Source organism: Chrysemys picta, chromosome 5, assembly GCF_011386835.1.
Source record: "Chrysemys picta bellii isolate R12L10 chromosome 5, ASM1138683v2, whole genome shotgun sequence".
Lineage (NCBI taxonomy): Eukaryota > Metazoa > Chordata > Testudines > Emydidae > Chrysemys > Chrysemys picta.
In genome coordinates, this window is record NC_088795.1 from 12,238,776 (window position 1) to 12,382,954 (window position 144,179).

The following is a 144,179-nucleotide window of genomic DNA, read 5'->3' on the forward strand; positions in this document are numbered from 1 at the left end:
TATTCGAGATGTGGGCATACCATGGATTTATATAGAGGCAACATGATATTTTCTGCCTTATTGTCTATCCCTTTCCTAATGATTCCCAACATTCTGTTTGCCTTTTTGATTGCCGCTGCACATTGAGGGGATGTTTTCAGAGAACTATCCACAGCGACTCCAAGATCTCTCTCTCTTGAGCGGTAACAGCTCATTTAGACCCCAACATTTTCTCTGTGTAGTTGGGATTATGTTTTCCAATGTGCATCACTTTGCACATTGTGACACTACCCTTGGCGCTGGCGCGGGAGAGGGAACATCTGAGGGGAACATCTCACTGCCACTTATCTCCGCACTGAAGTGGGTGAGAGAATCAAAGGAAGGAGAGGTGAAGTAGGAATGTTTGGAGCTTTTGGAGACTACAGACAGTTCTGAGGCCCTTAAATCCTGGGCCCAGCCCTGTACACCCTCCCCCCCATTTTTGAAGTAACTACATAATGTACATTATATAAAGAGTTGGGTCAGTCTCTGTGCACTTTAGGCGTATCCTGGCTAATCTGACTCAGACAAGAGTCCCTATGAAGCCATCAGCATTCTCACCTGAGTCAGGACAGCAGCCTACCCTATGTGGACAGTGGAATCTATGCTCTAGTCTGGCCTTTGGTGTATACTGGTCTGTTTATGGGCTTTCTGTATCCACACTTCGGCTAGCAACAACCCTCATATCTTATGCCCAGGTAGGGGGTAGACTTTAGTAGCTTTATGTGCTTTTTTTCTGGCTGCCCAACAACCTAGAATGAGCATCCTAATCTTTACTGGACAGCACAGAAACGATGACTGGGTAAGGACAAGTGGCGGAATAAACAACATTCACCTGAAACTCCAGGATCCAGACAGCTTAGCCAACGTATGCATTAGCAGGAAATGAAATCTATGTGCATATTGTATTTGTTTTGCCTGGTAACTTGTAGCTAGGCACTGGAGCAGACTCAGCCAATTAGTGGAATTCCCCAATCCAGGAGCAGTATAATGTTGTTATAATTACCATTAATCATTTCTATTTCGGTAGCATCCAAAGGCCTCAATTAGGATTAGGGCCCCACTGTGCGAGGCATTGTCACGCACAGGTGAAAAGATGTCCCTGCCCTAGAAAGCTTCTAAATCGGTGTGTCCACTTCATCACCATTGTCACAATGCCCGGTGGCCTCTCTGTGGCCCACAGCCCGCTGCTCTACCAGCTGAGCAAACCAGTGGCTCACCACCTGGCTAAGTCATATGGAGCTGTGCAAGGTTTGTACCTATCTTACTCTCTCCGATAGGTACCATATATATGTGTGTCCATATCACACCCCCATACAGACACCATGATCTATTTGAGTAAGGTTTCCAGCGCTGCACTTTTCCCTGACAGCCCACTATAAGGTTTGTTATTTATTCTCCCTGTAGCCAGAACCCCACACTACAGCGGTAATGGGAGAGCAACAGCGGCCCCTGTCCTTGCCTTCCAGCCATCCCGCCGGCAGGCCATAGCCTGTGGCACGAACCTCGCCAGAGATACAGTAGCCAAGACATCCGCCAGTCTGGCTCTGGCCTAGCCCTAAGCATGCCCCGCGAGAAAAAGCCACAAACACCCCAGGAGGCGGGGAGCCAGGAAGGCCACAGCCAGTTTCATCACCCATGGAAACCAGCTGCCTGAGGCACTGATCTCCCGTCTCCCACCCTTTGCAGGCAGAGATGCTGCCAGCTACCAGGAACGAGGAAATAGGTCCAAGGTATTTGGCCAGATCCTCTCCCCCAGCCCAACACAGCCCGTTTGCCCGCCCAGTGGCAGGTGCCGCCGCTGCCCTGGCAGGGAGCAGAGTGCATCGACTGGCCTGTGGGGACGGGCTGGCTAAGGCTGTCCTGCAACGCTGCTTGTTAGCTATGAGGGTGTGATAACATGGCAATGAAAGACCCGCGGCAGGGCCGCAGCTGGCTCGGGGCAGTTGACTCTGGCTTGTGGGGCTCGGGATCCGGGAGGCTGTAAAATGGCTGTGTCGCTGTCTGGGCTTGGGCCTGAAGCCCAGGCTCTGGGACCCTGCAAGGCAGGAGGGTTACAGGTTAGATCCTCCCACCTTGCAGGGTCCTAGAGTCCAGCCCGAGTCAGAACGTCTACACTGCAGTTAAACAGCCCCTTAGCCTGAGCCCCGCGAACCTGAGTCCGTAGGCATGGGCCAGACGCTGGTGTTTTCTTGCAGCGCAGACAGACCTTAGGAGGCCTCTGGTGGGGCTCTCCCTTGGTGGTATCTCCTGAAGACCTGCTGTCCCCAGCAGCCAGGCTGCTTCCTGCAGCTGCCTGACTGCTGCTCTCATAGGAGAGCTTTCAGTGGCCTCTTTGGATGCTACAGCAGGGGACAGAGCTTATTCCTGAATGAGGGTGAGGAGAGGGGGCTACGAGGGACTCCAAAAGCCCACATCATTAAAGAAAGAGAGAGACACCTCCTGCCCCGTACTGGGGCTACAACGTCCCATGGCCTGCAGGGTTTTCCCCCCCCACATCAGTGATACGCCAGCTCTTTGAACACAGTGACCGTTGTTTTTAACTACCCGACAGTATTAAAAACTTGGACCTGGCTTAGCCATTGAACGGAGACTATCGCTAACCCAGGACAGACAGCCTGTGCTGTACGCTCCTGAAGGCAAGGACTCTGTTCTTCATATGTATGGAAGGCACCGGGGATGGTGCTGTGAAAAAGCCCAGAAGGAGATAAAACGAACATGAAGAATGGGGGACGGGACTGTGGAATCCAATCACGGTCAAATCTGCAATCCTCAAGTTAAGCCTCTAAATCCAATATTTAGGTTCCTCCGTGAAAGTGGCATGATTTGAGAACTTCAGCGGGGGCTCTGTGTCCCTGAACATTGGGTCATTTTTATCTAGGAGGCTAAATATTGGATTTAGAGGCCTAACTTCAGGCACCCCGGTTACAAACGTTTGGCCCTTTACTTCAACAGGAGTCCTACAGAGGTGTCAGAGTAGGACTTGTCCCTTCATACATCATATATTCCCGGTCCAACTCCACACTCATATTAATCTGCCCTGCCCGTGACACACATCACTGAACATACAAGCAACCTCCATTCAAAATCGGAACAAAATTAGTACAGGAGATTGGCCAGAACAAACCAGGGATTTGCCAATCTTTAAATCCGCCAGAACACTTTGCAACAGAGGGCGCCTCTCTCAGACCCGCCTCATCTCCCATCACTTCCTCTGCTTGGGTCTCAGAATATTCCATTCTGTGGAGCACCAGCTAGCACTCCATGAATGGCTGGTGTTCCTCAGGCCTCAGGGTACAACTTATTTCTTATCCTTCCAAATGCATGGTTTTAATGGGCACAGAGGTTTAATGCACGTAAAATAAGATCTTTAAGGAAATCTGCTTATATCAGTCTTATGCTATGCAGTCCAAATTGCAACATTCCTTTGGTTATGTTGGGGCATTATTTGATTACAATATGCATCAGCCGTATCACATAGCATCTGAATTGCCATCTGTCTTACAAACACTGGAAGCATCCTTTACGTGGATCTTTGGGTAATGGGTTTCCACTGTCTACACAGTTTTTGTAAACAGGATATTAACAAATCGTAAATATCCTGCTGGAAATTTCATCAGCTGTGAATCTGCAGATTAGCTTAAACATGCTAGTTTGTGACTTGTCTCGATTTATTAAGAATCCGCTGGTAAAGTTGCACAATCATTGCTAACAATGACATCTGCCTCCAGTTTTACGTATTTCAGCATTTTAATTCATGAATTGGAAAGGTTACATCTCATGTGAGTCAGAGGGCCTTCACAATGGTGCATGGGGACTATAAATCATGGCTTTAGTAGTAAACAGGGTGACTATAAATCATGACTTTAGTAATTAGCTGAAGTAATACGTTATTGCTATCCTCATTTTTCAAGGGTTTGCACAGCTGTAGTGCATTTCTGATCATCTTCGACTACAGAAAACCATTTGAATCATGCTCGTGCCGAGCTCATTTTAGTACATCTTGCCCTGCGACTTTACTTGGAGATTATAAAGGTTCTCGTCCACACACATGTGAACATGAATTCCTATTAACTCATTGCCTTAGAAGAATTTGCTAAGACTTTTCTAAACCATTGATGAATGGGTGTTGATGGGGTGGATCACCATTTAGCGGCCCATAAACACAACATTCGTCTGCAATAAATTTGAAAATACTTTTTAGTAAAGGTGTCAGCACATTCCATTGTGTTACATCATCCAGTACCATGACATAACAGGTCATCATGACAAATGAGAGGTGAAACGTTTCTTTGGGACTGAATACCTAGTGTGGGTCCAATAAAAACTACCACCTCACCCGCCTTGTCTCTCTAATGCCGAGTGTATTAACGAATGTAAAACAGAACACAGTCAACCTGGATTTTTGGCAATTACTGAAAAGATTGGGTACTCCCCTGCATAGTTCCAGATGACGGGCAGTTTTTGCCTACATGCATGTGGAATCTCTAGTTTGGAAGGGAATACAAATGCTCTGATTGAAGAATAGTCGACCGAGAAGAATTAATCACACAAAGCTCTGCTACTCCTAATTCCCTTCTGCAGGGATCACGGTGAGTGTGTTAGCACTTGGTAGTTTGACAATACACTACTAGCTCAGAGGAAAATCACTAGATCCTAGGCAGCACGTGGCTTAGAGCCTCAATAAGCACTCGCAAACACGTTTAATGCCAACGGAGTCTTAAGTACAACCGGCAGAAAGAAAAGGGTGAAGAAACCCTGGAAATGCAAGAACAAATCTGCAGCCCCGTTGTCTTAAATGGGAGCTGGAGGTGCACATCTGTGCGCAGAATTTGGCCCAGGCAGCCAGGTGCAGTTGAAGTTACATAGAGCAAGTTCTTAACAAAACCCCTAGGGGAAAATGCCAGAGGCACATGTACTGGGCTAACCTGTCCCTTGGGGCTCCAGCCTTAAGCCCTCTCTCCCTTGGAGGGCGGACCAGGGCTTTACCCATATCCAGGGTCTAATTGGGGCCCCCTCTCCATTGTCTCCCCTCCAGCTTACTGTGCTAGTGGTCTCATGTGCTTCACTAGGGGTGACAGACCACACAATCTCCCACCGCAGGTACCCATACAGAGACACTTTACTAAGGTCCACAACTCCCGCCAGTCTGATCCTTCCCTGCCGCCCAGGCCACAGCCAAGGCTCTATTGCCCCAGTTCCTGCCCATGCTGAAGAGGGCCTAATTCACTGGCTTTGCCCTTTAAGGGAAACCTGGAGGACTGGCTCCTGCAAAAGGCCCCTCTGCAGGGGCTGTGTCTTTGCAGGGCCTCTGGTCTATTCCCCACCCTTGCAATCAGTTCTCGCTGCTCTGAGTGGGCCGCTCCCCATCTCTGCGGAGTCCTTCCTGCCCTGTTCCTTTATGTTCCGTCACGCACCATGCTGAAGGAGGCTGCTGGTCCTTCCAGCTCCACAGGCGGCCTGCAGTAGCCTCCTTTGGCTTCTGTCTGGCCCCTTTCTTTCCCCTTCCAGCTGCTGAACTGCTTATCTCCCCATCACCTCTCTTCCCTCCAGGGGCTTTTCCTACCAGTCCCCAGGGTGCTTCCCCCTGCCTCTCCGTTCCTTCCCCTCTCTATGGCACCTACCTGCAGTCACTGCTCTCTGCACAGCTCCACACTACAGCTGCCCTAGGCACTCATAACACTGTGGTGACGGGGCCATGTAAGTGCCTAGATAGACAGAGGCTTCTCCCTGGACACTGGTTGTTCTGGGCCCTATGGCACATGCCTCTGATGCTAGATAAGAGGGGAATGGGGAACTGATCCTGCCTGACACCTGTTTCTGTGCCCAAGAAGTGTGGCTTTCCTTGGAAGTAGCCTACACTGCATCGTAAACCCAGGTCTACAGGACCTGGGCTTATGGACACTGTTTCCAAACCCACATTTAAGCATCTGCATTGCATTGTAAAACTGGGTTTAGACGCCCTGGACCTGGGTCTCACAGACGTGCTAATGCATCCTTCCTGCACTACGCAGACCTTCTGACTTGGGTCTATGGCTTGAGCTGTGTCCGCACTGCAAAAAGACAGGGCCTGGACCAGAATCACAGCAGGACTCGGACTCTGACCCACGCTTCCCCCAGTGGGGGTTCTAGAACCCGGGTCCTAAGGTCCTAACCTGAATCAGACTAATTTGTGTGTGGACAGAACGGGGCTCTGTGCTCAAACCTGAATCAGGGCCTGGGCTTAGTGTGCAGTATAGCCCTACCTGTAAGGCCTTTGGAGGTGTCCTCCACCCACCTAATTCTCTACTGGCTTGGATCATCGACCTTTATGTCTCTGCTTCCCCCACCCCTGGAATGAAGTATGCTCTTTCGGGGCATTCAGCAGTGGCCATGGCCATTCTCTATGTGCAAGGAAATGCCTGGCAGCTCTCCTTAAGGTAAAGCCCCCCAGACACGCAGTCAGCCATAGGCATAGGTGGGAATTTTAGGAACAGCCCTTTTCCGGTGCTATTTTCACCTCAGAGCTACTAAAACATGGCGGCAGACCCCACGTGTGTTGAGCTGCTTTGGATACTAGCACTGGGTGAAAAATTAAAAGGAGCTGTTTGGCAAAATATCGGAGCTTTCAAAATTGGGTGCATTTCGAAGTGTTCAAAATAGACCCGTTTGGGCTTTTTTGTCACATTTTTAGTGTTGTTGTTTTTTTAAAAATATTGAAAATATTTTCTAAATGGTTACGGACCTTTTTGTTTGCTGAAAGTTTTCCTGTGATAATTTTTTCCCCTGATGTTTTCACTAAAAACATCAAAAGGCACATTTTGTGAAAAAAAATGGTTGTTGGCAGCCTTTCCCCCAAAAGAATCCCTACAAAAGAAGGCCATTTTTCAACTAAAAAAAAATCCCCAGTTTGAAACATTTCAGACAGTTCTAGTCTAGACCAGCACAGTGATATCAACTTTGAGTGGCTGGAGAGCCCCAGCCAGTGGAGTCCATGAGAGCCAGAAAGTCATCAGGACATTTCTTTGCATCGTGCTGTGAAACATCAATGGTAAGGTGACCAGATGTCCCGATTTTATAGGGACAGTCCTGATATTTGGGGCTTTGTCTTATATAGGTGCCTATTACCCCCCCACCTACGGCCCTATTTTCCAACCTTGCTGTCCGATCACCCTAATCAATGGTGACATTGCATCCCCAAGGTACCTCATCACCAGAGCGCCTTTGAGTCATAGAATATCAGGGTTGGAAGGGACCTCAGGAGGTCATCTAGTCCAACCCCTGGCTCAAAGCAGGACCCATCCCCAGATAGATTTTTGCCCCAGATCCCTAAATGGCCCCCTCAAGGATTGAACTCACAACCCTGGGTTTAGCAGGCCAATGCTCAAACCACTGAGCTATTCCTCCTCCCATCTCCATTGGTTCCTTTCAGTGCCATCTCTGTCTCACTCTCCTTTCAACTCCCCGCTGATGGGAGGGGGGGGGGTTGTTGCTCCTCTTCCTTTCCTTTCTCTTCCCCCCAGCTCTGCTTGCTCAGAGGATCGCCATGGCTCCTTTTCTCTGCACCATCAGGCCAGGTTTCTAGCGCTCCCAGATGTATCAGACCAGTGTGGGGATTGTGCTTCTGCGCAGCACTCTTCTCAGCCGGGGCAAGATCCAGACAGAGCAAGACAAACGCTGATCAGATCCAGGGTCTGCGAAAGTGTGATCCTGAAGGCCCATGCTGGGTGCAAGAGGTGTAGGCCGAGTACCATTCCATCGTGAAGGAGAACAGGAATGCATGCCACATTTTAAGCTTGTTTCCCAGGGCAACCCCAACAATGGAGTTGTCACCATAACGCTGGCCCCGCTGTTCTTTCCTTCCATTCTGACATAGGTCACATGGAAGGAGAGCAAAGATGGCTCCCCATATTCTCAGAGCCACAGGTGCTGACTTTCTATTTTTCTTGAGGCCCTGCCCCCACTTCACCCCTCCTCGAGGCCCCACCCTCGCTCCATCTCTTCCTGCCCCACCCCCTTCCCTATTGCCCCACCCTCTCTCCGCTCCGTCCTGCTCCACTCCCTCCCTTGAGGCCCCTTGCCTGCCCGGCCCTCGTTGCTCTCTGCCCTCCCCATAGCACCTCCTGCCAGCCGTCAAACAGCTGATTGGCAGCCCCGCCAAAAAGCTGTGGCTGGTGGGTGATAAGCAACCCCCTATTTTTTTTCCGTGCATGCTTGAGCCCTGGAGCACCACGGAGTTGGCGCCTATACTCAGAAAAAACTGAGGATACGCTTGACTCCTCATGTAAGTTAGAGCAGCCTCGGGGGGACCCTAACTTACAATCTAGCTGTCTACAGGCCCTGTGGGCATCGGAGACTGTGCATGCTCTGGCCACACCCTCTCTGCACCTCCTATGATGGAGGATGGGAATGGGGGTTGGTGTAGAGTCATTCCAGTAGTTCTGTACTGCCTGAGGAACTACCATAGGCAGGGGATACGTCTATGCTCTTGACGCTGCTGCTGCAGCACGACCGAAAGGCACAGTCCAGTGCCTCCAACAGTGATTCACTTTTCAAGGGAATAATTGTATCTTTTTCTTTCTCAGAACTTAGGTGAAAACACTGGTCAGACCCAAAGCATTAGGCTGGCACTAGTTTTGCTCTGGAGACGGCGTTGCATATTGGCCTTCTACACTCCGCAGGGCTTCACAGGGTGTATTTCCAGCTTACTTCTCAGATACAGCAGGAGGAAACTGTACCAGCGCACCCACTAGCGAGAGCCAAGGAACAACTTAACCAAACACCCTCAGGGAGCTATGTGAGGTATTTAAGACATAAAGGTTGCTTGCTTTTCCCTCACAAGGCAAAGCGACAGATAAACAAAGCTCTCTGTTCAAATAATGCTCCCAGGACTGACGCAAGCCGGCGAAAGAAAGGAAATCACGGCTTAAACTGCAGTCTTAATTAAGCACACTGCAGGGATGCGCACCCCAGCCGAAGGAATGCTTCCCACCAACCCAAAATGCTCAGCTCTGTTTGGGACTCGGCCTGTCAGTGGAAACACTGGGTCTATGCATGCGGCTCTGGATGTTGGCAAGAGGACTCCGGCGTTTCACACCAGCCTTCCAGCCAAGCAGGAGTTGCTGGATTTAGCCTCTCCAGCTCATGACCCAGGGGGCAGACAGTGCTCACTGTACATTGTGTGCCGACGGAGGGCGGGAGCAGTTTGGTTTACTGCTCTCACCAAAAGCCTCTATTAGTGAGGGTTGTGAAAGCTCCTCAGGCAAACAATAACCTAAAAGCACCCTATGACATTCCCACCCCTGGGAAACGCCCCCTGCAGTTTGGTAATGGTGGTGGTGACGGTGGGGAGTGATGTGAGTTGCAAAAGGTGCGAGCTGGGTGCTGCCCGTCTTTGCAGCTGCCTGTAATGCCCGGGGAGGAGGGTAACAGCAGTATGGTTTCAAAGGGAACATTGACTGCTTTCAGACAGTCTGCACCCAGCGCTGAGGGAGGTGTGGCAGGCAGGTCAGGGAGATTGTAGGGAGCCACTAAACCCAGGGTTTTCAAACTGGGGTATGCGAGCTCTCATCGGGAACGCATTTTATTTAGTCCGCCTTGGCAAGCTAATCACAGGTATTTTACGACCCAATCTCAGATGGCGGTACGTGGTAGACTACAGCCTAAAAAAGGGTGAAAACCAGTGCACTAAGCCACCCCGGCCTGCCCACAGTCCGCTGGGCTGGTGGAAGGGTCGAATAGGACCCGGAGCTGGGGGGTCAGCTGGCTCTCTTTGTAGCACCACACCAAAGGGCCTGGGGTGAAAGGTGCTATATAAGAGCTAGGGGTTATTATTATATGGCCCCCACTCCCATAGCAGTTGAGCTCCTCACACCCGTGAACGTATGTAGCTTCACACAGGGTGGGTAAAGGATTTTTTAAAATATAAAAGGAGCCCACTCTGCGTCACCAGCTACGCCTCTGTCCCGAAACGCTTGCAGAGGCTGCACCTTTGCACTCCCAGCAGAAGCAGCTACACTGACGCACAGCCGTCCGGGCCCACTAATCAGCAGTCGCCTCTAAAAGGCGTCCCCTATAAACGCACGGCCACAAGTTTCCCCCAAAACTTTCAGAGGCTGATTTTGACTGCCTGGCTCGCGAAGCTTTTCTGCTCAGTAGTGCTGCCCTTCGTTCCCCCAGAACATATAAATACGTTCACATTACAGTCGTTAGATGGACATCTGTGGAGTTTCTGAGTCCTGGGCTGGGCCAGAACAGCAACCAAGGGCTCGTGTTGGATTGGAACCAGCCTGACACGTGCATTGGATAACGTCTGCAATGCCAGGCTGTACTTTAGCAAGGTCTGTTCCATACATAAGTCTTTATCTGGCAACTTCTTGTGTGTGATTGCCATGGGGCGTAGCTAGAATACAGCAGCCTGTCCTCATGCTAGAAGTTACATGACGTAGGCTCTGATCCTGCAACTTTTATTTGGGGCGGGGTCTAAGAAAATGGTAACGGTCTCTGCAGGGTTTTCCCCCAGGTAATTGCGTTGAACAACCTTAATTCCACCTTAAAGTTTTCCCTTAGGAATTAAGGATAAAGTTGCAGGCCTGTTCTTATCTTTTCCTACTTTTTGAAATCAAAGTGTCAGCCTGAAATGGAAACATTTTTGAAGTTTTACCATTACTCAGCCATGGAAGACGAAAGGGGGCAATCGATATACAACTATATTATTCAGATGATATGAATTGCAGTAGTACATAGAGACCCCAAGATCAGGGTTCTACCCTGCTAGGCATTGCACACACACACACACACACACACACACACACACACACGATGATCCCAGCCCCAACATCCTGGCCCAACTTACAATAGTATAGTGTCCTAACTCGACCCCTTTGGACATCTGTACTGGATCCATTATGTGTTAGCCGAGCTTTGTATTGCGAATATGTATCCACAGCATTCTCCCCTAGAAACAAGCAGCCAATTTAGCATAGGCTGTGGAATGCATACTAAAATTAGACATTTTTATATGCCTATGGAATGCATTTACTACATTTGATTATGTATTTGCATGCCAATAACCCATAACACTAAAAGTCATCGGGCATAGCAGAAATTACGCATGTGTGGCAGCAGATCTTTTAATTGCCTTTTTATTATCCGTCTCGATTGGTTTCCCTTTTGTCAGTGACTATAACGTAAGGTGTATTGCTTCGGAGCATGGTTTGATACAGGAGTACAATAGCGTGGTGGTTTTTTAGGCTTACTGCAACAAGTTAATGTTTAACGGACAAACAAATCATTTTCCACTCCTATATGATAAGATGCTTTAGCAAGAGCTGAGGGGTCGATGTCATTTTAAAATGATTTATTATTTATTAAATGCTAGGGATACATATGGACTTTGGTCCATATTTTATTATTGTTCCACCTGCTTCGAAATGGAAACTGCAAGCACTTTGCTAGACGGGTTGAAACACAGTTTAGTTTCATGGCAGATACGGGTGTATGAGGTCACTTGTTGAGTTTCATTGGAGGGATGACGTGAAAAAAGGGTAAGGGCCACATTCTCAACTTAGCTCCATCCAAGTCAATGGGCCAGATCCTCAGCGGGTGTCAATGGAGCTAGGTCTATTTACATCACTAGAGCTATGCCAGCGGAAGACCTGGCTGTAAAATAACTGAATACGGAGAGAGACCTTTTACAGAGACAACAATATTCCCAGGATGAAGATAACCCCTTTGCCAAATTTCAAGTCTCTGCTCCAAAGCATGAAGGGGCTAGAGCGTTTCAACGTTACAACGGTCAGAATATTTTTTAACATAGACAAAATAACGTATCTTCCCTAATCTCGTTTTTGGAAACAGCTGAACTGTTTTTGCTGAAACTTTCCAAAACAATTCAGCCAAAGTCAGACACCCACCATGGAAAGTTTCAGCCCAAATGGTTCAAGTTTGGCAAAGTTATAAGAACTGACACCAGGGGTATAGAATGGAAAGCGTTAGGCAACCTTAACTACAGGCATCGCTGTCCGCTCTGCCTATAATGACAACTAGGGGGCAAAACAAAGAGTGCACACATATCTGAAAGGTGTAAACACCAAGGAGGCACAGTAATTATTTAGGGTGGTACATGGGTAACAGGACAGAATTAAGGAAGGGAGAACTTACAGGCTGACTAGCAGGAATACCACCCTGCCCATTTCTCCCGATGGAAGGGGAGGTTGAATGGACCAGCAGTGGGATAAACAGCCATGCAGAAGGGAGGGAGAGAGGGAACACACATGCCTGAGAATGCTGGGTCTGGGCCCTTCCTTCTATCTGTGTGGCAAGAGACCACGTTGGCTTAACCAGGAGATCTTCAGTGATCTGAAACTCAAAAAAGAGCCGTACAAAAAGTGGAAGCTAGGTCAAATTACAAAGGGGATATAAACAAATAAAATTATGTAAGGGCAAAATTAGAAAAGCAGAGGCATAAAATGAAAGTAAACTAGCTAGAGACATAAAGGGTAACAAGAAAACTTTAGAACTTTTACATTAGAAGCAAGAGGAAGACCAAGAACAGGGTAGGCCCACTACTCAATGGGGGTGGGGGGGAGGAAACAGTAACAGAAAATGTGGAAATGGCAGAAGGGCTAAATGACTTTGTTGTTTCAGTTTTCACCAAAAAGGTTAATGGCAATTGGACGTATAACATAGTGAATGCCAGAGAAAATGAGGTAGGATCAGAGACTAAAATAGGGAAAGAATAAGTTAAAAATTACTTAGACAAGTTAGATATCTTCAAGCCCCCAGGGCCTGATGAAATACATGGTAAAATATTGCAGGAGCTGACTGAAGAGATATCTGAGCCATTAGTAATTATCTTTGAAAAGTTATAGAAGATGGGAAACATTCTAGAGGCCTGGAAAAGGGCAAATATAGTGCCAATCTATAAAAAGGGAAATAAGGACAACCAGGGGAATTACAGACCAGTCAGCTTAACTCCAGTACTCGGAAAGATAATGGAGCAAATAATTAAGCAATCAATTTGCAAACACCTAGAAGATAATGAGGTGATAAGAAACCGTCAGCATGGATTTATCAAGAACAAATTGGGTCAAACCAACCTGATAGCTTTCTTTGACAGGCTAACAAGCCTTGTGGATGGGGGGAAGTGGTAGAGGTGGTATATCTTGACTTTAGTAAGGCTTTTGATACCGTCTTCCATGACCTTCGCATAAACAAACTAGATAAACGTCTAAACCTAGATAGAGCTACTATGAAATGGGTGCATAACTGGTTGAAAAACCATTCCCAGAGAGTAGTTATCAGTGGTTCACAGTCATGCTGGAAGGACATAACAGTGGGGTCCCGGAGGGATCAGTTCTGGGTCCGGTTCTGTTCAATATCTTCATCAATGATTTAGATAATGTTATAGAGAATACACCTATAAAGTTTGCAGACGATCCAAGTTGGGAGGGATTACAAGTGCTTTGGAGGATAGGATTAAAATTCAAAATGATTGGGACAAACTGGAGAAATGGTCTGAAGTAAATAGGATGAAATTCAATTAAGGACAAATGCAAAGTACTCCACTTAGGAAGGAACAATCAGTTGTACACATGGGAAATGACTGCCTAGGAAGGAGTACTGTGGAAAGGGATCTGGGTGTTATAGTGGATTTCAAGCTAAATATGAGTCAGCAGTGTAACACTGTTAGAAAAAAGCAAACATCATTCTGGGATGTATTAGCAGGAGTGTTGTAAGCAAGACACGAGAAGTAATTCTTCCGCTTTACTCCGCGCTGATTAGGCCTTAGCTGGAGTATTGTGTCCAGTTCTGGGTGCCACATTTCAGGAAAGATGTGGACAAATTGGAGAAAGTCCAGAGCAGAGCAACAAAAATGATTAATGGTCTCGAAAACATGACCTATGAGGGAAGATTGAAAACATTTGGTTTGTTTAGTCTGGAGAAGAGAAGACTGAGAGGGGGCATGATAACAGTTTTCAAATACATAAAAGGTTATTACCAGGAGGAGGGAATTCGATTGTTCTTGTTAGCCTCTGAGGATAGCACAAGAAGCAATGGGCTTAAATTGCAACATGGGGGATTTAGGTTGGACATTAGGAAAAACTTCCTAACTGTCAGGGTGGTTAAGCACTGGAATAAATTGCCTAAGGAGGTTGTGGAATCTCCATCATTGGAGGTTTTTCAGAGCAGGTTGGACAAACACCTCTCAGGGATGGTCTAGATAATACTTAGTCCTGCGAGGAGTTCAGGGGACTGGACTAGATGACCTCTCAAGGTCCCTTCCAGTCCTATGGTTGTATGATTGTATTTACTGAAAGTTAGGCTGAGATTTCACAAAGCACTTCATGCTAGCCTATCCCTGTTCCCATTGAAGTCAACAAGAGTTTTATTATTGCCTTCAGCAGGGCCGAGTTAGGCCAGTGTTGAGTGCTTGTGAAAATCTCAGCGTCACGTACAGTTTATTTTTAAAAAATTCTCAGTAAAGCAACAGAGGGTCCTGTGGCACCTTTTAAGACTAACAGAAGTATTGGGAGCATAAGCTTTCGTGGGTAAGAACCTTGAAGAAGTGACCAAATCCCACAAATACTTGGTTTTAAAAAAAGAAAGAAAAGAAAAGCTCAGACGAAAACCTTACAGAATGCCTAATGCCTGGCCTTCCATCCTGCAGCTCACCTGTGCTGAATACAAACCCTGAAGCATTGAAGAGTGATAGCATCAGAGCAACTGCCGTATATCTTAGCACGAGGACATAGGCTTCCCTCCGCTACGGTGAGCAGAGGAGTGTCACAGGCGATGGAAACTGGCCAGGGGGTCACTGAAGGGTGAAGCAGTAACACTATGGCATGTTCTGTCCTTCCTCCTCACCCTGCAGAAGCCTCTCTGCTCTTCATTCCACAGGGGTACGGCTCAGCTTTTGAGAAGGGCGTGCAGGGTTCAGGGCCAGGGTGAGGCTACTGTCTGCAGCATTGGCCCACTGCATAGCCATGGAGATTTCCTCAGAGGAAAAGTGGACCTGGTACATTTCCCTGTGCAGACAGACCTCTGCCCTTGGTGGGGATGCTTTGGAGCAGCCATAGAAGGATGGCTGTGGAAGTAGTCATGCTGCCATAGGAGATGGGAGCTCTAGAGCAGCAGGGGCTTTGCCCTGCTTCTCACTGCCATCCTGTGAGATCCATAGGATTTCTTTGAAGACCTCAGGACAGCGCCGTATTTGGAGAGTCACCTCCCTGACCTGTCTCACTCTCACCCTCTGAAATGATTACGGGGAAGTATGATGGAATTTGCTGGCTCCAGCACAGGTTTTCATGCATAGGGAAGCATTCGGCCCACAGCCTCAATGGAGAACATTTTTGTGACTCTAATCTTGATGGAAAAGCAGATAGAGACGGAGGAAAGAATTTAGGGGGTTTTATTGAAGAGCCTGCGGGAAAAGAACCATTCGGCTTACGTACTTTCAGAAATGCCTGTGTGTGAAAGTATTGAGTGTGTGACTAGGAAAAAAGTCAAGAAAGGTACTAATGAGGCAGCGGGAAGGAGGCCAGGTGAGCAACAGAAATCCCTGTTTTCAGCATCTTTAGACATCCTGCTTTCCTTGTGGCTGTATTTTCTGTCTGCTGGTCCATTCCAACAATCCAAGACAACTGAATGGGGGGTTGTGATGAAGGCTCGGTGGACTACTCAGCTGTGACTCGTGCAAGTGTATTTGTGGCACTGTTGTAGCCGGATATCGGGGAGACAAAGTTGATGAGATAATATCTTTTATTGGACCAACTTCTGCTGGTGAAAGAGACAAGCTCTCGGGCGACACAGAGCTCTTCTTCAGGAACAGCTTTGACTGGAAACCAGGGAGCAATCACATTTTAGCCTGTGTTTATCTGTGATACGTGCACAGGAAATTGCCCACGTAATATCCAAAGCGTGAGTGGAAGAAGCAAGCAACAAGCAGTGCCTTAAAAATGGGTAACTTCTGGTGTGAGTGGGAATTGGGACCAAATCCAGCTGGTCTTCCTCCAGCCAGCTCTTTGGTGATGATGCGAGCACACCACCACAAACAAACCTCAAAGCGAGGGGGGCAGGCAACTGTTTCTCCTTTTAAAAATAACCCAGAAACCATAAACATACTGCTGGATTGTTGAGACACCTGCGTAGTAGAGGCCAGCCTCGCAGCTGATGGAAATCTGCCCAGATCTCATTGACTTCAATGGAGCTACGTCAATTGACACCAAGTGAGGAGCTGTCTCTTGAATTTTTATTCTGTCCCTAAGTGCTCAGTGTTGCTCTCATTGACTTCAATGGTACCAGAGCAATCCTTGAGTGAGTATGTGGAAGGCTCGTTAAGAACAGCGCACTTCAGCCAGCAGCCCAGACGCAGCTAATCGCACTCAACTGGATACTTAGTATGTTCAGTGGTTAGAACATAAGAACGGCCATACTAGGTCTGACCAAAGGTCCATCTAGCCCAGTATCCTGTCTTTCAATGCCAGGTGCCCCAGAGGGAATGAACAGAACAGGTAATCATCAAGTGATCCATCCCGTCGCCCATTCCCAGCTTCTGGCAAACAGAGGCTAGGGGCACCATCCCTGCCCATCCTGGCTAATAGCCACTGATGGACCTTATCCTTCATGAACTTATCTAGTTCTTTTTTGAACTCTGTTATACTCTTGGCCTTCACAACATCCTCTGGCAAGGAGATCCATTGGTTGACTATGCGTTGTGTAAAGAAATACTTCTTTTTGTTTGTTTTAAACCGGCTGCCTAGTTCTTGTGTTATGAGGAGTAAATAACACTTCCTTATTTACTTTCTGCACACCAGTCATGATTTTATAGACCTGTATCATATCCCCCCTTAGTCGTCTCTTTTCCATGCTGAAAAGTCCTAGTCTTTTTAATCTCTCCTCATATCTTTCAAATCTTTACAATTTTGCTTAAGAACCATGACTGCAAATCTGATGGTAACATTTATTAATGGAAACCAATTATAAAGGTTTTAACAGCCACCCCTGTACCAGTGACAGCCATTACACATCCTAGATTTTGCTCTTATTTCTGCATAAGGATCTGACCCTGATTTCAATGGAAGGATCAGGCCCATGGTAAACAAATACCATCCTGCCTGCCAAGCTGGGACGTTAGACTCAGTTATTTTCCTTGTTGGGTGGGAAATAGTGGAACAGAAACCTGGATACTTGCCAGATCCTCCGCTGGTGAAAATAAACACATCTCTGCTGACTGTAATGGAACTACACCTATGTACAACTTCAGGGGATCTGGACCAATATGTATCCCAGTCCTGTTCACCTAGACAAAGCCAGTGAAAAGACCTCAAAACCTCACAGAGACAATTCCCCTTTGAGAGCTCCAGTTAGAACACCTGCACGGGTGCCTTTACCAACAGTCTCTCTCTCTCCCTCGGCCTGGCTGCGTCTACACTAAAAGTTGTCAGTGATTCTCCCACTGGTGCAGCTAGAGCAAACAGGGCATAGATGTTTTTAACCACTGAGTCACACGAGCCTGCTCAGAGCAGGGTCTAGATGGCTGGGTTGTGACAAGGCATTGTACCCTGACACTGTCTCCATCAGCTAACACCATAGGCAGAGCCGTACCAGCGACAGACAAGAGTGGTGAATTTCTGAAGGACACACAAACGCAGACAAGGCCTTGGCAGCTTGCTTCCAGCACTATGTCCCTGGGTGTCCTGATAGCCGCCCTCAAACGCATACGCAGACCCAGAAATTCACAAAGACGTCAACAAAATGCATGTCCCGTTGTCCAGCTCCCCAGGCGTGTGATTTAGGGATAACAGTCCCTCACCTCGTCTCCGCTCATCCAGCCCCACTTGGAGTTTGGCTGGTGCCCGTTCTGCCTTGCTTACAAAGGGGGGCCCCATTCACACAAGTGGATCCTCCCTGCTGCATAAAGCTGCAGGAGCTACCTGATTAGACCTCTCTCCCATCTACTGGTTGCCTAGCTACCATTAAGCTTTGCACTATTAACCCCTGGGAGGGGCCCTGGAAGGTGTGTCATATCCAAATCTTCTGCTGCCCCATATTAGGCAGCTCAAGAATTCAATAAAATGCAGCTCATTATTGTCTTGCCATAACAATAGGAGACAAATACACTCTCTTATCTCTAGGTAGTTCCATTTAAATACTTCACCATAACGTAATTAGCTTTGCCTGGGTTAGTCATACACGTCTAGGAAGCAGCGTCCTTCCTCTTCTTAATTATTGCAGCCCTGGCTGCTATATTTTTCTACATTTCCTAGCTAGCTAGATTCATCTTTCCACAGCCTCCTAGAATATGAATTATTTGGACTGATTTCTGTTTCTTTTAAAAACGGTGCTAAACGGCGCTTCTGCCACATGGTGCTCTGCGAAGGAGAAAGGTGCAGAACTCCCTATCCAGGGGCCAGCAGTTATCTGGCTCCAGTTCTGGGGAGTGGAAAGGCTGGACAGCTAACACAACCAGCAGTGATAGCTACTCCAGAGGGGGAATTTCTAGGCAGATCTGCGGTCCTACTTGAACTGCACATTGGATAGCTGTGCTCGTGTGTTGGACACAGGTGTAGCAAGGCAGCCTTCCCTGCATTCTCCTTGCCTCTAAATATACCTTTCAAAAGCAGAATACTTACAGGCACTGCTGCCCCTCTATCCCCCGCATTGGTCAGCTTTGCAAGGGCCATATCTGAGCCCTTCGTCTCTCGATATTGTACTAACCTAGTGAGCTTTGCTGAGTACTGATAAATTATTTCAGTCCTTAAGCACTAAATTCTGCCCTTTGATACTGCATCATGGCCGATCCAACACCCGTTGAACTTAATGGAAAGACTCCCATTGATTTTAAATGGGTGTTGGGCGGGGCTCCTAAACCCCAATTCAGTAAAGCACTTAGGCACACGCTTAAGTTTAAGCACATCCTGAAATCCAACTGAATTCAACAGGATTTAAACACATGCTTAGCTTTAAGCATGTCCTTAAGGGCTTCCATTAATCAGGGTTGAATTACATAAGACATTTGAACTCCAGAAGTTGAGCTATTCTGGAGTGCTATGTATCACCAAGCAAAGGCGGACGCTTCTTTGTAAAAGGGAGAAGGCACTGGAAGATGAACAGGTTTCTAACTTTAAAATCATGTGCTTAATTTCCTTTGAACTTGAAAAGAAAAGAAAAGAAATCCACCCTTGAGAGACAGACATTTCTGGCCAAAAGAAGGGGGCTTTGTGTGTATCGAAGTTAAAGGAAGTCAAAAATCACATTTGATAATCTACGAACAGTTAAACTTGCAACCTATTATGAAGCCAAAGCAGATAATTGTGAACATCTTGTATGATCTCTTGTAGAATACAAGGCATAGGACTTTCCTGAATTAATTTCTATTTGAACTAGAACGTGTAGTTTAGAAAAACATCTAATACAGAGATGTTTGGTCTATAATATCACTGCATGTCTCAGCATCCAGCACAAAAGACTAAAGATCCCATGACAAACCACTGTGACACTAAAGTAGAAATTCAGATTTGCTTTAAACACACAGGGTGAAAGACATCCACCTGTTTTGTGACCCTTTTGTGTTTGCTCCCCAGGAACCTCTGAGTTTTGCTGGAATCAATGTTTGCCGAAATCAAATTTGAACATCACATGTGTCAGTATTTGTGCTGGAAGTGCTTATATGCTCATCTAATCAGGGAACAGAAAATACTATTGGACTTCTCTGACCAGTCATGACTAAGACACGCGGCTTGACCTTTAAATATCAAGTATTAAATGTGCACAGTGAACTATTCGCAATTCACGCATTGAGCAAAAGAAGGGAAAAAAAGATGAATAGATATGAATAATGAACAAACATGAGGAAATCACAATCTGTTTGAGAACATTCATCAGATAAATTTATCACCAAGTCTTAATTGCGAAAATTGTTGTGAACCTCAACGTTTAAGTATTGGCCTGAAGCAAAACCTCAGATCTGGACATCTCTGAACTTTGTGTGGGTTAGGAATTCAACTGTGAATCCACATGAGAATTCCACAGATGGCCCAATCTCTATAATGGGGCAAACAAAAACCTCAGATGGAACCCCCCTGGAATCTGGAGCAGTAAGACACATCTAAACCCACTCTCTAAGCCCGCCTCTAATTCTTATGAAGGATGGGCATTTAAAATAGTCCGTATTCCAATTTGTGTTTGAGATTCTTAACCAACAAACGCAATGAATGAGTCTCACAAGCTAAACCGCCAGGGCCCCAGTCTCGCAATGAGAACAATGGTGTCCACATGGAATTGATTGCAGGCTTGGGACCGTAATGCTTTGGGAGAAAGGGGAAAGGGGTAGAGTGAAATGAACTAGAAGGACAAGAGAAGGATAAATCCCAGGTCTCTTGAAGCCTTTCATACTCGAAATACCTGCCATTTGACATCCTTTCTGTGACTTTGTTTATCAACTTACTTGCAGTCCCAAGAAGGCAGCAACTATCACAAGAATGCTGAGAATTTTGTTTTCGCCTCTTTTAAGAAAATGCCCTCACTGGACACTTCAAATTCCTGTTTGTCCTGCCAAGACCTCCACAATGCTCATGGGGGTGAGCTGCAACATTGGTGATCAGGGGGTGTAGGACCAGATTTATTTTGCCTTTCTTTTCAGGCCCTTACACTACCCTGATCTCTCCCACAGTAGCTAATAAAAGAGCAGAGCCTTAACGCTGCATTATGCCCTGGACTGGACGGCAGGAGGCCTGTATTCTGGTCCTAACTCTGCCATTGTGTAACTCTGATCATGTTACTTCCCCTCTCTGTGTGTCTGTTCCCCCCCATCCTTCGTCCATCTTGTCTACTGAGACGGTAAGCGCTTTGGGCGTACAGCACCTAGCACGAGGGGACCTCGGTCGTGATTGGGGCATCTAGGGGCTGCCGTAATCGTCATTCTGCTGGGTGCATCTCTCCTGCAGAATGCACTCAGCGTTCAACCATGCTGACAACCCGGAGATGGCAGCCTCCTCCCTGTGACTCAGGGAGTATTCCAGCTCCTCCAGGTTCATGCAAATAGGCCTTGCTCACATTGAATTCAGAGAGAGTAGAATCCGGTCCACAAAGTAGTCATAGGACAAAATTTTATTGCTGCCATGGTAATTAATGACTGTTTACACTGAACTCTTAATGAGCAATCCCTTTTTAAACCTGGGTTGGGAAGGAGTCCCAAATGATTTACTTAGTACAATAGGGACCTCTACAGGTGTCTCCCTCTTGATATCAACAAGGACAATAACATGCTGGGAGTGGGATGTGACCAAACAGACAAACGCAACCGCCAAAACGAGACGCTGTGAACACAGGGGACAGATGAAGTTCAGAGCTCTCAGATCCGTATCAGCCTTGCAGAGCATAGGACTGTATGTGTACTGCATACTGGTCATGTTACTAACCTGTGCATAAACAGCGAGGAGTCCGGTGGCACCTTAAAGACTAATAGATTTATTTGGGCATAAGCTTTCATGGGTTAAAAACCCACTTCTTCAGATGCATAGAGTGAAAATTACAGATACAGGCATGAATATACTGGCACATGAAGAGAAGGGAGTTACCTCACAAGTGGAGAACCAGTGATGACAAGGCCAATTCAGTCAGGGTGGATGTGGTCCACTCCCAATAATTGATGAGGAGGTGTCAATACCAAGAGAGGGAAAATTGCTTTTGTCATGAGCCAGCCACTCCCAGTCTGTATTCAAGCCCAAATTAATGGTGTTAAGTTTGCAAATGAATTGCAGCTCTTCAGTTTCTCTTTGAAGTCTGTGTTTGAAGTTTTTTTTGTTGAAGGATGGCTACTTTTAAATCTGTTATTGAATGTCCAGGGCGATTGAAGTATTCTCCTACTGGCTTTTGTATGTTACCATTCCTGATGTCTGATTTGTGTCCATTTATCCTTTTACGTAGAGACTGGCCAATGTACATGGCAGAGGGGCATTGCTGGCACATGATGGCATATATCACATTAGTAGATGTGCAGGTGAATAAGCCCGATGGTCTGGCTGGTGTGGTTGGGTCCTATAATGGGGTTGCTAGAGTAGATATGGGGACAGAGAAGGCAACGGGGTTTGTTACAGGGACTGGTACCTGGGTTAGTGTTTCTGTTGTGTGGTGTGTAGTTGCTGGTGAGTATTTGCTTCAGATTGGGGGCTGTCTGTAAGTGAGGATTGGCCTGCCTCTCAAGGTCTGTGAGAGTAGGGGATCATTTTCCAGGATGGGTTGTAGATTGTTGATGATGTGCTGGAGAGGTTTTAGCTGGGGGCTGTATGTGATGGTTAGTGGTGTTCTGTTATTTTCCTTGTTGGGCCTGTCCTGACTTCAAAGAGAAACTGCAGAGCTACAATTCATTTGTGAACTTAACACCATCAATTTGGGCTTGAATAGGGACTGGGAGTGGCTGGCTCACTACAAAAGCAATTTTCCCTCTCTTGGTATTGACACCTCCTTATCAATTATTGGGAGTGGACCACATCCACCCTGACTGAATTGGCCTTGTCATCACTGGTTCTCCATTTGTGAGGTAACTCCCTTCTCTTCATGTGCCAATATATATTTATTCCTGCATCTGTAATTTTCACTCCACGCATCTGAAGAAGTGGATTTTTATGCCCAAATAAATCTGTTACTCTTTAAGGTGCCACCAGACTCCTCATTTTTTTGTGTGGTTACAGACTAACACAGCTTCTACCCCTCTGTAGTACTTCTAACCTGTGCGTGCTACTTGGCCAAGACCAGGATTAGTGAAACATAACAAATTACTGCTCTGTTTTTTTCCGTTCATTACTTTTTCATGCTTACTTATTAGGGGCCAACCCAGCCATCCTAACTCACTTCATGTAGCTCCTTTCTGTGGGAGTGGCCCTTGAAATCAATGGAACTACTTGAGGAGCAGGGTTCTACTCAAGGGGAGTAAGGGTGGCACAATCCAGCCATCAGGTTATTTAGCTAGACCGCTCAAATGATAATTTTGACATATCCTTCCAATTTGTCATGACAGTTCCCTGGGAACAGTTACACAGACAAATACCAAGTTTTAACGTGATGATGCAGACTTCATATGTATATTAAAAAAGCGTATTTGCTCGTGGTCTTCCAACACTGCTTGTCCTTGAGAGTGATAGCCTGCTTCCTTCTTACCCCTTCTCTTCTGCCTTTTGTGAACTACTGTTAGTGCGTAATACAAATATTTTACCGTAATTCCACTAAGAAACTTGTGATCAGTGGAAAAGAAGGATGGTCCAGTAGGTAGGGCACCAGCCAAGGACTCAGAAGATCTGGGTTCAATTCCTGGTTCTGCTAGAGACTCCCTGTGGGACCTTGGCACCTCTGAAGCCCTTTTAAAAAATTGGCATCACATTAGCTCTCCTCCAGTCATTTGGTACAGAAGCTGATTTGAATGATAGGTTACAAAGCACCGTTAGTAGTTCTGCAATCTCACATTTGAGTTCCTTCAGAACTCTTGGGTGAATCCCATCTGGTCTTGGTGACTTATTACTGTTTAGTTTATCAATTTGTTCCAAAACCTTCTCTAATGACGCCTGAATCTGCGACTTTCCAAGGAAATAAAGGAACGTGGAGTGATCATCGCTAACAGTGATGGCCACCCGGCAAGGGACGCGTGTTAGAACTCCAGTGAGCTGGGCATGCCTTTCCGAGAAAGGCAAGCTTCCCCAGAGGGAGGAGAGGAACAAAGCTAGTCCTCTTGACTCCTGAACTAAGCTAATTTAACTAACAAGCAAACTACAGTATCTAAAACTAAACTAGTAATGAGGCGAAAAAAACTTGTAGACAAGGCATGCTCAAGGCAGACACTCTTAAGCACCATCTCAAGCCAACGTGGTCGAGAAGGAACTGAGGGTGTTTCACCTGAGCAGCCCTACATAACCTCGGTGCTTGGCACAAGGCGGCGTAGGGAGCGTGAGAGGGCTGAATGGACACTGCTAATGGAAGTCTGCGATCGAAGGCGTGTGGGGCACACATGCACCTAAAGTGGGGCATCCAGAGGGGGACATATCTCGGAAGAGAACCTGTGGAGGCTCTTCAGGAAGTTAGGCAAATTAGGCAGCAATATAGCAGTTCTTCGGGGAGTGCCAGCCCAAAAGCAGCTGGCACTCCCCAAAGAACTGGTAGCAAAGGCCCAGCATGGCTGACTCCATGAAGGACTCTCTTGCAGCATGGACTTCCTTAGTGGGGTCACTGAGTCACCTGCTCACCCAGTACCTAGTGTGACACATTTGTCTCCAATGCCTCAGAGGCACAGGGAGCCTGGTGCGATACCTTGGATTAGCAGTGACAACCCCTTTTCTCCCCCATTGGCTGCATCTCGGGAGCAATCTGTACATGTGATCTCTGGAGGCCTGAAAGTCACCCACTGAAAGGGCAGTGGAGAAATAAAGCAGGGGCACCACCTCTCTCCTTCTCTGCTCTTTCCCATTTCATTTCCCTTTTCTTTCTGTCCCAGATTCGCTTATACGATCAATATCTAACCTACAACACTCACTTGTCTGGTGTTTCTTTTACTGATCTTTTCCTCCATCAGCAGAAGCCTCAGATGTTCTCCCTAGACAGCCTTTCCAGTGCTGCCCTGGCACCAGAGAGGAACCTGGAAGAGAGCCTAACAATTTGGGTGTGCCCTGATCATGCCTCCATTTCAGGCCACACAATCTGCTTAGCCATCTCCCTGCCCACTTTGCTCATACACTACGCCATACTCACAAAACACAAGAATCAGGTGAGCACACCTTTAGGCACCTTATGTGCCTTGACATCCCCTTTGAACATTAATTATGCACCCTGTTAAGTACTTACTTGGCCACTTAGCCAAGTCAGCCGCTCACCCTAATGGGCTTCAAAAATTGCAGCCAGGATGTTAAAACAAACAAAAACACGTCTCTCTGTGTAAATCTTTTAAGGTTATAAGTTGCTGATGTTCATATCCACAAAACATGTGCCCTTCAAACAACTCGTTAATGTAGGTCTGTATTCTGGCACGCAGCAATTCTGTGCACAGACAGAATCACGTGCAATCTGCATAATGTGTGTGCACATAAAGATCATTGCTGGGTAAAGAGACACCCAAAAAACCTGAAGTCTTCCTCCTTTGACCCATTAGACCATTGCCAGTTTCACAGGAGAAATCAGGATTGGTGAGAAAATGTCCAACCCACTGTCTCCAGGCTGAGCATAAGTTTCTAACAGGTGCCTACGTGAAGCACCTGCCCAAATGATTTAATCGTTCCGTGCCAGATTTTGCTCTCATTAAAAAAGCATGAAGCCAAAGTAAGTTGATTCAAACTGATGAATTTACTATGAGCGGAACAATTGAGAGAGGAGAAATTGTAAACGTGTAGAAGAAAGAAGTAAAGATAATGTAAGGGAACTGGGCTTATTTAGTCTGGAGAAGAGAGGAGTGAGGGGGGATTTGATAGCACCCTTCAACTACCTGAAGGGGGTTCCAAAGAGGATGGAGCTCGGCTGTTCTCAGTGGTGGTAGATGACAGAACAAGGAGCAATGGCCTCAAGTTGCAGTGTGGGAGGTCTAGGTTGGATATTAGGAAACACTATTTCACTAGGAGGGTGGTGAAGCACTGGAATGGGTTACCTTGGGAGGTGGTGGAATCTCCATCCTTAAAGGTTTTTAAGGCCCAGCTTAACAAAGCCCTGGCTGGGATGATTTAGTTGGGGTTGGTCCTGCTTTGAGCAGGGGATTGGACTAGATGACCTCTTGAGGTCTCTTCCAACCCTAATCTTCTATGATTCTATGATTAACTAGACAGCTAGAGAGTTTAATGAGGTTGACCTTGAGAGAAAGGAAAACCAAAACAATATACCTTAAGACAGTGGTCTCCAACCTTTTTCGTCTGGTGGGTGCCAGACAACAAGCCCTGGAGGACTGTGGCGGCAGACAAGCATCCGCTGAAATGCCGCCGACAAGCAGCAATGTCAATAGGCGTCGCCGCCGAAATGCTGCCGAGAAGCAGCTTCTCGGCAGCATTTTGGCAGATGCTCATCCACCGGCCAGTACGCGGGCGCACTTAGATGCCCCGGTGGGCGCCATGGCACCCGCGGGCACCACGTTGGGGACCCCTGCCTTAAGGAATGTGCCCTTCAAAACCTAGAGGAAATGGATGGTAATGCACCTAAGGTCAGCTCCTTGCCAATACATCCTTGCTATTGTATTCATTGTACACTGGCACTTCTAATCAAGCAGGGCAGGTCATACTAGAGGATTTAGGGTCCAGTTTAAAAGGGGAAATGTGCATGTTGACCTATCTTACATATTTTGTTGTGAGCATTTCAATTCTTACTAATGACATTATATAAAATAACCCACGACATGCATCACTTGGAAAAAGTGAATACACATAACAAGGGAGCCTGATTTTCAAAAGACAAATGATGTCCCCAAATTAGCGCTTACACAGTTAGGCACTGTTTCCCCATGGGTGTCTAAATGCAGCTGAAATCTGGATCCACAATGTGCAGCACCTGAAACGAAAACCCTTCTGAGCGATGTTGAAAATGATCAGCACCAGTATTCCAAAACTCACAGTTAGAAGCTGCAAAGTCTTTCAAGAGCCATTGTCCTCTGAATCTATTTTATTTCCCTATCTCAAGAACAAAACTCCCCGTCTGAAGACATCTTGTGCACGAGAAGATGAAAAAGAAAGCACATAATATTAATCTGGCAGGTTGGAGCTGGGCATATTTCCTTTACCCATTTCATTCTTGTTTAAATGGTGATATACTACAAGTTCCATGAGAGTGAAGCCAGCTGGGTAGAACGGTATTAACGAGTCCTTATAACAAAATTGCAACTTCCATAGCAAGTAGAGTCTTGTTCCTCTTGTCCAGCAGTGCACATCACTGGGCAAGAAGATGCCTGACTGACAAGTCTGGGAGTGTGGGGAGCTGCTGTGTGATGTACTGGAAGATCAAGGTTGTCCAGATGAACACTTTCGTAGTCCATTTGAGCTTTACTCTTCTCAAAACGTCAGGAGCCCTTTGTCCTCTAAGATCTCAGGGACTGCTCTCATTCTCAATGTTAGTTTTCCAAAATCAGCTGATCTTTATTCTTCTTAGATTTAATTATATCTTTTTTCACTCACCCATTTCCCAGTGCAAAGCCTTTGCCGCCTTTGTCCATTGTGGCAATAGAAGCATATATTGCATTTAACCCACTTGAGAGATCCGCAGTATTCACGTCAGCCCAGACCCAGACTATAGGCCATTGGGAAACCAGAAGTGGGCTAGACTGATTACTTGCCTTTGGCAGCGCGTGAACTCCATTCTTTGCCTCAGAGCCTTGAGAGACATAGTGTTGTCTTCCTCCATACAGAATGCCCTTCCCTGTTGAACAATCAAGGCTTGAAGTTACCATAAGCAGCTAAAAGAAGTCAGATCTCCACCCAAAAACAAATGAGCTGTAGTCCAACAACAGGGGAAGCCATGTCAATCCACTCAGATAAGTCCCCCAACAACCTTTATTAAAGCAACGAAGGCTTTTATCAAAATGAGTGAAGCCAGCCAGTTCTACAGGCGTGCCAGCTGTGTACCGGCTATTGGATTTTCATTGTCTCTGGTTATCAGTGGCACCTGCTAGTATTTTGTTGGCACTGGTAGGTCTTTCAACTAGGAACCTCCTGTAATTTACAGGAAAATCGGTAAGTATCCTATGTCAGATCTTCACAATGCTGTCTCCCCGGTTCAGACTTTGTACGGTGATTTCAACTTCCCGCACCTAAAATGGATAACCGATTTGTGAATTTAATCACACGATAGAACTGTAATGATGTAAACCGAGCCAAATCCTACTTGCCTAAGTCACATGAGCAGTCCCCATGAACTCAGTGCTGGTGGGCAGCTTCAGAATAATTTTACACGTTACCAAAGCAGAAATAGAGGCACAGAGCAGTTCAGTGACTTGTCTAAGATCACGCACTAAGTGAGGGACAGACCCAGGAACAAATTCCTTAGCCCTCTGCTCTATCCACTCAGGCTAATATAATGCTCTTGCTTCCAGGTATTCTGAACAGTTTAGAAATTCACATAACAATTTTCATGCCCCAGAAAACACCATTTTCCATACCTCTTTCTTACATAGCAATAGATTAGAGCAATGATCCCACTCAGTAACATTCCAGCGCCAATTCCCACGGCAATATAGGGCTCATAAGAATTAAGCGCATACGAATTTAACGTCAAGTGTTCACATCTTTCTCCGTTGTAACCTGTCAGGCACCTAAAAAGAAAAAAAAAAAAAAAGAAAAATCCCCAAGAGTATTCAGAAAATCTTAACTTGAAACTGTAAGATACCTATTACCTTTGATTCATTTTAAACGCTTTGCAATTAAAATGTGGAAGGGAACTAAACTGGGGTGGGCAGATTCTCTTTTGCAGTTGGAACCCCGTATGCCAGAAAGCTGCTGGATCCGGTGCGCTGCGAATTCCCCCTGACAGAGCGGGTAGTGAGAGAACAGTGCTCTGGTGATACCTACCTGTTGTAATGACCATTGGGCCCATAGACAGCCAAGAATAGCTCTAGAAAGCCCTGAATCTTCTGCTTTCGCTTTCTCCAGTAAGCTTTAATTACCAAGAGTATGATGTTGTCACAGCTCCGTTGTCGTGTTAATAAAGAACCTGAACTTGCATGATGCCCAACTTTAAATATGGAGATATACCTATCTCCTAGAACTGGAAGGGACCCTGAAAGGTCAGTGAGTCCAGCCCCCTGCCTTCACTAACAGGACCAAGTACTGATTTTGCCCCAGATCCCTAAATGGCCCTGTCAAGGATTGAACTCATAACCCTGGGTTTAGGAGGCCAATGCTCAAACTACTGAGCTATCCCAGTGCATAGGTCACGCTGGCTTCTGTGGATCTACTCAGATGTTAAACTTATGCCCGCGTACAAATCAGATTGCAAGTTGGGATAAATGTTATGTGTAACATACACAGGAAAACAAATATAAACTCGTCTACTTCTCCAAGAGCGTCTATTTAAACATTCAGTGTATTTACCTGCATATGGGTTTCTTGAGTTCACTGTGAAAAGCACAAAGGCCATTAATACAATAACTTTTGTGTTCTTCAAGACAGGATTTCATAAGCTTCAGAGCAATAGGTTCCTCCGTGTAGTCTATTGGGAAAGACGTAGGGGAGGAGGAAAAGTTACATTTGAAGAAATAAAATGGTCTGAAAACAGTAATCACATCATTTTGAAAAGTACGATCATTTACAAGAGAAAACCCCATTGCACACACGTTTAAGATGAGGTAAAATTTGCTGACCAATAGCGACACTGCCAGCTAAAACAGAACAGAGACGCTGGACACCTTAGCATGGAGTTTTTCCAACACCAGTTTTAAATAAATGATTTCCTCTTAGTAAATGGGCAGAAGTTTAATGAATATGCTGGATTCATTCCAAGTTAATGTCAGCATAACACAGCCTGAAACCCAGCAGGATAGGAGCACAGGGGATTAGCAGGTTCAGGGAGCTGTAATTTACCTTGCTGTTAGCCACTACTTCTGAATCTGGCCTAATGTGATTAATTTTTAATCAAAAGGACAAAACACCATTTCTTTAAGGCAGCTTGCCCGTAGTTTGTTCCCAACACTAGCAGCTAATTTTTTTACATAAATGGCACAAATCAGGACCATTCTTCAGGATTGTGGATAGATCACTATTTGTTGATAGAACGAGCCAGAGGCCAACAGTAATGGGTCGCAGGATGGAGGGGTGTGGTGGGGAAAAGGAAGGGAAGATGTCAAAGGCTTGCTGGTCGGAGGAAGTATTTGTTTGAACAGGTCTCCTGACTGCAGGAGTTATTGATTGGGTGGAATGGCCAATCCATGTCTGTTATTTCGGGGAATTGTTTTAGACATAGCCGAGTGAGTTCCTACCTGAATATTTCACAACACCGGCTTTCAGTCGTGACCGCAAAAAAAGCAAAAAACATGCAGGACAAGAACAACACCGCTTCCAAGTAACTGAAGTCTGGTATTGGTCTTTTGTCAAGCGGAAAGCTTCCCTCCGAGTACGTGCTGAAACAACGCTCCAGCAGGGCGCTCACGTTCTCTACCTCGTTGGAGGTGCCGTCAGAGATGTAAGCCCAACGTCCTGCCCTGACCACTTGTGGTCACTGACGATCCCATGACACATTTCTCAAGAGTGACATTATTAATCCCCCATTTCCTGACCAAATTCCAATCAGAGTCATTCCATTCTGCCTTGCTACATTGCTCTGAGCTGGGTGAGCTCTTCCTCTTCTCATCCTAGTGCAAACAGCTCTAGATGGCTCTTGTGTGCCACTGTATCGTAAAGCACTTCAGCGATGAGTCGAGTCATTCTGACATATAGAGGGCCTGATCCTGTCACCATTACTCAAGCTGAGAAGCAGCTCCCTAAGGGAGTAGCCCCACGGCCATCCAAGATACTGTTCTGCTGAGAAGGACTGGAGATTGCATCAATCACGTACCTCTTTGAGACTGGATGCGAACTCACCCTTCATGAGTTAATCAGAAGCCCCTCGACCGAAGACAAAAGGGGTTTGTGAACCCGCCCAGGAGTTCGGATTGAGCGGGCGGGCAGGCAGACACAGCGAGGCAGGCAGAGGCAAAAAGCAAGCCAGCCAAGCAGTAGCCAGAGAGTACAGTAGGGCTGCCACCCGTCTGGGTTTTACCTGGACATCCTGGTTTTTGGCTTCGGTGTCCGGGTGCTACTTAGGATTGCCAGGTGCTCAGTTTTTGACCGGAAAGTCTGGTTGAAAAGGTGACCTGGCAGTGCCCAGTCAGATGTAACGACTGGACACCAAAAGTCCAGTTACCGCAGGGAAGGAGGCGGCGCCAGGGCATTAACCCACACCAGCCCCTGCTCAGTTGGGGCAGCAGGCTTGTTGTCAGGCTGCAGGAGCTCCCGTCCCAGCCCTGGAGCAAGGGGGGACCCAGCTGGGGAGGGAGGAAGGTGGAGACGATCCAGTGAGCGACAGGGAGAGGGAGGGAGAGGAGTGAGGGCTGGGGGCGGGGCCTTGGGGGGAAGAGGGAGAGAAGAGGGTGAGGCCTCAGGAGTCCTGTTACAGCAATTAAAAAGGTGACAACCCTAGAGTACAGTGTAACCCTGGAAAAAGCTACCGAGTATTTTGGGGTCTGTTGGCTAAAGAGGCTTGGAGCTGTACGCTAAGAAGCCGCTTCCTGCTATTTAATGTTTTCTGCACTCACTCAGAGACATAGGACTTTGTACATTCTTTGTAAACAAAACTGCATCAGATAACTACCTGATATCACCAATTTCATCTCCCAGCTGAACATCCCCAGAGCTCCAAACTGCTGCTCAGGTCAAAAAGAGGCAAAGAGTACAACTCAACATGTGTATTGGCAGCAGCATCAAGCCTCAGGTTTGTTAAGTGCTTTGGTATTTTAGGGGACGAAAGGGCCCATAGACATTTATTCTTGAAATAAGTAGGTGGTTTATTCCTCCCTTTCAGGAAATGCTACTGGAGCGGGAAGAACCACCTTACTTTAAAATGAACTTTTTTAGGTGGTGAAGCCAAACTCTCTGCTGCTGTAACCATGGAAGTCAATGACTCTTGCTAGCAAAGAATTTGACCCTGTATCTAACAATCAGAGTAAAATGTCACACACTATGGGTACATCTACACTACCCGCCGGATCGGCAGGTAGCGATCGATCTATCAGGGATCGATTTATCACGTCTCAGCTAGACGTGATAAATCGATCCCCGAATGCGCTCCCCGTCGACTCCGGAACCCCACCGCTGCGAGAGGCAGAAGCGGAGTCGACGGGGGAGCGGCGGCTGTCGATCCTGTGTGGCGAGGACGCGAAGTACGTCAATCTAAGTCGATCTAAGATACGTCGACTTCAGCTACGCTATTCTCATAGCTGAAGTTGCGTATCTTAGATCGATTCCCCCCCCCCCCCCCAGTGTAGACCAGGCTTATAAGCCATACCCATGTTAACAGAGGCTGGCCTAGCAATCAAGTGACAGTACAACAAAGCAGAGGCTCGGCAGTAGTCTTGCAGGTCAGCTGAGGAGGGCCGGGCTGTGCAGACAATGCACTCAGAACCTGGATTGCGGGAGCATTTGGGTAGGTCTACACTGTAATTAGACACCCGGAACTGGCCCAGCCCACAAGCCCGAACCAGCTGGCATGGGCCCGCTGCGGGTGGTGTAGACATACCCTTTCTGTCACTCCGTAGCAACTCTTGCGGCTGACTCAGAGGGCAGTGTACTTAAGACATGTGACTCCTTTGAGGAAAAAAAAAGTATAAAAATCAAGCAAATTAAATTACTGTTGGGATTCCTTAATTAACACTTAGAGAAGCAACGCTGCTAGACAGAGTAGTCAAAACTCTGCTCCATGGGCTTGAGTAGGACGGTGAACCAGAGGGGTCTCCAGGCAGCTGAGACCTTGTTTCGGGGGAATCCGAGACAGACCAGAGGGCTGAAAAGAACAGATCTGGAAGGAAGAAGTCGTCTATAAAATTGGTAACCACCTTCTCTGTTTGCCAAGCAGGAACTGCGTGAGGCTAGCACAGGGCCTGTTTGTGTATGTTTGTGGAAGAGAGACTCGTTAAGGGGAACAGGAGTACTTGTGGCATCTTAGAGACTAACAAATTTATTTGAGCATAAGCTTTCGTGGGTTACAGGCTACTTCATCGGATGCATGTGAAGTGGGCTGTAGCCCACGAAAGCTTATGCTCAAAGAAATTTGTTAGTCTCTAAGGTGCCACAAGTACTCCTGTTCTTTTTGCGGATACAGACTAACACGGCTGCTACTCTGAAACCTGTTAAGGGGAGTGTAATGTGTAGCTCTTAATGTCTAACACAGGAGTTATGTGCTTGATATAACCCTTTACCGCTTGTGTAATTCCTTCTCAACAAACTGCTGTGCATTGAAAATAATGACGGTGGACCTTTTTCATTGGTGTGACAGTAATCTGCTCTGCCAGGAGCCAGTAAACATCCATTTCAGGGGTAGTAGCACCCCCTGTTGCCAACACTGGGGAGGTAGGATTATTCTGCTAAATATATTTCACTTAAAGCCATGGCAAAATGGTTAAAATAAATTAAAAACATTCATTAAAATTTGCTAATCTACATAGAAAAAAGCACAAAATCTCCCGCTGTCAGAATAAAACTGTAATATTTTCACTCTGCACAAAAAAAACCTTCCTGGTTTTGTATGGAAGTACCATAGCAAGTTGCCAAAAGGTGGCAGCATTCCATTTTCATAGGATGAAAGTACAAAATAGCTGTATCAGACCTCATTGTTATTCTAAATACATTTAATACAGGAATGAAAACAGGCCTAGAAAATGTTTTGAGACAAAGCTTGGAGAGAAAAATCTTGTAATTCAAGGGCCCAGTCCTACAGTAATGTTTCACACACACACAAAGCCCCCACTGACATCGTTGGAAGTTTTGTCTAACTAAGGGCTGCAAGATCAGATCTCAAATCCAGACCACAAAATTAAAAGTGCTAAATACTGTAACACTACAATTTAAGAGGAATTACATTCAAATGAATTATACAATCCGAAACAAAAAGAAAAACTTTCTTTCTAATCACATACGGAGACAATTCTACTAATTTAAATATCGTATTATCCACTTAGATACTAGATAAGCTGTTTAAAGAGCACATAGTGATACTGACCTTGGCAAAGCATTTTGTGCTCTATCAATGAAAAGCATCATATAAGAGCCAGGTATTAGTTCCCATTTGCCCTTTAAGTCATGTGAAGAAAATATGCAATATAAGCATGCATATAGATGGATGTTTGCCACATGTGAGTCATACAAAGAGGTGAATTTGACCTGATCTGACATGAAATCAAACTAATGGATACCTGAAGGATTGGTCATGACAAAACTGACAGATTTTACAGTTTGACACAGAATGACAGAGCTGTTATAAAAGAAAAACTAAGTGTATATGCTATATAGTTACCATATGTACCAGCACACACACACACACACACACACACACACACACACACACACACACACACACAGAGTCCACGTGTGCACACGCATCCACATGCAAAATATCCAAAAAACACTGAGTGCACCAGAGGTAGATTTGTATAAACTACAAATGCCCAGCCTTAGCTCCAGACTGCAATACACTTAATAGAAATTGCATCAGACAGAGACCCGTCATTTCTTCTGCATTATCTTTGATGCATATTGCCCCATTTCTGAGCAGGTGAGAACTAATCATCCCCAGGGATGCAGGTAAATGCGTCAAAGAACTTATTGGACCGCTGTGTGACAGCTGATCCATCAGGGGGCTATTTGGTATAGGCTGTGCAAAACACACCAGGAGTTGGCTGGTGGGCCTGCACACGTTCTTTTCCCTGCATTTTGAGAGTAGTATATTCACCCTCAGTTCCTGGCACTCAGCTGATGACGCTGAGTATGTAGATTTTCATCCGTGATCCAGCTCTTCTAACTCTCTCCCAGTTCTGTCCCACTCTGAGTAAAACAAGACCCTTCCTATCTCCCCAATTCCTTCCTGCCGAACATTGGAAGACATCCCCCTCAGGCGGGAAGAAATTCTTATATTCCCTATCAACTTCCAGGCAGCTGCCAGCCCAGTCTCCTGTCTCTCCATGTTGTTTCTTTCCTCCCGCTGACCTTGCCACTCAAGGTGACCCACCAGCCCCTAATTTTTGCAGTTGAGGATGACTATATGACATGCGGACTAGGGAAGAAGGAAGGTTCCTGGCTGATGGGTGTGGGACTGGATCCACAATCCCACAGGATAGTGCCATTTCCAACCTGGCATTCGCTTGGGAGTTAATTAATTTCCTAAGGGTTTGTTATTAACATGCTTTAATTATGAGCTTCCTTACTTCAGTATTTAATGACTGTTCCACCTGCCTAGAAATGGAAGCTGCAAGAATGGAGTGAAAGGATGTGGCCAGTTTCACACAAGAGTCTTTAAACACTTCCTTCCACCCCAAAGTCCAGTCTTCCAACTCTTAAAGGGTTACGGCTTTTAGAAGCAGAGGACTCCGATGAAGTGGGTTTTAGTCCACGGAAGCTTATGCCCAAATAAATGTGTTAGTCTCTAAGGTGCCACAAGGACTCCTTGTTGTTTTTGCTGATACAGATTAACACAGCTGCAGCTCTGATACTTATATCTGCAAACCCCAGTGTGCAATTGCATGCCTGTATTTGTGAGCAATTGTTAAAGCCACTGTCTTGCTGACTGCAAATATCCATTTTATATCCGTAACAACAGCAAGTGTACATTGAGGTGGTATAGCTGCCCACGTGGCTTTGTTCATGCAAGTGAACCTCTCATTTGTAAAAATCTGCCCCATAATAAATTCTCTCTCTCTAGTACAACCAGTATTTCAGACAGCAAGGCTAGTCGATGAATCACCATATAAATGTCTACAACCCTGTGACACCAAAGAACACCATTTTTTCTTCTTTATCCAATGTTGGAAGAACACCCATGTCACAGAGAAACACTCTAGGCCACATCATGAGCTCCATCTACAGCAGGGAAGGGCAAAGTACGGCCCACCAGCTATTTTAATCTGGCCCTTGAGCTCCCGTTGGGGAGCGGGGTCGGGGGCTTGCCCCACTCTGGTGCTCCTGCCGGGGAGCAGGGTCGGGGGCCACTTCACGCGGCTCCCGGAAGCAGCGGCATGGCCACCCTCCAGCTCCTACACATAGGAGCAGCCAGGAGGCTCCGCTCTGAATGCTGCCCCCACAGCTCTCATTTGCCGGGAACCACGGCCAATGGGAACTGCAGGGGTGGTGCCTGCGGATGAGGCAGTGTGCAGAGCTGCCTGGCCGCGCCTCCGCGTAGGAGCCGCAGAAGGGACATGCCGCTGCTTCTGGAAGCCGCTTGAGGTAAGTGCCACCCAGAGCCTGCACCTCTGCGCCCCAACCCCCTGCCCCAGCCCTGATCCCCCTCCCACTCTCCAAACCCCTTGGTCCCAGCCCAGAGCACACTCCTACACCCCAAACTCATCCCCAGCCCCCTCCCCAGAGCCCACACCCCCAGCTGGAGCCCTCCCCCCTCCTGCATAACTTGGGATAAGTATAAACAGAGGGGAAATTATTTTTTTGTAGTGACCCAGCCACTGCCAGTCACTACAAAAAATAATTTTCCCTCTGTTGATATTCACCCCTTCTTGTCAACTGTCGGGAATTGGCCTTGATAGCACGGACAACTCCACTTGGTAAGGCAACTCCCATCTTTTCATGTGCTGTATATTTATACCTGCCCCTGTATTTTCCACTCCGTGCATCCGACGAAGTGGGTTATATCCCACGAAAGCCTATGCCCAAATAATGTGTTAGTCTCTATAGTGCCACAAGGACTCCTTGTTTTTACTGACACAGACTAACAGGGCTACTCGTAGAGAAATGTTCGCATTACAATAAACGCTACCATTTGACTAAACGACCGTCACGTTAAGAGTAGTTATCAATTCAACTACACTCAGTAGATAGGATTTTTTTTTTCAGTCTACAAAGGCTTATTGGAGACAATACAGAGCAGAGCAGAAATACCTTCTGTGTTGTTGTTTGCCCAGCTATTCCATCTGTCTGTGGTTAGCAACGAAACAGTAATAGCTTCCTCTTCACCCAGCGCTACCATTGCTGTAGAATGCAAACACATATTGGCTTTAGCAGGAAAACACTTTTGCATGAAGCTTATTTCATCTGTACAAATGGGTCCATTAAATGGACTGCTGAATGCCGAAACTTAAATAATGAGGATTTCTTTTTATTATGTTCTTGCCTCTTTGAATTCCTTTGCTCACAACTTAGTTATGACGGTGGGGAACAGAAAACGAGCTACTGTTTGAATAGTCTCCGAATACATATCCATGCTCTTATAAATCCCATTGTAATTACTTGATATTGTATGCAATACAGTTCATTATAACATGCTATATAAGGCATATCTACTGATAGATACTCTTTAAAATGATTCAAAATGAAATCATATTTATCCAAAAATTCAGTGAAGTCAGAAACTACTGAAACTAATTTTGTTTCTGAATTCCTTTGAGCTTTTTGGATTTTTTCCCCCACTGCTTATTACAGAAAATATGAGTGAACTTTTCTTAAACAAATGTATAAATACAAACCCTATGTTTATAAGACACCAATAAAAACCCCAATAAACCTACCTCTTAGCAAAATATATATTAGCATTCCAAATGCCATATCTAGTAGCAGATTAACAGTGTTTTCTTCTCTTCTTTCCAGAGAGCTGGGTTGTTCTGCTTACCTGTGCTCATGTGTCTTCCTTGCACTTATATACCGTGAAGCGTCGCCTGCTGTTCTGACCAATAAAAAAAACAACGTGCATCTGGCAACAACCTAAAGCCTCAGGCCAACCACACATTCATTTAGGAAACTATCATTATCTAGCAATCTGTTCGGGTTTTCTTTTGAAACACCCGTTTCCTATTACCTGTAGGCATAATTGTGCATGCAAGGACACTGTTTTATGGAGAAACCTGGTATCTGTCAAAGCAGAGTAACAAGATACAATGAAGCAAAAGTCAGTGAAACTAAACGTATGTACTACTTACAAATGAGAGATATTTTCTGTGTGGCTTGTATTTTGGGGGGCTTATATTATTCCTAGAGAGGAAGGATTGGCCAATGGTTAAGGCACTAGCTGAGAACTTAGAAGACACAGACCTCACTGAAGCTGATGGGTGTGCTAGCCACCTCTCATTCAGGCTAAAAAGGGAGCAATGAAATGTCTCTTTGTTTAGTGATAGCTGAAACAATGGGAGACCACCACCCAAGGTACTGGCTGTATGTAAGGCCTGGGCAGAGGCTTAGCCATGCATGCCAAGAGGTTTCCTTGGAACTGATTGAAAATGCAGGGGTTGGGGCGTTCTTTGGTTGGCGCTATGGGGGTGAGCAGAAAGCCTGGGGAAAGCCAGAGAAGAACTGGTAGCATGGCTGTGAAAGGAAACCAAGAGGGCTTCTCTTTGGGCAGACTACTGGGCAGGAAGGTAGACTTGGAAGTTGTGAGGAAGAAAACTGACTCTTCCTGTTTGTTTCTATTGTGTGCAGGGAAACAGGACTCTGTTTACGTTCTTTGTAAATAAACAGGGTTGCACTGACAAATATACCTCACTCCTATCACTCACTGCTCTTTCTAATGGAAACAATCCTGCAAGGCCCTCCATATTGGCTAACAGCTCAGGCCAAAGGGGCACCAAAAGCCATATAGGTACCTAAGAAGATACCTGAAAGATAGTACAACATCAGTTACATTTCTATTAGTGTTTACAATTAGGAGTGGTCCCTCCCAGTGGTCACTAATTTAATCAGCAGTCCCTGGTCCAGCAAAGCACTTGTACATGCAAGTAGTCCCATTGCCCTAACTCTCACACATTGTTATGCTCACAGAACACAAGCAGCCACTTCCACTTTCTCAACAGAGAGCTAGAGGGAGGGACTAACATTTCACAATGTAAGGATACTGTGGTACATCTCTACTGTTCTCACTGTGTCAGGTTATTCCTCTGTGTTGTGTTCCTCTCAGTGACCCAGCGGATTAGATCCAGGAGCTTCACTTGTCAGGAGGAAAATGGCGTGTTAGCCTTGCCCATTCTAATTCACTCTCCTGGGAATGCATTACAGCCAGGAGGTTTTGATCTTTGTCAGTTGTGCTGTGTCACTGCACACCTGCACATTCGTGGGGTGCAGCTTGTGTTTTATGCCTAGGTGGGTAACCCTTGCTAACAAATCACAATTCAGGAGGATAGCTGGATCAAGCGAGCTTGATTTTCTATATCTATCCATCCATGCACCCACCCACACAATAGGAACTTAATTGAACCAGTACCCACAAGGTGGCTTCTTCATTATCAATAGGTTCAGTAGGATTGTATCCTTATACCCGGATCCTGCAAATACTTATGTGTGTGTTTAAATTTAAGCATGTGCCTAAGGCTATGTCTGCACATCTGTACTGCTGCAGCTGTGTCGCTGTAAGGTGTCTGTGTAGACGCTCTCCTACCGGCATAATTAAATACAGCGGTAGCTATGTTGGCAGAAGAGCATCTCCCGCTAACATAGTGCTGTCCACACCAGGTCGGTCTGGGGTATGTTTTTTCACAGCCCTGACTGACAAAAGTGCTAGTGTAGACAAAGCCTAAGTGTATGCTGGACTGGGACATTATTTGTACATGGTTGTTGACATGGTTTATGCCTCAGGCTTCAAATGTTCTTCCTGTAAAAAACACATTACAGAAATGAACATTTTATTCCGTTCATTTGGCACAACAGTTTTATTTACTTCCTTGGTTTATACTATTTTGGCCACCATTAATTTTTCTAAATATGTAGAAAAATGTTAGCAGAAATAGAAATACTTTTACTTTTCATTTTTGTATTTTATGTACATTTAACGAAAATAGCAGGTATTTGGTGTTTAAAAACTAAACAGAAAAAATGGTCATAAGAAAAATCAGTACAAGTGTAACTTTCCAACTTTTTTTTTTATTGTAGAAAGTACATTTTTGTAATTGAAGAAATATTCAGCATTATATTTGGGCTTTTTTCATTCAGGCAATCTACAAACTACTGGCAAGCATCAATGGCTCTTGATTAGAGTAAATAATCAAAACCCTCTCTACTGAAATTCAGAGATGTAAACAATGGCCCAATCTGACACCAACTGACGTCAGTCGGAGCTGGAGTGGGCCCTCAGTGTTAATAATATATGCAATCATCATCAGAATGGCTTATTATTGGTATTCACTGGCATTCCCATTTTAATTTTACATCGCATTTGATTACTCTAATCCAGTTTTTGAACTGACATTCTCTCTCATTGAATGAATAAGTGAGCATCAACATTTTTATTCCTTCTTTAAATACAGATAAATATTCCCCATTCTCCCAAGTTTGCCTCTTATTTTTATAGCAGTAGTGTCCTCGTCCCAATGTCACTCTTCTGTGGTCACTGAAGTGAATAGCAAAACTCCCATGGGACCAGGATTGGGCCTTATGGCAGAGACTAAGAACATAAACTGATCACAGGAGGCAAGAGGGAACGCAGTTCATAGTTTTAACACAACTATTTCATTCTGGATGATCTTTTCCTCCCCTTTTATATTACCGATGACACATTTCTATAGTAGGTTTTACTATAGACTTATTAATCCCAGCCCTGATCCTGCTAAGTGATCCATACATGGTCACATCATAGGATCAGGGCATATCAAACACTGAGCATGCTTAAAAAGAAACACAACACACTGCATGTGTAGCAACACATTTGGCTAACAAAGCCTGGATTGTGAAGGAGACAAATTCTGGTTTCCATTCTAGTGCACGTAGCCTCCACTGACTTCTGGGTACGTAGATAAGGTCAGAATTTGGCCTTTTGTGTGTAAGCTTATTTTAATATAAAAAAAATCTACATGCTGAACGTGAGCTTTATGATTTACCTTTATGATTTCAGCATGACTGGCATGCAGTTGAATCTTAGGTTGGAATCTTGCATTACTTGGGCATGCAAAATTCCTACTGACATCAACAGAAGTTTTGGATTTGCAAGGAATTCAAGATTTAGAATAAATTTTTCAAAAGTGTGTAAGTGACTTGGGAGCCTAAGTTCAATTTTCAAAAGGTGATTGAGCATTTAGGAGCTTAAGCGTCATTAACTTTCAATGAAGTTTAGGGTCCTAACTGACTAAGTCACTTTTGAAAATAGGACTTAAGAGTAAAATTTTCAAAAGCATCTTAGTCATTTTTTTTTTATAAACAAGATTGACTCACAGAACAACAATACACATGTGAAAGCTGTGATTGCACTTTGTTTTACTCACAATTCAGCTGCAGGAGGTAACAGAAGGTATTGCAACATTTTGTAAATCATTCTCAGAGTCATAATATTTTACATGAAAAAATAAATACAATGTAGAAATAAATATATTTGTAGTAAAAAATAAATGTTTTATGTATCAATAAATAGAATGACTGGGATTCATTTTTTCGTGTAGCAGTAGCTCTCTAGTAAATGAGCTTTTTAGCAGTAATGAGCGTGTTCTTCAAGAGCATGGCAACAGTCATGGGTCCTACTCCTCCTGGGACTGGAGTGATAAAGCCAGCTTTCTTCTTTACCTCTAATATAAACAGAAAAAAGGATACGACTGTAAGAATATTTCAAAACAATATATTTTCAAAAGCTCTGATATTTCAAAAGTGTGCATGAATTTACTGTATCATCTCAGGAAAGTTTGGGAATCTCACTTTGAAAATAAAAAAGGAAGTCCAAGTCACCTGTGCATCTGGTGGATGGAATTACAGATGGGCTTCCACCACCACTGTTCTAAAAACGTACCAACAGCAGGGCTGCAGTTGAGATTTGAGCCCTCTGTCTCAATCTGGCCTACCACCTGTGGCCAGAATACTTAGGCCTGGTCTACGCTGGAGGTGGGGATCGATCGAAGTTACGAAACTTCAGCTACGTTATTTACGTAGCTGAAGTCGACGTACTTAGATCTACTTACTATGGTGTCTTCACTGCAGCAAGTTGACTGCTGACACTCCCCCGTCGACTCCGGAGTACCAGAGTTGATGGGAGAGTGCTTGGCGGTCGATTTATCGCGTTTTCACTAGACGCGATAAATCGACCCCTGGTGGATTGATCGCTCCGGAGGCAAGTGTAGACATGTAGTGTCCATCAAAGGAAAGGGAGGAGTAAAAAGAGAGAGGAATTTACTGGCTAACATGGCTTAGAGATCTGGGATAAGACCAAAAGACAAAGTTGGGGCTGAATGGATCCAGCACCTCAAGTAATAAATTCTCACAGGGATCATCAGTTTTACATAATTAGTTTCCTCACAGGAGGCTGCTGAAAACTACACCAGCAACCCAGTCACAAACCATGAAACATTACCCTCCCCCCACCCCCCGCAGGGTTAGGGCATTCTTTCATTACTCATGAGAAATACTAATGGCAGTATCCTGGACATTTAAAAAAACAGCCTTTAAGGGCACAGGAGAAATGGAGAACAGTGTCATGTTAACCTGTTGGCATGGGAGATGGAATTTCTTGGTACAATGTGCTACTTATATATTTTGCATAAGGTTAACCATTGGAACTCCAGGCTAACCACTTGCAAGGGAATCATTTCACTTTCAGAAAACCCATCCAATGATGGAATGCAATCAATAAATTATGTGCTAGTTGTGGTTATTCTACATGGAAAGTCTATTTCTGCCCTCAACTGTCCAGACTGCTGTAGCTTGTGATTATTTTCGGGTTGTACATCTTCACCTCCCCACTAGCAGCTTCAGAATTGGCAGTGCTAGCTCTTAAGGAATTGCCAGAAAAATCAAACCCTGTTGTTCCTGCCAAAGGCATGAAACAGAATAGAGGAGTGAACTGGAATTGCTAAACAGCATTTGCCACGGAGTTGGACTCTGCATAGCAGGTGGATTCTGCTGGAGAAAGTTTGGGAAAGGCACCTATGCACAGCATATATATGTGGATTAAGAAGGAAACATCTTTTTTTCCCCCTAAGTGGACCATGTTCATCTCCGATGTAAGTGGGAATATCCCACCAAAGTCAGTAATGGGCTGAAATTGCACCATTATTTTCAAATTAGGCATTATATGAGATCCATGGAGATGAAGGGCTAGAAAATTAGGCAGCTAAAATATGAGGAATAAAGTTACTTGACAATACTACCGATAAATTAAATGTACATGGGTCTGGTGCTCGACTGGTGGAGTAAAATGAAAGATCTTAGAAAGAACCATTGAGAGAAGAAACTAAGGGTTGCTATTAGTTTAATAGACAGGATATTAATTAATTTTCTAGCTGTTTCTTTGTAACGAACAATTGATTACGAATGAAGATACCTCTCCAGACTATTTTTTGCAGTTAGGGCCTGATGCTGCATCCACTGATGTAATTGACAAAGTTCCCATTGAGTTCAGTAGCGCCAAATCAAGCCCTTACTGAGGCGAAATCTAGTAGTGGTAATTAAAGGTGATAGGGTTTTAATTACTCCATTGATTGATGCCACCAGCCATGTTAAAAGCTTTTTGAAAGGCAAACATAAATTGCAATGTGTTTTTTTGCTTATATTATACAATAAGAATGAATTTGATGAAATATGACAGTCACCCTTAAAATTCTCGGATACATGATTTGCATTTTCTTTTATTAGTTTTATAATTTTGAACAAATTCCTACTCGTTTTTTGATTACATTTGGTGTGTTAATTTAGTCAAGTTTTCACTGCACTGTCCCAATCAATGTCATAGTCACTGAATGGAACTATACCCGGGCCTGAAGTAATATTAGCACATATCAAGACTGTTATCCTGTATTGGGGAGTAACGTAATACTAATTAAAACAGAATGCATCTCAAATGGAAACAAATTTGTTTCCAAATGGTAATATTTCATGGTTTTCTTTTCAGAATGCAATTTATACCATCTTATTTACAAAGAGATGCAATATACAACCTGAAGATGTTTTTCCTGTAGAAAGCTTAGCAATGAAAATCATGCATAGTATTAATTAATTACCTGAAGTGCTGGTGTCCCTGTTGGGACTAAATGCACGGGGTGCTGTTTTTCCCAGATGCTGGGCAGTTCCTATTCTTGCACTGAATGTTAGGTACTGTATCATTATCGTGCATCAGAGTGAGACAGAGGTTTACTTTTATACTGGCTTACATAACTACCTGCCTAGGATCAGTTTGCGAAGGACAGTCCAAGGGCCACATTTTTAAAATGAACAATAGGTGACTAAGTAAAGCCATCTAAAAATGAGTTTGCCCTTGCAAAAGGGTGATTGCAGTCTGGTAAATCCCTAGCTAGAGGAGTAAATGTGGATGTGTTGAATGCATTTTTTGCAGACAAACTTCGGTGCCCAGATCTGAAAATCTGGCCCTGAAACTTCTAAGCAGATTTGGTTTGATTGTGCAGCTTGATAAATCAGCGTGCGGTTTCTGAGCTGGCGTTTGGATACGACAGACCTATCAGCAGCAAATGACGTGTTGCATTGGCAATTACTTTGTCTCACCTTCACTTTTAGGTGATGTAAAAGCTCTAGCCTCTGAATCTGCTTTAACTGCATGGAGACTCCTGAAACATACAGTGCCCTAAGCATTTATTTGGCAGTCTGGAAAACGCCAGTATTCTAATTAAGCGCCTAAGGGGAACGAGTTGTCACTTTGTAGCTTCTTTAGAACTTTAAAATATCTCTTTGATTCTTAACAAGAAATGAAAAGCAGATTGTTTCCTTGACAAACAGGATCCTCGACTTTGGAAACAGTCTTCATTTGCTAGGTTCCTTTAAAGTTAAAAACTTCAGACATCGAAGAGGATTAATCACACAATCTAAGAGTAGATGACAGTGCTCTCATGCCAATAAACTAGACTCATTCATGTCAAAAACAGCCAGATACAAACATAACTTCACTCTTTGAACTGAACATTTGTGGGTAACAGTCTCAAGGAGTAGTCTGCAACTTTTGCGGCTCAAAAGTTGATCTGTGTACAACAGTCACAAGAGCATTTTGGCACAAACTTTACGTTTAGCACGTTATTTACTTCAAATGGTCATTAATTTCAAATGCAACTTTTTCATTATATATTTCACACATAGTACTATTTTTTCCCTATGTGAACATGTAGGCTGTGATTTGCCACTTTGTACAGTAGTTGCATACCAGTGTAACTCCATTGTTTCTAATGGAGCTACTTATGTTTTACAAAGGTGAAAGTGAAAGGAATGCCGGCCCATAACATTTGTTCTATATGATCTGTAGCTAGCAAGCTATTTGTGCAGTGCCTAGCACCATAGTATGTAGGTGCTTTGTAAAGTAATTAGGAAGAAGCATGCATTGTCTGCCCTCATTAACTCTACTCCTCCCATGGGTGGAAAGGAAATGTATCCAAAGTGTTGGTTTTTAGGAGGAGGGTTTGTATTTGTTGCTCTGTTTGTGTATGTTTAGGAGCATACTTTGCTCTGAAAGGAGAAACACATAGACTCAACCTGATCTTCAGTGTGTAAGATGTTCCACAGCCAAGAGCCTCGATCCACGTGGTAGAGATGCTTGCAGATATTGGCCAATTTTTCAAAACATCCACTAATGTTGGATGCCCTACCTCAGACCCTTAGGGTATGTCTACACAAGGAGTGCTTTGCTGATCTAGCTATACCTGTATACTAGCCCGGCAAATCACTCCTAGTGTGAACGCAGCTTATACTGGCAAAACTGAGCTTTTACCAGTATAGCTTAGTTTGTTTGAGAGTGAAGGGATGGAGGTGGGGGGCTGGAATAAGCTATAATGGCAGAAGCTCAGTTTTGCCAGTATGGGGCTTTTGCCAACACAGCTCTGTCAGGGGTCACACCTCTTCATATTCCTGACCAACATAGCTAGGCCAGCAGAAGTTTGTTGTGTGGAGTTAAGGCCTGATTTTCAGAGGTGCTGCGTACCCACAGCTATCATTGCCTTCAACAGAAGCTGTCTCCTTTGGTCCAAAAGAGAAGATCCAAACACACTAGGACCACCCGAGTGAGAAAATGTGTGAGTTGGAGCAACGTCTAGATATAACAAGTTTCAGGGGAGAAAGGGACTGCTGTATGAGAGAGGCGATACAACATTTCTCTCTATATATTGTATATAGATGTATTTAATAGGTTTGGCGTGTAGTAAGCACATAGAGCCAAATTAAGCATTCGTGTACACACTGACGGCAATGGACTAACAGCTGTTTACATCAGGATTAAATTTGGTTCAGAGACCTACAGCAGTAAGAGACAATCTGGATGGAAAGAGTCAGGCCTGATCCTGCTTGGAAGTCCATAGCTAATTTTACATTATCTCTGTACTTGGACCAACTAAGAACATCTGAGAACGGATATGGTGTGCATCTATGCCTGGTCAGAAACTCTGGATGTTTTGTGTAGAAAATATGCTATGGGTACTTCAAAAACTGTTGCAGCCATCACATTAACTATCCGCTGCAAAATCCTTATTGACATATGGAGGCTCTGCTGCAGCCTTCCTGCTGAGCCATATGAGAAACACCAGGAAGTTATCCACAAATGTCAGGTTATCCCAGGCACATTAGAAGTCGCTATTGAGAAAAGATAGCTCAGTGGGTTGAGCATTGGCCTGCTAAACCCAGGGTTGTGAGTTCAATCCTTGAGGGGGCCATTTAGGGAACTGGGGTAAAAATCTGCCTGGGGATTGGTCCTGCTTTGAGCAGGGGGTTGGACTAGATGACCTCCTGAGGTCCCTTCCAACCCTAATATTCTCTGATTCTGAACTTTGAGGACAGGGTTCACCTGCAAACCAGATACAAGGGGGGAGGTTTTCAAAAGCACCTAAGGGAATTAGGAGCACAAGTCTCACTGACAGTCAGTGGAACTTGTGCTCTTAAGCCCCTCAGGTGATTTTGAAAATCTCCCCCAGGACTAATAGGGGGAAATACTGAAAAACTCAAACACAATGATTAGGCCCTTTGACATCAATTCATGTACATGGAATAGTTGGTACATGATCAAGTGCTGCATAAAGCCCATTGTGTTGGGCCTGCACCAAAATACTTATTCCTCTTTTGAAACTTACTAAGCTATTTATTTTAATGATACTTGGTGGAAGTGAGTGCCACGGGCTAATTATATAATGTTCTGTATGTTGCACAACTATTCCATATTACAATTTTTATGTTTGTTTCCTTTGAGTCCCGTCAGATGTCTGTTTTTCCTTATATTCTGGGGAAGAGTAAGCATGAACACCCACATGATTTTGATCCTCATCTCTGCTCAAATGTGAAGCTTGAAAACTTCGTTTTGTTATCGTTTCTTTGAGTATAGAGAGAAATTTTATAAGTACCATAAAGTAAAACTTTATAAGATCTTCAAAAACAGATGTAGAGAGCCATCCTGAATTCCCTCCAGCAGAGGTGGGAATTCACCCCACTGTCCACTTTTAAAGCATTTAAAGATTTCTTTAGTTTAAAATAGCATCTTTCAGTATTTATAAAGCAGGGAATCCAAAACGTTAGTTGTGATGTGGCAATTGAAGTTTCCACCTTGCTGTTAAAGGTGATCTCAAATCATACTGCTTGATTAATCCAAGCCATATTTATACATTTTTCTTATAAAGGAAATTTAAATTTGGATTGCCCACATCAGACTTAATGCCCCACTTTCTATTCCAGTGCACATTTTTCTATGTCAAGGATGGTTTAATAGTAGGGAACAGCTGAGATCAGGGAGGGTGGCAGGATGGAGCCAGGTGACACTTTAAACTGTTACTGCATATTACTGCTGGCCATTTAAAGCATCTTATACTCAACTGTAAAAAAAAAAAAAAAGAATCAGATGTGTATAAATATGAATTCAGCCAAATGGTCAATTTGTATATTAACTGATTATAATTCAGAGAATCGTTAAGTTAATTCTCAGTACAATACTTTGCTCAGTTTAAAGATACTGTTGGTAAAAACAAACATGTAACTTAAACACATTAAATAAAAATGCAAATATCTAATAACTCAGATTGTGATTACTATATCATTTTCACTTGATAAGCTGGCTCCACTTCTTAAGTGCTATATCAAATAATTTGCATGTAAATGTTTTACTTTACAGCCTATATGCATCAGATTGTTGCTGGTTCATTAGTATCGGTGAAAGTTTCACTAAATCATTAATCAAAACAAAACAATCTCCCTATGGCAATGTGCAGCTAAGTACTACCTGTAACTTCAGTGGCATAACCCAAGTTAAAGTTCCTCCCTCCTTCTGGGATCTTCCCTCACCCCAGGTAAAATCATGAGGAACAACCCACAGCAGAACTTGTCAAGACATACACAGCACAGTAGTAGGTCTGCAGGTACAGAAACTTTGAATCACGACCTGGCCATCCGGATATAGCTTTATATTATCTTCAGATTTCAGAGTGGTAGCTGTGTTAGTATGTATCAGCAAAAACAACGAGGAGTCCTTGTGGCACCTTAGAAACCAACAAATTTATTTGGGCATAAGCTTTCATGGCCTAAAACCCACTTTAGCCCACGAAAGCTTATGCCCAAATAAATTTGTTAGTCTCTAAGGTGCTACAAGTACACCTCGTTGTTTTTATTATATTCATAGTGTCAGACAAACTTTTTAAGAAATCAAGAGAAACGTGGCACACAAATTTAAGATGTGTTTATGCAAATCATGTTTCCTTGTATATACTAGTAGTCTGTGGAACTTTTGTTTACTATATTTTGTTGCAGTTCTGAACGGCATCTGCTATGTAACATTTCTTGTACTATTTTACCATCTTTTACTTACTACCGTACAAAGCAGCAAGTGAAGAGAGCATTGTTACAATTGTATTTTCAGAATAATTTCCTGTATATCTCCATTTTAAATATGCAATTATACATATGCACATACATGTCTAAAATATATCTAGGATCAAGCCTGTTGCTCTACTCATGAGAGTAATAATGGAGATATCCTATCCTATCTCCTAGAACTGGAAGGGACCTTGAAAGGTCATCGAGTCCAGCCCCCTGCCTTCACTAGCAGGACCAAGTACCAATTTTGCCCCAGATCCCCAAGTGGCCCCCTCAAGGATTGAACTCACAACCCTGGGTTTAGCAGGCCAATGCTCAAACCACTGAGCTATCCCTCCCACCCTGTAATTTCATTGACTTTAATAGATCTTTATGTGTGAGTAAAGCAAGCAGGATTTTGACTAGTTTATGTATGTGACACTCTAGCACTCCTTTTAAAAACATTTTGAATACAATTGTGCTGTCGGTCTGAGAGCCTGTATGCCAAGACTTGAAAGATTATTTTTAAAAAATGTGAATGAATTTCATGCATATCAAAATGAGGGGCCAATAGCTAGAACATGGATAGGTGTAAACTTCCCACACACAGCTCTGTCAACAAACTTTAATTTTGAACTGTAACAATCCTGCTAGTCCAGTCTAGAGCTTCTTTTGAGCAGACATTGTCAATCAAGACGCATTGTGCAGTTGTTTGGTAATACATTGCACAAAAAAGGACACTAAAATGAGATCAATGTGCACATTGTCATTTGTGATCTAAGATAGGATCGTTTGCACCCAGATTTTCAGGATCAAAAGATTTATATATAGCAAGTCTTAGCATGGAGAAAATTACTTAAGCAAAATTAATATCATTTTAAAATATGAGTTTCCAGTGGAAGTGCAGAAAGATCCTTGATAACATCAGCTTGACCAGTGATGCTGTAATATGTACTATATGCAATTGGAGTCCCTAAACTTGTTGAGGTCTGGGAATTGCTTTCTCTAAGGCCTGGTCTACACTGGGGGGGGAGGGGGGGGCAAAAGGGGGATTAATCTAAGTTACGCAACTTCAGCTATGTGAATAACGTAGCTGAAGTCGATGTACTTAGATAAACTTACTGCGGTGTCTTCACTACGGTGAGTCGACTGCTGCTGCTCCCCAGTCAACTCCGCCTGCGCCTCTCACCGAGCTGGAGTACAGGAGTCAATGGGAGAGCGCTCAGGGATCGATTTATCGCATCTAGACTAGACGCGATAAATCGATCCCTGCTGGATTGATCACTGCCCGCCAATCCGGCCGGTAGTGAAGACATATCCTTAGTGGTCATGGACATAAGATGCCTAAAGGGAGCAGGGAAACTTGGGGAGGAAGTGGCACCACAGCCCTTTGCCATTTCTTCCCCTGCACCTGTCATCAGTGCTGGCATGCATTTTATAATTATACGTCCCAGTTTCCTTTAAAAACAATCAGACTTGGGCTCTTTAATAGAGCATGTATTAAGCTGAGATACAACTTCTTGCTTCTTCAATACACTTCTTCAGGTGAGGAGAAAAGATTTGATTTGACAAATTAATTTAACCATCTCATTTTTAAAATAATCAAATACCTTAAACCCAACTTATCCAGTCCTTTTATATCAGAAGGGGTATTTTTCTTACCTTCAAAGTCCACATCCCCTACTAATTTGGTTTTCCCTGTCAGAGGATCGTGGATATGGTTGATGCCTACGTCAATCACAACTGCACCTTCTTTAACCATATCAGCTGTAATCAACTTTGGAATACCTGAAATCATCAAGAAATATTTGATTAACACAGCCAGATACAGAACTAAGTAATCTGCTCTTAATTATAGAAAAGGCAGGAAAAAATTGGGTTTATTTTTTCAGCATCTTTGTCATAGTTCTGATACACAGAAAACACTATGGTTTTAACTACGTTTTGAGGGTCAGAAACAAAGTTGATGTCAAGAGGCTGTGTCTACAGTGCGCAAATAATTTCAATTAGGCTACGTAAGATCCTATTTCTAGAGCACATCATTGGATTCTTTGATTTTTCATATATTTAATTGTTAAATACTTGACATTCCAACCATTTACCTGAACAGTGTAAAAAACTGTTTACGTAACATTGCTGACACAAATTTTACTATTCTAGAAGCAGATAAAATATTGCAACTGTTCAACATCTACATGCAGCCACTAGGAGATCTAGCAAGACATTGTGGACTCAAGATATGCAGGTGACACACAACTCTATCTTTCACTACATATGAAAACACCACTGTCACCAAGCTAACCCAGTACTTGACTGAGATCAGTTCATGGATGAAAAACAACTGCTTGAGGTTGAACCTGAGCAAGTGGAGGTTACGCTGCTGGCAGAAGTAAACGCAGAGAAGCTTGTAGCTAGGAAACAGTCTCCTTTGATTGAAGATACACACCCACAATTGGTTAGTCAGTCCACATTTTAGGAGTGCTCTAGGATTCCTTGCTGATGCTAAGCAACTCCATAATAACACTAATAAATAATTCTACTACCTATGGCTAGTTAGGAGATTGCATCCCATCCTGATGGATGATGACCTGGCCTCAGTAAAACATACTTTCATCAACTTCTAGCTGGACTATAGCAGTGCAGTTAACCTGAGCGTGAAGCCCTCAGCAACTGAGAAATTCCAATCTAACTCAAGTGCACGGTGCATGTCTTCAACCAGCCACCACTAATAAAAACAACTTAATACACATAAAAAGAAAAACTCACATAATTCCCCTCAGCTCACAGAGAAGATGGGAGAAAGAGAAAACCACACATGACAGATGATAGTTACATCACTTAAAACACTATACTGGAAGATACCACGGTGATGAATGTGGTATAAGAACCAGAATAGAATGGAAAGTTATCTCAGTATTTGCAGTTTTAGCTAAATTTCCTTATAATCATGAGAGGAAATAACTAGAATTCTGCAAATACCAAGGTTGTTATCCAAAGTAATTGGTAAGTATAAGGGTGACCTCTTTGTAGACACACATTCATCCTGATCTTACTCCCATTGAAGACAACAGCAAAACTCTTTTGATGTCAATGGGAGCAGGAATGGTCCACAAAGACTTTCCTCTTTGCAAGGATCCTCATCGGAAGGGGCTTGATTTTAACACCCAGGCTTGTGCAGAGAGATGACTGCTCTAATCTGGCCTCCAGGCTCTGCTAAAAATCCAACATAAGCTCTTTGAACCATTTCAACACTTCTCTTTGATGCAGAGAAAAGCCCTACCTCTCACGAACAGAATTTTAGTGCCATCTTTTTGAACTGTGTTCCAATAGTTAAATAAACTTTATAGCATTTTATATTTTTAATGTAACTTATTGCTATGGCTTTAGAGACAATCACAACAGATCTGACTAGATATCAGCTCACTTCTGGCTAGGCAAATAGTTAATTAACAGTTCCCTCAACTGTTAAGACAAATACTATATGACACTAAACCATTATGTGCTATTGAGGAATAAAGTATCGAAATACTTGTACATTACCTACGTATTATATTTTACATGATCTAATCAGAATAACACTCAAACCACTCAAAGCCATTTCCACATTTTCTTACCTATCACATTAGGGAACCCCCCGCTTTTTAAATGAGAAGACATTCCATCTTTAAAATAAAATACAGTCTTGCTTCATGAGTTATGGGGACACCTTCACTCCCTTGACGCTGCCACTCTTTAGTAATATGGTCATTCTAATACTCTAAAACGGAACATCTGCAGTACCCCTCAGAGATATATATTGTAATAGGTTTCTCCTCTCCCACTAGCTGGGTCACAGGCAGGAATGGTTTGAGAGAGCTGTGGGGGGCAGGAGAATAGAAAGCAAAAGTGAGTGTTTCTGGATGCAAGCAGTTTTAGGGGAGAAAGGGACTGCTGTATGAGAGAGGTGATACAACATTTCTCTCTCTATATTGTATATAGATGAGCTTGAAAAGTGTTGAGAGAGGCAAATTTTCTAATATACTTTCCAATAATGTTGAGAGGTGCTGGCCTATGTCTATTTCATCAAACTGTTGCACAATAAACTGGAAGTTGTACTGGTAATAGGACAACTCCACAATTTTATGGGGGAAATTATCTGAGTGGCATAGGGAGAAAGGCATACTCTACAACTCTTATTAAAGCTAACAGGAGTTGCACAGCTAAATCCTTTATAAAAAGGTTTAAGAACATGCCCCATTAATAGAGTAATATTTAAACTAAATAAAAAAATCACCCTCCCCCACAACACAATTAATAAAGTTATTTAATTCTGCCTCAGCGCAGAGGGCTGGACTAGATTCAGACCCTACATTTCTAGGATTCTGTGATTTACCAAAGCCTCCTTTGTATATTAACTGCTAGGAGATCACCGTCTCCTAACATGCTTTACTTCTAATATGTGGGAAATTCTTAAATGCGTAGGTTTTGCAGAAAAAGCTAATTATCTATTTTTTCAAAATCACAATTTAGGCAGAGCCCTTTTCTGCGAGAAATCTGAAATAAGAACACTTGAGGAACTGAATAAACCATTGGCTTGATAAAATGCAGGCTTCAAAAACTAACAATTAAAATGAAGATCGAGGATTGCATCATGAGTAGCATTTATTGCAGAAAAGGGGTCAAACTGGGGGCCAGCCTGCAAGTGGGCCTTCTATAGATGTGTTAGGGCACACACAAAGAGCCGCCTCCTGCTGGCACTTCCCACATACGGGCCTGTCACAACTGCGGCCCCGCCACAAATGGGCGGGGAGGAAATAGGTTCATGCCCTGAACTCCCTTCGTCCTAGCAGCCGAGCAAGCCAGGCACATCAGTGAGAATATTGCACCATCCCAGAGAAAGATGCAGTCTGCACAGTTCCTGTGAACTCAGGAAAACTTAAAGGGATTATGCCTTCCTGAGGCACTATCTGTCCCTGAGCTTCCACTGGGGCTGTGCAACTCCACGCCACACCCAATACAGGGCTGTGTGTACTTTGCACAATCTAGCCCTGATAGATCTCGTATTGTGCAATGAGTGTTGTATTGTGTTCCTCTAACACAGGGGTTCTCAAACTGGGGGTTGGGACCACTCAGGGGGTCGTGAGGTTATTATGTGGGGGGTCGCGAGCAGTCAGCCTCCACCCCAAACCCAGCTTTGCCTCCAGCATTTATAATGGTGTTATATATTAAAAAGTGTTTTTAATTTATGGGGGGGGGGTCACACTCAGAGGCTTGCTATGTGAAAGGGGTCACCAGTACAAACGTTTGAGAATCACTGTTCTAACAAGTGACATGAAGAAAAAGTGTAAGGAACAGGTACTGAACGCAGTTTAACTACAAGCATAGCCAACAACTAACTCTGTTCAGAAGCTGAGATTAAACCCTGACAGTAAGTTCTGATGAACTACTAAGAAGCATTTATCTACACAGACATGCTAAAGAAAATGATTCCACCTCCTTTATTATTTTCCACTTACAATTTGTGAATTCTGGTTAAGTGCACAGTCTAGTAATCACCATGTAGGAGATCTGAGCTCAAGACCCGAGCTTGTTTTCTTGCTCCTAAGCTGGCATGTGAAGAAATGCATTTAGCCTGTCAGGGAAAGCAGCACCTCACTTCATACTTGAACAGAAATGATAAGCCTCAGAGTAAACCATCCCCATCCCTATTCCTCTGGAAGGCAGTTAGCAAGGCTTGGAGTGTGGAGGAGTGATGGGAGAGGCGAAATGACACAAATTCTGTGTACTGCAAGAGGGGTTCGAATGACCACTGTGAAAAAAAATAATAGAAGAACTGCATAGACATTGGCCAAACTAGTTTCTAATGTTGTTAGGATGTATATTAAAAATGCCATTAAAGCAACATTTGCCATCCAAAGTTGGAACTCTGATTAGTTCTTTCTTTAGTAAAGAAAGGCCAAATCAAAACACAACTATTTCTGTCTACATATCTCCAGTAATATCAAACCACTGAACTTTCCAGTTACTAATTATAGAAAATCCATTCTTTCAACAGCCCATTCTTCCATTTACCTCTTTATTCGGCAATTGTACAAAACAAGGATGAACAATACATACATAATACCAAAACAATCGCATTTAGTTTGCCAAGACTGCCCTTAATTCTAATAGCAAAAGAAAGACACTATTGTTATCCGCGCATGGCCTCCAGCTGATTTAAGGAAACCCTACTGTCAGAAGCAGAATGACTCACCGTTTTTGTACAGTACAGAAAATGTTTTAGTTTATATAATTATACCTGTATACGTTGTGCACTGACTGGTTTCCATTCCTGAGTTCATCCTTAAGCTTCCCTAAGGGGAAGGTGTCATACCTGATGAGAAACTAGTTTATGAATCTGCAAATATGAAGGGCAAGAACTGAGGGCCAAATCTTTTTCCTTACTCAAAACAAGCAGACCTCAGCAAGCATGAGCACAACCCACTTAGTTACCACATTTAACACAGCTAATTGCCCCACAGTTGTAGAAACCAAGCACCTGGTGAGTTTTTAATATTTGCCACTTTAGTATTAAGGACACTTAGTGTTACCTGCAGCTACTATTATAATGTCAGCGAGTTGGGTATGCATCTTCAGCTGTTCTTCTGGAGTATATCTGTGAGTAATTGTCACTGTAGCATCACCTGTAATGTACAATATTCACAATGAATTGTCATTTATAAAACTCCCACACGGTATTTATTAACAGGCGGAAATGATTCAGTAGATTTTGGTATATGAAGAACACACATTCGATCAAATAAATTCCTGTCTTATGATCTGACACATCATCAGATATATTTCTTTGTTATGATCCGACACTCTTTTTCAGCATATGCAGAATGCGATTGCTTACCTTCCCACACGTACAAAAGTGCAACCACATTACTCCCATCCTTCAAAAGCATAACTCAGTGCAGTTGTTTAACAGTGTGGACTAAATTCCTTCCTGGGTTAACGTCACTGAGTTTCATGGAATTACATGGGAATGAATCTGGCCTCATGAATCTATCTTACTAAATGTGATATGAGTATAGCATTATAAGACCCCTTCACTTATCACAACCTAAAACACTGGATGTAAGGGGATTATGTTTATAACTTTCTCCTCATATGCCCTTGGCCATTCATCTCTCTCTGTGCCAACTATACACCTCTCCTGCCATTCTGTGGCACAAATTCTGAGGGAGACTATGGACTTCTCTAGGTTTACAACCTGAGGCAACAGCAGAGTTACCTTCACATCTCTGCATTTCCCGCAGGTCAGAGTTTAGTTTTCAATGCATGTCTTGGAGAGGTTTGAATATACAAAAAGGGCAACGAGTGATAATTAATGTTAACTGGAGCAGATTCATTCTTATTGATATTTCCCCTCAGATTTGGAAACGGTTCATCATGCAGGAAGGAGACATCTATGGCTCTGCCTCCGTTCTATCCACAACAGAGCTTGGATTGCATGGGGATTCCTGGGAGCTATGACAGCAATATGGAAGTCTACCACCAAGGATTTTCTGCTTACAAAGCTCTGCCAGTGGTTACCATTAGTTTCACGTTGGGGGCCAGCACATGGAATATCACTGTTGATTGCAGTGGCCCTAGCAGATTTCAGAGAGGAGAGGATTTCTTTAAGAAACATACATGCCCCAAACAATTAACAACACTGTCACTATTTGTGTATCTGGTAAAATTCCTATTAGACAGACTTGAGAATGCCGGTCACTGTGCCCACTTAGGGGAAGAAATTAGCCAGACCAAATCATATGGTATTATCAAGTGACGTATCTTGGCTGTCCTATGCCTTCTTCTACTAAACCCCAGGAGAAGCGCAAAGATAGCTCATCTCACACTGCTCAGACACACATTATTCCATTAATATGGATGCCAAAAAGAGTAAAAAGAAAAATGTCTCCCAAATCTCCATTTCTGCTTTTCTTTCATTGCAGATGCAGAAAAGTCTTGTTCCACCATCTCCTGTTACTTGCTGTTAAACAAAGAGCTGATCACTCATCTGTGCCAGAGACCATAGGAAGAGTTTTCATGCATGGCAAATGGAGGCCTACAGTCTTTTGGGCAAACTCTGGAGACCTGCCCTTGCATGGGTGTATGTATTTAGGCAAGGACAATTCTTCGGTGGTGCCTAACACTAGATATGAAAAATCGTACAATTGTGGGGTACCTGAGAGTAGCCCATCATGCAAATCAAGGAGGTTTGTGAGCATGGGGACCAAGCTTCCTTGTTGTCTTCCAAAAGCAAGGAGGAGATAATTGGGAAAGCAATGAAGGTAACAATCAGCAAAGGAGACTCTTCCCAGGCCCTGAGCTTGATACCAGCTCTCTTTCTCTTTGCTATCTTCCCTGCATATCCTGAACCTGTTTCACCCCATGTTTTTCACCCTCCATCCATCTCAGGTCCCTTGGCACACTGTCTCCTCTTAAAATTTTACACTACAATTTTCACTATTTCAGTCCCTGCCATCTGCCCTGACACCTCAGGCACATCTATTATTGACCAAATCTGCACCTCAGGTCATTGCTACACTTTTCTTCCTATACCTTCAAACTGTGCCCTCACTGGATTCTTTGTTCTTCTTCCCTATCCATCCTTCATGTATCCACCCTACTGTGAAGGTCACTCCCTCTTCCAGCATATGCCTGTACTTTATGTGCTCTCCCACAAGAGAAATGAATCATGAATACTACAGTAATTGGCAGCAGGGAGACACCCAGAGTGTGGGAACAGCTTCATTGAATCAGTGGACCAGAGGAGGTTACATTGAGAGAATTTAAAAAGCTGTTGCAAAACCCACCTATCTGTTAAAGCTTATCCATAACCAACGTTAAAAACAAACCAAGAAAAAATGAAACCAAATAAGCTAAAGGAAACAAACAGGCATAGACTCAGAGACTGGAAAGGGTGAATCCCCTACAAAGTATCCTCTGGACATCAGCATGCAGATCTAACTGTTCAGCACTGAGGCTCTTTGTTGATGGGGTCCCTGGGGGAAAAAAACCTGGATGGTTGGCTGGCTGAAACACAATTCTAAGTGACAGGAGATAGACAGAAACGGTGATAAGGGGTCAAAGGGAGGGCAGCAACTTTCCGTACTCAAATTCAGGCTCTAAGGACGAAGAGCCTGGCTGCAGCTGACTCTGGGTGTTAGCTGGACCATTCTTCTATAATCTCTTAGCTAATAGGTCTGGTGTGACAGCAACACCCCCAATCATTCTTGCCAAGAATCCTATAGGCCTTGAGGTTACTTAAGGCTACATTTTCCTCCCTTAGCATCTTAGGGATCAATAAATGAAAGGAAATGTACAAACCAGGTATTGTGGAAACAGAAAGGAGATGTTATTCTTTCTGGAAATCTGCTCTCATATATTTCAACTTACTGATTATCATTGGCACAAAAAAAATTAATGAGGGAGCAATTCCACTGGTTGTTTAGATGGCAAAAGTTTATCTTCTTCGAGGATCTCTCTCTCACATAAGTGAATGGATACTTTAGTTAACCTGCTTGCATATTGAGATGCTTATATGAAATGAACCTCTTTTATAGTTAATTTATTTTTTCCACCCAAATTGCAGAAGAACCAGATCTCCTCTTAGGAAATTAATGCTATGGGTTCATTGATATAAATAATAGGCTCCAGATTGTCTGCATTGATCCATTATTGCTGAGATTTCAGGAGAGAGCACTGAATGCCTCACATTGCCAGAACAATCTAGACTCTGGAAAACAGCCTGAGGTGTAGATGCTATCCTGAATGGAAGAGCTTTATGCTGGTACTAATCATTCCACGTTACCAAGTGCAGGAATTGATAATGGTGTGGAGTTACTGGAATGTGTAACACAACTCCTCCAAGCATAAGTAATGCCTCAGCTGAGCTGCCGCCGCCACTGATCTCAAATTTCTTGTAAAAAACAAAAGAATTCAGCTATTTTACATCCTTGCTTGGTATCCTTAAACTTCAAATGAACTGTGAAGAACAAGGTAGCATGTTCCAGTTCCGGGCTAAAACTGCAATACCAGAGATGCAGTGCTGTAGACCTGCCCTCTTTTCTGGACTGATGGGGAGATCAAAAGGGACAAAGCCACAGAGGAGGAAATGTCCATGAGGCAGCAATTAGAAACTGATGTTATCAGTTTCCATTCCCTTAGGGAAAAGAGTCAAGGGAGGGGAAACATAGACCCTGACATTATGGAATCCAGAGCCAAGAAACACAGATGTGTATCTAATAGGGGATCTCTGAAAAAAGAGCCACCTTTGCAACAGTAAATATGGGTACAGTTCTCATTAAGATTTTAGAAAGGAAGACTTTTATAAAACTGAAAAGCCCTTCCACACCAACTTTCACCAAAGAAACTTCCTCTGAGGAGAGGAAATGCCAGCTTGTTTAGAAAAAAATACCTTTCCTTTATGCACATAATCACACAGCCTTTTGAGCTATTATATTGCTGGCCAGAGATTCTGCAACATCAAGAGTAGGCTGGAAACTTAATCAGCTTCTTAGGATGAATATTACAGGCTTTCCCTAGAACTTCTGAGGAAGGATTTGTCCTTAGGCAATCCCTAAAGCCAAAGAACTAGCAGCTGCATTGAAGAATGGGCTTCACATCCACACCAGTTATCACGGGACTTGTATGAACCTCAGAGTAGGGAGCTTTTCTGTTTATTTTGTGGTTAGGTTAAAATACCATAAATATATTTTTTCTATACCCCATTACCTAAACTTCAAAAATAAACTTGGAGGAAAAGATTTTGCTGACCACGGCTTTTTGTGTGCTTCTGCTGAATCACTCCACCAGCCTGCAAATAGAGTTAGGGTTGCAGCCTGGTTTCTAGAGCAGCGGTTCTCAAACTGTGGGTCAGGACCCCAAAGGGGGTGGGACTCCATTTTAATGGGGTCACCAGTGCTGGCTCAGACTTGATGGGGTCTGGGGGCGGGGCCAAAGCCCGAGCCCCACCGCCCAGCACCAAAGCCAAAGCCCAAGGGCTTCAGCCCTGGGTGGTGGGGGTCAGGTTACAGGCCCCCTGCCTGGAGCTGAAGCCCCTGGGCTTCGGCTTTGGCCCCCCCGCCCGGGATGGTGGGGCTCAGGCTTTGGACCCCTTGGGGTCATGTAATAATTTTTGTTGTCAGAAGCGGGTCGCAGTGCAATGGAGTTTGAGAACCCCTGTTCATGAGAAGAATACGATTTCCTTTCTGAGGCCAGCATCAACTTTCCTGCCAGAGGGATCAGATAGGAAGGTGTTGCCATCTGCAGGACAGAAGGACTTCTAGAAACATATCAGTATAGTTGAATCCAGCACAGGAAAAGAGCCCCATAATTGTGATATGTCTGTAAAGAATTTGTATCAATTTATCAAAACTTTTAGAATGGGGGATTCCTCATCAGGAATATCTCTGACCTCCGATACAACCTAATCCTGATCAGATAAAGCTAGACAAGTTCTGTATCTCCTCTCAGCATCTAGAAAGATCCCCCCGTGTCCCCAACTTTTTCAGCTTTAAGACAAGCCTGTAAATCCGTAGAAAATAATTTAATCAGATTATTGATGCCATCCAATTTAACGTTCCTCAAAGAGTCATTGTTTGAGGATTTGTATTTATTGTACTCACTGGGTTCTTAAAAAAAAAGGAAAACCTTTTAAAGTTTCTTTTGAAGGTGTGTGGGTTTGTTTGGGGGTAGATGTCTTATTCTTAGGAGAAACTGAGGGTGACTATTTTTACTTACTTTTCACCTTTGCCCTTATTGGTGGAGGAGGGATCATTGTTGTCAGAGAAAGAACCACTCAGAAGAAATACAGAATGGGACTTGGTTTAGTGAGATTTAGCAAGGAACAGAGGGCTCTTCCATCAAGAGGTCATAAATGTTTAAAGTGTGGTTCTACTCTAACGAGTGGCTGCAAAAATGACACTGTGAGATTAGATGCTTATTGCCCTTCACTGATTTCAGATACAATTCTTAATTCTTAATTTTATAAGTAAAAATATGCATTTTAAAAAATGTTAGACCTTCAAGCCCTCCGTGAGATCTGAAAGTCAAGCTTTTCTTCTTTTCTCCTCACTCATCATCATCAATTACCCTGAGCCAAAATGATGAGCATTGGATTCCAGATGCTCCTTAACAACAGGTTATCGAATGCTAAGTGGGGCATCATTGGTGGGATGGTCTTGGGACATCACACTGTGAGGTTTTTGATTTGTCAGGGAAGTCGGGATCAGAATGAGGGAAGAATTCTGACTAGTATCTTACTTTTTAGAAGTCAGATGGTAAGAGGTTTATGAGGGTAGGTTCAAACATTGTATGATGCAAATTATAACTCAATGTAACCAGGAAACATACACGCTTTAAAAAAAGATTTATCCCATTAGATCATTTCACCACAATTAGTATATCCACTCTCATTTATAGATTAAAACAAGGAAAAGGTATGTAAAAAATGTATGCCAAAATGCTAAATTTGAGATTTCAAATTAATAATAGAAAATCCAATGAAGGTTCCCCTAGCAGCTATCTCCTTGCTCTCAGGGATTACAAGAACGTTGTCCATTATCTGAGCATTGGGTAACTTGACTACAATGCAGTAAATAATACACATAGTATACATAAAAGAACTTCACTTTGTTTTATAACCAAAGATGTGAATACTGTTGCAGATTACAAACATGTAAGTATAACAGATGTTTGTAATCTGCAACAGTATTCACATCTTTGGTTATAAAACAAAGTGAAGTTCTTTTGTGTATAGTATGTGTATTATAGTACGTGTAAACGGAGTGTTTTGAGGAAACCAACAAAACACTTCCCTTGTTTTATCATTTCCCTCTCAACTGGGCCCTGATTCACCGGGGCTGCGGCTGAGCTGAGGTTGCGGGCACCTCATAAGTACAAAGGTGGCTGTACACTTCTTTTGCACCTCCCAAAGTAGGCTACAGCAGGGGCTGCTCTAAATGACTCCCCACAGAGCCACCTAGCACTACAGTGTGGCTGAAGTGCAGAGCTCCATTCCACTATGACAGGGGCTGTATAAGTTCTGCTGGCTATATGCCTCTAGGGAATCCCCTCCTTCTAAGACTGGGAGCTTTCCACAGAGCCATCACACAGGGGTCACAACACAGGGCAGAATCTAGCCCTTTGTGTCTGTAATTCAACCATTTTATAAAGACGGATTAAATAGGGATGGAAATCATGCCCACAAAGACAACTTTTGGATCGTCTACAAAGCTCCTATCAAGCCAAATAAGGGTTAAACTGATAGAAGCATCTTTAATTAATTCATCCTCTAATAAGTCACCCAATTCCCAAGTTACGGCCAGCTTTTGGGTTGGCAAAAGCCCTGTTACACACCTACACATCCATCTTCCTTTCATTCCCGCACTTGTTTTGTTACGGATGCTTTGACTAGAAGAATAGATAATTTAGCCTATAAAAATACAAAGACACCTCTCTAGAAGTACAATACATTTGACTGGGAGGAAAGCAGCACATTGTATCTTTGCCAGCCAAGAGCATGTTGGGAGTCTCAACATGGGGGTGGGGGGGGGAAGAGTAGGTTGGAGGCACAAGTTGGGAGCAGATTCTGTGGTTGAGTTTTATGGGGGAGGGAGGAATGTGAGGAGGAGCCAGGGGCTTGATGGTGATCTCCTTTATCAAGCTATACAACAAAAAAAATGGATTCTATTCAGTGGTTGGGTGAAGCTTTTGGCTGGGTCCGCTGCCTTGTTCCCCTGCTTCATTTCCCCAATGTTCATAAATATGAAATCCTACTTCAAAGGAGAGCCAATGAAAAAGCCACTTATATGTCGAATAGTACATTATGCACAGAGACACAGGAGGAAAAGGACCTATTAATAACAATAGTCAGAAAGTAGAGGCTTCATCCTTGACAAATAAAACAAGCAAATAAAGTCCTACAAAGTATATGCCGGGTGAACATTTAAAGACCATATAAGATAATGCTACCCTTTTAGAAGGCAATGTTGGATGACGGTCTATTGTGTACAATACAGAAATGAATATTGAGTCTACAGAGATATTCAAATTCTGGAAAGAGTACAGAACTTGACAAATTAGCTTAAGGGGCATGAAAAAGATTTCCCAATGAAGCAAGGCTCATTGAATTTAAAGATATGTGTTGAGAAAAGGTGACGGCAAAGGAAGTGTTATTATAGCTTTTAAGTACCTCTGGGGTGAAACAATGAAACAGGAAATATTTCCAGGAGGGGGTTTTCAGAAAGCTGAGTGAATACTGCAAAACAGCATTTGCAAACATTTGCTGGAATAAAAATCTATAGATGTATTTCAGTGGTAATTCATAACCCTTTCATTTGTCTTTCACAAATATTCATACAAATAACTTTCATGTGCAAGAATGTTCATAGAAAGAAAAAGTCTTACAAATACCTGTGCAAATATATAGTTGCAAAGTTTTGCGACAGAAGCATTTGCATGGTCATCTGGAAACTGACTTAAACAGCTTCAATTCCTCCCCCGCATATAAAAGTTTCAGACAGCCAATCATGGAACAAAAACAATAGCCCTGGGACTCAGATGTCCAGTCACACAGCATAAATAATGAATTATGGATGGTGAATAGGAGTTGCTTATAATCTGTAGGCAATCCCAGACTGAAAGATATTTGCATAAAACATTAATCAAATGAGCTTGAAAAAGAAGTTCATGCTAGCTTAAGTCTGTGGATCTAAGTAAATCTGCAAACAGACAAAGAACTAATTTACTCAAATAAACTATTTGCTACGAATACTTTACACAGTTCTGGATATCAAATGTACATGGAGGATTCATGCAATCATAGAATCATAGAATATTAGGGTTGGAAGAGACCTCAGGAGTCATCCAGTCCAATCCCCTGCCCAAAGCAGGACCAACACCAACTAAATCATCCCAGACAGGGCTTTGTCAAGCCTGGCCTTAAAAACCTCTAGGGATGGAAATTCCACCACCTCCCTAGGTAACCCATTCCAGTGCTTCACCACCCTCCTAGTGAAATAGTGTTTCCTAATATCCAACCTAGACTTCCCCCACTGCAACTTGAGTCCTTTGCTTCTTGTTCTGTCATCTGCCACCACTGAGAACAGCTGGGCTCCATCCTCTTTGGAACCCCCCTTCAGGTAGTTGAAGGCTGCTATCAAATCCCCCCTCACTCTTCTCTTCTGCAGATTAAATAACCCCAATTCCCTCAGCCTCCCCTCATAAGTCAAGTGCCCCAGCCCCCTAATCATTTTCGATGTCCTCTGCTGGAATCTCTCCAATTTGTCCACATCCCTTCTGTAGTGGGGGGACCAAAACTGGACGCAATACTCCAGGTGTGGCCTCACCAGTGCCAAATCTAGGGGAATAATCACTTCCCTCAATCTGCTGGCAATGCTCCTACTAATACAGCCCATTATGCCGTTGGCCTTCTTGGCAACAAGGGCATACTGCTGATTCATATCCAGCTTCTCGTCCACTGTAATCCCCAGGTCCTTTTCTGTAGAATTGGTGCTTAGCCGGTCGGTCCCCGGCTTGTAATGGAGGACGGGATTCTTTGATCCTAAGTGCAGGACTCTGCACTTGTCCTTGTTGAACCTCATCAGATTTCTTTTGGCCCAATCCTCCAATTTGTCTAGGTCACTCTGGACCGTATCTCTACCCTCCAGTGTATCTACCTCTCCCCCCATTTTAGTGTCATCTGCAAACTTGCTGAGGGTGCAATTCATTCCATCATCCAGATCATTAATAAAGATGTTGAACAAAACCGGCCTCAGGACTGATCCCGGGACACTCTGCTTGATGCTGGCTGCCAACTAGATCTACATCAAGTTGTTGATCACTACCCGTTAAGCCGACATTCTAGACAGCTTTCTATCCACTTTATAGTCCATTCATTCAATCCATACTTCTTTAACTTGCTAGCAAGAATACTGTGGGAGACCATATCAAAAGCTTTGCTAAAGGCAAGATATATCACATCCACCGCTTTCCCCATATCCACAGAGCCAATTATCTCATCATAGAAGGCAATCAGGTTGGTCAGCCATGACTTGCCCTTGGTGAATCCATGTTGACTGTTCCTGATCACCTTCCTCTCCTCCAAGTGCTTCAGAATGGATTCCTTGAGGACCTGCTCCATGATTTTGCCGGGGACTGAAGTGAGGCTGACCAGTCTGAAGTTCCCTGGGTTCTCTTTCTTCCCTTTTTAAAATACGGGCACTATATTTACCTTTTTCCAATCATCCGGGACCTCCCCCGATCACCACAAATTTTCAAAGATAATCGCCAATGGCTCTGCAATCACATCAGCCAACTCCCTCAGCACCCTTGGATGCATTAGATCTGGACCCATGGACTTGTGCATGTCCAGCTTTTCTAAATCGTCCTTAACCTGTTCTTTCACCACTGAAGGCTGCTCACCTCCTCCCCATACTGTGTTGCCCATTGCAGCAGTCTGGGAGCTGACCTTGTCTGTGAAGACTGAGGCAAAAAAAGCATTAAGTACTTCAGCTTTTTCTATATCATGTGGTTGCCTCTCCCATTCAGTAAGGGTCCCACACTTTCCCTGACCTTCTTCTTGTTGCTAACGTACCTGTAGAAACCCTTCTTGTTACCCTTCACATCCCTTGCTAGCTGCAACTCCAGTCGTGCTTTGGCCTTCCTGATTACACCCCTGCATGCTCGAGCAATATTTTTATACTCTTCCCTAGTCATCTGTCCAAGTTTCCACTTCTTGTAAGCTTCCTTTCTGAGTTTAAGCTCACCGAAGACTTCACTGTTAAGCCAAGCTGGTCACCTGCCATATTTGCTCTTCTTTCTGCACATTCTGCTATTCTTACTGATTTAAGGAAAGGGTTTAACATTAGTTATGGATGTAGCTGTGCAGATTTTTAATTAAATGTTATTGTAATTTAGGCTACATGTCCTAAAGGACAACAGTAGTAACAGGATGCGCAGGAAGCAGGCCGAGCTTTCATTGGAGCAAATACATTCACACGGCCGTCGCTACAAAGAAAACACTGGGAGAACTGGTTCATTTAAATACTGTATCAACAATTCTAAGCATGGGAGAACACAGGCAAATCCTGACTACAAGTGAAGAAAACAGGTATTTAACTGGTCCGCATAGCTAAGCTGTGAAACAGGTCATTACTAATTCCATAGCAATTTCTCTTTCTGATTATAAAACAAAAAGTGTCTCAGATCACTAATTCTTCTGAGTCTTGGCTGGTAGAAGCCAGAAAACTGTATAGTACTTTTGCCTATCAAACGTCACTGCTTTAATTAGATCAGCATTGTAGATGGGAACTTGGAAAGTTAGTCCTGCTTCCTTAAACCTCATAACTAACAATATAAGAGAACTAATTCTTCTTCCCGGGCAATGAATGGCAAAATTCCCATTGATTTTCATGAGAGCAGGATTGAGCCCACAGCTTTTCACTGACTATAATTACTACACAAACATACAGAGAAGTTCCAAACACTAACTTTCCCACAGAGGCTTCATGGAAAAAACAACTATATGATTAGTAAGAAGCTTTCAACATTTCATTATATTAATAATACATTTTGCTACACTCCTACTAAACATGACTGAAATTAAGCAACACCCATTTTTACTTCATTTATAAATGACACTTCTGAAGTTCTAACATCAAAACAATGTTGCAATAGGGTAATATCTTATTTAAAATTAAATAGCATTTGTTATTCTTTTTACTCTGCAATTATAGCGGCATATCAGTGCCGCTATAACTAAGGAAGCATCAGTCATTCCATTATAAACCTTATTTTCAGGGGGGACATAAATTGAACCATAACTAAATTCCTCCGGGCTAAGAGTTAACGTTAGAGGTCTCAGATGAAAAGATACTTTGGTTTTCATTTATAAATGTTGATAAGCACAACCTAAATAATATGGTATACTACAAAAGGGGTCAGATATACATACCAATAATTTAAAAGAATATACAAAAAATTGTAAGTAATATACAAGTTTGGAAAATGAGGATGTATCTGCATTATTTTTTTCTAAATATCATGTGTACCTCAGTTTACCTCTGTGATTTCACCCTGCCTGGCTCCACAGAATTATATCAAAGGATGCTGTTAGGGGAAAATCAATGGGAAATGAAACTATGGCAAAAATAAGGTACAGTCCAGAGAACACCACCTTGTGGAAACAATGAGGAAGCTATCAATTGGGAAATACCCCGGGCTAGATTCCAACTAGGCTGGCAAAGTTTACTCTTCCATACCTAGGATCATAGGGGATGCTAAAACCTTAAAGATGCTGGCTTAGGGAAGAAGGAGGTAGAGTTAGTTGTCAGCAGCTGCCTGGGGGGAGAAGACTCTGACAGAGACACACTAAGAAAGCAGCACAGAAACCTCAGCAAACCGACTCTCAACCCAGAGATGGAGACAGCCAGGCAAAAGGGAACTTACAAAAGCTTGCAAGGAAAGATTATGGGGTAGGTAAAGACCTATGCGTATAAATGTTTTTGTTGTTATCCTTTGTTGTGTGAATTATGTACATTTGGCTGAATAAACAATGCTTTCTTTTGAATAAAATATTTTTGAGTCACTTTAATCAGCAGCTGTTTCAGGCTCCCAGCGGAAAACAGTTGTCAGGTGCCAAACGCAGTTGGATCTTTTGGGTTTACATGGTTAGTAAACAGGAGACTGAAGCCCAGAGATCAAGTCTAAGAGCGGTAGGACCACAAGGTTTCACCCGAGAGGGGTGAAGGTAGCTAAACCTCTCCCCAAAGTGGTGCAAGTTGAGAGAGATTAAAAGGGATCTAAAGTGCATCTCGCCCTGTAACCGTGACAACATGACTGACAGAAGATACTATTTTAATACATTGAAAAATTAATCATTGTCAACAGTTTTAAGCTATATTGGAGCAAACAAAGTTGATTTGTTTTGGATGCATTTTCTCATTAATATAACTTAAAAACCCATCCTTATCTGAAGTCAATGGAACTATTTATGTGCTTAAAGTTAAGAACGTATAAGTACTTTGCTGAATCAGGGCCTTAGGTATATGGGGGCAAAAGGGGAGGGCCTGATCCTAAGGCCAATGGTAGCAGCGGGAATTAAACAGACGCTCAGCACCTTTCAGGATTTGATCCTAATCGGTTGTGTAAATTAATACTTATCGCTCAGTAAGATGAAGTCCAAATTAAGGGCCATACACGAATAGTCCCATTTAAGTCAATGTAATTATTTGGGAGAGAAAGACAAACTGCATTTGTCGCATAGCTTTGAAATCAAGATGAAATGGTGGTTGTTGAGACTATTCTCGGTGATGAAATATTGTGATTGGCCCAGAAAAAACAAGGGACAAGGAAGACAGGAAGAGAAGGAGAGTTGGGATTCTGGATAGTTTGTCATACTGACACTGTGAGCTAGAAACAAACTACCATTTCTGCTTCGAGATTTGTGTTTCATAGAACCATAGAATATCAGGGACCTCAGGAGGTCATCTAGTCCAACCCCCTGCTCAAAGCAGGACCAACACCAACTAAATCATCCTAGCCAGGGCTTTGTCAAGCCGGGCCTTAAAACCTCTAAGGATGGAGATTCCACCACCTCCCGAGGTAACCCATTCCAGTGCTTCACCACCCTCCTAGTGAAATAGTGTTTCCTAATATCCAACCTAGACCTCCCCCACTGCAACTTGAGACCATTGCTTCTTGTTCTGTTTCTTAGCAAGCTTTCAGTCAGGTCCTAAGTATGGACATGTATAAAAAATTAAGACACTGCATATCATTTTAAACATTTCTATGGTCAACATTTCTTATAGAAAATTTAATTTAGTTTTAATCAACCCCTTCCTCAATACATTGTTAGAGACCACTGTCTAACTGCATCAGTTGTGCTTATCATCAGATTCAGCGCAGAGGAATATCTATCTTGGGAGACTGGTTCTGTGTTTGTGTGGAATAGATTTGTTGGTGAGTAGAGAGATTTCAAATCGTTGGTTATGCACCTAAACAAGGTAAACTTAGGAACTATACATTAACAAGACTGCTAGGATGTGGTCGAAAAACGACAACTGCCTCCTGGCCAAATTGAACATGTTTATTTTAAGTAGGGATTGATGAATCTCAGAAGTGCAGAGTTTGGGCTAAATTTGGATAAGTATCCAAAAGTTCAGATTCTTATCCAAACAGTCTGAACCTCAAGAGTTTAAACAATTAAGCTGGAAATTTTGCAAGAACAAATATTTTCACGAGATTACGAGCATGGTGTTTTCTGCATGGAAACTGGAAGGAAACATTATTAATCCAAACATATTCGGAACACAGAAAAGATTGTTTGAGTATGATTCTAAAAAAATTAAGTGATGGTACTACGGATGAAATGGTCCATTTTCTTTTCCCCTGCCCCTTTTCCTCTCTCTCATTTTGGGCACCTTCACTGATCAGGTTATTAAGGTAAAGCATAATACTCTTGGACATACCTCCAGGCCTTTCATGTTCTCCATCTGTATGTAAAAGCATTGAAATAGGCATTCCTACATTCTTAGATCTTCCAGCTACAACAACATTTTTTCCAAACGTTTGTATTCCTTACAGGGAAAAACAAAATAAAAAATAATTCAGCTAGTCTAAAAGACCCAAAAAAACCTCACCACTTGAACTTGAATATATTTTTTCCTATTTTAGTTTTAAAATAGGTGTTTTCATAATAAGGAATTTTTGCCCTCAATTTTATATTTTTCTGCAGAACTTATCCAATTTATCACTTAAATTATCTTTCATTACTTAAAATTGAGGTTCATATAAACTCTAGTACAGGTACTTGCATATGATATTACAAAAATATGCAAAATATATTGGTGACCATGAAATTACATCATGAAAGATCAATACATTGTTTTGACTATTCTCGCCGTGCTCAATTTATTGTACATCTACTGGCTTTAAATATCTTATTCTATCTGCAGAATACTGCTCCATCCATCTTACTATTCTTTAAATATTCTTTTAATCCTTTCTTCTCCATTCAGTCCAGTACTGTAACATAAAAAAATAATATGAAGCAGTACATGTTTGCTGCCAAGTTTTGAAATGCCAAACCAACTTTTGACAGCAGTAGTCTCTTCAGAGACTGCACTACTTCAATGCAGAGAGAACACTTCTTTCATTTCAATTTATTCAACTAGTTAAATTCAATGATGAGTTCACTGAAAGTTAAAACATCAACTGGGAGTTGAAAAAGAAGGAAAACTTCTTTTCCTCTTCTGATCTAGGAATAAAAACTTGGTGAAAGTGCATGGGAGCTACTAGTTCTAAAATCTGGAAGCACATGGTGACCAGAAGTAATCTGTTCAATTCACTAAACTACAGATAATATTTACTTAGTTTATCACACGTTTTGAAAAACTTTTTTTTCTTATGCATCCAGCACATTTAAGGTAGCTTTATTTAAAAAAAAATATCTGTTTTTGTTCATTTTTAATTGAATTTGAATTTCCATCCAAATAGAATTTGGCACAAATCACAAGTAAAAAATGAATCGTCATCTAATAAATAAGAAAGGCATAATCCTTCATTTTCTAATATAATAAAATATGTAAAAGTTAAGAATCTCAATGAATAGAAGTTAAGCTCAACTAATCGCTTAAATAAATGTATATCCTCCTGGTTAGCAAAAAGAAGCACCAAATTTAGTGAAAGGCTATATTTAGTAGCAATTCAACATGTTTTAAAAGATACCAACTAATGAGAATCAGACTTTCTTCAGGAAATAGTTTATTTAAATCAAGCTTTCCTACTTACTGATTAAAACTGATTATTTAAATCGCTTTGATTTAAATCAATCCATCCTGCTGTATTCTATCATGTAAATATCTTTGTATATGCTTTCTTGCCAGCATTCATTTTTCTTCTCCAGAGCATTTCAATAGACATTTAGTTTCCTACCTGTTCTTTTTATAATTTCCCAAACAGCAGCAGCAGTGGCAGGTATTACAGAAGGTTGATCAAGACACAGTCGTCCAATGTTGATAATATGGAATCCATCCACATCCTTTTCAGGTGCAACAATATTGCAGACTGTTCGTTCATCTATATGATCTGGAAAATTGTTATTTAAAAATTATATTTCTTCTCAGCTGTCAGCAGAAGTGAGCACTCCCAGCCCAAATATTTTATTTTTAAGGAAAACCACATGTATTTTATTCAGTTCAACAGTCTGTCAGGTCACCATTATTATTCACCATGACTAAACTGCCAGCCTGATCTGGGGGAAAAATCCTTGCTAACCCCACATATGGCAATCAGTAGTTTAACTGAGATCTATTTCAAAACAGATTTAGTTAAATTATCACATCTTTTGTACTACAGACAAGCCCAGATACCTCGTGAGTTAAAATTTAAATCTGTTATTAAAATATAGTGTTCATTGGTCTGTGTGAAAATAGTGTAGTGGTTTCAGTCCAGGTTCCAGTGGATTGATGTCTGCAACACTCAGAAACCACCACCATAAATGACACACTAAACAGAGTAGTGAAGGACCAAATGAGAAAGGAGAGTGAATTACCCTCTCGCTCTTAGGGTATGTCTACATTACCCGCCAGATCGGTGGGCAGTGATCAATCCAGTGGGGATCGATTTATTGCATCTAGTCTAGACGCGATAAATCAACCCCTGAGCGCTCTCCCGTTGACTCCTGTACTCCAGCACCGCGAGAGGCGCAGGCAGAGTCGACGGGGGAGCGGCAGCAGTCGACTCACCGCAGTAAGTCGATCTAAGTACGTCGATTTCAGCTACATTATTCACGTAGCTGAAGTTGCGTAACTTAGATCGATTCCCCCCTCCGCCCCCCAGTGTAGACCAGGGCTTAGGATATGTACACAACCACTTATCTCAGCAGATGTTGCTCAGGGGTGTGTAAAAAACACCTCCCTCAGCGGCATAAGTTACACTGACATAAGCGCTGGTGTGGACAGTGCTACGTTGGCGGGAGACACGCTTGTTGGGGGTGGTTTAATTATGTCAATGGGAGAGCACAGAGCAGCTACATGAGAGATCTTGGTGCAGCTGTGCTCTGTAAGCTGCCTAGTGTAGACAATGCCTTAGAGGTGGCCCCTCTAGATCACTGCAGAGGCCTAAAGGCAGGGCTCTGCAAGAAAGAGGGGAGTTTACAAAGCCACTACTATAACTGTTCTGAGTATATAGAGAGGACTTCAATCCCCAGGCTTTGAGGCGGCACCTTTCACCAGTTCTAAATTCACAAGAAATACTTAATGAACAACTCTCACCTCCACCCTTGAATCTGTTAATATCGCTGCTGCTGCTTTTCAGACAAAAACAACGACTCTAGAGCTAAAAGCCAGCACACTCCAATCTATTCCCAGAGTCAATCATTAGTCAGTAAATCAGACTTTGTCCTCCTTACTTATGTTACACTGCCATCATGTGGCCAATTCATTTCACTGATTGAAAACGGCTGAAATTAATATTAGATAACAATGAAGTTTTGCACTTTAAAACGAACAAAAAACCAACACTTTCCAGCCACAGATCTCGAAACAACTTAAGAGATATTAAACCTCAAAACCCTTTGTGAAATATAGATTATTTATTCCCATTTTACAGATGGGGCAACTAAGGCACAGAGAGGTGTCCAAGGTCAAAGAGCAAGACTGGTGGCAAAGGTGGAAACCTGATCTGACTCACAGTCCTGTGCTTTATTACTATTATTTGTATTACAGCAGACCTTAGACACCCCAGTCAGGGCCCAATTCTGCTAGGCACTGTACACATGTGTACCAAAAAGACAGTTTCTGCCCTTAAGAGCTCACAATCTAAGTGCATGATGAGACAGCAGATGGACACAACAGAGGGGAACACAAGGCAACAGATTATGATCAGTTCAGTAAGCAGTAGTCGCAGCGCACCAACTGCCTAGTCATTGCTGAGTGTTTTGTAGGCATCACCGCATGGGTGGGCTTTTAGGAGAGACGTAAAGGAGGATAACATAAAGGCTTTGTGAATTTTTACACATAGCTCATTCTAAGCATAAGAGAACATGAGAAAAAGCATGAAGCTGTTTGAAGGAAAATTGGACTAATGGGTGATAAAGGTTAGCACTGTTGGCGGAACAGAGGTGAGGTTGACCACTTGATAGCATACAAGACGCGATAGGTAGGACTGAGATATGCCATAAAAAGGCCTTAAAAGTGAAGACAAACCATTTGTTTTATGTGGTGGAGAAGGGGGAACCAATGGAGGAATGCAAAAGGAAGTGACAGAGCAACAAGTCAAGAAAATTATCGTTGCGGCAGTGTTTTGAGTGTATTTAATGGGTGGTAGGCAAGGTGACTTTTATCAAGACTCGAAAGAAAGAGGTTGCCGTAGTCAAGTTGGGAGATGCTGAGATCCTGGCATGAGAGTTTTAGCTGTGTTGACGAGAAGAGAAGCTGAATCTTACGGTATGCCTACATTGTGAGCTAGCGGTGTGATACCCACCTCACATACATATACTTGCACTAGCTCTCTTTGCGCTAGCATGCTAAAAACAGTAGAACAGGCATGGTAACATGGACAGTGGCAAGTGATGGCACAGGCTAGCTGCCCAGAATATGTACCCACAGGATTCAGGCAAATTTGTATTCCAGGCAGCTAGTGGCTACATTACTATTTTTAGTGCGTTAGCTCGAAAAGAGCTAGCACAAGTATGCGTACAGAAGCTGCGTATCACACCCCTAGCTCGTAGTGTAGACATATCTTTAGAGACATTGTCCAGAAAGAAGCAGCAAGATTTAAATGTAGCCTGGATGTGTGGATCTAGAAAGAGGGCAGAGTCAAAAGAAGATGCCAGGATAAAGTGACAAGGAGGACTACAGGGTTGTCCTTGGTGACAGAGAAATGTTGGGATGTAGAAGAGTAGTTTGGGAGGATGTCTACACTGTAGACCTTACAGCCGCTGTACGGTCTCCTGTGTAGCAGCTCTATGCCAGCAGGAGAGAGCTCTCCTGTCGGCATAATTAAACCACCCCTAACGAGGGCAGTAGCTAGGTCAGCGGAAGAGTCGGTCAGGGTGTGCTTTTTTCATACCCCTCACCGACAAAAGTTTTGTTGACAAAAGTACTAATGTAGACATAGCCCTAAGAAGCTTGCTTTAACCATGATACCATGTTTCCTCTGGAAAAAAACTTAAATCTCTCATTTCTATTCTAGCTACTATTTTATCAAATGATGTTTTTCTTTGGAAGCTATACAATAGCTGTAATTAGTTATTGATTTGTTAATTAGTTGGATACTGGTTTGTTTTCACATGGGGAAAAAAACATGCAGAAAATGCTGTCCAAAGCCTATGATTAGCAGGTCTGAAGGGGTCACCTTTAATGAAAAACCTTATTAGCAGAACAAGTAATCTAAAAACAGAACAAAACAAAACAAAACCCCACTTGCATATCCCATGAAAATGATAAAGTTGGCCATGGTCAAGTAGAAAACAGAAAGGTGTTTGACTCAGTGCAATCAATACAAAATTTTCTGGGATGCTAATTAAGAAACAGCAAGTACTTTATTTAAAATGTTTGTGCTTTGCGATGGAGGGGAATACACAGCAGCTGCCAAATGCCAGTATAACACACAGCACCCCAAAATGAATAGGGGGGGGACCAGGATCCTACCTCTCCCCCACACACTGGGACTCAAGCAAAGGATTCTGTCTAAAAGATAAAGGCCTAAAATGGTTAAATCTCTTGACATTTGTACTACCAGACTGCATAGATTCATAGATTCATAGATTATAGGACTGGAAGGGACCTCGAGAGGTCATCGAGTCCAGTCCCCTGCCCGCATGGCATCTATCATAGTATCCCTGGGAGTGCACTGAGCTATATAAACATGGACATCTCATATGCTTGTCCCACTCTGCACATGCATCCATCTGAGAGCCACCTATGAAGGGACCCCTCCATGCACACCTATACCGGGGTCACATTAACCAATGCTTTCTGGAGCTCCACTTGTGCAAATTAACAGGTAATTGAAGCAAATCATTAAGTAGTTCAAAGTACTTCTATCAAGTACTTCTATCTATTTACTACTTGTACAATTAGGACTTCCCTGGGGTCAGAAACAGTGAAGCAGTTAGCAAAGCAATCACATCTTCTATTTCTAATGGCCCATTTTTATAATTACCGTTGCTCATATAGGTGTGTGTTACATAAATAGTTTTTATTATAACAATTATATTTTAATATTATAAAGTATTTTCCATGATACACATTTAATTACTATATTGTGTCTGTGCAGTGTTCCAATACCTTTGGAAAAGAAAGAGATTGCAGAATATAAAAACACCAAAGAAAAAGCAGGTTCTGTCCTTCCAACAGTTACAGTCCAATAAATAAATAAATAAATAAATAAGAGGCTCTTTGTGGCTGACCATCCGTTGTTAATTCATTCTAGAGAAGCTACATAGACCTAGCATTCCCAGATCTCAAAGCAAAGACATTTCGTGTGCGTGCGTGCATGTGAAATCATATGAAAATACCATAGGAACAGATTCTCTACCAGACAAGGAAAGAGATGCAACTGAATCTCTTAGCTGTGTAAGGAAGAATATTGCCTCATCTTTGAGAGCACCCAAAAGAACCAAATTACCTTGGGAAAAGGCTAGTGTTTATTTTTAAAAAATGAATTGCATACTTAATGCAAAAAACACAGTGCTCAAATACAGAAGGGGGGACAACTGGCTTGACAACAGCACTACTGATAAGGATCTGGGAGTTGTGGTGGATCACAAGCTCAACATGAGTCAGCAATGCGATGCTGTTGCCAAAAAAAAAAAAAAAGCAAATGCAATTTTAGGTTGCATTAACATAGGCATAGCATGCAAGTCACAGAGGTGATAATACTGCTCTACTCAGCGGTGGTTAGGCTCAGCTGGAGTACTGTGTCCAATTTTGGTCACCAGTATATAAAATCACAGAATCATAGAAGATGAGGTCTCTTCCAACCCTAAGGAGGTCATCTAGTCCAACCTCCTGCTCAAAGCAGGACCAATCCCAACTAAATCATCTCACCCAGGACTTTGTCAAGCCAGGCCTTAAAAACCTCTAAGCATGGAGATTCCACCACCTCTGCAGAGAAACTGGAAAGAATCCAGAGGTGAGTGTCAAAGATGATCAAAGAGATGGAATGCAAGCCATGCGAATAGGGTCCTACCAAATTCGCGGTCCATTTTGGTCAATTTCATGGTCATAAGATTTTAAAAATCGTAAATTTCCTGAGTAGAAATCTACTCTTTAAAGCTGAAATTTCATGGTGTAATTGTAGGGGTCCTGACCCAGAAAGGAGTTGGGTGGGTGCTTTGCAAGATTATTGTTGGGGGGCTTGAGATACTGCTACCCTTACTTCTTTGCTGCTGCTGGCAGCAGCACTGCTTTCAGAGCTGGGCAGCTGGAGACCAGTGGCTGCTGGCCAGGAGCCCAGCTCTGAAGGCAGAGCCACTACCAGCAGCAGCACAGAAGTAAGGTTTGCTGGGCCCTCAGTAAACAGCCGCCACACTCTGGCCGCCCAGGTCTGAAGGCAGCAGCGCAGAAGTAAGGATGGCATGGTATGGTATCGCCACGCTTACTTCTGTGCTGCTGCTGTCGGGGCACTGCCTTCAGACCTGGGTGCCTGGCCAACAGCTGCCGCTCTCCAGCTGCCCAGCTCTGAAGGCAGTGTAAAAGTAATCCCCCTAAAATAACCTTGTGACCTCCCCCTCCCCCCCGCTGCAGCTCCCTTTTGGGTCAGGACCCCCAATTTGAGAAATGCTGATCTCCCCTGTGAAATCTGTATAGTATAGGGTAAAAGCACACAAAAAGGCCAGATTTCATGGTCTGTGATGCATGGCCACGAATTTGGTAGGGCCCTACATATGAACAAAGGCTGAAGGAACTGGGTATGTTTACTTTGGAAAAGAGGAGACTGAGGGGGAACATGATAGTGGTCTTCAAATACTTGAAAGCCTGCCATAAAATAGATGGAGAAAAGTTATTTTCTCTTGCCACAGGGCGCAGGACAAGAGGCAATGGGTTCAAACTACAGCGTAGCAGATTTAGATTAAATCTCAGGAAAAACTTCCTAACTGTAAGAACAGGAGGACAATGGAACAGACGCCTCGGGAGGTTGTGGAAGCTCCTTCACTGGAGATTTTCAAAAGGAGGCTGGATAGCATCTGTCTTGGATGGCTTAGGAACAACAAATCCTGCATCTTGGCAGATGGTTAGACTAGATGAACCTCGTGGTCTCTTCTAACCCTATGATTCTATTCTGGGGAAAAATCTGGAACTGGGAGTGTGTTGGGATCACCCAGTGGGGATTTTGAAGGCTGGTGAGAGACAAGGTGTGGCTGGCTGGCTGCAGCACAGAGAGACATCGCTGGGAATGACTTACACGCTGGAGGCCGTTTGTGAGCAGTCCAAGCTGGTGGCTTCAGTAGCAAAGCATTGGAAAGGGCATCCCAGGTTACAGGGCGGAGTGACACAGCTACTCATTAGTCTGGACTGTACCCAGGTATGTCACAGCTTCCCCAGGCAGTGAGTATAGCCCCACCCCCCTCACACACAACACAAGGGAGTGGGAGAACGTCTGGCCAGTTTATAAAGAGAGACTGACTTATAGAATAATTCCTGTCCACCTTTGAGAAAATATGTGAGATGCACAATATTCCAGGGCATAAACAGATACCTATCCTCTTAATCAGATTAATGGGGAAATTTGTGCATTTGATAAGAAACCTCAGCTTCAATAAGAATAATCTCCAGTGTTTCATTCGTGAGATACAGGACAAAATAAGGAATCAATATGAAATAATGGGTGTAAGCATCATGCAGCAGACTCATTATAATCAGCAGTTTCCTCTGACGAGCTTTTTATACCAATGGGGTGCAGCTGGTATACACAAGTTGTTTACAGTTTCTCTCTTAAAACTGTCCAAACGTAAAGCATATAATAAAATTGCATTACTTACCGGGAAGAGGTAGCTGGACTAATATACCATTAACTCTTGAATCATGGTTTAATTTGGCAGTCAGATCTAGAAGTTCTTCCTGAGAAATGTCTTTAGGCTTCAATATTATCTCACTACAAATGCCTGATAAAAAAAGCAAAGCAACAGACATTTGCATAGTGCAAGCTTTTTCTAAGGTGAGCGGAGACATTTTTGGTGAGGTTTTTTTAGAAGTGCCCAGCACTCGCCCAACTCTGCTCCCATTGACTGTCTTCAATGAGCACTTATGAAACTCTCTCCTTTTCTGTTTAATTTGAATAGTATGCATATATAATTCATGTGTAATCTTATAAAGAAATTCATAGGAAGTTAAATGTCTTAATTCAGTAGGTCTAACAATATTAAAAACAGATTTATGTATGTTTGGAAAATCCTCATCAAATAATTTGTCAAGCAACATCATAGAATTGTAGTTATCTTGATATCAAAGTGATTCAGATTTCCGTTTAGACTGTGGTGTTAATTCAGGAGGGCTGCTTATTCTTCCAATGTAGTCATCATTAAATGCATTTTTCCTGCAGGATTTTAGAGGAAACATTTATAATAATAAAAGTAATTCTTCTATTGATGAGACAATATAACAGAATTCTAATTTCATTTTATATACCAAGTTCTCCATCTTCCCTATGAATTGAAATAATAAAGTTATAGGGGGAAAATAAAGATTTTTGCAACATCCTATGACATTCCTGAGCAGTTCAATTTTTTTGTTTTGTTTTTAACTGAATATCAAACCTAGTGCATGAAAACAATATAATTTAATCTAAAAATATATAAAACCAACTGACTATTAGTGGGTCAATTCATTCTTTTCACTACTACAGGGAATAAAGTATAAGACAAGGATTTTTGTTTGAAGCCGGTATTCTTAAGGACATCTAAAAGAAACACCCACACCCTATCTGTTTTATATTCCATATACCACACTCATCACCCTGGTGTCAGAGCATCCTGTCCCATACTATAATCTACAACCCTTTCCAAGCAGGGTAAAGATGTGAAAACTGAAGATGATGAAAATAGGGGTAAAAAGCAAGACTGTAACAGGATGATCTGCCCCCTTTAAGGTAGTGTGGACACAGAGCCAGCTAGCGCTGTTAAAATAATTATATATCAGTGTTTCTCCTGTTATTCCTTTCTTCACTGCTACTGAATTTTCACTGCGATCAAAAGACTGATGTAAGATAAGAGGTGAAATTCTGCCTCTACAGAAGTAGTGTGTCTATTAGGTAGAATGAAAATAATATTGTAGCTGAGCAACTGGCTGCATTACATATATTTGCTAGGAATTACAGTTTTCTTTATGCCGAGATGTAGATGTACTTCTTGTAGTCACCCTGTAAACGAAGGGTGCAAAAACTGATTTTAACCTATTTTGTTAGGGAAGACCTGGATCCTTTTTCTCCCTCTCATTTTTCAGGGAGATGGTCTAGTCTAGATGACCTTATACGCTTCATTTTTGCTTGAGGGGGAAAAGCTGTGATTGTTTTTGGTGAGGTTCTTTGTGGTTTTCATGTAATTTCTTATTGTTTTAATGATGATATTTGAACCAAAGAAAGAATGTGCTTTGTCTTATGAAAATAGATACCCTCTCTAAGCAAGAACCCTAAGCCCGCTCTAAGAAATACTGAAAGACGTGTTCATCAGGAAGTTTGGGCAAGTTAATCCTAGCCAGTGATATTATTGCTATAAATGATACTTGGTAGAAGCTATTAAAGGGGATTGATTCGAGAAAGATATCCATAGCTAACAGCATGCATTTTTAAAATGGTATCTAAAGTTAAGCAACTAAATCCTTATTTCATCATATAAATAAGTGGACTGACTTTCAGAAGTGAATGAGAACTGAGCACACTTAGAACCAGGGCCAGCTCCAGGGTTTTGGCCGCCCCAAGCAGCCCAAAAAAAAAAAAAAAAGCCACGATCGCGATCTGCGGTGGCAATTCGGCGGGAGGTCCTTTGCTCCCAGCTGGAGTGAGGGACCGTTCGCCGAATTGCTGCCGAATACCTGGACGTGCCGCCCCTCTCCGGAGTGGCCACCCCAAGCACCTGCTTGCCAGGCTGGTGCCGGCCCTGCTTAGAACTTACATTTGAAGAACTGAAGCTAGGCCTTTAGCATGGTGGATCCCACTGAGAAATAATCAACCTCGGAGATGGAATTGTAAGCAGAAGCTTTTCAGAATTTTGATAGTGTAAAAGAGTTAGATGAGTTATGGGGAGTAGTGGTGTGGCAGTGTGGTCTGCTGATTGGGCACTCAACTGCAGAATCTATGAGCTATTTACAGGTTTCAGAGTAGCAGCCATGTTAATCTGTATCCGCAAAAAGAACAGGAGTACTCATGGCACCTTAGAGACTAACAAATTTATTTGAGCATAAGCTTTCGTGGGCTACAGCCCACTTCATCAGATGCATAGAATGGACCATATAGTAAGAAGATATATCTACATACAGAGAACATGAAAAGGTGGAAGGAGCCATACCAACTCTAAGAGGCGATTCTTAATGCTGAGACTGCTGCTTTTTGGATTTAGAGGTGTGACGCTGTTGCTTTTATTTATGAATCCAGAAAGAAGGTATTCAGCGGCAAAAGGAATTCCACAAGGTACTGTGGCTATAACTTTATATAATGCCTTACAATCATGATATGAAATTTTCCTACAAAATATAGCTACTTCTTTTGAGACATGTCAATTCACAAGCTCGGTTCCTTCAAATTCTAGGATATTAGAATTTGTTTCTAGAGATTCAGGTGGCTGTACTAGTTATAGAGAAAGATTAATTCAGATTGGAAAAGTAATCTCTTAAATTTATCTAAAAGTTTAAAATAAGTTATCCTGGGGTGGCTTGTGGGAAGGACCAAAAACTGGAGTGACTTCCACTTGATTACCCTTAATCATCTGTCTTTCCAGAGCAGGCAAATATTGCGTATTGCCATAAAGTACCATACAAAGAGTTGAGAAGCCATAAGCATTTTTCCCGCTGTGGTTTCCCCTAGTTTCTGATTTCTGAGGGAAAGCATGCAAATAATTTATTCAAAAACATTTAAAGTGTAAAAAATTACTTCACTGAACTCCAACACCACTCTCATGCCTAATATGAATATAATATGAAAATACACCTCTACCCCGATAGGACACAACCCAATAGAACATGAATTCGGATATAACCCAATAAAGCAGCGGCTGGAGCACTGGGCCCTTTAAATCACCACTGGGGAAGCCGGTCCAGTCCAGCACGGTGTACCGGCTCTTGCCGGTACACCGTACCGGACCAAATCCGATATAACGTGGTCTCACCTATAAGGCGGTGAGATTTTTTGGCTCCCGAGGACTGCGTTATATCGGGGTAGAGGTGTAGTTCTTCGTTTGTTTGCCTCTTGACTACATTCCTGCAGTATGACAATACAATATTGTCCACAGTATGTAAATTAGGGGTATTCAAAAAGGGAAATGACACAAAATGAAACCAAGATATTGGTCATTTTGAACAAGAACAAATTTCATGCTTAATATGCAGACATTTGTTCTTACTCATCACATACCTACAGCAGCAGCTGCCTTCATCTTATTTCTTACATATGTATGACTGGCTGGGTTGTCTCCTACTAAAATGACAGTGAGATGAGGTCTCTTGTTCCCAAGGGACATCCATGATTCTACATCCCTCTGGACTTCTTTATAGACTTGTTTAGCAAGCTGAGTCCCTGAGATAATGGTTGCTTCATCACTATAAAAACAAAGATACAAATTCAAGCGTTAAAAACCTACCATCTTAAGTAAAAAATTTCACAATCAAAATACCTAAAATACTCAGATCTCCTGTATTATATATTTACAAATGTTGAGGCCAATGGAGATCGACCTGTTGTTTGAATGATGAATAAATGATAGTATGAAGTTCAAGTGTGGCATGCCAGCTGCTTTCTAAACGATAAAGAAGTGGAAGGTCCTGCGTCCAGAGAACCCCCACACATTCCAAAGAGCAGCTCAGACACCTGTGTGGCACTGTTGCCCCAATTTCCTCAGACACACAGCTGGCATCATGTTAATGCCCAGAAGCCCATGGATTGGGGGCAGAGTCTGGGGATAAAGTCCAAGGGAATCCGATTGGAGATATCCGCCCTTAAAACCTTCTTGTAGCTCTTCCCCCGCCACACACACACACACACACACACAAAGTAGGGGATACTGCTGCCCCACACTTAGTTCAAGGCTATAATTGTCCTGTTATTTACAATATAATCCCTTTGATCATATCTAGGTGGTGCCATTTCTTTGCTTTCCCAGGGCCTAGTTGAGATAAGGCGTTTGGTGAGAACAAGCTGATGGAAGTTCAGTCTAGATCAGGGATCGGCAACCTTTGCTCCGCGGCCCGCCAGGGTAAGCCCCCTGGCGAGCCAGGATGGCTTGTTTACCTGCAGCGTCCACAGGTTCAGCCGACCGTGGCTCCCACTGGCCACGGTTCGCCGCTCCAGACGCATGGGACTCCCTCGGCCCGCACCGCTTCCCGCAGCCCCCATTGGCCTGGAGCAACGAACCGCGGCAGGTAAACCAATCTGCAGACGCGGCAGGTAAACAAACCAGCCCAGCCCGCCAGGGGGCTTACCCTGGCAGGCCACATGCCAAAGGTTGTCGAACTCTGATCTAGATAAAAGTGGGGATCTTATTTCATAGGGTGAAGCAACTCAAGGAACTGAAATCCGACAGGGGTTGGGAATGCTCTACTTACAAGAACAATTAGTTCACCAGTTTCTCCAAATTTATAAAGGTAAACATTGTTGATGCAAGATGAGAAGAATTTTAAAAAATAAAAAATAAAGCTAGGTCACAGAGCAGTTGGAGTAGATAATTCTAAAGTCTCTCCTAAACAGGTAAGGCCTTGTCTACACTACAAAGTTTTGTCGACAAAAGTGATGTCAACACTCAAAAATTGACATAATAAAAATAGGAAAGTCATGTTCACACTCGCTCCCTCTGTCGGCAGAGCACGTCCACAGTGGGGGCACTATCATCGACACGGTGAGCAATGCATTGTGGGTACCTATCCTACAGTCCAGCTCAACACTTTCTGTTGCTAGGTGTTGTGGGATGGCAGAGCGGATTGCGGCACATCTTGGGACTGGGCTCAATGTCCCATGGTGCATTGCTTTCTGTCCCAGCACTTCATGGGCTTCCAGCTTTCTTTCACAGCATTTTTGCAATGGCCCTTCTTTGCTGTGCACCCTGGCATCTTTGTGAGAAGGGATGGATCCCGTCCTGCTCTCCTATGCTCTGTTAACTGCCATGAAGACATCACGGATGACAGTGCAGTTAACTGTGAAGTTCCTAACTGAAGAAGACTCACAGACACCTGACATGCTGCGCGATATGGATAAGAGCAACTTTAGATTGCTTTTGGCACTCACAGAACAGCTGCATAGGGTAGACTGTTGCTTTTTAGCTTGAGAAACAAGCACTGAATGATGGGATCGTAGCGTCATGCAGATGTGGGATCATGAGCAGTGGCTACAGAACTTTCGGATGCGGAAAGCCACCTTCCTGGAATTGCGTGCAGAGCTTGTCCAAGCGCTTCGGTGCAAAGACACCAGAATGAGAGCTGCCCTATTGGTAGAAAAACATGTGGCAATCGCTGTGTGGAAGCTACTGGATGGTCGCAAATCAATGTGGAGTGGGGAAGTTGACCATTGGGGCTGCATTAATGCAAATGCATAGGGCAATAAATCACATCTTGCTATGAAGGACCGTGACTCTGGGAAATGTGTGTGAAATAATGGACAACTTTGCAGAAATGGGTTTCCCTAACTGTGGAGGGGCGATAGATGGCACACATACACCTCTACCTCAATAGAGCGCTGTCCTTGGGAGCCAAAAAGTCTTATCGCGTTATAGGTGAAACCGTGTTATATTGAACTTGCTTTGATCCACCGGAGTGCCCCCCACCCCTAAGCACTGCTTTACCGCGTTATATCAGGTGGCGTTATATCGAGGTAGCGGTGTATTCCAAATTTGGCACCAGACCACCTTGTGATGGAGTACATCAAAAGAAAGGGGTACTTCTCCATGGCACTGCAGGCGCTTGTGGATCACTGTGGGTGTTTCACTGACATCAACACAGGGTGGTCCGGGAAGGTGCATGATGCACGCATCTTCAGGAACACCAGCCTGTACAGAAAGAAACAAGTGGGGACTTTCTTTCCAAACCAGATTACATTGGGGGTTGTTGAAATGCCCATAGTGATCCTGGGAGACCTGGCGTACCCCTTACAGCCATGGCTCATGAAACCTTACACAGGACACCTGGACAGCAGTAAGGAGTGGTTCAACAACAGGTTGAGTAGGTGCCGGATGACAGTTGAATGTGCCTTTGGCAGATTAAAGGCGCACTGGCGATGCCTTTATGGCAGGTAAGACCTCAATGAGGATAATATTCCCATGGTCATAGCAGCGTGCTGTCCTTGCATAATCTCTGTGACGCTAAGGGTGAAAGGTTTGCTCAGGGGTGGAATGTTGAGGCAGACCGCTTGGCTGCTAATTTTGAGCAGCCAGATACCAGGACTATCAGAAGAGCCCAGAGGGGGGCAATTCAGATCAGGGAGGCTTTGAGGCAACACTTTGAAAATGAGAACCAGTGATGTATATCTCTGTGATTGGTGCTTCAATGTTACATTACACATAGTTTTCCTAGGAAGCAATGTATTTGGGGCCCTACATTCCAATAAGCACATGATTAACATGCCTGTGCATGTATTGGTAGTGCCTGCTATCTCAATTTGTAGGAAACAGAGATGAGTTACCATTCAAAAATTTTGCTTTTATTGTACAAGAAACAACACACACCAACATACAGAGATGGTTGGTGGGAAAGGAGGTACCAGGGAAGGGCAGATTTTCACAGCTGTGTGCAAGTCCAGCTACCATTGTGAAAGTTGTCCGAGGGGGTGGAGTGAAGGGGAAACCGAGAAGTCCCGGAAAGCAGAAAGGACTGTGTGGGTGGAGTTGGGGGGGGGCATGGAAAAGAGTTCTGAATGTGCTGCAGGGGAGGGCGGGCTCAGATCTGCTCAGTCTGCAGCATTATTAAGGACTTCAGCATCTGCATTTGCTCCTCCATTACTTTAATCATCCACTTAGTTGCATCCTTAAACTCCTGATTCTCTTTTCTGTCCTGCTGTTTGGCTTCCCAGCACTCCTTGCATTCCCTTTTCTCTGCATTGGAGCAGTGCAGTACCTCCTGGAACATGTCTTATTTGCTGTGTCTTGGGCGCTTTCTTATCTGGCAGAGACGCTCCGCCGGGGTGCGTGGGGTGTTCCTGAAGGCCACATCTGCCGAAGCACAAGGGACAATGCATAGACGTGGGATTGTTAAATTCACACTCATGCATTGAAAAATTTCAGTTAAATACACTTTTTGCGACGTAACAATCACTTTCTCATTGACCCTTGGCAGGCACAAATCTCTGCGAACACCCAAAGCATGGTGAGTGTTGGTGGGGTTGGGGAAAGCGCTCCACATGGGGAAAAGAGCACACACTCTGCAAGGGTTGTGGTGCAACCTACTAGGGAAAAAATTCTAAAATTTTCCCACACTTCTCCACAGACAGGGGTCATTGTAGCAGCTCTCTCACTGCTAAGGGTAAGCAAGGAAATGAGGGTACATCTATTCCATGCTCGTGGCTTCCACCCTACTCCCTACACTGCTTGCCTATGTTCCGCTTTGGTCCCTGCACAAGTGATCGCCAAATGGCACGGGAAAGTTTCCTACAATGGGGGAAAGGAACAAAGCTGCTCTGCCACGGAACTTTCGGCAGAGGATTGCCAAGTACCTCCAGGAAACTTTCCTGGAGATCTCTCTGGAGGATTCCTGTGAGATCACGGCATGCATCAACACTCTATTCCGCCGTAATGATTAGCTACACAGGGAAATGTCCATCATCCAGAAACACAGACAGCCTCCCACATTTCTATACCCTGAACCCACCTCTGCACTACACAAATCACAGCCATCTCCTCTCCTGCGTCTTGCTCACCAGAGAGCAACTGCTGAGACTGGCTAGACACCTCTGGAGTGGAGAACAGTTCTTGGCTGCCTGCCCCACCGGGAGCTCCACATTGTCATCTAACTCCATCTCTTCATCAATAACTTTGTCCTCTTTCCACCACCTCCAGGCCTGCTGAAGTATCTACAGGGACCTTGGCAGCGGAGGTGGGGTTGCCCCCGAGGATAGCATCCAGATCCTTATAGAACCGGCAGGTCTTAGGTGAAGCACCGGAGTGACGGTTTGCTTCCCTCACCTTATAGTACGCCTGCCTCAACTCCCTTATCTTCGCTCTGCACTGCAGTGTTCCTGATCATGGCCCTTTTTTCACAAGCCTCAAGAAATGTGCCCGTAGGTATCCCAATTCCTATGGCTCAAGCGCAGCTGTGACTGCACAGCCTCCTCGCCGCATATCCTGATCAGATCCAACAGCTCCACAGTGGTCCAAGCGGGAGAGTGTTTGGTGTGATAACCTGACATGGTTACCTGGGAAGATGCGATGAGACCTCTCCATGCTGAGCCAGCAGGAAATAGAATTTCAAAAATCCCTGGGGCTTCTAAGGGGGAGGGACAGATGGTTGTTTACCTGGCTGCAGGACAGTGGAGTTCAAGCTGATGACCAAAGTAGTCACGATGGGCATTGTGGGACACCTCCTGGAGGCCAATTAAAGTGATGAAATCAAGCATGGTGTCTACACTGGCACTTTGTCAAGAAAAATTTAGAGAAAAAAGACATACGTCTCTCGTTGGGGTGGTTGTATTTGGTCTCCAAAACCGGGCATTTTTCCCGACAAAAGTCGCATCGCAGTGTGTATGCATTCACTGTTTTGGTGACAAAAGGCAGTTTTTGATCGACAAAACTTAGTAGCGTAGACAAGGCCTAAGACTCAGAGGCAGAGTAAGTGGGTTCTAAACACTGTATTGTTAGTAGCCAGCATGCTATATATTGTTAGAGATACAGACCGAAGAAACGTTGAGGATTTTTGTACCATTTCACAGCTTCACTCTCCCTCTTTCACACATCCAACAACTAGAAGTCAGACAACTTCTATAACTATGAATAACATTTTAAAAAATAAAATCTCTCTCTCTTAGAAGGGGGTTAGCACTTTCAAAGCTGAAGTAAAGTATTACAGTTCATAAAGACAGCAACTCTCCAACCTTTAAAGCTCAATCCCGTACATTTTACGTAGCCAAAACTCTCACTGATTTCAAAAGGTGCATGAGGAAAATGGGATCTGCATTTTATAAGCAGGAGCAACATTAAAAACTTGTCCATCATGCCATTCAGTTGTCCCCGATTGTAATAGAAATGCTTCATTTTATATACAATATTGCCTGTCCTACAATTACCTTGTAGTAAATTAGTCATCAAAATTGTCAGATCACGAAGCTGAGGTTATAGATAATATTAGCAATTCTAGAGAGGTCAGTCCCACATTGTTTAAGTATCTAGTCATCTTAGTTTGTTCTTTTCCTTATTTAGGGTCTTTCTTCTACAGTGTTTCACATTTGGGCCAGCTGGTTACAGGTTACGTTATCCAGATCAGGCACATGTTAATCTTTTATGTTTATATTCCAGCCTATTGCTTTTTCACAGAAAAGCTAAAGTGTGTGACTTTCAGATATTAGACGATTCATTTTTGCTGTGCCAGGCAATGCAACCCTTAAATATATAAAGCAATAAAATTGTTAATCAACGAGAAAACTTGACTCATTTATCTGGTTTGGAACAAGATGTTCTGCATGACCCAATCAATCCAAGACCACCTTTATATGTAAAAATGAAACAAAATCTGAAATTATAACCTCTATTTTTGCTTAAGTTGCATCAGGCCAGGTCTGCCTTCCTAGCAAAATATCAAACTGTCCCCTCCTTACACCAATCTCTTCTTACAACCCTACTTTATTATTTCAGAAATCTGTGCACCCTCTTTAATATTAATGTGGGCTGGTGTCCAAATGGACCTCAGAACGAAAATTAACTGTGGTCTCCCCAGACAGATACAGGGGGCCAAACTAATCCACCAAATACAGAACTGCAGGGAAACACAACCCATATTTGTTTCTAACTAAAGAATCTTTCACTCTTGTCAGGTTGCCACTGTAAAATTACTGTAGCTCTGGGGAAAAAAAGAGCATAGACTCTTGGAACCACTTTCAACCAAGAATTCCAAAATTCGACTTCCCACATCTCTGGGCAACAGAAATTATAGGAACTTTCATTCTCAAACTCTCTAAAATCTGCCACTATTCACTCCCCTTTATATATATATAGTCTTTAAGTAGTAAGTACATGTTGAACTGTACTTGAAAATAGGAGCATGGACTATGGAGTACAGCTTAATAGGCAGCCTGCTCGAAGCACCGCTAAGCAAGTGAGCAGTTGAATTCCTCACTAGCTGCAGTTTTTGAGTAAACTAACTTTTTCCTCTCGGTCCTATTATAACTACCTTTAACCTTAACTGCCACTCTTATGCTGCTGATACTTAACTGAACTTGTATTTCAGCTGCTTCTTTACCAACTGCTTTCTGTTGGCTTTCTTGTCTCAAAGCGAGTTTGCAGCTCTCTCTCAACATCCCTCAGTTAACTGTCTGAAAATGGAAGTCATTCACTTGGACAAGGGCATCCTCAGGAGCAATTCCATCTTCTCCATCCAGATCTCCCATTTGACTCTCCTGTCTGTACCCACTCGGTTTTCCTTGACTGTGTTTTCCAGTCTCATCTGTCTGATATATGTAAATGTGCATATTAGCTCTGCGCCAACACTGCCTGCATACAATATAACCCTGGTTGGACTACCCCTCCTCTGAAGTTGTGTGTTTATCTCCTCGCATATTTCAACTCCTTGTCTTTTCACACATTCCAAGGAAAATCAAGGAAGCCAAGCATGATAAATATATATATTTAATATTGTTTCTAGACAGGAATATTATATCTTTCTATATTAAATTATGTCTATTATGTCTGACTGCATTTGTATAGAGAACGTAAATCTTACTTTCAGAGGATTAAATAAGATATGTATGAAGTACCAGTGGACATGTCTACTCTTCCTGCGAAACACAGAACTGCACAGTGGAGGATACCAGTGTTCTAGTCTTACACACAGCATCAAAAGAACTGCTGGTGGTCCACATATCCATGACACAAGGATCAGAATCCTATAGGAAGCTTGCTCCCACTTTTCTAGATAGGAAGCAGGACTATGAGCAAGACACCCTCCCACTCACACATCTTGCTTTCTTCTTCTGAAAGAGAACTATAGTTTTGTGTCTATACATACGCACATGCACACACTATGCAAGGGACCAAGCCCTGCTTTGAACCGAGTTCAATTTAGAATAAGTGAATTATATTGAGTAACAAGAATAACTTTGTTTAGAAAGTATTTTTTATGAAAAGGTGTAATACTACCAACCCAGGAGGTATCCTTGAAAGGTCAGTGTTTGGTATGAACAGCCTAGTGAGAACAAACTCAATTTATTCCACAGCAAAGCCACTAAAACAATAAATATGTATCAGCTCAAATGGAACCACTAATATACAGCTGCTGTTCTTTTCTTTTAATTCAAAAGCTGGCTTTAGCCGTTTTCTCCCACAATGTTTTGTACTGGGAAACACTATCCTTCCTTAACTGTGATACCAGAGATAGGAGATAGATGTAATTTCATGCTTCTCAGTTATATATATGCCCTTATTTACCCTTCCTGTGGTTCTCTCTCGTCTTGCACGTTACATGCTTTGGCTATTACAATACTTTGGCTCTGATCTTTCCTTTTCTGCACTTGTTATGCCAATTAAATATTGAAAGTCACCTGTGTTGGGCAATACTGTACGTATTTAATCTGCTCTTTAAAACATATCATACTGTATATAAGTGAAATCATGTTATTCTCATTTAGCCTCCTAGTTTTCACTGTAATTGTATTATCAAAGGACTAATTTTCTTAATCCTACATATACAGTCTAACCTTCTAAAACATCTAAGGGCAAGCTTGTACCCTTAAAGAGTAACACCAGCCCCATGGCATAGGTCTAAAAGAGCGGTCATCACTCAATTCTGACCTTACACACAACAAAATAGTTAGGACTCTCTAACATTCATCAAGCTGAAATTGGTGGTATAACTAATATGGTTTAGAGCGTGAAGTGCCAAATTAAAAATGCAACGGATCAATACAGTGCATTGACCTTGGTCAAGAACAAATGTTATGCCAATGTATTGTGGCTGAGAGGTAATATATATTTCTTAGAAGATATGATATACCTGTACCTACTTAGTGTTCCTTCTAAATATAATATAAAGCAAATCATACAAGCATAAGCCAGAGCTAATTGTAAATGGCGACAGCTCACAAAAGAATGTAGCTTTTTCAATGTATTTTAACAACCTAATGGAGGGTTGTTCCTACCTAGTGGTGTATTTTGCTGAAATCGTTGACATTCAAAATATCCATGTTTTAAGCAAGAAAGATAATCTTCAAGAAGACCTAAACACATTAAGGGAGCGAACTATCAAACAGCTGATAGATTTTAATATGAGCAAATTTAAGAGCCGAGATGGATTGCTTAAAAACTACAATACAAAAACTATAACATGTAAGGTAGAATACTGGAATATCCTGGCAAAGAAAGGAAGGTTTCAAGTTAGCACGGATATGAAAATGGACACAATTTGTTCAGTTAAAGCACAGAAGATCAAAAGGATTCCAGGCTACATTAGAAGATGTAAATAAACATAAGCAAAACAAGAAAAATTATACCATTGTAGAAGGCCATGGCAAAGCCCATCTGGAATACCATGCCCGGTTTCAGGCATATTACTTCCACAACTATGGCCTTGGCTACACTGGCGCTGTATAGCACTGCAACTTGCTGCGCTCAGGGGTGTAAAAACGCCCCCGCCCTGAGCGCAATGAGCATAGCGCTGTAAAGTGTCAGTGTAATCAGAGCCTGCAGCGCTGCACACTCGCTCGCAGTGCTGCAAGCGATTCCCCCCGGAGAGGCGGAGTACATACAGCGCTGTGAAGTCCCGAGTGTAGCCAAGGCCTATGTAGAAATTCTGGAGAAAAGTCCAAAGAAGATGAAAACTCAAACAGTAGTGACGGCCTTATCTATGATAGGCTTCTATAAATTGAAAATAAGGCCATTGGGGGAGAGAGATCTTATTGCGGTTTGTTTATGGAAATGGTCTTTACAACCCAAGAAGCATGCCACTGCAGATTCCCACGATATGGGGAAAGTAGAAATGTTAAAAAATATTAAATTTTGTATAGATGAAAAGGTTTCAGCCCTTTTTCTTGTGAAGATAAACTTTAAAATGCAAATCAATGTAAAGTAATCATTAGGCCTTTTGGGAATGGAGCATTAAAGGGTATTTTCACACTTCGTATGTAAAAAGAGCCTGTTAAGTTGTGGGTATCACCTCCCTTCAAAAACAAACCTAATCTTGTTAAACCTTCCCAAAACCCTTAGGCCTTGGCTACACTTGTGAGTTACAGCGCTGTAAAGGCTCCCCCAGCGCTGTAACGCACTCCCCATCCACACTGGCAAGGCATTTGCAGCGCTCTATCTCCGTGGTTGCAGCGCTGCATGTACTCCACCTCCCCGAGAGGAATAGCGAGTATTGCGCTGCCGCTGCAGCGCTGCGGTGCCAGTATGGCCACCCAATGCGCTGTGAATGGCCTCCAGAATTATTCGACAGTATCCCACAACGCCTGTTCTAGCCACTCTGGTCATCAGTTCAAACTCTACTGCCCTGGCCTCAGGTAACCAACCATGTGACCCACCCTTTACATTCCCGGGGAATTTTAAAAATCCCCTTCCTGTTTGCTCAGCCCGGCATGGCGTGGAGTGCTATCAGCGAATCTTTCCAGGTGACCATGCCTCCACGCGCCAAGCGAGCCCCAGCATGGAGCAATGGCGAGTTGCTGGACCTCATCAGTGTTTGGGGGGGAGGAAGCTGTATAGTCCCAGCTGCGCTCCAGCCGTAGGAATTACGATACCTTCGGGAAGGTATCAAAGGACATGATGGAAAGGGGCCATGACCGGGACGCCCTGCAGTGCAGGATTAAAGTGAAGGAGCTCTGGAGTGCCTACCGCAAAGCCTGCGATGCAAACGGCCGCTCGGGTGCTCCCCCTGCGACCTGCCGATTCTACAAAGAGCTGGATGCGATACTTGGGGTTAACCCCACCTCCACTCCGAGTACCACCATGGACGCTTCAGAGCCTGGGGGGGAGGAAAGGAGAAGGAGGAGGAGGAAAATGGGAGTGATGGTGGTGGGCCGGATGGAGACACCCTGGAATCCCTGGAGCCAATGCAGCCAGGAGCTCTTCTCGAGCCAGGAGGAAAGTAGCCAATCGCAGCAGCCAGTACTTGGTGGAGGACAAACAGAAGAGCAGGTTCCCGGTAAGCAGGGGTTTTTTTCGGGAAGGAAATTTTCGGTGCGGGCTCTTTGGGAGAGGAGGGTTAGGCATACCTAGATGCGGAATAATGCATTGATGTGGTTTATCACATTGCGGTAATCGGCCTCGGTAATCTCCTTGAATGTCTCATCCAGAACGTGAGCAATGCACTTGCGCAGGTTTATCGGGAGAGCCACCGTAGTCCTTGTCCCAGCCAGGCTAACGTGTCTGCGCCACTGTGCCGTGAGGGGCAGGGGGACCATTGCTGCACACAGGCAAGCTACATATGGGCCAGGGTGGAAGCTGCATTGCAGTAGAAGACCCTCCCTTGCTTCCCAGGTCACCCTCAGCTATTATGCTGTTGTGTAGACCCTGTGTGTTTTCTACTCCTTAAGTGTGGGGGGAATCATTACTCTGTCTGGTATAAACAATGCTGCCTCTGTTAAATGTTGCATTTTGCCTATACAGCTGCATCAACCTTGAGACCTCAGCCATCCCTCTTATCGCCTGCTCAGAGACTGCAAAGACTCAGGAAGAGACCGCGAAAAAGCAAATAAGACATGCTGCAAGAAGTGATGCGGCAATCTATTAAAGAGAATGAGAAAGCACAGAACTGGAGGGAGAGAGAAAGCAGGATCCGCCAGGAAAACGCAGCGCACCGGCGGCAAAGCACTGCGCACCGGCAGCAAAGCACTGATAGGCTCATAAGCATCCTGGAGCGCCAAGCAGACGCTATCCAGGAGCTGGTAGCCATGCAGAAAGAGGAGCAGAACCGCAAACGCAAACGCCACCCACCCCACAGCCCTTGTCCCAAAACTCTTTCCGTTGTGCCCCACTGTCACCTCCAACCCACTTTCCCCAACTTCTGTGTTCTTCACGCCACCCGCTGCCTCCAACACCAGTATCTTCACCACCCAGCCCTGAAAACCACGACCCTTACCCTCTGCACTCAACCCCCATCACCATGCAGTATAGCTGTCCTGAAGTGCAGCACTCACTGCACAGCACACCAGACAGGACATACGCGAATCTGTGATTGTACCGTTCCCCACTCCACCCCCTTGTTTCTTTTCAATAAATGGATTCTTTGACTTTGAAAACATTCTTTATTATTGCATAAAGTAAAAGACTCCTTAGCCCAGGAAATAAACAGGCACTGCAAGTCTGCTTAGCAAACACCGATTCCTAAAGATTGGAACTACTGCACTTCACTCCCGTGCACGGCACCAGATATCACTGTTGGTTTTCAGCCTCAAATCGCTCCCTCGAGGCATCCCTAATCCTTGCAGCCCCGCGCTGGGCCCCTGTAATACCCCTGCTCTCTGACTGTGCAAATTCAGCCTCCAGGTGTTGAACCTCAGAGGTCCATGCCTGAGTGAAGCTTTCACCCTTCCCTTCACAAATATTATGGAGGGCACAGCATGTGGATATAACCACGGGGATGCTGTTTTCGGCCAAGTCCAGCTTCCCATACGGAGATCGCCAGCGGGCCTTTAAATGGCCAAAGGCACTCTCCACAGTCATTCGGCACCGGCTCAGCCTGTAGTTGAACCGTTCCTTGCTGCTGTCAAGGCTCCTGTGTAGGGTTTCATGAGCCACGGCATTAACGGGTAAGCGGGATCTCCAAGGATCACAATGGGCATTTCAACTTCCCCAACTGTGATCTTCCGCTCTGGGAAAAAAGTCCCGGCCTGCATCTTCCTGAACAGCCAAGTGTTCTGAAAGATGTGTGCATCATGCACCTTTCCAGGCCAGCCTGTGTACATGTCAATGAAACGCCCACGGTGATCCACAAGCGCCTGGAAAACCATAGAGAAATACCCCTTCCGATTAACGTACTCGGATCCTAGGTGGGGTGGTGCCAGAATAGGAATGTGCGTCCCATCTATCGCCCCTCCACAGTTAGGGAACCCCATTTGTGCAAAGCCATCCACTATTTCCTGCACGTTACCCAGAGTCACGGTTCTTCTGAGTAGGATGCGATTAATGGCCTTGCAAACTTGTATCAACACGATTCCAACCGTCGACTTTCCCACTCCAAACTGGTTTGCGACCGACCAGTAGCTATCTGGAGTTGCCAGCTTCCAGATTGCAATAGCCACCCGCTTCTCCACTGGCAGGGCAGCTCTCAATCTCGTGTCCTTGCGCCGCAGGGTAGGGGCAAGCTCCTCACACAGTCCCATGAAAGTGGCTTTTCTCATCCAAAAGTTCTGCAGCCACTGCTCGTCATCCCAGACTTCCATGACGATGCGATCCCACCCCTCGGTGCTTGTTTCCTGAGCCCAAAAGCAACATTCCACGGTGCTGAGCATGTCCGTGAATGCCACAAGCAATTTCGTGTCGTATGCGTTATGCGGCTCGATAGCATCGTCAGACTCCTCACCCTCACTCTCACTGTCACTTTGGATCTTAAGGAATAGTTCGACAACCAAACGTGACGTGCTGGCGAGACTCGTCAGCATACGCCTCAGCAGTTCGGACTCCATTTCCCGCAGACAGATCGCGCTGCACAGAAACGGTTGAAAGATGGTGCCAAAGGTGGACGGAAACAAAGGGATTTCTGGGATGCGAAGCGATGCATCACGGGGCATTGGGACAGGACCCAGAATCCCCCTTCCCACGCCCCCTTCCCACAACCCACGGCGCCAGAATGGGAAAAGGTGCTCTGTGGGATAGCTGCCCATAATGCACCGCTCCCAATAGCGCTGCAATTGCCGCAAATGTGGCCACGACCGTGCGCTGGGCAGCTGTCAGTGTGGACAGACTGCAGCGCTTTCCCTACTCAGCTGCACGCAGTCAGGTTTAACTCACAGCGCTGTACATCTGCGAGTGTAGCCAAGGCCTTGGGCTGGTCCCTTTGTGAATGCATACATTTTGGAGGGGTAGGAAAATAAATAGTTTGCCAGTCTACCCAAAATTGCTAAAGCTGGATGGGTCTGCTTAAACTCAGCAACCAAAACAAAAAGACACATGGACATGTGTAGAAAACAAACAAAAGCATGCACTAAAGCAGTCTTGCACATTTTTTAAGGAAATGTAACAACCCATACACCGAATCTTCTCTCTCACCTTTACCAAGCTGGTAAGGCTAATATAGAATATATTGTGGTCAGGCATGTAAAATAAGTCCTAAGTGAGCTGACAAGCCAAATTTTTCAGGCTGCGTTAAATACATAGAGAACATATTCCATCGTAGAGGTTATTCAAGTGTTCTGAATTTTTAACCCCCAAATGTAATTGCAGAAAGCCCCTTAATCAGGTTTGAAAAAAAAGAAATAAAAGGATTACTAGAAAACCAGTGTCTTATTGGGGTATAAAGAGCATTATATGCTATGATGATTATTTACATGTAGGGGATTAAATTTTAAAATGATCGAAAATTCCTGTTTGTCCCCAAATTGGTTTTTCCATGTATTCTTTAATTTATAAATTTAAATTATTTTAAGGATGCGGAAATTATTTTATTAGCAGTTACAGAGATGAAACGGATCTTTATCAGAAAACATATGTGACTTTTGTAAATTTCACTTTGTAAGGTAGGTAACAGTGAGCTAATAACAATATTTTATTTAAAACATTATTTGTACCAAGGAAAATGCAAGTGAACTATAACCCTACACATGGCTCACTTTTAAGTACTTCTCACTGAGTACTTCTGCAGAAACAGATGGTAGCTATTTGATATGCATCTCTATTTTAAAGGAAACTCTCAGGCCTTGGCTACACTTACCGGCAAGTTCGACGGCTGGAAATCGAACTTCTGGGTTCGACTTATCGCGTCTAGTCTGGACGCGATAAGTCGAACCCGGAAGTGCTCGCCGTCGACTGCGGTACTCCAGCTCGCCGAGAGGAGTACCGCGGAGTCGACGGGGGAGCCTGCCTGCCGAGTGTGGACCAAGGTAAGTTTGAACTAATTCGAAATAAGGTACTTCGAACTTCAGCTACGTTATTCACGTAGCTGAAGTTGCGTACCTTAGTTCGAATTAGGGGGGGTAGTGTAGACCAAGCCTCAGTTTGAAACTGGCTATGTAAAAGGAATACGTTTTATTTTGCTAATTATTAAACGTTGCGACTAAGGACACTAAGTTTTAGTTATCTGTATTAATGAGGGTGACAGAACTCTGTATTATCAATGAAGCTATTATTGATTACTCCCTCTGGATCTGATTGTGAACCCTTTACTCACTCAAGACTCACTGAAGTTGTGAATCAAACCCATCAGGTGAAATCTTGACCCCATTTGAAGGCAATGGGAGTTTTACGATTGATTTCAAAGTGGCCAGGATTTCACCTCTTGTCTTTAGCATGGTCCTTGGGACTCAAACATCTTATTTTTACTGCATTTATGTATTTCCATCTATGCCAAGCAGAACTCTGGGAGTTATTGAACCATTCAATAGTGTGCCTTTGAGGTTATAGCTACACTCACCAGTTTTGAAACGGTTTGCTTGCCTGGCTTTAACATTAGAGTTTTAACACTACGTTAATATATTGCATTTTTAATGTTCTTTAGCCTTAGCCATATTATAGTTTACAAAATCTTAGCACAACTGTCATCAATACAAATTCCCTGAAGAGCAAAGACTAACAACATTTTACTCATTCAGAAATCTAACATCACAACTACCATATTATTCCCAGACTATTAAAAATGTCTCCCTAATCCACTGGACCAGTTATAAGATGAAAAGATACATGAGGTGACACAACAAGAGCCAAAATGTAGATAGTTCTGTGGCACAAATCCGTGTTTGGTGCAGCAGTTCTCTGTTTGCTATGCCTATAGTTATTCTCTGAAAATACAACAACCTGAAGAAACCTCTTTCCAGAAGGAGAAAAGATAAATAAAATAGATTTGGGGCTTGCCTCCTCTTCATATATACTCTTCTTGTCAAAATAATTACAGGCTGCCTCTTTTTTCTTGCAGACTACTCCATCTTCTTCCTTTACTGGCCAAACAGCCAGCAAAATTTTTGCCCAATTTCCACTTGTGCTTAAATTATTTCAAACCAAGGTAAGGACAAAGAAAGAATAGTTATGCGTCGACTATCGTATTAATTCTTTAAGAAGTACAGATATTAAATGCTTTGGGGCTATTCATAAACACTTATTCTCTTTATCATGTTTTATTCAGAAAAATAGAACGCACATTGACAGAATATATTAATATTTTCACAATTAGCCAAATTTGCCACGTGTGTTGAGATATCTCAGTTACACAGACAAGAATTCCTGAGACTACTATAGTAGATATACAATGGAGATTTTTTTTTTTTTTTTTTTAGGTATAACATCAACAAAATTTATTTATTTCAACATTTAAAAAAGGAATAGACTTGTACACGTCAAGTATTAGTGCAGTAGAGTAATAAATTATTCTTCATTTGTAGGATAACTTTTATAAAGTGCACTACCAACAATGGCTATTATAATGAGATGTTTCTAATTAAATTTCTTATCAGTGCTTTGTTATTTGATAATATGTATTTCTATTTAAGCTCTGTTTGACAAATATGGATGTGGGACATTATGAAAAGAACAACTGGGAGTGAAATCTTGGCCCCATTGAAGTCAATGGCAAAACTCACATTGACTTCATTGAGGTCAAGTATCAGGGGCTAGCCGTGTTAGTCTGTATCCACAAAAACATCACGGAGTCCGGTGGCACCTTAAAGCCAAACAGTCTTAATTTAATAAATATATAATTTAATACATATTATTGTTCTCTTCATATGTCAGTATATAATGCCTGCATCTGTAATTTTCACTCCATGCATCTGAAGAAGTGGTTTTTTTTACCCACAAAAGCTTATGCCCAAATAAATCTGTTAGTCTTTAAGGTGCCACCGGACTCTCCATTGAGGTCAGAATTTCATCCTAGAAGTCCAGGCCTAATGTACAAGTCTAAGGCATCTTGGAAAAGTATATTAGTCTGATTTGCACAAAATGTGTGGCTATAACTTCAGTAAAAAGCTATATAGAGAATATGCTGATTTTGATGATAAAGAAAAGCATGTTAAAAGAAAAATGCTGGTTGTTAATTTCTACTTTCTTATTCGATTTAGTAAAATAAATTGCTCATGTTTTGTTGTTACAGCAATCAATATGATTTTTTTTTGAGAGGGAGAGGCTAACCACTCTCTATGTTCAATACAAAACCACCACCCAATTTCTTGTGCAAATACACATACAACAGTTAAAAATCACCAATGCAAAATGTAGTTTGACATTTATAACGAGTTTTAAAAAGGGACACTGTCAGAGTTTTTAGATTCAAAATTTTGACCAATTTTAAATTGATGTCTGATGAGTACAGTCCTCTGAATTCATTTTTTAAGCTTATTATTTGATCAAACAATAAATGTATTTAGAGGAAGCAATATTTCTTCAAGTCTCCGAAAACCAGTATTGTGCTCCTTCTCTACTAGAACAACACTTAAATTGCTTCCCCAAAGTAACATCAATAGAGTACATGTCTACAGACAGGAAGATGTTTTGGCATGACAATAAGACACTAAAATAACATGAAAATTGTTGATGATTCAAGATATAGAAAAAATATAGATACAGATGTTTAGACTTCTAAAACGATTAAGAAGATTAAGATTAAGTGCAATTAAACACAATTTAGGGTAAAATTAATATTAAGGATTATTTTAAAATATTACTTGGCAGTGTCCCTTTAGTGATTTAAAAAAAAAAAAAAAAACGGTCTAGGGGGCATATGGGGGAAAGCAGACAGTGGTGAATTCTGGAAGATGGAATCTCTTCTCTCTGCTGGTCCTAGAAGAGAAGAGAGAAACCAATAAGAATAAACACACTGCCTTGTATCCACCCCAGCCTTGTCCCACAACTCAACAAGACGCCATTCACAACCTGACGCTAATTCTTCATGGCACTGTTTTGCATGAATTATGTTATATTAAGAAATATATCATTTTTATCAGTATAACATTCTGGAAATTCCTATTATGAGAATTTTTTTCACCATATCTAAACTGCAAATTTTTACTATCACTTCTAAGCCTCCTGCTAATATCTACCAACTTGCTGAAAATTATTATTTGGGACTACAGTAGAACAGGCAGAAATTGCAAACCAATTCCCAGCATCCATATGGATATAAAAATCAGAAGATAATGCCACCATTTAATATTTAAGCAAAAATATACTCCTTCCAAAGTAAACGTTTTCCATCTTGTGCATTTCTCTTTAAAATTAGTCTATATTCTTTCACATCAGCAGCAAACATTCTAAAAAAGTGTAAAATACCAGTTACACTGAAAGCAAAGATCATGTAATGTAAATTATATTTTTCATCTTAAATATGAGAGTTTCAACCATTTATTTGCTCACTAGCTATCCCTAGAATCTTATAGAGTACATTCTCTTAAATTCTGTAACTGCTATTAATGCTAAAATGAGTTTTTACATACTTTAAAGGAGGAGGGACAAATACTACTTCAGTATATCTTTCATAGTGTAACACACACATGCAGGCTCTCTCTTGTATTAGTTGGCCTTATACAAAAACATTCCAAACAAGTTCAGTTCCTAATTCAAGAGACCCTCAGGAACATGAATTCTCTAAAGTAAAACAAGCATGGACTGCTTCTAAAAAAACCCTGAGATTTTCTGAATTCATATAGGATGATTGTTTTGCATGAGACATCTCTAATTTATTCATCTGTAGAAAGCCAACTATCCAGGGATTCCCTATATAATTGAGGCAACTATTTGAACGCTCTTTTGTAACAGCCGGCAAATACTGTTACTTTTGGCATTTGGATTAGCAAGCGCCAGGAAATTATTTCAATTGCCCATTTAATCACAACTGATTCTGTCTAGAAGGTATTGTTGAAACAGAAAAACAAATTGAAAATTCTAATATTTTGCCATCTCTCCCTTTGGCACCCTGATACTCTCAAACTACTTTCCTTCTATTGTGAATTATGATATTGGTAAGAACAGTTTATACGACTTTTCATCAAGAAATGGGATTTCAACAATTTTTTAAAGCATAAAAAAGCCCAGCTTAAACCTTTTCCCCTACTTGCCTACTCAGGTCAAAATCTAGACAATTTACTCCAAATAAAGCAAAATTAATATATGTACTTAAACTACTAAGTCAAGAAACAAAATATCAGTACTTCAGAAAAACAAACAAATATGAGATTGTGCTTCTGTGCACTGAACAAGTCAATGAGAGTAACAGTTGAAGAAAAACCTTTTTGCTTAGACCTTGTCTACACGGGCAAGTTCAGCCAGCTATATTTAACATAGTTTTATCAGTGTGACGCGCCTATGTGGATGTTCTTATTCCAGTATATGAGTGGCTTTTTTCAGTTTATCTTAAAACTCCTTCCCAAGCAACATAAATTAAAACAAAAAAGACACTCTTATGCCAGAATAAGAATGTCTACACAGGGCGATTATACTCGTTTAACTATCAGTTTAAACTCTCAGTTTAGGTTACACAACATGTTTTTTTCCCTATATAGACAAAGCCCCAATAACTGAGCTCTGAGAAAACCCAGCAGGGAAATAATGTGGTCTTATGTTTCTAAAGCTTGTATAAATTTACTATAGTATATACAGTGGATGTTTCTTCTTAATAAATGCAGTAACTGATAAAGTATAACAAAGATAAAGTTGCCTAGCATCAGTTTCAGAGGGTCATAGAAATACTACAAACCCAGGAGATCACATGGTCCATTACATCCTGTCCCTTTCAATCCCTGATATCCCAATGCCCTAAGATCAATACACTCAAAACTATGTGATTTGCTGAATTCATTATCTTAGAAACAATTATTTTTGGCACCACACATCCAAAAAACTAGTCATATAAAAAGGCAATGTTTTTCGACATCCATCTCAGGAACAATGGGATCAGTTCTCTCCACTATTTTCTAGAACAATGAAAGGAGAGAGATTCGGGTGGACATTTACTTAATGTTGTCACAGTAGTGTTGGCGGATTGTTTCCTTTTAGAATTAGTGAAGAGCAAATAGCATTGCGTCCATGTAGGATATTTTTCATGATGTACATAAAGTCCAGTGTTACTAATATTTATCTCGGAACAGACTCTTTAGATAAAAAAGGGTCTCTGGTAAGAGACTGACTAAAATCCCCTCTTCCATATCCAACAGGAGCAAAGAATTGTCATACCATAGTACCAAGAGTAAACCAGCAGGCGAGCACATTAAATTATATGTTACACAGTCAAGGTGAGAGACTTGACAAGGCTTTTTGTTCATTGCTGTGATAAATTGAACAAACTTTCCACAAAAAATATTTAGGTCTTTTTTGTACAATGTTCTTGAACAAACACACACAATGCATCCATCTACAATATCTTTCATTTCTTTTTTTCATATCACATACAAAAGGACAAACAAGTGCCACAATATTATATTGTATTTGTTAAATAGTCTTCTTCTTTATACAAAGTGAAAATATTAGATTGTGAGCTATTAACACAGAAACAATTCTGGACCCAGAACAAATGGTAGCAAAAAGGGGCTCTTGGTCAAATAAAAGTTTTTAATAATACAAATCGATTTCCAAGTACCCCTCCCAGGAGCAATTAAGGTTCAAAACATGTTTACAGTGTTTGGCTTCTGGGCATTAAGGATTTTCTTAGGTTTCAATAAACCCATTAACAAGTAAATTTTCAGAATAAATATTTTGCAGTTCTATCTTCCCTCATTCAATCTGTCTGAACGGCTTGTGACACTGGTCTACATTTAAAATTTAGATCAACATAGCTACGTTGGAGAGGGCTATGAAAAATCCACACTGGGTAGCTATGCCAATCTAATTCCCAATGTAGACATAGCTAGGTCAACAGAAAAATGCATCTGTTGACCTAGCTACTGCCATTTGGGAAGATGCTGTTCCTACACCAATGGAAAAAACTCTTCTGTCACTGTTGGCTGTGTCTACACAATTGGGTTATGCCAGCACAGCTATAGTAATGTGGCTATGCCAATACAGTCCCTGTAGCATATACCTATCCAGAGACTGTATGGAAAGATTAATCAGGGAACTCAATTGCCAAATGTAAGTGCTTACATAGGTGCCCAGCACCTATATTTTAGCTCTCAGTCAGGCAACTGATTTCATTGCGAGTCTGGCAATGTTTGTAGTTTTGCTTAAAGCTCCACCTACTGGAGTCAGAGGAGTGCATGCAAATCTCAGCTTTCAGCGGGGGAAAAAAACAAGTGGCCCCATGGTTGCAGAGCAAGTCTAGAAAAGGGGATGCGAGGGAATCATTGAGGCGCAGAACCCAGAAGGCAAAGAGACAGACGTGCATTATTTTGGAAAGAAAATCTCATGATTTTCAGGCAGAATCTCAGGATTTCCCAGGCCTGGCTAACGATTTTTGCACACCTGGGCTTGGCACTGACCCAGGGCGCAGACAGAGCGCCCCAGTACCTGGGGGCGGTCTGGAGGGGCAGACGCCCATTTCGATACCCAAACATGGGAGCTGGGCATCTCATTGGGGTGCTCAACGTCACAACCGGGGTCACGTGGTCTTAAAGCCCCCCGCCCTCAAGAGGGGCTGAATGGGCACAGGGGTGCGGGGGGAAGAAGCCCTGAGGCCCGGGCTGCCCCAGGTGGCCGAACCCCGCCGCGCGCGCGCGCGCGCGCGCGCTGCCCCCCCCCCCCGAACGTTCGCGGAGGAGCCGTTAGCATCGAATTCCAGCCGTTAACCGCCGCCCCCAGCCGCTAACGGGGAGGGCAGCCAAGCGCTCCCCCACCCAGCCCCCTCTCCCCGCCCGGGAGGCGGCTCCAGCGCGAGGGAAATGACCTCCCCCCGGTACCTGGCGGCTCTGCGCGGGGAGCAGCTGCTGCTGTAGCCGGCGGGCGGGGGTCCCCATCTCCGCAGACGCAGCAGGCAGGAGCGCAGCGGGGAGACGCCACCGGCCGCCGCCATGTCCGCTCTTCATCCCCGCCGCCCCCAGAGAGCCCGGGCCCCGCCTCCCTTCCACACCCCGAGGCGCCGCGCCGCGCCCCGGGCCCGCGGGCACAATGGCGGAGGAGGCGCAGCCGCGCAGGTGTCAGTGTAAGGCGGGAGCCCAGGGGTAGCGGCCGGTCACAGCCAGGTGCGGCTCTGGGAGCTGCAGGCCCCTCAGGGGGGTGAGTGCCCTGTCCCAGGTGTGCCCGTGGGCAGGTCCTCAAAGGTATTTAGGCCCCGCCCTCACTCCCCGTGACAGCAGTAGGAGACGGGCCCCTCTGGGCCTCAGCTCCGGACCCCCGATGGCCTGATCGCCCCTTCGCGCCCAGGGGTGCCGGGAGAATAAACTCTTAACGATTGGGCGGTGTACTGCAGCAGTGGGGCCAGGGCGGCCCAGGTAGCGGAGTCAGAGAGTACGTTTACGCTGCCATTAAACACCTGTGGCTGGCCCCTCTCCCCAGGTTCCCGCTCCTGGGGCTACACAATTGCAGTGTAGGGGTGGGGGGGCAACGTGCTGCTCCGGAGCCACATGCGGCTCTTCAGAAGTTAATATGCAGCTCCTTGCACAGGCACCGACTCCGAGGCTGGAGCTACAGGCACCAGCGTGCTGGGGGGTTCTCACTGCTCAGCCCCTGGCTCTGCCACAGGCCTTGCCCCCACTGCACCCCTTCCCGCCCCCTCCCCTGAGCCTGCCGTGCCCTCGCTCCTCCCACCCAGAGCCCCCTGCATGCCACGAAACAGCTGATCGGGAGGGAAGGGAGAGGGGGGTGCTGATCCGCGGGGCTGCTGGTGGGTGGGAGGTGCTGGGAGTGGGGCGGGGGGAACTGTTGGGAAGCTGCTGATGTATTACTGTGGCTCTTTAGCAACGCACATTGGTAAATTCTGGCTACTTCTCAGGCTCAGGTTGGCCACGCCTGGTGTAGAGGTTCAGGCTCTGCCCTGGGGCTCTGCAAGAGTCCCAGAGGCCAGGCTCCAGCCCAAGTGCGAACATCCACACTGCAATGTTATAGCCTTGCAGCCCAAGTCAGACATGGTTCTGCGGCAGGTGTTTTATTGACATGTAGACGTATGCTAAGTGACAGGAGAATCAGAAAGAGGTGTAAAATTACTGTTCAAAACCACCCTCCTCAGACATATGCTACAAAACCTTCCATCCCCACTGGGAAAACATCCCTCCAAAGCCAGGGCATCTTCTTCTGAACTAGTCAGCCTCTGCTGGCCTGCAATCATAGAAATGTATAGCTGAAAAGGGCATTGAGATCCCGGATGTCATCTAGTCCAGCCCCCTGCATTGTTTTAACAAGATGAAATATGCAGGCAGGATTAGAATAAAAGCAGAGGATATGTCTGTATCGCAGACCTGACAGAACAAGTGCTAGCTGGGTAATAGCCTCCAGCACCCCATGGTCTGCTGTTCTTAGTGATGTCATACATGTTGCCAGCTATTAATAAAATGCTATTTATTAGCAAACTTGTAAGTCATACAGGCTTATACATGCTCCTGCAATAGTTAATAATGGCAGCAAGCTAAGGATATAAAAAAAAATTGGAAAAAAATTTATAATTGTGGTATAAAGAACAAGTTCCAGGATCTTGTGGAAAAATGAGCATCCTAACAAAAGAGGCAGGGATCACCACTGCTAAAATCTTATGAGAAATAACCTTAAAAATGATAAAACAAGGAAGGGGTTTCATTTCCTCTCATTGAAAGAAGGGAGCAGCATATTCTCACATTGTGATATCTAATACACCTCTACCCCGATATAACGCTGTCCTTAGGAGCCAAAAAATCTTGCCGTGTTATAGGTGAAACCGCGTTATATCAAACTTGCTTTGATCTGCCGGAGTGCGCAGCCCTGCCCCCCCCCAGGAGCACTGCTTTACCGCATTATATCCGAATTTGTGTTACATCGGGTCGCGTTATATCGGGGTAGAGGTGTAATACATGTATCAGAGGGGTAGCCGTGTTAGTCTGGATCTGTAAAAAGCAACAAAGAGTCCTGTGGCTCCTTGCCACAGGACTCTTTGTTGCTAATAATACATGTTTATGTACAATGCACAGATACAAAAGGATGTGTAATAGCCACTTATATATTGAGACTGTGTTTACGTAGGTGCTTAGAAATTACACTAGTCTGCATCTTAGTACATAGTGCCTCACTCACTGATGATTTAAATGTATCTTCATTATACACAAACCTGGTTTTTTATTTTTGCATTTCTTGTTGTTCTAAGTTAACAAATTCTTACTTTTAAAATTGTTTACAGAAAACAATTTTCCTTTCTCTCTCAGGGATAGGTCCACAGATCCTCAGTGGGGATCATAACCTGTCTGTAGATGTAGGGGGCAGAATCAAACTGATTGGACAACTGACAAGGAAATATTCTTTCACTTTCTAGAAACCCCCTCAGTTTTGTTCTGCCTTCTGTAGCTACTGACAAGGCGGTGGAATACAGTAGTTGCCTAGAATTACCACAGCACACAGACCACCACTATGATGGCTTAGATAACAGGCTAGAAGGATGGAGGAGAAAGGTCCAAACAGGAGACCAGGCTGTCCGTCCTGCTCTGTGTCCTTGCCAGAGGGTGCAGGAGAGGTTTATGCCTTGGACATATGCTTTGGCCCCCTTACCCTAAGACAAGAGTTGGTTCCCCAGGAGTTCCCTCTCCAGCAGGGTCTGACAGCCAGGCCATGAATGTCTTGAAGAATGGCAGGAAAATGAAGAGAGCTCTTTGGATGTCGGAGTTACAACAAAGGGCATTGGCCCGGCGTGTGGAAACAAAAGCAGAACCATCTGAATCCACAGACAGAGAAAGAAGCATCCTGGTCAGACCATTTTGGACGTGTGTCCTCCTGCAGTACAGGTCTCATCATCCCTCCTCCCCCTTCCCTCATTGTGGAATTCAGTCTCCCTCCTTAAGCCCCAGGTAAAGACAGGAATTCTGCATGGATGGGAGATGAAGGGAATCTCCCCCTCAGGAAGACATGCCCTCTTGGGGTAGGGAGTTCTTGGATTTGGCACAAAAAGCATCTTTACTTCAGAAGGCTCATCTTGTGAGCCTCAGGCAGCAGCTGCAATGTCCCATAGAGAACTTCTATCTACTCTCAAAAGGGCAAAGATAGAGAGACGTCTGTTAGCAGAAGAGGTTCTCAGGACTACTCATCTGACTCAGGTTCCCAATCTCCACGTCCTCTAAGTAGTAATATTTAAACAAGTTTTAAAATGTTCAGGAAATTACCTCCAAAACTTAGGAGACAACTGGCCTGTTCTGGAGATAGCCACAGTACCTCGGATATCACCAAAGCGCATCAGAGCTAAAGGTTCTGCTCACAAAGTTTCCATACATGGAAAGAAAAACATAATAAAAGGAATTAAATAGAATTGTTATGTGTCTATTCTTCTCCATCATCATTTAATTCATTTTCATCCTCATATTCATGGGCATCACCAAAGAAAAGGAAGACTAGGAAATCCATTCAATCTAAGTCCAAGAGAGGGAAAAAAAGAAGTCAAGAGGAAAGCCAGGATGTTCTTCACAGGAGGACTAAGTGAAACAAGAGGCTCTTTTTTCAACTGAATAATTTGAGACAATGTTATGAAAGGTGATGAGGATGAACCCATTAGAAAAGATTCTAAGGATTAAGAATAGAGGATTTGTACAGAAATTACAACAAAGTATTTTCAAAGTCTGAACCACACATTCCCCTTCATGCCTTTTTGGAAAAAGTAATTATGGTCAACTGGGAAACACCAGCAAAGTCTATGAGATTGTCCAAGCATGCCAAAAAATTCTACAATGTGCACTGTAGCAAAGCGGATTTTGTGTCTCTTCCCAAAGTGGACAGGGCAGTTTTAGCACTAATCAAAGACACTGCTGTCCCAGTGAAAGGGGACTTTTCCCCCGAAAGAACCCAATGACCGCAGAATGGAAATATCACTGTACTGTATGTTTGAGGATGCATCTTCCTCTCTGGTGGTTTCTGCTATGGCAACATATTTTGCAAGAGCAGTACTAGCCTGGACTGACAGTTTGGCAGCCACACTGCCAAAAAAGGCTAAGAAATAGTTACAGTAAGGTTCAGACTTAAAGAAAATCTCAGTGGCTTCTGTATTCATAGCCAGTGCAGCCAGGGATGCTTTGATGTTTTCAGCACACGCCATGGCCTTCTTTTTGTCCACAAACTTTTCACTCAAAGGAGAATGACTGGTATTTGCTGGATGTAAGGTGAACCTTAATGTTTTATCTTGAAAGAACTGAGAGCATAAGAAAAACAACAGCCTTAGTGGTCTCATTTCATCCAAGAATAAGAGGTGCTAAGGAATCTGAATCATCAGTCTCATGGTGGATATGCTGGTGCATTGCTGAGGAGTATAGAACAAAAGGACTTGGTCCTCCAATGAGCATCAGAGCTCTCTCAATCTGAGTGGTAGCGGCACCATGGGCAGAGAAAGGGCAAGCCCCTTACAATTAAATCTGCATATATTTACCAAATTTTACAAGATAGATAGTCAATCTTCAGCTGTTGCTTTGGCAGGCTGGTCCTGCATGTTGTGGTGATTCCTTAGAATAAGGGAATCCTTTCTCTCAGTGACTTTATTTTGTTCTCTCTCTAAGAATTTTGTCACTTCTAAGACAATCCCACACTGAGGATCTGTAGACCTAACCCTAAGAGAGAACAGGACAATTTGTGGTTGCTTACCTGAAAAATGTTCCCTTTGAAGGAATAGGTCCAGAGATCTGGCCCTACCTGGAAAAGGGAGATCTGTAACTTATGGTTAAAGTTCTCTTTAGTAGTTAATTTTTTCTTAATGTTCATAATATTTTCTTATTGAATATCAGTATTGCAAGCTGCTGATGCAGCATAAGACATTTGTGTTTTTTTTCTGGAGTTTGGAAGAGCTAGCTTTGGAAATATCTTCAAACTCAGGGGTTCTCTGGAAGGTGGGGACTAGTCCCTCATCAGTTATCCAGTCAGCTTTGATTCTGCCCCCTTCAGCTACAGACGGAGGATCTGTGGACCTATCCTTTAGAGAAAGGAAATTTTTCAGGTAAACAACCACAAAGTTTCCGCTTCTTTCATTCTAGACTTAGTTCAATGGAGTCAAACCCCTGCTCTGTTTGTTGTATTTATGTGACCTGCGCACACAGATTCTGGAGAATTTAAACTTTTATTTAAGACAAAATGTTTCTATCCCTCTTAGTTGCAAAGTTAACCTTCCATAGAATATCAGGGTTGGAAGGGACCTCAGGAGGTCATCTAGTCCAACCCCCTGCTCAAAGCAGGACCAATTCCCAACTAAATCATCCCAACCAGGGCTTTGTCAAGCCAGGCCTTAAAAACCTCCAAGGAAGGAGATTCCACCACCTCCCTAGGTAACGCATTCCAGTGCTTCACCACCCTCCTAGTGAAATAGTGTTTCCTAATATCCAACCTAGACCTCCCCCACTGCAACTTGAGACCATTGCTCCTTGTTCTGTCATCTACCACCACTGAGAACAGCCGAGCTCCATCCTCTTTGGAACCCCCCTTCAGGTAGTTGAAAGCAGCTATCAAATCCCCCCTCGTTCTTCTCTTCTGGAGACTAAACAATCCCAGTTCCCTCAGCCTCTCCTCATAAGTCATGTGCTCCAGCCCCCTAATCATTTTTGTTGCCCTCCGCTGGACTCTTTCCAATTTTTCCACATTCTTCTTGTAGTGTGGGGCCCAAAACTGGACACAGTACTCCAGATGACGCCTCACCAATGTCGAATAAAGGGGAATGATCACGTTCCTCGATCTGCTGGCAATGCCCCTACTTATACAGCCCAAAATGCCGTTAGCCTTCTTGGCAACAAGAGCACACTGTTGACTCATATCCAGCTTCTCGTCCACTGTTACACCTAGGTCCTTTTCTGCAGAACTGCTTCCTAGCCATTCGGTCCCTGGTCTGTAGCAGTGCCTAGGATTCTTCCATCCTAAGTGCAGGACTCTGCACTTGTCCTTGTTGAACCTCATCAGATTTTTTTGGCCCAATCCTCTAATTTGTCTAGGTCCCTCTGTATCCGATCCCTACCCTCAAATGTATCTACCACGCCTCCCAGTTTAGTGTCAACTGCAAACTTGCTGAGAGTGCGGTCCACACCATCCTCCAGATCATTAATAAAGATATTAAACAAAACCGGCCCCAAGCTTGAAACAAATATAAATCATTGCAACAATGGCTCTGGGAGGTATGAACTCCCCCATATCCCATTCATCTCATGGGGATGCTGACCCTAAGGCTTAATGGTGACACTTTATTAACTATTTCACTGAATTGTAACTATTTCATTGCTGATCATTTTAGCAGATAGAATGGGAAAGGGAGTGAGAGAACCACATGGGGGAAACTTGGAGTTGTTGAAGGGAGAGAAATTCAGAGAAGAGAAAGTAGGAGAGACACAAAGACAGGAAAAGCGGAGAGAAAGAAAGCAGGATGGGGAAAGAAGAGAACCAATGGGCAGAAAAAGGCAGTGGTCCTAAAGATGAGCATTAGAAATGGTTGAAATTTTTCAAAGGAAAAGTTTTTTCATCAAAGACCCTTTTTTCTAAAATGAAAATGTTGTGAAGCCCCTTTATTGTAATTGTCAACATTTTAATGTTTTTATATCAATTTTATCAAGTGTTATCAAAGTGATTACAAAAAGATTTCATTCACTAAAAACTTTTGTATGACCCCTCCCCCCCGTTTTCAAGCTACTCTAGTGAGCATATTTTCCCACTAAGTGATGCTCAATGCAACTACAAGGTACATAGAACGTATCAATTAACTTTTGTGCAAGCTTCTCTTTGACATCAGTAGGAGTTCTGCTGTGAATATCCTACCCCATAGACCATGAATAAAAATGGAATTATGCCCTTTCCACCGCATGAGCTTGAAACCCTTGTACTTGATTATCGTCTTCCCTGCTCCCTCCTGGCTCTGCCACAGACTTCCTGTGTGACCTTGGGCAACTAATTTAATCTATCCTATGCCTCACTTCCCCATCTACATAATGGGAATAATACTTTCCTTCCCCACAGGGAGTTTGTGAAGATAAAATCCATTAATGATTGTGAGGCACTGAGATACTATGGTGCTGAGACCATATAAATACATAGATAGATTATTGCAGGCTGCATCCATGAACACACCAATGTTGTCTGCTCCTACAAACATCTCTGAGATACTATGTGAACTTGAAATAAAGGCTGATCTCTAAGTAATACAGAAAAGAGATTCATTTAATGTAAACTACTTCTATTGTAAATTGGGGAAATACTTTGCCAAGTAACAAGAAAATGGAGGTGTTTATGGTGAATGCTTGTCATTTATGGTTTCTCCAGGTCCGTGACCCTGGATTCTTAGATGTTGCCTGTAGTGATTTTGCAAAGAATAGTGGGGTGTACAGCTGTCCTGGTAGCAGATTTCTGGTAGTGGTCAGCAGAGCCACACAGCTATTAGCTTCCCACTATGCTGGGTCCCATAACTCAGTCCATTATAGCCCTGAAAGAGATTTCAGTATTGAAAAGGTTTGTACCCTGTGTAAGACGGGAACATGCATGTCAGTCACTCTACATCTCATTAATTCAAAACACATGGGAAAAACTAACAAGTATGAATTCTTTGGATTAATATCTCAGAGATATTTGTTATGTTAAAACATTTAAATGGCGAGGCATTAAAAAGGATGGTTAAACAATATATCTCTGCTATCTTTCATGCCTGCAACACCACAGATAAGTGGTTCATCAATAAAGATGCACTTGACTCAGCTGGAGGAGAAAATACACGCTATCCTTCTAAAAGAACAAATTCACCATGTTAAAAGATAGTTTGTGTGCCAAAACACACATGAAAATAGTTTGTGATTACTTATTCATTTTCCAGCTCATCATTGCTTTCAGTGGTCACATAATTCACACAAATAAATGAAAAAAATGCATATTACTCAAATCTCCAGGTTTTTGGACCTTCAGTCTTGAGATTTATGTCAAAGCAAGGTCTAAAGGTTCCCATTCTGCACAGTCATTGTGATCTCCTCATTTACCTGTATGCAAGATTGTATATCACAGCGACTCCCCCATCCCTCGCACTCCCATAAAATCAACGTCTATTATGGGACAGTGGCAAAGAGTCCTGTGGCACCTTATAGACTAACAGACATATTGGAGCATGAGCTTTCGTGGGTGAATACCCACTTCATCAGATGCAGGGGACAATTACAGAAATCAAAGTACTTGTCTGGTCTGTTTAGAAAACAATGCATGGTATAAAACTAAACACTAGATGGCAGCAATTACATGAGTTCAGGGGCTATGTTAGTGTAATGTTACTGATCCACGCTACTGCATATTTCCAGTTCTTGTGCAACTTTCTATGTAAACAGCAGTACAGTACTTTGGGGAAAAAACACTTGAAATGCACAAACTAGTCTTTAAAAATGTCACACATACTACAGTAACAGTGGATTTAGCTAAGACCATCATGATGTAAAATAGAGAAAATTAATCACAAGAAATAAGATCCTCAAATCTTTCTGCTAACGTTAGTATTATAATCTCCATAACGATCTTTCTGACAGATAATGGCAGTGCAATAGATCTAATGCGAGAACAACTGGAGGCCACACAGCATGTACATAGCTGATGACATCTGAAGTGGCAAATACACATAAATTCCTCTGCAAGAACTACATTCATGAGAGAGCGGCTGTCTTCAGTGGGAGCTGTGGGGAGATCAGCATCAGGCCACTTATTTAGGTACTTAAATAAAGATATAGGCGGCAAACTTTAGGCATCCCTTCTCAAAAATCTTTAGAGACTAACAAATTTATTTGAGCATAAGCTTTTGTGGGCTACAGCCACTTCTTCGGATCCTGTTCTTTTTGCGGATACAGACTAACACGGCTGCTACTCTGAAACCTGTCAAAAATCGTTGTCTCTGTAACCATATAACCACTAGGTGTCATCAGAGTTTACACCGGGGTCAGCAACGTTCGGCACGCGGCTCGCCATGGTAAGCACCCTAGCGGGCCGGGCCAGTTTATTTACCTGCTGACGCGGCAGGTTTCGCCAATCGTGGCCCCCACTGGCCGCGGTTTGCCGTCCCGGGCCCTCAGCCCGCACCGCTTCTTGCCGCCCCCATTGGCCCGGGACGGGCGAGTGGGGGCCGCGATCGGCCGAACCTGCCGCGTCAGCAGGTAAATAAACTGGCCCGGCCTGCTAGGGTGCTTACCCTGGTGAGCCGTGTGCCGAACGTTGCCTGGTTTACACCAATGGGAATTCTTATGGGAATTAGTTTAATTATCGTATTATTCCCACAGGAAAGTCTGTCTTGTAAAAAATATATGATTTTTCCTAGAATCAGAAATGAAAGAATTCTTGACTAAAGGATAAACTGGAGTCATCTGCACATGTTAGAGATTAGCAGACAATAAAATATCTTCTACCTCAACTACTTACTGATGCCTTTCTTTAGTCACAGAACTACCAATGCTAAAACATCATTTGCTGCCCTCAAAGATTCAATGCTTCTGGGAATGATGGTCTAGCAATTACTAAACCAGCATTGTTTGGTACAGAAATGTCATTCTGGGGAATGGAACACTGGAAGCAATGACATGAATGAAGTAGATTGAGCCCTTGGCTGACAGCATGCTCTGCCTGTGTTGTATTATCATCTGTGTGTTCATCCAGCAAATAGATGAGCGGTTTTCCCATTTAGTTTTATGTCTATTCAAAGTTATTACTGTAGCATTGTTAATACATGAAGTGATATACTTGATCATCACACTTTAAAAAAAAGATATTAATGACACACAGCATTGACGTATACAGTAAAGGGGTTTAACATGTATAGGCCATTAATACTACCCTATCTAAAACACTTGGTTTAAACTGTGCTTGCATGCTCTCTTTCAGGTAGTATCTAGTGGTGCTTTATTTTAAATTGATAATCTTGCATAGCAGTAGCAAATAAACTGATGTGTTGAAATATACAGAAATGGGGCATTATGTACAGTCTGCAAGGAGGGAGGGGGGAAACCGGAGCACTCTCCAAAAGTTCAGAAAAATTAAAAATTGGCAATCTTGAACATTTTCCTTATAGAATCATAAACACTAGAGGTATTAGACATAGTCAGTAATCTAGTCTGTCTGACTGCCTGTGCAGAATGGTCCCTACAATATAGTTTCTTGAGCTTTCTCTCATTTTTAAAACTCTCAAATAGTGGGGTTTCTACCATTTTTATTGCCAGCCTAATAGGTTGCACTGCCATAAAGTTTTTCCCGATATTCATTCCAATTTTTTCTTTTTAATTTCATACTATTATTCCCTTTGTACCACCATAAATGTTACCTCTCCACCTTAGTTTTCACATACTTACAATATTTATGGGTGTCCTGTTTCCTTCCCCACTCTTAGCCATTGCTTAACCAAGATATTGTTAATCTTTTTTACCAAGATGATGTATCCATTTTTAATCTTATAGATTAAAATCAAATGTTCCCTTGTCACCTAAAGTGATCCTGCCTACTAAATTAAAGCTTCTCCTTCTCCTACCATATTTCTTAACACAGGAGTTACAGGAGTCCCCTTAAAATAATAGAAAATAAAATATTCTATGTGAAATATAAAATGTTTTGCTCATGGTTTGGGGACCCACATAGGCCCTTAACTCAGAATGAGTTGGCTTGAACATTGCTTATAGAAAAAAATTGTGAGTCTCTAACGATAACATATATTTATACAGTGTTCTTAACAAAAGAACCACTGGATGCTTAACAATGAACACTTAAAAGCAGCAGCAAACATATATTCCTTCAACTTGATTTTAAGTGACATCACGGTTTGGGTATTTTGAATGGAAACAGGACCTGAGTACCATAATCTATGGGCACAATGACAAAGCTGTGATTTCCATTGTCAGGAGGTTATTACCAGAACAAACCAAGTAACATACCAATTCAGTTAATAATTAACTGTTAGAAATGTATAATAGGAGAACATGGTTCAAATATGCTCGACCACTATAGGGAGACAGGTATAGCTGGAACAACACAAGTGTAAAAGGTTTAGCATCTAATTGGAGATGGAAGTATGCAAAGGTTTGAGAAAGACCCTGGGCATACACAGTCTCTATTACCAAGGATAGCCACAGTAACCCCAAGTAGAACTGAAGATTATTTCAAATTGGAGAGAGTTGTATCCCTAAATCTCAGTGTGACGGTCGGGGTTCAGGAACAAAGATTGTGGAGTGATAAAATAAGAAATTTAAATCTCTGATACTGGCCGAACGTAATTTGATGTGCTGGTTTGGTTGATTGGGGTTTTTTTAGATTAGATTGGCTGGGATCAGAGAGCTATAGACACAGAAGTGACATTGGAGCCATGATCAAGCCCTTGGCCCGCTACCCCTTCCTACTTTCCACATGGGCACCAATGATACTGCCAAGAATGATCTTGAGTGGGTCACTGTAGATTATGTGGCTCTGGGAAGAAGGATAAAGGAGTTTGAGGTGTAAGTCGTGTTCTCGTCCATCCTCCCTGTTGAAGGAAAAGGCCCAGGTAGGAACCATCAAATTGTGGAGGTAAATGCGTGGTTACGCAGATGGTGTCGGAAAGAGGGCTTTGGATTCTTCAACCATGGGATGTTGTTCCAGGAAGAAGGATTGCTAGGAAGTGATGGGATCCACCTAACGAAGAGAGGGAAGAGCATCTTCACAGGCAGGCTTGCTAACCTAGTGAGGAGGGCTTTAAACTTGGTTCGCTGAGGGATGGAGACCTAAGCCCTGAGATAAGTGGGGAAGTGGGATACCGGGAGGAAACACAAGGAGGAGTGTGCAGCAGGGGAGGCCTCCTGATTCATACTGAGAAATCAGGGCAATCGGCTAGTTGTAATAGGTGCCTGTACACGAACACAAGAAGCCTGGGAAACAAGCAGGAAGAATTGGAAGTCCTGGCACAATCAAGGAACTATGATGTGATTAGAATAACAGAGACTTGGTGGGGTAACTCACATGACTGGAGCACTGTCATGGATGGTATAAACTGTTCAGGAAGCACAGGCGGGGGAGAAAAGGTGGAGGAGTTGCACTGTATGTAAGAGAGCAGTATGATTGCTCAGAGTTCCAGTATGAAACTGGAGAAAAGCCTGTTGAGAGTCTTTGGGTTAAAGTTTAGAGGCAAGAGCAACAAAATGGTGATGTCGTGGTGGGCGTCTGCTATAGATCACCAGACCAGGAGAGTGAGGTAGACAAAGCTTTCTTCAGACAACTAACAGAAGTTTCCAGATCACAGGCCCTGGTTCTCATAGGGGACTTCAATCACCCTGACATCTGCTGGGAGAGCCATACAGCAGTGCACAGACAATCCAGGAAGTTTTTGGAGAGTGTTGGTGACAACTTCCTGGTGTAAGTGCTGGCGGAACCAACTAGGGGCCATGCTCCTCTTGACCTGCTGCTGACAAACAGAGAAAAAGTGTCAAGTATCAGGGGGTAGCCGTGTTAGTCTGTATCTACAAAAACAACAAGGAGTCTGGTGGCACCTTAAAGACTAACAGATTTATTTGGGTATAAGCTTTCGTGAGTGAGGTTTTTACTCACGAATGCTTATACCCAAATAAATCTGTTAGTCTTTAAGGTGCCACCAGACTCCTTGTTGTTTTTGTAGAGAAAAAGTGGGTGACAACCTGGGCAGCAGTGATCATGAGATGGTAGAGTTCAGGATCCTGACAAAAGGAAGAAAGGAGAGCAGCAGAATACGGACCCTGCACTTCAGAAAAGCAGACTTTGACTCCCTCAGGGAACTGATGGGCAGGATCCCTTTGGAGGCTAATATGAGGGGCAAAGGAGTCCAGGAGACCAGGATTTAGAAGCCTTATTGAGAGTGCAGGAACAAACCATTGCAATGTGCAGAAAGAATAGAAATATGGCAGGCAACCAGCTTGGCTTACCAGAGAAATCTTCGGTAAGCTTAAACACAAAAAGGAAGTTTACAAGAAGTGGAAACTTGGACGGATGACTAGGGAGGAGTATAAAAATATTGCTCAAGCATGCAAGGGTGTAATCAGGAAGGCCAAAGCACAATTGGAGTTGCAGATAGCAAGGGATGTGAAGGGTAACAAGAAGGGTTTCTTGTATGTTAGCAACAAGAAGGTGGTCAAGGAAAGTGTGGGACCCTTACTGAATGGGGGAGGCAACCTAATGACAGATGATGTGGAAAAAGCTGAAGTACTCAATGCTATTTTTGCCTCAGTCTTCACAGACAAGGTCAGCTCCCAGACTGCTGCACTGGCCAGCAGAGTATGGGGAGGAAATGAGCAGCCCTCAGTGGTGAAAAACAGGCTATCGGGGGAGGTCCCGGACGATTGGAAAAAGGAAAATATAGTGCCCATCTTTTAAAAAGAGAAGAAAGAGAATCTGGGGAACTACAGACCGGTCAGCCTCACCTCAGTCCCCGGAAGAATCATGGAGCAGATCCTCAAGGAATCCATTTTGAAGCACTTGAAGGAGAGGAAGGTGATCAGGAACAATCAACATGGATTCACCAAGGGCAAGTCATGCCTGACCAACTTAATTGCCTTCTATGAGATAACTGGCTCTGTAGATATGGGGAAAGCGGTGGACATGATATACCTTGACTTTAGTAAAGCTTTTGATACGATCTCTCACAGTATTTTTGCCAGCAAGTTAAAAAAGTATGGATTAGATGAATAGACTGTAAGGTGGATAGAAAGGTGGCTAGATCGTCGGGCTCAATGGGTAGTGATCAATGGCTCAATGTCTAGTTGGCAGCCAGTATCAAGCAGAGTGCCGCAGTGGTTGGTCCTAGGGCCGGTTTTGTTCAACATCTTCATTAATGATCTGGATGATAGGATGGATTGCACCCTCAGCAAGTTTGCGGATGACACTAAGCTGCAGGGAGAGGAAGATACGTTGGAGGGTAGGGATAGGGTCCAGAGTGACCTAGACAAACTGGAGGATTGGGCCAAAAGAAATCTGATGAGGTTCAACAAGGACAAGTGCAGAGTCCTGCACATAGGATGGAAGAATCCCATGCACTGCTACAGGCTGGGGACTGACTGGCTAAGCGGCAATTCTGCAGAAAAGGACCTGGGGATTACAGTGGACGAGAAGCTGGATATGAGTCAACAGTGTGCCCTTGTTGCCAAGAAGGCTAACGGCATATTGGGCTGCATTAGTAGGAGCATTCGCAGAGGTCCTGTGGTATGTTTTCATCCTCCCAGATGTTGATGATCACGCTGTGGAACACTGCTAGTGCTGCTGGACCTGCTGCTTTGTATATCTCTGCTGGTATCCCATCTTTTCTAGGAGCTTTCCCTGAACTCATCTGGCTAACAGCTTTCTTAATCTCATCTATAGTAGGTGGAAAGCCAAGATCTGTCAGAGCAAGTTGTTGTGGAATTTCATTGAGGACAATATTATTCACGGTTGATGGTCTATTGAGAAGGTTGCTAAAGTGTTCTCACCATCTTTCGTTGATGCCTTCTTTATCTTTAATCAGCGTTGTGTTGTCTAATGAGAGCAATGGGGTGGTCCTTGGTTTAGAAGGTCCATAGACAGGCTTAATAGCACTGAAGAACATCTTTAAGTTGTGGGTCTCAGCATAGTGCTCAATTTCTTTGGCTTTGCTCTTCCACCAGTTGTCTTGTATCTGACAGAGGTCTTTCTGTGTTTTGCTCTGAAGGTACTTGAAATGGTCCCGCTTAGAGACTGAGGAGGGATCATTCTGCCATTCGATAAGGGCTTTTCTCTTTATTTCCACTTTCAAAGCAGAATGTGGAAACTATAGAGGCATATCCCTCCTCTCCGTTGGAGGGAAGATCATCGCCTGCATCATCTTGAACCGCCTAATAGCCAGTATTTCCGAGGCAAATCTACCTGAAAGTCAATGTGGTTTTCGACCTGGCCGGAGCACAGTCGACATGGTGTTTGCTGTCAGACAAATACAAGAGAAGTGCATTGAACAGAACATGCACCTGTATGCTGTCTTCATAGATCTGACAAAGGCGTTTGATACCATCAACAGGGAAGCCCTTTGGACCATTCTAACATGACTTGGCTGCCCAAGAAAATTTGCCCAGATTATACGCCTTTTTCATGACAACATGACAGGCGAAGTATTGTCTGATGGAGCCACATCAGCCTGCTTTAACATCACCAACGGCGTGAAACAAGGATGTGTTCTCGCTCCTGTCCTATTTAATCTGTTCTTTGCATGTGTCCTTCACCATGCAATGAAAGATATGGACCGAGGTATATACTTGAAATACTGGCACGATGGTTCACTTTTTGACCTCCGTCGCCTGAATGCAAAGACTAAGACAGTGCAGAAACTCCTTCTTGAGGCACTCTTTGCTGACGACTGTGCCCTCATGGCTCACACTGAAAATGATCTTCAACACATTGTCAACAAGTTTGCTGAGGCCTCGCAATTTTTTGTACTAACTATCAGCCTCGGAAAGACAGAAGTTCTCCATCAACCTGCACCTGGATCAAATGCTTCTGTCCCGAGTATCTCCATTGACGGCACTCAGCTGAAAGTAGCGGAGAACTTTAAATACCTGGGTAGTGTCATATCCAGTGATGGATCACTGGATAATGAGATCAATGCACGAATATCCAAAGCAAGCCAGGCACTTGGCTGTCTGCGTGTTAAAGTTTTAAATCATCACAACATCCGGATGTCAACAAAACTGCTTGCGTCTACAAGAGGCACGCGAACAACGTCACAGAGCATCAGAAGCGCACAATCCACTGACCACGAACTTCCCATGCACCATCTGCAGCAAAATGTGCACCTCTAGAATTGGCTTGTACAGTCATCAGAGGGCACACCATGAGACCAACAATAGATGACCTGCGCAGATTTTGTCATCATCGGATCGATGGACTACCAAGAAGAAGTAGGAGCATTGCCAGCAGATCGAGGGAAGTGATTATTCCCCTCTATTCGGCACTGATGAGGCCATATCTGGAGTATTATGTCAGGTGTAATACTGGAAGGATGTGGACAAATTGGAGAGAGTCCAGTGGAGGGCAACAGAAATTATTAGGGGGCTGGGGCACATGACTTACGAGGAGAGGCTGAGCGAACTGGGCTTATTTAGTCTGCAGAAGAGAAGTCTGAGGGGGGATTTCAGAGTAGAGCAGGGGAACCAAAAAGTAATGGTGGTTGAATGCTCACTGGAAGAGAGATTCATGGAGGCTTGACACGTCAGTAGCTTGTGCAGATACAGTCTGCTATGATCAGCTGGAGAGTTTTAGCAAATATAATTGATTTGGATATATGAAAATATACAGCTGATTTTGAATACTGTCTCTTTTGGAAAAATAAGAATTTTCAGAAGAATTCTTTTTGAAAGCTATATTTTCAAAAATGAAACAAAGAACAAACAGATTATTTATATGACTTGGGGCAGGGATTGTGTAAAGGAAGTGTAATAACTTAGACAGCGGTGACCAGAGTTTTCTTGGCCAGCCAAGCTACAGTGGACAAAACGAAACATCAGGTGATTGCAGATTCAGATTACAAACGTTGAAAGTAGCTCTGTTTATGTCTGTATTTGAAATATGCTCATCATCATTTGCATTTGGTTGTTGTAAAGATTTATTTATTTTTTATCTTGTCAGCATCAGCATGATTCCCTTTCTAAACTGGAGAGTTTAATACCCTAACATGAACTTATAGAGATAACAATTCAATTAATATTTAGGGAAAACAGACAATTCACTAGTTTATAAGAACACATAATACTTGATATAATGGTGTGTTGTATAATACTGCTATTGCATGCTAATTAGATAAATTTACATTTTGTTAGGTAAATAAGGAAATTAGCATTTTTTTCAAAAAGCCACTGATCCTACACTTATAAAATACAGAAGAATCTGTTCAGGACAGGCAGGAAGTGAAAAATGCAAAGAAATCAATAAGTCACAGGTGGATTTACAGCTGGTGAGAAGGAACTTTGACAGTGCCAAACTGATTAAATTAGCCGGGATCATCTATGCTGGGGTGCATGGGAGCTGGCAAAGGGCTAGAGCAGAGAGCCATGCTGTTGGCAGGAAGGGGAATGTGAAGGAAGCTGCTGAAAGGGTCAGGCCTCCCTCGCTAATAGATATAATTAATCTCTCACTACTGTGTGAAATGCAAGGCCAGATTCCTCCCTAGTATAGCTCCATTCCCAGAATAGCTCCATTGAAAACAGCAGATGAATTTCACCCACAGTAACTATGTTCTACACAGAAAACCTGCATTTTTTCCTTTATGCTTATTGAGCACAACTGTCTGTAAATGAAGGGAATAAGAAACAGTCTGATACACCTCCTTATTTAACCCACCCTGGCCAAGAACTTGAGACTTTGCCAGGGCCTTCCTGGGAACACTTTAAACTTTTTCTTCATTTAAAATGGCGACAAACAATTAACATTCAATGATAATTCAATTTTAAAAAATGAATCAAATATTTGATAGATTTTCTTAAGCATCAGGTATGCCTCCGTTTTTTCTTTCAATTGAGTTTCAAGAAATTCAACATTTTTTCTGCAAAGAAATATTCACTCAGATAATTGCAACAAAAAACATACTCAGCATTATTGGTATCCATCCTCAAAACATTCCTGATAGAACTAGTAATTTATAGTTTGTCATTTATAGACAATTCTTCAGCTTCCAATGTTGGCAACTGAATCCAGTGTTCTTTTCAGTTATTCTTCCATATCTTTGTATGTTCTAAACAGCCCTTTTATAAACCGAGGTATTTATTATTAATCATATTTATTACCATAGTGCCTAAGGACCAACCAAGAATGGCCCCTATTGTATCAGTAACTCTACAAACCAGAACTCTGACCAGAAACCCACTTTCCGGTTACACCAAATTTAGGCCAACAAAAATGGCCATAAGTGTGAAGTGACCTGCAACAAATGATTTCTGGTCAAAAGCCCTGTGATCCCTGCGTTTGGCCTACCCTAATATTTTCAGATGACTAAAATGGCTTTACAAGCTACTGTGTATGTTTGCTCTATATATTACAAATGTATGTCCTATATATTTATGCTTAACACTTTCCCCATATATTATACAGATATGAACCTTGAAAAAGGAAACTAAAACTTTTGGGAACTCTTTTGGAAGCATTTACCAGTTAGAGACAATTACTAAATAAATGGGATAATTTGTTTATATTAGCTGTTTTTGTTCTTGGGTCATGAACGCCTGTTCCAGCAACAACAATATATAAATGCTGAAAAAAGTGAAAATCCAAACTTGCACAATAATATACTCCCTGACCACAAACTAATCTGTTAAACAGACTGCAATAATGAATATCTGCCCAAGACAGGGGAAGGAAGAAATATGTCTAAGAATGATCATTGAGCCAAACTTTTAAAGTATAATAAAAATAATTGGAAAGTAGCCTCAGAGAAGCAAAATGAGTGTTTCAGAACCAAGAAAGGGCTGATTTTGTCAACCTTTTGGCTCAAATGTTTGGCTCAAACTATTGCCAGTACCCGCACTTGAAAGATTATCCCTTGAACAAGTTGGGTTTGCACATGTACATCCTGTCACCTACATGCGCAAGTGATAATGCTGAAAAGCATACCTGTGCAAAGATGGGCATGCACACACTGGACCTGTGCTGAAGATGTGTCAGTTTGGGTCTCCTCCAGTAGCTCTGTTTTCCTGTCTTGTTCTCTTTGTTTGCTGTTCTTTGATGCTTATTTTTAAAAAATCTGTGCTTTATTTTGCCTTTATTTGGGAATAACACTGGTACTTTGCTGCTTATTATGTGAAGATGACATTCTCATTGGAAAGGATAGCATCTTTCCCTTTGTCCACCCACACTCAGAGCCCTGAGATTTGCTACTTATCACTTCTCTGATCAAGTAAGACTAATCATAGCTCCCTGGAATCCATCAGTGCTGCTCCTGTCCTGAGACACACCGAGAGGTTTCTACATACCTGGGTGAGGCACTTCCCCAAGGAGTGAAGACTGTCTACTCAGCACATCCCAGCATTTGTGGGTGTAGTACTGTAGTAGCCTTTTTGCTCTTGGATCTTCTGCGTAAGCAGCCAGAGGCTTATCGCTTCAAAAAGAAAATCTTCTAGCCTGCAAGTGGTAGCAATTAAACTGTGAACCTTTCTTTTCATTGAAAATAGGAAGGGATACAAAGAGGAATGGTTTGATACTTTGAGATTAAAGAGTTACAGGGGCTTTATGCTGATTTAGCATATATTGAAGTGGGAGCTGCAAAGGAAAACAAACCAAAAATATAACAACCTTACAACAGCAACAAATCCACATTGCCAGTTTGTTGGTTTTTCCTTTGTTCACGTGAGTAAGGAGCATTCAGGACCGTTGGGGTTCAGAGGAGGCACCGTTAATTGGTGTTCTCCGGGGTTATACAGCTCACCCGTGCCTAGGGACTAATGACACATTTCACGAAGATTTACTAACATTTTACTCACAGTACAATCTAAGTGAGCCATGATACCAAGGACATTGAAGTTCTTCCAAGGGATGTGGAGTCTTGGTTCGCATCTAATGCCAACTACTCTAACATCAGTAAGGAAAAAAAACCTATGTGAAAAAATAAAATCAGATTCACAGCTGCAAAATTTAAATCTCACTACACCAAGAGAGACATAGTGCGTATTAGAATTAGAAAAATATGTTTTGGCAACCACAACAGCAAATAAAAGATACAGGAGGAGGTATAAATACAAGAAAGGGTGGGCGTTGCTTTACCAAGTGTTAGGTCAGTCTAACAAGATATCTAGTTAGACTGACCTAACACTTGGTAAAGCAACCCCCATCCTTTCATGTATTTATACCTGCTCCTGTATCTTTTACTTCATACATCTGCTGAAGTGGGTTTTAGCCCGCGAAAGCTTATGCCCAAATAAATGTGTTAGTCTCTAAGGTGCCACAAGGACTCCTTGTTTTTTTTGCTGATACAGACTAACACAGCTACCCCTGAAACCTGTCACTACAGCAAATGAAATACTTTTAAGATGCCCTGTCTTGAAAGTATTTATGCTTCTAGAAAAGTAGATTGAATATATTGATACAATGTAGAATTCAATGCGAATGGAGAAGGAGGGGAAGATCTTTAGGAGAACCACACGTATCCTTCCACAGTACAGTTTTCAAAAAACTCCTGTTGCAATTCTTGCAATCTGACCCATGCCAAAGACAAAACATCAGAAGTATTTTTTATAAACCCAGGGCTCAATCATCTCTAGCAGGAATGGTTTGGCAGCATCCAGAGAGAGGGTGACTCCGAAGCCAGAAAAATCAGCCTCGCTTTCCCTTTGATCTGAGAGCCCCCTCCAGCATGTCTCTGATCAGTGCATTGCACAACAATATTCCTGTTTTACGTACAGGCATCTTTTTGAAGTACCAAGATCATATATAAATGTGTTATGCTGAAAACCACATAATTACTACTGTTGCCCAGGCCAGTCAAGACAAAGCTGCCAATCTTGCAGCCTCAACCCCCGAGGTTGTTATAATTATATATGATCTTTGTTAAGACTTGCCTCAGGAAGCCATTTGTAGTGCATATCAACAACTTTATTGAACCTACGTACCAATGAACAATGCTACAGATTTTCATTTGCTAGTAGCTGGTGTTCTTTATATATGCTATCCACAACTCCAGCGATAGGTTTCTTTTATCTAAAAAATTCATCATTTTTTGCTGTTCATGCTTCAGAGCTGAGTGTTATTGAATGTGAGCTGCTTCATGCTGAGAGCTTTGCAGTGATAACTTGAACTCATTGGGGAATCAGAATGCATCCCCTTAGGGCTTGTCTACATGGGGAAATTGACTGGAAGAGCTATTCCGCAATAGCTATTCCAGTCAATTTCTCTATGTAGGCAAGCCCTAATCTAGCCTTGGCTGGAACCTCTGCATGAAAAATTTTAGCCACTACTCCCCATGACTCAGTGCCCTAGTTCTAAACGTTACCATTTAATGAGAGGAATTATGTTCTTGTGGTGAAGGCACTGCGCTGGGATTCAGAAGAGCTGAACTTTCAGAAGAAAGTGTTGCCAACTTCAATGACTGTATCATTAGCCTTGTGATATTTGGTGTTTTTTTCCTGAAGCCCCAGCTCCTGGAATCAAGTGATTATGTGCGAGTCTTAGTTTTCACTATAAAAAAGTAGGTTTCTGGCCCTCATGGTTGCAGAGAAAAACTTGATGCCTAAAGGCTAACTCCTATAGTTATTTTTGTTTAAATAATAATATTTTAAGCCAATCTCATTTGGGAACTTGACTTGTGAATTTGGGAATCTTAGGTTGGCATTACTACATTAAGTACCACAATAAGCGACGAGGTCTTTTGAAGTGCTCACGTTCATGGTGTTCTTTTGACAATCTGGTCACGAGTGTCTCATTGGGAGTTTCTGGGTACTGAGCACCACTGAAAATCTGTCCCTTATTTAGATACCTAAACAGGAGCAGAGCTCTTTTGAAAATATAGCTACAAGTGGATGTGCAGAGCATTTGAAAATCTGGACCTAATCTCTTTGGAATATTTGACCCATACTCTGTCCCTGTTTGTAAAACAGAAAGAATAGTTCACAAGGGTGATAGAAGGATATATTCATTAACAGTTGTGGAGCACAGATACCGTAGTGATGAATAGCTTACAAATAAATGTCACCGTAGCCCTGAACCTTCCCCAGTTCTCTTAGCTGGCATAGCAGAGTTCTGAATCCTGGGCTTTGCAGAAGGGGAGGCTTTTGCAGGATAGCCCCAGAAGACAGACAGGCCATCTTTGAGAGTTGTGTAACATCCCAAGGATAAACCCTGGCCAGGAGTTTACAATCATCAAAGAAGAGCCTGCCCTTGGAACACAGTCAAAAGTCCCTTCCCTAAGACTTCTAAGCCAGGTGAGGGCTTAGTGAGGCCAGTGATTAGCTCCCAAAATCCTAATAACCGGTTCCCTACCGGGTCCTCGGCGGCTCTTCGGCGGCGGGGGAGCCTTCACTCGCTCCGGGTTTTCAGCGGCATTTTGGCAGTGGGTCCTTCACACACACACACACACACCCCGCCGCCGAAGTGCCACCGAAGACCTGGTAAGGAACCGTGTTGTGAGTACAAGCCCCACGTGCCTGTCTCCCCCCCGCACCCATCCAACCCCAACCCACTTCCTGCCCCCGACTGCCCCCCTCAGAACCCGCAACCCATCAACCCCCCTGCTCCTTGTCCCCTGACCACCCCCCCACCCTAACTGCCCCCCAGGACCTCACCCCCGACCCAACTCGCCTCACTCCCTGTCACCTGACTGCCCTGACCCCATCCACCACCACCCTGACAGACCCCTGGGACTCCCACGCCAGCTCACCATCGAGTAAGGCCCTGTGTGGTGAAGGTAGGCAGCACAGACTGTTGGGTAAATCTGTGAGCTAGAGACCCAGGGAGAAATGGGGTCAGTCTGTATCCTACCTTCTAATAAAGAAAGAATCAGATTTCTATTCACCATATTTTAAACTGGAAATTAGTCACACATTTTTAACAGTGAGGATAATGAACCACTGAACAAATTACCAAGCGATGGGTAGATTTTCCCTTTTGACATTTTTAAATCACAGTGAGTTGTCTTTCTAAAAGATATGCCCTAGTCAACCACAAGTTATTAGGCTAGATACAGGAATTGCTGGGTGACATTCTATGGCTTGTGTAATGCAGGAAGTCAGACAAGCTGCTCATAATAGTCCTTTCTGGTCTTTGACCTATGCCTGGAGTCCGTTCTCTGCTATAAAGCTTTGCCAACCCCCAAATCTTTCTCAATTTTTGAAATGAACCCACAGCATCCTGGGACAGGAATTAGGGATTAACTTCTCTTTGACATTGTGCTCCCTTTATTCAGTTAGCTGCAAGCTCATTTTAATTTTTTCCCCTTTTAGAAGCTTAGTCCCTGTTCGTGCACCATTGAAATCACCGAGTTTTGCCATTGACTTCAATCAGAGCTGGAGCTGGCCCTGAGATGGAGCCTATAGCCGGTGTAGCTACCTGCAACCTCCAGAGGGTACCATAATCACACATACACAAGCGGGTATGATAGTTCATTCACTAATGGCCCACAGTACACATATACAACGTTCCCACAACTGCAGCTTTTTAAAGGACTGATATCAGTGTAATCATATGGCAACGGGGAACAAAAAAAAGTGAACAAGAACCATTTGTTGCAAGGGCCACTCAGTATCAATATCTTCTGTACCACTGTTTTGCTCTCTGTGACTCTTACTTTAAACACTATCCTCCTCACTCGGCCGAACATTATTTGTCATTTCAGCCCAAATACGGTGTTTTGGTTTTCAGGCTCACTAGCACTGAAAACAAGAGAACCAATAGAATCCAGTCCAAAATTAATGACCTAAAATTGAAACTTTACACAATATTTGTTTGACCACAGTGGATAACTGTGGTTTACAAAAATTTTTGTCACATAAACAAACACCAGTTCCAGACACACACATTGTGAAGCGGGTGCATTTTCCTAATATTTTCAGAAAAATGAAGTTTGCCACATTAGCACTCGCTTTATTCCCAGATGTCTTCATCCTCTGCTCGTTCAACACTCACCATATGACACAGTCTGAAACCATTAACTGGCATTCAAGAGCATCCCTGGTTTGTTTGGTGTAACTGCTTGCTCAGAATAGCTAGCTAACACTTCATCCATTTACTTTCGGACTCAAATTCAGCTTTTAATCTCACAAGAGATAAAAAATGAAGAGTGTAAAAAAACTCAAATCATGCCACAAACATTAAAATAACTAGGAAAATCTGAAAACAAGAGCTGGGATTATACTTGGTCCCTGGAAAGAAGGTACCTGATAATTCACCAAGAGGGACCCTGCCCATGTGAAGATACAACCCTACGTGTCATTTGTGATTTCTTGACCTCATTCCTCTCTTCTTGGGCTATGCACAACAGAAGATTTTTGCCAGTCTTTCTTTTAGGTCAGACGGATTAGAGAAACAAGACTGGATTGCAGCAGATTCAGAATCCTGAAAACCTAATATAATCAGGAGTAATGCTACTCAGGTGTTATACTGCGGCCAAGGGAGAGGGGAATCAGGCTAAATGACTTGTTACAAGGGTGTGTTTATTTGTTCATTTTAAACCTCAGCAAAAAAGCCACAAAATATTTATAAATGCATTGCACATTGTATTGTATTCAAACCCACAAGACCTTTCTGAATTTGACACATTATCACAACTTTCTAGAGCACTTACCTTCCTGAACCAATGAACTCCATGAGATATTACAGCCCTCAGCAAGTAGATTAGGAAGCCTGAAGGAAAGTTAGAAAATATCAGATATATGTGTAAATATAATTCTTTAAAATAAAACTGCAAAGACAGATTCTGATCTCAGTTATAAAGATTTTAATCCACAGCAACTCAAGGCAAAAGAATTACTGAGGATTATTCTGGTATAATCAAAATCAGAATTTGGCTCTCTTGTTGAATCATAGTAAATATACATTAGCATCCTTTATATATATTAGAGAGAGAGAGAGTGCACATGCCTAAACTGAATAACCATGTGATCTAGTTATTGTGATCTTTGTCCTACCTTTATATATTGTGTCATATCAAAATTCTAGATTAAGATTTTTGGGGCAGAAACCCATCTTGTTCCATAAACAACTAGCACACTTTGGGATTCTGTACAAAAGATGAACGATGACATTCTTTAAGATATTGTTTTCTAATATTTCACCACCATTGGTGCTATTCCATGCACTTACGTTTCAACAATGCACTTCTGTGCCATTTCAGTACACGGGTGAGTACTCTTGCAGAAGGTAGCTGGCTTTTTAAACTATTAGCCTTGGTTGTAGCACCTGTATAAACCCAACCCTCCTCAACTGAGGCTTCTTTAACCCAGCTAAACACCCAAACTTCAGCAATCTTAAATGATGGGCCACCTGGAAAGTTTCAGGATGCTGTTAAGTTTGTCCTAATTCAGATCTTATGTACTGAACTCAAATAATTATAATTTAGGGTAATATTTTCAAAAGACAGTATTTAGGCACCTAAATCTTGTTGACTTTCAATAGGATTTTTGCAAATGGGCTTAATGTTCCTAAGTCAGTTGGGCACATTGACAATTTTACCCTAGTGAACATCATTTTCTTCAAATGTGGCTTGCTTCTAACTTGGTTCGCAAAACATGCCATCTTTTAGCTATCCGAGCACCACATTCCTAACAGGAAGCTCTGGGGATTGCATGTGTGTTCAAATAATGGAAAGGATTTGGGTACAACTTTCCACACAGAAGAAAGCACCTGTGGGTTGACAGCAAGCATGGAAAATGTCACATTTAATATTAATGGAAAAATGGAATTATGTAGATTACATTTGTAATGAAACTTTACAGCTACATCATAGTTTGTGAGTGGAACAGGAAGGCTGGGGAAAAGATGACAAATGCTTCTAATCATGCGAAATTAACATGTTAGAAAGGTGATCTTTTGCTGTGCCAAAGGCCACAAAGGAGAACTCTGAGGACATTTCTGCCAGTAAATACATTACCCACTTTAACCATGTCAGTTTCCTTACCACTGTTTGACAGTGGTGTGGTAGGTGGAAAAGACTATTCAGTGCCACTGATAGCACCTGTTCAGACAGCTGCCTGCCTGCAACTGGACAGATGGAGGGTACTTAAAAACATTCCTCCCCCACCCCCAGGCAGAGCACAAGAAGAGAAGACACAGAAAGATAAAGGATTTCTATCTAAGAAGCCACTACTCAGAAAAAAGCTGGGATATTGAGCATGGAAAGTAGAAAAGAGACACTAGATCAGTACAATTAGATATTTTGCACTATATCTTGTTGCATTATTTCCCTGCGGGATTGGTTTTGCAATTTATCCTTAGAAAACAAAAAACAAACAAATCCTATGCAAAGATTTTAGTTAGATACAGGACAAACAAAACGGTAAAGCTCCTTGCAAAGTCACTATATTTTCTGAATCAAATTGTCACAAAATTGTGGTGGAGAGTATTTGGTACTGTAGGAAATATATCAAAATTTTGTAATATGAATTGTATTTGCTGTTTTAATAAAGAGGAGAAGGAAGGTCCATTGGTTCTGCCCAACACTGGGAAGCAGAGTGCACGGGTGCCAGTCATTACTCTGCAAAGAGTTCTTTTGGGAAAAGCACTGAACCTTTTAGTGCCCCAGTTTCCCCATCTGTAAAATGGAGATGGGAATGGTTCCCTACCTCACAGAGATGTTGTGAAACTTGAATGTTTTGTCTGGTGATTGCAGAGCACTTTGCAAAGACTCCATTGGTTTACTGGAGTACCTGAGAACAGAAACTGTCTTGTATACAGTAGGTACAGAGTATTATTTATTATCATTAAATTCCTTGTGAATGTTCTGGCAAATTCCAAAAAGGGACGGCTTCCTTTTGACCTAAAATGACACATTACAAAGAAGAAAAGTAGCCCTTCCAAGCAACAAGCTTTTAGTAAGCAAAAATAAAGTTGAAAAACTGTTAAAGATCCCCAAAGTGCATTTAAGAATCATAAATATATACCATTTTTAACATTGAAAAGAGTTCTTTTTTCATTGAACCTGACAGATGCCCTTCAGTTGAGTTTCAGTGTGTGTTGATTCCCCATGTGTATCAGTGCTTTCCTACTATTTCTTTCGTAACAGAGAAAAATTCCACATTTCCTTGCAACATTTGATGACTCAATAAACAACCTCCTTAGAGTGCTAAAGCTGGTGCCTTTGTGAATCAGGGGCATTGTGTAAAGAAACAGAGAAACTCCACGCCCTTCCATGAGCTAGCTAAATCCCACATTCCTCTCTCCCAAATTCCCTCCTTTTTTGATTCCGCATCTTTCTTCCTCTTCCCCCTGATCTTCTGACCCTCTCCGGCCATTTTCCCTTTTATCAGTTACTCTCCAGCTCAGCTTTGCTAGAAGGAAAAAGTCTTTAATGCATATATTAGCTTTTCTGTGGCATTTAGCATATTATCAGAGCACGTTATAAACGTGAATTCATCCTCACAAGGTAGGGACGAATTAGTCCCATTTTACAGATGAGGAACTAAAACACAGTGCGATTAAGAGCCTGAGTCAAAGTCCATTGAAGTAGTGGAAAGACTCCCATTAACGTCATTGGGTTTTGGGTCACACCCTAACTGACTTGCCCTAAGTCACATAAAAAAATCTGTGGCAGAGCCAGGATACAACCTAGAACTCGTCACCACAAGACCACTCTTCCTCTTATACAATGCAGTATTAAAATAGCATTTTTTTAAACAAAGGAACGTCATTGATACTAGTATTACATGCATAACATTTTAAATGATCAAAATAAGAGAAACCAAAGAATTAAAAAAAAAATCAGATTAATCCCAGTTTAATTAAACAATGCAGGTACATTAGGTGGTCAATTACATTAATAAATACCCTGCTGCCAAGTGTTACATGGAGTCATAATTTTCAATGGTTCACGGTGAAGCTAATCTGATATTACGTTCGCTAACTTGAATCTATGTTTTGGGGTATTCTCTAATATTCTTCCTTATTTTGCTATGTATTTCCAACATGACTGCTTTCATTACACCAAGGATATAGGATTGCTTTGTTCTCGTCCATTGTATCACAATTCTTCATTTAGCTCTCAGAAGTGCTCTGAACACAAGTGCTTTAGCTCCTGATCTCCTATGATAGTCATAAGGCATAGGGAGATGTCAGCTGTGATTCTTTATTGACACTAGCTGCCAGAATCATAAAGAATAAAATTGCTATGTGATTTCAGTGGAGCAATGTGTTCCTGGTGAATGAATTTATAATTGATTATAGAAAACCTAGTATTCAGAGATACTTCTATTATTCTACAATAATCTACAATGCAATTTTATAGCCCCATAGCCCGAGCCCAAGACAGTTGGCACAGGCCAGCCACAAGTGTTTGAGTGCAGTGTAGACATACCCTCTGGGTCTGCATTCACTGCATTGTTAATTCAGGCTCTTACTTAGGTGTTGTCCTTAACCTCTCTCTCATCCACATACAACATCTCACCTGAGTTTACTGGTGCTTGCAATCTGGGCTAGCTGGCTCAGTTGGGGATGTGGGTTAGAGCCAGGTCCCACTTGCATTCAGGCTGATAGTCCTAGCTGCAACGTGGGCAGGTTTTGAGCGCTGATAGTCTTCCAATGCCTTCCCACAATGCCCCTTGTGTTTCCAAAAGGACAAATAAGTTCTCCCACAAGTCACTGGGGAAAAAAATCAGAGAGCAGTTCATCTTACTGCAACACAAAGAACCCTGGGTTTTGCCCCCTGAAGTCCTAAGGACACACACAGAGAATGCAACACCAGCGAGGACACAAATTCAGGTACAGCTTTGCAATGTGGCTCCTCAAACCTAAATGAGGCCAACCTGGGCTCTCAGACCCAAGTGCTTATCACCCAAGTTAATACCTCATGTATTGCCCCAGACTGGATACAACCCTGAAAAGTCATGACAAAGTACAAGGAAGTTAAGGTGTGATGATGTATGATAGTACTGCACTGTCTCCAGCCTTTACGGCCATCGTGGCAGTGAAGGGTTTCATAGCACCATAGTTAAGATGGCACCAGAGTTTTCTTTTTAAATGTGGTAACTTGTAATGCAAGTTTTGTCTCCGCACTCTTGGAAGCAGCTATCAATAGTAGATTTCAAAGGAACGTCGACGAGTCATCTTCAAGTACTAGGCTGCTGTTCATCAACAGATTCCTAACACTGACAATTTGTCATTGACTCTTGGCATCTGGATATAATTGTAGTCTTTAGGATATGAGTAAATTCCCTTGAAATCGGCAGAGAGGGAAGGGAATGTGTTGACATCACTGCATTAGATTTTAAACTTGTAAATGTGATTTATAATTATCAGTTGGGTTTTGTTTTGTTTTTTTAAAAACAGCTCCAACCCCAAAAACCACTCAAATGCTTAACTTCCCTGGAACTTCTTATGACATTAAAGTTATGCACATGCTTGAATGCTTTATTGGTCTGTGACCTCTGTGGGTAGAGCTAGTGATACTCTGTGCAATACTGTGTTAAATTTAAAGGGAAAATATTGTCAGCATTCATACTGACGTGGTAATGATTTTAGTAGCATACCAAAAAAGTTTAAAATCCTCTCTCAGTACTACTTTATAAGCTACTGTAAATCGAGAAACATTGAAAACAAAGGGTTTTCTTTATTTGCCTTGGAAGCTTTTTTTTACTGATTTAAAAGACTATTTTCAAAGAAATAACTTTTAGAAGTTGTATAGAAATACTGTATTTAAAAGCAAACAAGGTAAATAATTTTGAATGCTACTGCATGATAGATGGGGAAAAAATCTCAGGGAAATGTCTATCCTGGTTTGATTCTCACAGCCCAAAGTAGTTTAAATAGCATTTGAACATATCTTTGAAGTTCTCCCATCGCTAATTATGACTTCACTGCAGTATCACATAGGATAGGGTCTGAAGACATTACTGTGGAGGAGCAAACTATATGTACCAAGTACTACCGATATGGGAACCCAAATTTCACTGTTGGCTAGATAACAAATAATTTGAATCTAAAAAGGGAAGGATGCTTTGAGCAGGGGGTTGGACTAGATGACCTCTTGAGGTCCCTTCCAACCCTGATATTCTATGATTCTATGATGGCATTGGTTCAGTGGGAGTAAATGGATGAGGGAGGTTATCAGGAACCGGCCAGGAAGAAAGGAATGAGGACTCAGGCTTGTCTTCACGTACAGTGCTACTGCAGCGCACCTGCGCCACTGCAGTGCTTTAGTGAAGATGTTACTACGTGGACAGGAGAACTTCTACCATCAACGTACCATCACACAAGAGGTGGTAGCTATGTTGACATAACTTCTCCCTTCGACACAGCGCTGTCTACACAGGCAGTTACGTTGGTATAACTATGTCACTCGAGGGTGTGGACTTTTCATACGCCTGAGTGATGTAGTTATACTGATATAGGTCTGTAGGGTAGACCTTGCCTAAGACTTTGAAACAAGGGAGGGTATCAGGCCAGTAGGCGGAGGTATCTGGAACTGTATATCTTCATTATTTAGCTTGAGATCATCAATTCAAGGAAAACATGCATCTGTTCCAGTATGTCTTACACTATTCAACAACAGTGTCGCAATGCAGGGAGATTCATCTATCACCAGCGGATTGCTCTTGCACATCAGATTACGATGTCCCTTTACATCACCCTATCACAAGTGGAATTATAACTTCCTCTTTACACTAAAATTGATTTTTCCTCCGTGGAATCCAGGATATGAAGGCAGCAGCATGATTGGCCTGTGCTGAGTCAGGTCTCCCATCCTAACCTGCAAGATCAACTAGCTTCTCTTTCCTGTTCACTTACGAAGGCTGCCTTCAATACAAAGGTGGAAATTCTTCCATGAGGCTTATGCAGCCCTATGGGGGTTAAAGCACTTCAACAGGGTTACAAACATCTTACTCAATGCAGAATTTGTCCAAAGAAGTTTACCCGGCATTAAGATGTATCTCGTTCTTAGTATAATCAAATAAAGGGGAATCTCCTTTCCATGTGTGAACTCCTGTGTGTAGTAAATCAAAGTCAGCCCAGATGTCAATATGTCAGACAGTTACTTTGAGGATATAATGAACATAACACAAGATCGGCCATACTGGGTCAAACCAATAGCCCCCTCTAGCCCAGTCTCCTGTCTTCCAACGGTGGCCAGTGGCAGGTGCTTCAGAGGGAATGAACAGAACAGGGCAGATAGTCATCCATCCTCTGTTACCCTCTCCCAGAGTCTGGCAGTCAGAGGTTTAGGGACACCCAGAGCATGGGGATGTGTCCCTAAGCGCTTGTCTACACTTGAAATGCTACAGTGGCACAGCTGCACCGCTGCAGCTACACCACAGTAGCACTTCAGTGTAGACACTACCTGTGCTGACAGGTGGGACTCTCCCACCGGTGTAGGTAGGCTGACGAAGGTTGCCTCCATCAACCTAACATGGTCTACATGGGGACTTAGGTTGGCTTAACAATGCCGCTCAGGGGTGTGGATTTGTCACATCTGTGACCAGTGTCGTTAAACTGACCTAATTTTCTAATGTAGACCTGGCTTCTAAAAGTTCCATTATTTATTGGTTCCCCCCACAAACACAAAACCACCCTAAATATGAAGATCAGCCGGACTGTTGTGCATTCTAGCCCCCCACACCCTCACCCCATCTCCATGCCCTGGCACATTCATTAGTGTGGCGGGGTGATGACTCACTGGCGCGGCGCCTCCTGCTGGTGGTCCAGGGAATTAGCTCTTTTCCAGCTCTGAAGCGCCCTCTGCCAGCTGATGTCTAGCCTGTCGCTAGCCCCCCATGTCCCTCCCAGACCCCAGTGCCCTTTCTCTTAGGGTTCTGCCCTCTGCAGTACCCCCTCAGTCTCTGGATCTCCCCACCCAGGGGAGCCCCCAACCCTCTATCCTCCCCTTGCCTCAGTGGCTACTGCCAGTCATCATCTAGCCCCCGCTCACTGGGGCAGACGGCAGTCTGTAAACCACTCATCATCAGCAATGGGGGTTGGACCAGCTGCCTCTGCCTATCTCTGGGCTGCCCCTCTGCAGCCCCAGGACCTTTTGTGGGCCCTTAACTAGGCCTGTAGCCTGGGGTTTTGCTAGGCTAGAGCTCCCCAGCTCCCTCTGCCCTTCCCCAGCACTGCTCCACCCTTCTCAGCTTCCCAGAAAGCCAGGTCCTTCTCTCTCAATGAAGCTAGAGAGAGTGTCTGTCCTAGCCTCTGGCCCTCAGCCCTCTTATAGGCCCAGCTGAGGCCTGACTGGGGCGTGGCCCCAGCTGTGGCTGCTTCCGCCAATCAGCCTGGCTTTTCTCCGCCACAGCCCTCTCCAGGGCTGCTTTAACCCCCTCAGGGCAGGAGCGGGGTGACCACCTTGCTACAATTAGGCAGTGGTGGAGGACTCCCCTGCACCTTTGTCCCACTCCAGCAGTACTTTAACTTAAGGCACTCAGAGAGGGCCAAGGATCCGGCCCTTAAAGCGTTTGGTTTAGCTTGTAGAAACAAGCTAAGCATTAATGTGAGACACCTACAGCATACCCCAGCCTCAGCATAGTTATGTAATTGGTTCTCTCCAGCACTACGCAGGAATGTCGTAACAAATACCACCTGGGAATTAGAGATTGGGTTTAGATAAATGAACGGGCCCTTTCAGTTCAGAAGGGAAAAGGGGACAGTTGGTCAGAAAGTTCACTGCATAGGAACAGTCGAGTTCTTCCATCACAATTATAGACCGTTGGTCAGATCCTCTAAAGCAGCGTAGCTTCATGGTGGGGCCACGGCAGCGTATATTGGCTGAGGTTCTGAATCATTGTATTCACATGACCAGTCTTAGGACACTGGTATCTAGGGTGACCAGACGTCCCGATTTTATAGGGACAGTCCTGATTTTTGGATCTTTTTCTTATATAGGCTCCTATTACTCCCCACTAGGGTGACCAGACGTCCCGATATTATTGGGACAGAACCTATTTCCCCCATGTGTCCCGACCACACACCGGTCGGGACGCCCTTTGTTCCGATATCGGGACGGACCGCTCACCATCGTCCCGTGGCGTGGCGGCGCTTCCTGGGGCAGCTCCCAGCGCCCGCCCGTCGGCAGGAGCCTGCAGTGACGGCAGCCCCCAGGCACAGAGGCGGAGGGGATCTCCACCTGCTGCACCGGCTCCTTCCTGCCCAATCAGAGCTACGGGGGTGGGGCTTGCATTACACCAAGGATATAGGATTTCTTTGTTCTCGTCCATTGTATCACAATTCTTCATTTAGCTCTCAGAAGTGCTCTGAACACAAGTGCTTTAGCTCCTGATCTCCTATGATAGTCATAAGGCATAGGGAGATGTCAGCTGTGATTCTTTATCGACACTAGCTGCCAGAATCATAAAGAATAAAATTGCTATGTTATTTCAGTGGAGCAATGTGTTCCTGGTGAATGAATTTATAATTGATTATAGAAAACCTAATATTCAGAGATATTTCTATTATTCTACAATAATCTACAATGCAATTTTATAGCCCCGTAGCCCGAGCCCAAGACAGTTGACACAGGCCAGCCACAAGTGTTTGAGTGCAGTGTAGACATACCCTCTGGGTCTGCATTCACTGCATTGTTAATTCAGGCTCTTACTTAGGTGTTGTCCTTAACCTCTCTCTCATCCACATACAACATCTCACCTGAGTTTACTGTTGCTTGCATTCTGGGCTAGCTGACTCAGTTGGGGATGTGGGTTAGAGCCGGGTCCCACTTGCATTCAGGCTGATAGTCCTAGCTGCAACGTGGGCAGGTTTTGAGCGCTGATAGTCTTCCAATGCCTTCCCACAATGCCCCTTGTGTTTCCAAAAGGACAAATAAGTTCTCCCACAAGTCACTGGGGAAAAAAATCAGAGAGCAGTTCATCTTACTGCAACACAAAGAACCCTGGGTTTTGCCCCCTGAAGTCCTAAAGACACACACAGAGAATGCAACACCAGCGAGGACACAAATTCAGGTACAGCTTTGCAATGTGGCTCCTCAAACCTAAATGAGGCCAACCTGGGCTCTCAGACCCAAGTGCTTACTTATCACCCAAGTTAATACCTCATGTATTGCCCCAGACTGGATACAACCCTGAAAAGTCATGACAAAGTACAAGGAAGTTAAGGCGTGATGATGCATGATAGTACTGCACTGGCTCCAGCCTTTACGGCCATCGTGGCAGTGAAGGGTTTCATAGCACCATAGTTAAGATGGCACCAGAGTTTTCTTTTTAAATGTGGTAACTTGTAATGCAAGTTTTGTCTCCGCACTCTTGGAAGCGGCTATCAATAGTAGATTTCAAAGGAACGTTGACGAGTCATCTTCAAGTACTAGGCTGCTGTTCATCAACAGATTCCTAACACTGACAATTTGTCATTGACTCTTGGCATCTGGATATAATTGTAGTCTTTAGGATATGAGTAAATTCCCTTGAAATCGGCAGAGAGGGAAGGGAATGTGTCGACCTCACTGCATTAGATTTTAAACTTGTAAGTGTGATTTATAATTATCAGTTGGGTTTTGTTTTGTTTTTTTTAAAAACAGCTCCAACCCAAAAGACCACTCAAATGCTTAACTTCCCTGGAACTTCTTATGACATTAAAGTTATGCACATGCTTGAATGCTTTATTGGTCTGTGACCTCTGTGGGCAGAGCTGGTGATACTCTGTGCAATACTGTGTTAAATTTAAAGGGCAAATACTGACGTGGTAATGATTTTAGTAGCATACCAAAAAAGTTTAAAATCCTTTCTCAGTACTACTCTATAAGTTACTGTAAATCGAGAAACATTGAAAACAAAGGGTTTTCTTTATTTGCCTTGGAAGCTTTTTTTTACTGATTTAAAAGACTATTTTCAAAGAAATAACTTTTAGAAGTTGTATAGAAATACTGTATTTAAAAGCAAACAAGGTAAATAATTTTGAATGCTACTGCATGATAGATGGGGAAAAAAACTCAGGGAAATGTCTATCCTGGTTTGATTCTCACAGCCCAAAGTAGTTTAAATAGCATTTGAACATATCTTTGAAGTTCTCCCATCGCTAATTATGACTTCACTGCAGTATCACATAGGATAGGGTCTGAAGACATTACTGTGGAGGAGCAAACTATATGTACCAAGTACTACCGATATGGGAACCCAAATTTCACTGTTGGCTAGATAACAAATAATTTGAATCTAAAAAGGGAAGGATGCTTTGAGCAGGGGGTTGGACTAGATGACCTCTTGAGGTCCCTTCCAACCCTGATATTCTATGATTCTATGATGGCATTGGTTCAGTGGGAGTAAATGGATGAGGGAGGTTATCAGGAACCGGCCAGGAAGAAAGGAATGAGGACTCAGGCTTGTCTTCACGTACAGTGCTACTGCAGCGCACCTGCGCCACTGCAGTGCTTTAGTGAAGATGTTACTACGTGGACAGGAGAGCTTCTACCATCAACGTACCATCACACAAGAGGTGGTAGCTATGTTGACATAACTTCTCCCTTCGACACAGCGCTGTCTACACAGGCAGTTAGGTTGGTATAACTATGTCACTCGAGGGTGTGGACTTTTCATACGCCTGAGTGATGTAGTTATACTGATATAGGTCTGTAGGGTAGACCTTGCCTAAGACTTTGAAACAAGGGAGGGTATCAGGCCAGTAGGCGGAGGTATCTGGAACTGTATATCTTCATTATTTAGCTTGAGATCATCAATTCAAGGAAAACATACATCTGTTCCAGTATGTCTTACACTATTCAACAACAGTGTCGCAATGCAGGGAGATTCATCTATCGCCAGCGGATTGCTCTTGCACATCAAATTACGATGTCCCTTTACATCACCCTATCACAAGTGGAATTACAACTTCCTCTTTACACTAACATTGATTTTTCCTCCGTGGAATCCAGGATATGAAGGCAGCAGCATGATTGGCCTGTGCTGAGTCAGGTCTCCCATCCTAACCTGCAAGATCAACTAGCTTCTCTTTCCTGTTCACTTACGAAGGCTGCCTTCAATACAAAGGTGGAAATTCTTCCATGAGGCTTATGCAGCCCTATGGGGGTTAAAGCACTTCAACAGGGTTACAAACATCTTACTCAATGCAGAATTTGTCCAAAGAAGTTTACCCGGCATTAAGATGTATCTCGTTCTTAGTATAATCAAATAAAGGGGAATCTCCTTTCCATGTGTGAACTCCTGTGTGTAGTAAATCAAAGTCAGCCCAGATGTCAATATGTCAGACAGTTACTTTGAGGATAGAATGAACATAACACAAGATCGGCCATACTGGGTCAAACCAATAGCCCCCTCTAGCCCAGTCTCCTGTCTTCCAACGGTGGCCAGTGGCAGGTGCTTCAGAGGGAATGAACAGAACAGGGCAGATAGTCATCCATCCTCTGTTACCCACTCCCAGCGTCTGGCAGTCAGAGGTTTAGGGACACCCAGAGCATGGGGATGTGTCCCTAAGCGCTTGTCTACACTTGAAATGCTACAGTGGCACAGCTGCACCGCTGCAGCTACACCACAGTAGCACTTCAATGTAGACACTACCTGTGCTGACAGGTGGGACTCTCCCACCGGTGTAGGTAGGCTGACGAAGGATGCCTCCATCAACCTAACATGGTCTACATGGGGACTTAGGTTGGCTTAACAATGCTGCTCAGGGGTGTGGATTTGTCACATCTGTGACCAGTGTCGTTAAACTGACCTAATTTTCTAATGTAGACCTGGCTTCTAAAAGTTCCAATATTTATTGGTTCCCCCCACAAACACAAAACCACCCTAAATATGAAGATCAGCCGGACTGTAGTGCATTCTAGCCCCCCACACTCCCACCCCATCTCCATGCCCTGGCACATTCATTAGTGTGGCGGGGTGCTGACTCACTGGCGCGGCGCCTCCTGCTGGTGGTCCAGGGAATTAGCTCTTTTCCAGCTCTGAAGCGCCCTCTGCCAGCTGATGTCTAGCCTGTCGCTAGCCCCCCATGTCCCTCCCAGACCCCAGTGCCCTTTCTCTTAGGGTTCTGCCCTCTGCAGTACCCCCTCAGTCTCTGGATCTCCCCACCCAGGGGAGCCCCCAACCCTCTATCCTCCCCTTGCCTCAGTGGCTACTGCCAGTCATCATCTAGCCCCCGCTCACTGGGGCAGACGGCAGTCTGTAAACCACTCATCATCAGCAATGGGGGTTGGACCAGCTGCCTCTGCCTATCTCTGGGCTGCCCCTCTGCAGCCCCAGGACCTTTTGTGGGCCCTGAACTCGGCCTGCAACCTGGGGCTCTGCTAGGCCGGAGCTCCCCAGCTCCCTCTGCCCTTCCCCAGCACTGCTCCACCCTTCTCAGCTTCCCAGAAAGCCAGGTCCTTCTCTCTCAATGAAGCTAGAGAGAGTGTCTGTCCTAGCCTCTGGCCCTCAGCCCTCTTATAGGGCCAGCTGAGGCCTGACTGGGGCGTGGCCCCAGCTGTGGCTGCTTCCGCCAATCAGCCTGGCTTTTCTCCGCCACAGCCCTCTCCAGGGCTGCTTTAACCCCCTCAGGGCAGGAGCGGGGTGACCACCCTGCTACAATTAGGCAGTGGTGGAGGACTCCCCTGCACCTTTGTCCCACTCCAGCAGTACTTTAACTTAAGGCACTCAGAGAGGGCCAAGGATCTGGCCCTTAAAGCGTTTGGTTTAGCTTGTAGAAACAAGCTAAGCATTAATGTGAGACACCTACAGCATACCCCAGCCTCAGCATAGTTATGTAATTGGTTCTCTCCAGCACTACGCAGGAATGTCATAACAAATACCACCTGGGAATTAGAGATTGGGTTTAGATAAATGAACGGGCCCTTTCAGTTCAGAAGGGAAAAGGGGACAGTTGGTCAGAAAGTTCACTGCATAGGAACAGTCGAGTTCTTCCATCACAATTATAGACCATTGGTCAGATCCTCTAAAGCAGCGTAGCTTCATGGTGGGGCCACGGCAGCGTATATTGGCCGAAGTTCTGAATCGTATTCACACGACCAGTCTTAGGACACTGGTATCTAGGGTGACCAGATGTCCCGATTTTATAGGGACAGTCCCGATTTTTGGATCTTTTTCTTATATAGGCTCCTATTACTCCCCACTAGGGTTACCAGACGTCCCGATATTATTGGGACAGTCTCTATTTCCCCCATGTGTCCTGACCACACACCGGTCGGGACGCCCTTTGTTCCGATATCGGGACGGACCGCTCACCATCGTCCCGTGGCGTGGCGGCGCTTCCTGGGGCAGCTCCCAGCGCCCGCCCGCCGGCAGGAGCCTGCAGTGAGGGCAGCCCCCAGGCACAGAGGCGGAGGGGATCTCCACCTGCTGCACCGGCTCCCTCCTGCCCAATCAGAGCTACGGGGGTGGGGCTTGCATTACACCAAGGATATAGGATTTCTTTGTTCTCGTCCATTGTATCACAATTCTTCTTTTAGCTCTTAGAAGTGCTTTAGCTCCTGGGCCCTGATCTCCTATGATAGTCATAAGGCATAGGGACATGTCAAGTGTGATTCTTTATTGACACTAGCTGCCAGAATCATAAAGAATAAAATTGCTATGTGATTTCAGTGGAGCAATGTGTTCCTGGTGAATGAATTTATAATTGATTATAGAAAACCGCTCTGCGGCTCTGGCAGCTCCCATTGGCGCTTTTCCCAGCCAACGGGAGCCACGGAGCTCGCGCTTGTGGCAGGCGCAGCACATGGAGACCCCTCGGCCGCCCCTGATTCTAGGAGCCAGAGGGACCTGCCAGATCCTTCCTGGGAGCCGCCCCAGGTAGGCACTGCTGGGATCCCCTGCCCCTGGCAGATCCCTCTGGCTCTTAGGGTCGGGGGGGGGGGTGAGCACTGGTGTCTGGGGTGAGTGCGGCCAGGGAAGGGGGCAGGGTGTGATGGAGTGAGTGTCTGGGAGGTGTGGGGGGTGCTGGGCAGTGGGGGACGTTTGTGTGTTTTGGGGTACTAGGCAGTGGGGGCCTGTTGGGGGGTATTGGGAAGTGGGGGAGATCTGTGTGTGTCAGGGCACTGGGCAGTGGGGGTCTGTGTGGGGCATTGTGTAGTTGTGGTGGTGGGGCTGTGGGGAAGGGCACTGGGAGGGAGGGAGAGAGAAGAGAAATCTGTGTATTGGGAAACTAGTGAGTGGGGGGTTCTGTGTGGGGTGCTGGGCAGCTGTGGTGGGGCTGTGGGTTGGGGGGCGCTGGGCAGGGGTGGTGGTGTGCACAGCACTGTGCATTTGTGGTGGAAATGTGGGGAGTTGTGGGGGGACTCTGGGCATAGTGGGTTCAGGGGGTGCAGGGCATAGTGGCTCTAGGGGGTGCTGGGCAGGGGAGCTGTGTGGCGCAGCATGGGCCCACCCCCAGCAGGAAGGGGCATGCTGGTAGCACAGGGCCAGGCAGACCAGTGTACCCCATTGCCCCTGGCCGGCCCTGCCCTTCCCACTGCTCACCTCCTCAACTGAAGGCGGGGGTATGGGGTGCAGGGGTGGGTCCTGGCAGTGCTTACCGGGGGCGGCTCCTGGGAAGTGGCTGGCAGGTCCCCGAGGTCAGTGTCAGCTGGGCTGAGCCAGCAGCGTGGCCCGGGCTCCCGCAGCAGAGTGTGTACAGACTGGCCCACTTAGCTCATGGCAGAGCCAAGGAAAGGAGGCACCTGCCTCTCCACGTGCTGATTCCACCCAGGGCAGGCCGGAGCTGAGCACTGCTAAGCTGTTGCCCCTGGCGGTGTACATCTGCTCGATGAACAATCGGGACGCCATTTGTCCCGATACTCAGGTAAAATTTAAAATTTGGTTGTGAAATAGAAAATTAGGTGATTGGGAATCTCCCATTAAACCCTGGAGCACATGATTTATGAGGAGAGGCTGAGGGAACTGGGATTGTTTAGTCTGCAGAAGAGAAGAATGAGGGGGGATTTGATAGCTGCTTTCAGCTACCTGAAAGGGGGTTCCAAAGAGGATGGATCTAGACTGTTCTCAGTGGTAGCAGATGACAGAACAAGGAGTAATGGTCTCAAGTTGCAGTGGGGGCGGTTTAGGTTGGATATTAGGAAATACTTTTTCACTAGGAGGGTGGTGAAGCACTGGAATGGGTTACCTAGGGAGGTGGTGGAATCTCCTTCCTGAGAGGTTTTTAAGGTCAGGCTTGATGAAGCCCTGGCTGGGATGATTTAGTTGGGAATTGGTCCTTGTAGCGGGGTGGTCACCCGCTCCTGCCTTAAAAGGCTTATAACAGCCCTGGGAGAGGGCTGTGGCAGGGAAGGAAAAGCGGGGCTGATTGGGGAAAGCAGCCTCATCTGGGGGCCACGCCCCAATCAGGCCGAGGCTGGCTTAATGAGGGCCCAGCTGGCTCTTATAAGAGGGCTGGGGCCAGAAGTCAGAGAAAGACTCTCTCTAGCTTTGAGAGGGAGGGACCTGGCTGCAGGGAGCTGAGAGAAGGTACCTGGAGTGGAGCAGGGCTGCGGGGGAGGCCAAGGGAGCTGAGGAGCTCGGGCCTGGAAACCCCCCAGGCTGTGGCCTAGTGGAAGGCCAATATGAAAACTTTCCCTTTATTGCTGAGATACTGGACACCTGAACATGGGGTCCAAGATAAACTGTTAGACTTCTATGAGCAAAGCGAAGAGACTTCAGAGGCAATAAGCAACACATTACTTGAAAAACTTGCAACACACAAACTAGACCTAAACAAAGTGTCTTCCTACTGTGCTAATAATGCAAACGTGAATTATGGAAAGTGACAATCAGTGTACCAGAATTAAAAATACAAAACGAAAATATCTGGCCTGCAAACTGCCCTGCCCATGTTGTGCACAATGCCGTGAACCATGGTAGCAGTACCCTACAAGTTGACATTGAGCCTCTGGTGATTAAGACGTTCAGTCATTTCAGCAGTTCTGCTAAGAGAGTAGCAGCATTGAAGGATATGTTTGACTTTGTGGATATGGAGTATTCCACTTTACTGCGCCACGTTCCGACACGCTGCTTGAGTCTTTTCCCAGCTGTAAACAGGCTTGTTAAGTGCTACTTTGTTTCTCTGGGCAGTGAGAAGTGCCCAAAATTTCTATGGATGCTCTTCTCGGACATGGAAAACGGTGACCAAGGTGAGGGGCCTAGCAAAGTTGAGGTTCATCTGTTTTTCCTCCAGAATGTCCTGAAAATCTTCAATGTTACTGTGCTCTGTTTGGAAAATGAGACTATGACAGCATGTGAAGTATATGCCGTAACGAATATTCTGAGAATTAAACTTCAGCAACAGAAGAATGACAAATTCTTTGGCTCCAGAGTGGCAAATGTATTAACTGAGATGCTGCCTGTCACTGCTGCATGTCTCCGGAAAGATTTCATGAAATTTTATGATGTGTCGACCCTATATTTGGAGAAATGGTTTGATTTTTCAGCAGCTGGCTACTTGTTCAATACCCAGTGCTTGAACATCAAAGTTAATAGGGCATTCGAATACAGGGATCTGTCTGCGGCCGTGACAGCTGTAAACCTCCAGAAACAGTGAATCTTGATCACCTCTATGATGAGTACTGTATCATCAGACATCGACTCCAAGTTGGAGCCTGGAAACTACGCAGTTGGGGAACTCTGGTCTCAAATACTGAGAAACAAGGATGGTAGCACTGAATTTCTGGACATGACAAAGCTGGTGTCATACGTGCTCAGTATACCAGTCAGCAACGCATACACAGAGCATGTATTTTCAATCCTGAAAGGTGCCTGGACTCATGTCCGGAATAAAAGCAGCGCAGACTTGGTGCAGAGTGAAAC

General features: G+C 43.5%; 2 protein-coding genes across 4 annotated transcripts; both read right to left on the reverse strand.

Annotated features, from left to right (window-relative positions):
* Positions 1–25,300: 25,300 nt before the first annotated feature.
* EPGN (epithelial mitogen) lies at positions 25,301–37,314 on the reverse strand. 2 transcript variants are annotated; one of them, XM_024110100.3, is made up of 5 exons: positions 37,205–37,314; positions 36,579–36,668; positions 29,040–29,157; positions 28,109–28,261; positions 25,301–27,760 (listed from the first exon to the last, which is right to left on the reverse strand). In XM_024110100.3, exons 1-5 carry the CDS (start codon positions 37,239–37,241, stop codon positions 27,727–27,729), a joined length of 432 nt encoding a protein of 143 aa, XP_023965868.2. In that variant the 5' UTR covers positions 37,242–37,314; the 3' UTR covers positions 25,301–27,726. The 2 variants fall into 2 exon arrangements, with proteins under 2 accessions (XP_023965868.2, XP_023965867.2); XM_024110099.3 differs by having other exon boundaries at positions 27,170–27,369.
* A 2,208-nt stretch (positions 37,315–39,522) lies between these two features.
* On the reverse strand, positions 39,523–102,917 carry MTHFD2L (methylenetetrahydrofolate dehydrogenase (NADP+ dependent) 2 like). 2 transcript variants are annotated; one of them, XM_005283994.4, is made up of 8 exons: positions 102,669–102,917; positions 80,940–81,124; positions 77,359–77,481; positions 70,305–70,457; positions 68,840–68,947; positions 54,926–55,018; positions 50,019–50,144; positions 39,523–41,173 (listed from the first exon to the last, which is right to left on the reverse strand). In XM_005283994.4, the coding sequence occupies exons 1-8, from the start codon at positions 102,779–102,781 to the stop codon at positions 41,061–41,063; spliced, it is 1,014 nt and encodes a 337-aa protein (XP_005284051.1). In that variant the 5' UTR covers positions 102,782–102,917; the 3' UTR covers positions 39,523–41,060. The 2 variants fall into 2 exon arrangements, with proteins under 2 accessions (XP_005284051.1, XP_023965893.1); XM_024110125.3 differs by having other exon boundaries at positions 80,974–81,124; positions 102,669–102,809.
* Positions 102,918–144,179: the final 41,262 nt, after the last annotated feature.

Excerpts from the sequence above, each read along its gene's own strand:
- MTHFD2L (XM_005283994.4), bottom strand. The coding sequence starts at position 102,781 with ATGGCGGCGGCCGGTGGCGTCTCCCCGCTGCGCTCCTGCCTGCTGCGT. Across the intron at positions 70,458-77,358 it reads AGTCCAGCTACCTCTTCCCG|ATCATATAGATGAACGAACA; the intron begins GTAAGTAATGCA and ends ACAATTTTCCAG. Across the intron at positions 55,019-68,839 it reads AGAACATGAAAGGCCTGGAG|GTGATGCTACAGTGACAATT; the intron begins GTATGTCCAAGA and ends TGTACATTACAG.
- EPGN (XM_024110099.3), bottom strand. The coding sequence starts at position 37,241 with ATGGCATTTGGAATGCTAATATATATTTTGCTAAGAG. Across the intron at positions 36,669-37,204 it reads AATATATATTTTGCTAAGAG|CAATGGTAGCGCTGGGTGAA; the intron begins GTAGGTTTATTG and ends TGCATTCTACAG. Across the intron at positions 27,370-28,108 it reads TATTGCTATGTAAGAAAGAG|GGAAGGGCATTCTGTATGGA; the intron begins GTATGGAAAATG and ends ATTGTTCAACAG.